The following is a 122,660-nucleotide window of genomic DNA, read 5'->3' as shown; positions in this document are numbered from 1 at the left end:
TTTTATTGTGTTTTAATGCTTTTTCTATAATTAAAACAGTGTACGAAAAAGAAAATAGTTTCGCCATCTTGTGGCGCTAATAACTTTAGTGCACGGAGCTGGGGAGGTGTGAGTTTTTTGCTTAATGAGCCGTTGTTTTCATTGCTACCATTTTTAGGACTGCGTGACCTTTTGATAACTTTTTATTACTCTTTTATGTGATGTAAAATGGTGTAAAAGTGGCGTTTCAGTGTGTATAGGACTGCTGGAATCTGAGCTCAGGCAGTCCTGTGTAAATTGATTCTAAACTAAACCGTCAGTTTTCAGGTTAAATTGCCGTACTGGCACTTTGCGATAAGTCATTAGGTTTTGGGTTGCAGTTTGGGCACTCGGTCTCTAAAAGGTTCGCCATCACTGCTCTAGATCCTTCTCAGATTGCAAGAGACACAGAGGGAGGACAGTACAGGCAGCTGCAGAGCAGGAGATGGGCTGCAGGGTGCAACGTCACTGCCCTCTAGTGGGGAGAGGAGAGCATTGCAGCAACATGTGCAAGTCCAGAACCAGAAGTGTGAGCTATACTGGAGCGATGGACCCAAATACTCTAGCACACTCTGCATCTGATATACTGCGCTTTATAATCCAGCACTTACCTCTCACCAGTAAAGAACCTGAAATACTCTGCGCCGCTTTATACTGCAGCACTTACCTCTCACCAGAACTGCTCCTGAAATACTCTGTGCTGCTTTATACTGCAGCACTTACCTCTCACCAGAACTGCTCCTGAAATACTCTGCGCCGCTTTATACTGCAGCACTTACCTCTCACCAGAACTGCTCCTGAAATACTCTGCGCCGCTTTATACTGCAGCACTTACCTCTCACCAGAACTGCTCCTGAAATACTCTGTGCTGCTTTATACTGCAGCACTTACCTCTCACCAGAACTGCTCCTGAAATACTCTGTGCTGCTTTATACTGCAGCACTTACCTCTCACCAGAACTGCTCCTGAAATACTCTGTGCTGCTTTATACTGCAGCACTTACCTCTCACCAGAACTGCTCCTGAAATACTCTGTGCTGCTTTATGGTCTAGCGCTTACCCCTCACAAGTACAGCCACACTCTCCGCCCAGAGTATTTCAGCAGTGACCCAAACGGATCAAGATTTACACAGTGGAAGCCGCTGTTCATCACATTTTAATGGATACAACCGGTAACAGCCACAACGTGGGCGCCCCTTTGTGTACAGTTGACCCACTCCACATATTAGGGTGCTCCCCCCCTTGAGCCCACCCTTAGCTACAGCAATAGCCGTCATATAATACACAGCATATAAAAATATAGAAAATTTACAATATTATAACACAATCCCCTGAAAATGTCCTGGGAAAAGCTGGGTGACCACTGAGATTCTGTCCCAGCTTTCCATTATGTAGCCATAACGTGGGAGCAGGGAAGGTCTGGGGAAGCAGCTCATCACACAGCTTTCCCAGATAAACCTACCTCGTCATACACATCCTCCTTTCCCATGATCCTGAACAGCACAGGTAGGCAGCAGTGAGGTATGTCCCCACCATATAACCACATACTAGGAGGGCGACTACTTCAGTAACGGGAATGAGGGTCTTTAGTGATATTTACAGGGGGGACACTTCCAGGGGCTCTGCGGTGCCAGTCTCTGTTGGTGGTGGGGGGGTGCGTTCACTTCTTCTGGAAGAAGCCCATGATGGAGGCCTGCTTCGTCCCCTTGCTGGTGGCGGCCGTTTTCTTTGCGGTCTTAGGCTCCGCCTTGGTCTCGGGTTTGGCGGACGGTTTTGCGGAAGGTTTGGTCGCGGTGAAGTCCTCGCCGCTGTCTGTGCAGGACTCGCTCTCGTAAACCTTCTCCGTCACTGGGAGACAAGAGGGAAAAGTCAGCAAGGAGGAGGTCACACACACGTCCCAATGTGATCCCCGCCTAGTGCAACGCTCTGCAGGAAACACCTCGAAAGGTGGAAATCATTCTACCTACAAACATTAGCCTACAAACTGGTTAAATGGCATAAGATTGTAACAAACCCTCAGCTCTGAGAAGTAACAAGTATAAAATTCCTCTCCCTATATTGTTTTGAGCTTCTGGGGAAGAAGACTATGGAGTATTTCATAAGAATAACTGAGCTCCGGTAGAGATGGGGACCCCTACCCCCAGGGGCGAGGCAGCAGGGACCCCCTGTAGCAGAGGATATGTGGCTTTGTACTTCTCAGAGCAGGTGATTTGTTACAACTGTATTCAATGCACTGTAGGAAAAAACCTTAAGATTTGGTGCGGCAGCCGTGTTCAGCTTACAGAGAATAGTACTCACCAGTGATGCAATGGTAACAAATCCTCAGCTGTGGGAGAAGGATGGACTAGAAATCCTATTTGAACCCATCACTTATCAGAGCTGATGGTTTGTTACCACTGTATCCATTCTGGACAATTCAATGTAACCAACAATGTAATCAACAATGTAAAAAAGAAAAATATTGTGATGCAGCCGAGTTTACAATTGTCTACACTGGATGCAATAGTAACAAACCTGCAGCTCTGAGAAACCAGTCAAAAAAAATAAAATAAAATTTGTAACAAGAATAGACAAAGAGGTTTCCATTCACTGACAGTAAGCAGAGAGCTACTCAAACTACAACTCCCAGCGTGTCTAGCCAGCTGACGCTTCCCCCCTGCAGGGCACTTGTAGTTCCATTACAGTGGTTTGGTTGCACCATATCAATGTTGCAGTACCCACCCCCTGACTACGACTACATCTTACCCATGCATCCCTCCTCGTCCAGGAAAGTCTTGGATTTCAGGACACGTTTCCTTTTCCGCCTCTTTTCCCCAGACAGCGTCTAGTGAGAAGAGAGAGTGTGAGCGCCCTCTAGTGGCCAATATAGGAATTACATCTGGTTCTGGGAAAGCTGGGTGATGGCAGGCACCACAAATTAGCTGGATTCTGGTCCTCTCTTCCTACCTGCACCTGCTCTCTCACTTGTGGTTCCGGTTCTGTCTCCATCTTCACAACAGGATGTGCTGGGGGAGGAGATGGGGTCTTCACTTCTGGAGGTGTGGGACCTGCTGAAGGTACAGAACAGAGAGTTGGACCCTCATCATTCAGAAAGGTTATCCTCTACCTGGAGCCATCCCTTAGAATCATCAGGAATTATGGACCGGGACAATGTAACCCAGGCACAATGCCGAGGCGTCCGTCACTGCTTAAAGGGGCAGGCGTGCTTTGGCAAGAGAGGATCTAGGCTGTTCATCTTAAAGGGGCAGTGCCATAACATCCACTTACCAGGAATGAAGACAGAACCAGAAGACCCACAGCAGGGACCCAGCAAAGGATCCACTGATCAGCAATTTATTCCCAATTATGTGGCTTGAGAATTACCTTCCCGATCCTTGGGGTTGGACCCCCCAAGCTATAGAGTGCAAGACCAATTGTGCCCTGAACCATCCCATAGTGGTCCTGTAAGCTGCACCTTTGATATTGGGAGGTTACAGGACTTTTGTAAAAAGGCAAAGTCTAAAAAACCCCTTTAAGAAAAGTTGCCCCTTTAAGCATCTCTCCATGTAGCTGCCGGGTCAGCGCTAACGTCTTGTGACAGGTGACCTTTTACAGTTCGGTAAAAGGCGACAGAGATAAAAGGGAAACCCAGTGAGGGGGAGGGAGAAGAGCAGAGATAAAGGGAGGGTGACGCAGCGGAGGTCGGGGGCTCGGGGGGCCGCACACTTAACCCCTGGGCACAGCGGCTGCCGTCAGCTCTCATTACCGCGGCTCTGAGCGCCAAATCTCCTTCCTGGCGGGATAGTGAGGAAAACAAACAGACATGAAAGGACCGGTGGGCCGAGGAATGACCAGCGGGTGACACCAGGTGGTGGGGGGCACTGACGTGGCTGCGGCGTAGAGACCGCCACTAGCTCATTCATGGGATGGATGTTGTGTTGTGGCAGATGGTGCAGCGGGAAATTACATAAACACGGAGAAGGTGTAAAACGCCAGCACAGGCAGATCACCGCCATACGTGGCCACTCTCGCACGTCGTCACCAGGTCACCGCCATACGTGGCCACTCACCCTCCTCGTCACCGCCATACGTGGCCACTCACCCTCCTCGTCACCGCCATACGTGGCCACTCACCCTCCTCGTCACCGCCATACGTGGCCACTCACCCTCCTCGTCACCGCCATACGTGGCCACTCACCCTCCTCGTCACCGCCATACGTGGCCACTCACCCTCCTCGTCACCGCCATACGTGGCCACTCACCCTCCTCGTCACCGCCATACGTGGCCACTCACCCTCCTCGTCACCGCCATACGTGGCCACCCACCCTCCTCGTCACCGCCATACGTGGCCACCCACCCTCCTCGTCACCGCCATACGTGGCCACCCACCCTCCTCGTCACCAGGTCACCGCCATACGTGGCCACTCACCCACGTCGTCACCAGGTCACCGCCATACGTGGCCACTCACCCACCTCGTCACCAGGTCACCGCCATACGTGGCCACTCACCCACCTCATCACCAGGTCACCGCCATACGTGGCCACTCTCGCACGTCATCACCAGGTCACCGCCATACGTGGCCACTCACCCTCCTCGTTACCAGGTCACCGCCATAAGTGGCCACTCACCCACCTCGTCACCGCTATACGTGGCCACTCACCCACCTCGTCACCAGGTCACCGCCATACATGGCCACTCTCGCACGTCATCACCAGGTCACCGCCATACATGGCCACTCACCCTCCTCGTCACCAGGTCACCGCCATACATGGCCACTCACCCTCCTCGTCACCAGGTCACCGCCATACATGGCCACTCACCCACCTCATCACCAGGTCACCGCCATACATGGCCACTCACCCACCTCGTCACCAGGTCACCGCCATACATGGCCACTCACCCACCTCGTCACCAGGTCACCGCCATACATGGCCACTCACCCACCTCATCACCAGGTCACCGCCATACATGGCCACTCACCCACCTCGTCACCGCCATACATGGCCACTCACCCACCTCGTCACCGCCATACATGGCCACTCACCCACCTCGTCACCGCCATACATGGCCACTCACCGTCCTCATCGTCACTGCTGTCCGGCTGCGGCTTCTTGATGCGCCTCCTCTTCTTCACCAGTCGGTCCGGCTCCTCATCGCTGTCCGACAGATCAACCCGCTTCGATTTACTGAGAGAACAGAAAAGGAAGAAGCTGTTAAAGGAGATGTCCAAAATGTGGTAACCATGGCGATAGCTTTATCTAGAAATAGCGCCCCCTCTGTCCACAGGACATATAAGGAGACTGCACTAAAGTGAAAAGTTCTAATCTACAGGTTATAAAATACTTATGTCCAGAGGATAAGAATCTGATTGTTGGGGGCGTCCATTATGAGCACTCATGAGATTTCAGTCCTTCGTCTTTCCTATCTGTCAAGTCCTCACACTGCTGGGCTCTTAGCACTTACCAAATCCATAACCTTTCCCCTTTGCTCTGTCAGCAAGTGTGACCATGAAGATCACAGCCACCGTTAGGTATTGTTCCTGGAGTTCGGTGTAATCATACCTTTGTGCAGGTTATTAATAGCAGCAGGACTGTGATATATGGAGCTACATTCCAGGATTATACTGGGGCGTGTCCTCACACTGCTGTATTCTGTGCTCTCTGCAGCCAATGTTGAGTATTGTTCCTGGAGGAATGTGTAATAATACCTTTGTGCAGGTTGTTAGTAGAAGCAGGACTGTGATATATGGAGCTACATTCCAGGATTATACTAGGGCGTGTCCTCACACTGCTGTATTCTGTGCTCTCTGCAGCCAATGTTGGGTATTGTTCCTGGAGTTCGGTGTAATCATACCTTTGTGCAGGTTATTAATAGCAGCAGGACTGTGATATATGGAGCTACATTCCAGGATTATACTGGGGCGTGTCCTCACACTGCTGTATTCTGTGCACTCTGCAGCCAATGTTGGGTATTGTCCCTGGAGTTCGGTGTAATCATACCTTTGTACAGGTTATTAATAGCAGGACTGTGATATATGGAGCTACATTCCAGGATTATACTAGGGCGTGTCCTCACACTGCTGTATTCTGTGCTCTCTGCAGCCAATGTTGGGTATTGTTCCTGGAGTTCGGTGTAATCATACCTTTGTGTAGGTTGTTAGTAGAAGCAGGACTGATATATGGATTTAAAACACAGGATTGTACCAGGTGGGGTATTCCTCACACTGCTGTGCTCTCTGGAATGAACTATTACACAGCCTCTACAATTTGAGCAACTGCTGTAGTAGTCACCCAAATATTGCAGAAGATTATACTCTGAGCTGAGGGGAGAAGATGTGGAGCTGCTCAATGCAGGGAACACAGAGCACAGCAGTGTGAGGGCAAACCTCCAGTGAATTTGGTGAGGTTACAAATCTGTATAATCTGCTTCACCCCCGAGTGTAAGCCGTAGCAGGGTTCTGCTGATATGACTACAACCCCCACATATAGGTCACCAGCAGCCATGTGCTTAACCCCTTTAATGCCCGTCAGCTGCCGTCACCTTTTCTTGTTTTTAGCCACTGCTTTTGGGGGTTCACTTTCTATTTCTTTGTTCTCCGGAGGAGCGGCTTGGACGGGCGGAGGCGCTGCCTTCTCCTCCTTCAGGGGTTCACTCTGGGTAGGAGACTCCTTAACTTTATCTGAGAGAAGAAAAAAAAATCACAATGTCAGCATGAACCGGCACCGGCCACGAAAGGGTTAAAACCAAATCCAGGAACATCACTTACTCATAGAAGCTTTACCAAAGAAATTACTCATGGCCGAAGATTTACCAGATTGTCTACTGCTTGTCTGAGGAACCTGGAGAAAGAAGATGTGCTGGTTATATACACATCATGTATGTACACAGTGACTGCACCAGCAGCAGAATAGTGAGTGCAGCTCTGGAGTATAATACAGGATGTAACTCAGGATCAGTACAGGATAAGTAATGTCATGTATGTACACAGTGACTGCACCAGCAGCAGAATAGTGAGTGCAGCTCTGGAGTATAATACAGGATGTAACTCAGGATCAGTACAGGATAAGTGATGTCATGTATGTACACAGTGACTGCACCAGCAGCAGAATAGTGAGTGCAGCTCTGGAGTATAATACAGGATGTAACCCAGGATCAGTACAGGATAAGTAATGTCATGTATGTACACAGTGACTGCACCAGCAACAGAATAGTGAGTGCAGCTCTAGGGTATAATACAGGATGTAACTCAGGATCAGTACAGGATAAGTAATGTCATGTATGTACATAGTGACTGCACCAGCAGCAGAATAGTGAGTGCAGCTCTGGGGTATAATACAGGATGTAACTCAGGATCAGTACAGGATAAGTAATGTCATGTATGTACACAGTGACTGCACCAGCAGCAGAATAGTGAGTGCAGCTCTGGAGTATAATACAGGATGTAACTCAGGATCAGTACAGGATAAGTAATGTCATGTATGTACACAGTGACTGCACCAGTAGCAGAATAGTGAGTGCAGCTCTGGAGTATAATACAGGATGTAACTCAGGATCAGTACAGGATAAGTAATGTCATGCATGTACACAGTGACTGCACCAGCAGCAGAACAGTGAGTGCAGCTCTGGGGTATAATACAGGATGTAACTCAGGATCACTACAGGATAAGTAATGTCATGTATGTACACAGTGACTGCACCAGCAGCAGAATAGTGAGTGCAGCTCTGGAGTATAATATAGGATGTAACTCAGGATCAGTACAGGATAAGTAATGTCATGTATGCACACAGTGACTGCACCAGCAGCAGAATAGTGAGTGCAGCTCTGGAGTATAATACAGGATGTAACTCAGGATCAGTACAGGATAAGTAATGTCATGTATGTACACAGTGACTGCACCAGCAGCAGAATAGTGAGTGCAGCTCTGGGGTATAATACAGGATGTAACTCAGGATCACTACAGGATAAGTAATGTCATGTATGTACACAGTGACTGCACCAGCAGCAGAATAGTGAGTGCAGCTCTGGGGCATAATACAGGATGTAACTCAGGATCAGTACAGGATAAGTAATGTCATGTATGTACACAGTGACTGCACCAGCAGCAGAATAGTGAGTGCAGCTCTGGAGTATAATACAGGATGTAACTCAGGATCAGTACAGGATAAGTAATGTCATGTATGTACACAGTGACTGCACCAGCAGAATAGTGAGTGCAGCTCTGGGGTATAGTACAGGATGTAACTCAGGATCAGTACAGGATAAGTAATGTCATGTATGTACACAGTGACTGCACCAGCAGAATAGTGAGTGCAGCTCTGGGGTATAGTACAGGATGTAACTCAGGATCAGTACAGGATAAGTAATGTCATGTATGTACACAGTGACTGCACCAGCAGAATAGTGAGTGCAGCTCTGGGGTATAATACAGGATGTAACTCAGGATCAGTACAGGATAAGTAATGTCATGTATGTACACAGTGACTGCGCCAGCAGCAGAATAGTGAGTGCAGCTCTGGAGTATAATACAGGATGTAACTCAGGATCAGTACAGGATAAGTAATGTCATGTATGTACACAGTGACTGCGCCAGCAGCAGAATAGTGAGTGCAGCTCTGGAGTATAATACAGGATGTAACTCAGGATCAGTACAGGATAAGTGATGTCATGTATGTACACAGTGACGGCACCAGCAGCAGAATAGTGAGTGCAGCTCTGGGGTATAATACAGGATGTAACTCAGGATCAGTACAGGATAAGTAATGTCATGTATGTACACAGTGACTGCACCACCAGCAGAATAGTGAGTGCAGCTCTGGAGTATAATACAGGATGTAACTCAGGATCAGTACAGGATAAGTAATGTCATGTATGTACACAGTGACTGCGCCAGCAGCAGAATAGTGAGTGCAGCTCTGGAGTATAATACAGGATGTAACTCAGGATCAGTACAGGATAAGTGATGTCATGTATGTACACAGTGACTGCACCAGCAGCAGAATAGTGAGTGCAGCTCTGGGGTATAATACAGGATGTAACTCAGGATCAGTACAGGATAAGTAATGTCATGTATGTACACAGTGACTGCACTAGCAGCAGAATAGTGAGTGCAGCTCTGGGGTATAATACAGGATGTAACTCAGGATCAGTACAGGATAAGTAATGTCATGTATGTACACAGTGACTGCGCCAGCAGCAGAATAGTGAGTGCAGCTCTGGAGTATAATACAGGATGTAACTCAGGATCAGTACAGGATAAGTAATGTCATGTATGTACACAGTGACTGCACCAGCAGCAGAATAGTGAGTGCAGCTCTGGGGTATAATACAGGATGTAACTCAGGATCAATACAGGATAAGTAATGTCATGTATGTACACAGTGACTGCACTAGCAGCAGAATAGTGAGTGCAGCTCTGGGGTATAATACAGCATGTAACTCAGGATCAGTACAGGATAAGTAATGTCATGTATGTACACAGTGACTGCACCAGCAGCAGAATAGTGAGTGCAGCTCTGGGGTATAATACAGGATGTAACTCAGGATCAGTACAGGATAAGGCTATATTCACACTGCCGTTGCCCGCCCGTACCGTACCGTAGCGGGCAACGGCAGTGTACGGGGAGAGGAGGAGGAGGTGAGCGCAGCTCACCCCCGCCCCTCTCCATAGCAACCTATGGCGCACGGCGCCGTATTACGGGAAAAGATAGGACATGTCCTATCTTTTTCCCGGGTATGGAACGGTACGGTGCCGTGCGCCCATAGAAGTGTATGGGGGACGTATATCGGCCGTATATACGTCCCCCATACGTTCGTGTGAATATAGCCTAAGTAATGTCATGTATGTACACAGTGACTGCACCAGCAGCAGAATAGTGAGTGCAGCTCTGGAGTATAATACAGGATGTAACTCAGGATCAGTACAGGATAAGTAATGTCATGTATGTACACAGTGACTGCACCAGCAGCAGCATAGTGAGTGCAGCTCTGGAGTATAATACAGGAGGTAACTCAGGATCAGTACAGGATAAGTAATGTCATGTATGTACACAGGTACTGCACCAGCAGCAGAATAGTGAGTGCAGCTCTGCAGTGTAATTACTTACTTCAGCTTCTTTGACTTCTGTCTTTGTGTCTTTCTGAGATTCTTGGGATTTGGAGGATGGGCGGGAGAACATTCCCATGATGCCTTTGGGTTGCTGGGGTGCAGCTTTGGTGGCAGGTGGTGACTTGCACCCGTTGATGGAGACGGTTTCCACCTCGTTGGGTTGGGGTCTCTGGAGCTGGGCGATCTCCTCCGGGGTCCTGGGCACAGCGGCCGGGCAATGGATGGCGCTGAACCTGTAAGGACACAGCGTTAGGTTTAGCATCTTCTGACCACAGTGTTGGGGGGAGGTGCAGGACACCTAGAGGTAAGTACTTGTTGCAGTTGTGGAGGTTGTTCTTGGTGATGTCATAGTCTGTGCTGTAGAGGGGGGCGCTGTCTTTCAGCGTGGCTTTCTGGATGCTGTACACGTGGACGCTGGCCACCACACACAGCTTGGATTTAGCAGCTGCAATCACAAATCCTGGAGGTTACAAGATCCGAGAGGAACAAAAACACAACAACCTGAGACTTCAGGTGTGAACTGTACCTTCCAGCTTCTCCTCCCTCACTACCGCCACCTTGTGGTACTGCAACACACAACAACACATTAGTAACATCTGTACAAATAACAGAAATCGCCTTCCATCACCTTGGTTGGATGCAAATCCTTGAAGGGAACCTGTCAGCAGATTTTATAAGAACACTGAAGGTGAGGGATGAAATTTCCTATAGAATTCCCTTTTTTTCTGCAAAATACCATCTGTTTCCATGTAAAAATTCTCCCACAACGTCATGTGACAATGAGCAGGGAAGAGTCCTTTTTCCCTGAGATGAGTCAAGTTTAGAGGCTGCAGGGGGAAGCATCCCCATCATCTGGTCTAAAGATAGAAAGTTAAAGCGATAGGATCCTAATCTGCAGATTGCATTTCCAACCATGTCCTTACAAGCCTCTTCCTGGTTCAGCCTGCGGTGATCTCAATGATAAGATTCCCATCTTTAACATGACACCAGCAGCAAGCTCCTAGGTGCTACAGAACCGAAGATCTTAACTAATCTCAAGTAAAATACGACTCTTCTGTATTTCTTTTTCAATAGATAAATGAATGACATTTCTAGAAAGGAAATTCCCGCCCCCCCCTTTCTGAAGGGGGTGTGAGATTTATGGGGTAAGTTATGCTGACAGGTTACCTGTGAAGGGATTCTCTAATTTCAGTAAATTGATATCGTTTGTATGATGAAAAGTTGTACCATTTCCCAATATAGTTTCTGTGTCTATTCCTCAGGGTTTTCATGATCTCTGCTTGCTGTCCTTCTATAGAAAGTTTAATTTTATCTCCAGTAAGTTTCATGTGATGTCACACAGGTGCAAGGCTCCCTGTATCCTTGGTCATGTGATGTCACACAGGTGCACGGCCCGTTATATCCCTGGTCATGTGATGTCACACAGGTGCACAGCTCGTTATATCCCCCATCATGTGATGTCACACAGGTGCACGGCTCGTTATATCCCCCGTCATGTGATGTCACACAGGTGCGCGGCTCTTTGTATCCTCGGTCATGTGATGTCACACAGGTGCAGGGCTCGTTACATCCCCAGTCATGTGATGTCACACAGGTGCGCGGCTCTTTGTATCCTTGGTCATGTGATGTCGCACAGGTGCAGGGCTCGTTACATCCCCAGTCATGTGATGTCACACAGGTGCGCGGCTCTTTGTATCCTTGGTCATGTGATGTCACACAGGTGCGCGGCTCTTTGTATCCTCGGTCATGTGATGTCGCACAAGTGCACGGCTCTTTGTATCCTCGGTCATGTGATGTCACACAAGTGCATGGCTCTTTGTATCCTCGGTCATGTGATGTCGCACAGGTGCACCGCTCGTTACATCCCCAGTGATGTGATGTCACATGACTAGTAATAATATTCAGCTCTTATTACTCTGTTACTAACGAGCTGTGCACCTGTATGACATCACATGACCAGGGAGACATTACTATATAGAGGCGCACGCTATGCACAGGTGATCAGATACTCACAGGGTGTCCATCCTGCAGACTCTTCCCGCTCAGCAGGTAGGTGACGTGCACCTGTGCGCTCTGGTTCTCCTTCCTCTTACGAGTCACATAATCATAAAGCATCCTGTAAGAGAGAGGGAAGAGGAATACACACCCCTCACAGAGCACGGGCCCCCAACTCATCGGGAGCCTGTCAGCAGGTGGGACCATACAGGCTGCAGCCCCTGCAGAGATGTGCAATCACACCTCAGTGTAGGTTATTAGTAGCAGCAGGACTGTGATATACAGATTTATATTCCAGGAATGTACTGTGGGTGTGCCCTCACACTGCTGTGCTCTGTGCTGCCATTGCTCCTGGAGAGATGTGTAATCAAACCTTTGTGTAGGTTGTTAGTAACAGCAGGACTGTGATTTATATTCCAGGATCGCATGGGGCAATGTGTCCTCACACTGCTGTGCTCTGTGCTGCAGTCTACATGGTCACACCTGATGACTGGTTCCATGTAGATCCAGTCCCTACAGGTTCTCCTTACCGCCAGTAACACTACAACTCCCAGCATGCACCCAGATACTCACTGCTTGGCCTGATTGACATGAACCCCCAGAGTGTGGCTGAGCCATTTATACGTCACCTAGAAGAGAGAAGGGGAGGGGTCACTATATACAGGGGGGCTGAGGGGTATATACAGTATATAGCAGTAGAGGGGTCACTATATACAGGAGGCTGAGGGGTATATACAGTATATAGCAGTGGAGGGGTCACTATATACAGGAGGCTGAGGAGTATATACAGTATATAGCAGTGGAGGGGTCACTATATACAGGGGGCTGAGGGGTATTTACAGTATATAGCAGTGGAGGGGTCACTATATACAGGGGGCTGAGGGGTACATACAGTATATAGCAGTGGAGGGGTCACTATATACAGGGGGCTGAGGAGTATATACAGTATATAGCAGTGGAGGGGTCACTATATACAGGAGGCTGAGGGGTATACACAGTATATAGCAGTGGAGGGGTCACTATATACAGGGGCCTGAGGGGTATATACAGTATATAGCAGTGGAGGGGTCACTATATACAGGAGGCTGAGGGGTATATACAGTATATAGCAGTGGAGGGGTCACTATATACAGGGGCCTGAGGGGTATATACAGTATATAGCAGTGGAGGGGTCACTATATACAGGAGGCTGAGGGGTATATACAGTATATAGCAGTGGAGGGGTCACTATATACAGGAGGCTGAGGGGTACATACAGTATATAGCAGTGGAGGGGTCACTATATACAGGGGGCTGAGGGGTATATACAGTATATAGCAGTGGAGGGGTCACTATATACAGGAGGCTGAGGGGTATATACAGTATATAGCAGTGGAGGGGTCACTATATACAGGAGGCTGAGGGGTATACACAGTATATAGCAGTGGAGGGGTCACTATATACAGGGGCCTGAGGGGTATATACAGTATATAGCAGTGGAGGGGTCACTATATACAGGAGGCTGAGGGGTATATACAGTATATAGCAGTGGAGGGGTCACTATATACAGGAGGCTGAGGGGTATATACAGTATATAGCAGTGGATGGGTCACTATATACAGGGGTCTGAGGGGTATATACAGTATATAGCAGTGGAGGGGTCACTATATACAGGAGGCTGAGGGGTATATAGCAGTAAAGGGGTCACTATAAACAGGAGGCTGAGGGGTATATACAGTATATAGCAGTGGAGGGGTCACTATATACAGGAGGCTGAGGGGTATATAGCAGTAAAGGGGTCACTATATACAGGAGGCTGAGGGGTATATACAGTATATAGCAGTGGAGGGGTCACTATATACAGGGGTCTGAGGGGTATATACAGTATATAGCAGTGGAGGGGTCACTATATACAGGAGGCTGAGGGGTATATACAGTATATAGCAGTGGAGGGGTCACTATATACAGGAGGCTGAGGGGTATATACAGTATATAGCAGTGGAGGGGTCACTATATACAGGGGTCTGAGGGGTACATACAGTATATAGCAGTGGAGGGGTCACTATATACAGGGGGCTGAGGGGTACATACAGTATATAGCAGTGGAGGGGTCACTATATACAGGGGGCTGAGGGGTATATACAGTATATAGCAGTGGAGGGGTCACTATATACAGGGGGGCTGAGGGGTATATACAGTATATAGCAGTGGAGGGGTCACTATATACAGGGGGCTGAGGGGTATATACAGTATATAGCGGTGGAGGGGTCACTATATACAGGGGGCTGAGGGGTACATACAGTATATAGCAGTGGAGGGGTCACTATATACAGGGGGGCTGAGGGGTATATACAGTATATAGCAGTGGAGGGGTCACTATATACAGGGGGCTGAGGGGTATTTACAGTATATAGCAGTGGAGGGGTCACTATATACAGGGGGCTGAGGGGTACATACAGTATATAGCAGTGGAGGGGTCACTATATACAGGGGGCTGAGGGGTATATACAGTATATAGCAGTGGAGGGGTCACTATATACAGGAGGCTGAGGGGTATATACAGTATATAGCAGTAGAGGGGTCACTATATACAGGAGGCTGAGGGGTATACACAGTATATAGCAGTGGAGGGGTCACTATATACAGGGGCCTGAGGGGTATATACAGTATATAGCAGTGGAGGGGTCACTATATACAGGAGGCTGAGGGGTATATACAGTATATAGCAGTGGAGGGGTCACTATATACAGGAGGCTGAGGGGTACATACAGTATATAGCAGTGGAGGGGTCACTATATACAGGGGGCTGAGGGGTATATACAGTATATAGCAGTGGAGGGGTCACTATATACAGGAGGCTGAGGGGTATATACAGTATATAGCAGTGGAGGGGTCACTATATACAGGAGGCTGAGGGGTATACACAGTATATAGCAGTGGAGGGGTCACTATATACAGGGGCCTGAGGGGTATATACAGTATATAGCAGTGGAGGGGTCACTATATACAGGAGGCTGAGGGGTATATACAGTATATAGCAGTGGAGGGGTCACTATATACAGGAGGCTGAGGGGTATATACAGTATATAGCAGTGGATGGGTCACTATATACAGGGGTCTGAGGGGTATATACAGTATATAGCAGTGGAGGGGTCACTATATACAGGAGGCTGAGGGGTATATAGCAGTAAAGGGGTCACTATAAACAGGAGGCTGAGGGGTATATACAGTATATAGCAGTGGAGGGGTCACTATATACAGGAGGCTGAGGGGTATATAGCAGTAAAGGGGTCACTATATACAGGAGGCTGAGGGGTATATACAGTATATAGCAGTGGAGGGGTCACTATATACAGGGGTCTGAGGGGTATATACAGTATATAGCAGTGGAGGGGTCACTATATACAGGAGGCTGAGGGGTATATAGCAGTAAAGGGGTCACTATAAACAGGAGGCTGAGGGGTATATACAGTATATAGCAGTGGAGGGGTCACTATATACAGGAGGCTGAGGGGTATATAGCAGTAAAGGGGTCACTATATACAGGAGGCTGAGGGGTATATACAGTATATAGCAGTGGAGGGGTCACTATATACAGGGGTCTGAGGGGTATATACAGTATATAGCAGTGGAGGGGTCACTATATACAGGAGGCTGAGGGGTATATACAGTATATAGCAGTGGAGGGGTCACTATATACAGGGGTCTGAGGGGTACATACAGTATATAGCAGTGGAGGGGTCACTATATACAGGGGGCTGAGGGGTACATACAGTATATAGCAGTGGAGGGGTCACTATATACAGGGGGCTGAGGGGTACATACAGTATATAGCAGTGGAGGGGTCACTATATACAGGGGGCTGAGGGGTATATACAGTATATAGCAGTGGAGGGGTCACTATATACAGGGGGGCTGAGGGGTATATACAGTATATAGCAGTGGAGGGGTCACTATATACAGGGGGCTGAGGGGTATATACAGTATATAGCGGTGGAGGGGTCACTATATACAGGGGGCTGAGGGGTATATACAGTATATAGCAGTGGAGGGGTCACTATATACAGGGGGGCTGAGGGGTATATACAGTATATAGCAGTAGAGGGGTCACTATATACAGGGGGCTGAGGGGTATATACAGTATATAGCAGTGGAGGGGTCACTATATACAGGAGGCTGAGGGGTATATACAGTATATAGCAGTGGAGGGGTCACTATATACAGGGGGCTGAGGGGTATATACAGTATATAGCAGTAGAGGGGTCACTATATACAGGAGGCTGAGGAGTATATACAGTATATAGCAGTGGAGGGGTCACTATATACAGAGGGCTGAGGAGTATATACAGTATATAGCAGTGGAGGGGTCACTATATACAGGGGGCTGAGGAGTATATACAGTATATAGCAGTGGAGGGGTCACTATATACAGAGGGCTGAGGAGTATATACAGTATATAGCAGTGGAGGGGTCACTATATACAGGGGGCTGAGGGGTATATACAGTATATAGCAGTGGAGGGGTCACTATATACAGGGGGCTGAGGGGTATATACAGTATATAGCAGTGGAGGGGTCACTATATACAGGGGGCTGAGGGGTATATACAGTATATAGCAGTGGAGGGGTCACTATATACAGGAGGCTGAGGGGTATATACAGTATATAGCAGTAGAGGGGTCACTATATACAGGGGGCTGAGGGGTATATACAGTATATAGCAGTGGAGGGGTCACTATATACAGGAGGCTGAGGGGTATATACAGTATATAGCAGTGGAGGGGTCACTATATACAGGGGTCTGAGGGGTATATACAGTATATAGCAGTGGAGGGGTCACTATATACAGGGGGCTGAGGGGTATATACAGTATATAGCAGTGGAGGGGTCACTATATACAGGGGGCTGAGGGGTATATACAGTATATAGCAGTGGAGGGGTCACTACATACAGGGGGTTGAGGGGTATATACAGTATATAGCAGTGGAGGGGTCACTATATACAGGGGGCTGCAGGGTATATACAGTATATAGCAGTGGAGGGGTCACTATATACAGGGGGCTGCAGGGTATATACAGTATATAGCAGTGGAGGGGTCACTATATACAGGAGGCTGAGGGGTATATACAGTATATAGCGCTGGAGGGGTCACTATATACAGGGGGCTGAGGGGTATATACAGTATATAGCAGTGGAGGGGTCACTATATACAGGGGGCTGAGGGGTATATACAGTATATAGCAGTGGAGGGGTCACTATATACAGGGGTCTGAGGGGTATATACAGTATATAGCAGTGGAGGGGTCACTATATACAGGGGTCTGAGGGGTATATACAGTATATAGCAGTGGAGGGGTCACTATATACAGGAGGCTGAGGGGTATATAGCAGTGGAGGGGTCACTATATACAGGGGGCTGAGGGGTACATACAGTATATAGCAGTGGAGGGGTCACTATATACAGGGGTCTGAGGGGTATACACAGTATATAGCGGTGGAGGGATCACTATATATAGAGGGCTGAGGAGTATATACAGTATATAGCAGTGGAGGGGTCACTATATACAGGGGGCTGAGGGGTATATACAGTATATAGCAGTGGAGGGGTCACTATATACAGGGGGCTGCAGGGTATATACAGTATATAGCAGTGGAGGGGTCACTATATACAGGGGGCTGAGGGGTATATACAGTATATAGCAGTGGAGGGGTCACTATATACAGGGGGCTGATGGCTATATACAGTATATAGCAGTGGAGGGGTCACTATATACAGGAGGCTGCAGGGTATATACAGTACATAGCAGTAGAGGGGTCACTATATACAGGGGGCTGAGGGGTATATACAGTATATAGCAGTGGAGGGGTCACTATATACAGGGGGCTGCAGGGTATATACAGTATATAGCAGTGGAGGGGTCACTATATACGACGGGCTGAGGGGTATATACAGTATATAGCAGTGGAGGGGTCACTATATACAGAGGGCTGAGGAGTATATACAGTATATAGCAGTAGAGGGGTCACTATATAAAGGGGGCTGAGGGGTATATACAGTATATAGCAGTGGAGGGGTCACTATATACAGGGGGCTGAGGGGTATATACAGTATATAGCAGTAGAGGGGTCACTATATACTTGAGGCTGAGGGGTATATACAGTATATAGCAGTAGAGGGGTCACTATATACAGGGGGCTGAGGGGTATATACAGTATATAGCAGTAGAGGGGTCACTATATACAGGAGGCTGAGGGGTATATACAGTATATAGCAGTGGAGGGGTCACTATATACAGAGGGATGAGGGGTATATACAGTATATAGCAGTAGAGGGGTCACTATATACAGAGGGCTGAGGAGTATATACAGTATATAGCAGTGGAGGGGTCACTATATACAGAGGGCTGAGGAGTATATACAGTATATAGCAGTGGAGGGGTCACTATATACAGGGGGCTGAGGGGTATATACAGTATATAGCAGTGGAGGGGACACTATATACAGGGGGCTGAGGGGTATATACAGTATATAGCAGTAGAGGGGTCACTATATACAGGAGGCTGAGGGGTATATACAGTATATAGCAGTGGAGGGGTCACTATATACAGAGGGCTGAGGGGTATATACAGTATATAGCAGTAGAGGGGTCACTATATACAGGGGGCTGAGGGGTATATACAGTATATAGCAGTGGAGGGGTCACTATATACAGAGGGCTGAGGAGTATATACAGTATATAGCAGTAGAGGGGTCACTATATACTTGAGGCTGAGGGGTATATACAGTATATAGCAGTAGAGGGGTCACTATATACAGGGGGCCGAGGGGTATATACAGTATATAGCAGTAGGGGGGTCACTATATACAGGAGGCTGAGGGGTATATACAGTATATAGCAGTGGAGGGGTCACTATATACAGAGGGCTGAGGAGTATATACAGTATATAGCAGTAGAGGGGTCACTATATAAAGGGGGCTGAGGGGTATATACAGTATATAGCAGTGGAGGGGTCACTATATACAGGGGGCTGAGGGGTATATACAGTATATAGCAGTAGAGGGGTCACTATATACAGGGGGCTGAGGGGTATATACAGTATATAGCAGTAGAGGGGTCACTATATACAGGAGGCTGAGGAGTATATACAGTATATAGCAGTGGAGGGGTCACTATATACAGAGGGCTGAGGAGTATATACAGTATATAGCAGTGGAGGGGTCACTATATACAGGGGGCTGAGGGGTATATACAGTATATAGCAGTGGAGGGGTCACTATATACAGGGGGCCGAGGGGTATATACAGTATATAGCAGTGGAGGGGTCACTATATACAGGGGGCTGAGGGGTATATACAGTATATAGCAGTGGAGGGGTCACTATATACAGAGGGCTGAGGAGTATATACAGTATATAGCAGTGGAGGGGTCACTATATACAGAGGGCTGAGGAGTATATACAGTATATAGCAGTGGAGGGGTCACTATATACAGGGGGCTGAGGGGTATATACAGTATATAGCAGTGGAGGGGTCACTATATACAGAGGGCTGAGGAGTATATACAGTATATAGCAGTGGAGGGGTCACTATATACAGAGGGCTGAGGAGTATATACAGTATATAGCAGTGGAGGGGTCACTATATACAGAGGGCTGAGGAGTATATACAGTATATAGCAGTGGAGGGGTCACTATATACAGGGGGCTGAGGGGTATATACAGTATATAGCAGTGGAGGGGTCACTATATACAGGGGGCTGAGGGGTATATACAGTATATAGCAGTGGAGGGGTCACTATATACAGGGGGCTGAGGGGTATATACAGTATATAGCAGTGGAGGGGTCACTATATACAGGGGGCTGAGGGGTACATACAGTATATAGCAGTGGAGGGGTCACTATATACAGGGGGCTGAGGGGTATATACAGTATATAGCAGTGGAGGGGTCACTATATACAGGGGGCTGAGGGGTATATACAGTATATAGCAGTGGAGGGGTCACTATATACAGGGGGCTGAGGGGTATATACAGTATATAGCAGTGGAGGGGTCACTATATACAGGGGGCTGAGGGGTACATACAGTATATAGCAGTAGAGGGGTCACTATATACAACGGGCTGAGGGGTATATACAGTATATAGCAGTGGAGGGGTCACTATATACAGGAGGCTGAGGGGTATATACAGTTTATAGCAGTGGAGGGGTCACTATATACAGGGGTCTGAGGGGTATATACAGTATATAGCAGTGGAGGGGTCACTATATACAGGGGGCTGAGGGGTATATACAGTATATAGCAGTGGAGGGGTCACTATATACAGGGGGCTGAGGGGTATATACAGTATATAGCAGTGGAGGGGTCACTATATACAGGGGGCTGAGGGGTATATACAGTATATAGCAGTGGAGGGGTCACTATATACAGGGGGCTGAGGGGTATATACAGTATATAGCAGTGGAGGGGTCACTATATACAGGGGGCTGAGGGGTATATACAGTATATAGCAGTGGAGGGGTCACTATATACAGGGGGCTGAGGGGTATATACAGTATATAGCAGTGGAGGGGTCACTATATACAGGGGGCTGAGGGGTATATACAGTATATAGCAGTGGAGGGGTCACTATATACAGGGGGCTGAGGGGTATATAGCAATGGAGTGGTCACTAGGTCTCAGCAGTGGAGGGGTTAACCATCATGGCGGCGCTCCCTTACGATCTTGTTGTGGTCGGTGACGAGCTCGTCGATGTTCTCCAGGTACAGCTCGTCCATGGCTTCTCCTCCGTCCCGGATCTCCCGGTGTTTAGGCCACTGACAGATTTGGCGCCGTCGTCAGGACTCAACGCTACAAGCATGCGCATGCGTATTGCCGCTTCACTGATTGCTTACAGGAAAGATTGACGCTCCAGCAGGCTAATCAGCGCAGGCGGCGCCGCACGTGGAGCCCCCAGGGCACGCCCTTTCCTGTGTTAGGGTGGGAGGAGCTGAGCGCTCTTAACCCCTTTCACTGTGGCGTCTCTTTGAATTAGTGCGTTTACCCTGCTGATAGGGGAGGGGTCAGACACCGACTACATCCCGTCTACGGCAGCGAGAATTTTCAGTGGGCAACAGTAGTGTTATTAGGAGGACAAAGTGGAACAAAGTGTTCGGAACTATAAAGTTATTAACGTTAACTATTAAGAAATACATTTTACTATGAATTGGTTGTGCACTAAAGTGCACGCCCCCTAGTGGGAGGAGTTTACACATTTTATAGGTTTGGGTATAAATATGCAGGAGAGATTTCAATTGTGAGAGGATGAGGCGACCCGACTACATAAATAACTGCACAAAACAGCATCAAAGTAGGTGTCTGCAGAGGTTTATGTTATATTTTTTTGGATGTGTAGGTGACTCTTATGGGGGATATGTAGATAACACTGTTATGGGGGGATGTGTAGGTGACACTGTTATGGGGGGGATGTGTAGGTGACACTGTTATGGGGGATGTATAGATGACACTGTTATGGGGGGATGTGTAGATGACACTGTTATGGGGGGATGTGTAGGTGACACTGTTATGGGGGGATGTATAGGTGACACTGTTATGGGGGATGTGTAGATGACACTGTTATGGGGGGATGTGTAGGTGACACTGTTATGGGGGATGTGTAGGTGACACTGTTATGGGGGGATGTGTAGGTGACACTGTTATGGGGGGATGTGTAGATGACACTGTTATGGGGGATGTGTAGATGACACTGTTATGGGGGGATGTGTAGGTGACACTGTTATGGGGGATGTGTAGGTGACACTGTTATGGGGGGATGTGTAGGTGACACTGTTATGGGGGATGTGTAGGTGACACTGTTATGGGGGGATGTGTAGGTGACACTGTTATGGGGGATGTGTAGGTGACACTGTTATGGGGGGATGTGTAGGTGACACTGTTATGGGGGATGTGTAGATGACACTGTTATGGGGGGATGTGTAGGTGACACTGTTATGGGGGGATGTGTAGATGACACTGTTATGGGGGATGTGTAGGTGACACTGTTATGGGGGGATGTGTAGATGACACTGTTATGGGGGATGTGTAGGTGACACTGTTATGGGGGGATGTGTAGATGACACTGTTATGGGGGGATGTGTAGGTGACACTGTTATGGGGGGATGTGTAGGTGACACTGTTATGGGGGGATGTGTAGATGACACTGTTATGGGGGATGTGTAGGTGACACTGTTATGGGGGGATGTGTAGATGACACTGTTATGGGGGGATGTGTAGGTGACACTGTTATGGGGGGATGTGTAGGTGACACTGTTATGGGGGATGTGTAGGTGACACTGTTATGGGGGATGTGTAGGTGACACTGTTATGGGGGATGTGTAGGTGACACTGTTATGGGGGGATGTGTAGGTGACACTGTTATGGGGGGATGTGTAGGTGACACTGTTATGGGGGGATGTGTAGGTGACACTGTTATGGGGGATGTGTAGGTGACACTGTTATGGGGGATGTGTAGATGACACTGTTATGGGGGGATGTGTAGGTGACACTGTTATGGGGGATGTGTAGGTGACACTGTTATGGGGGGATGTGTAGGTGACTCTTATGGGGGATGTGTAGATAACACTGTTATGGGGGGATGTGTAGATAACACTGTTATGGGGGGATGTGTAGGTGACACTGTTATGGGGGGATGTGTAGGTGACACTGTTATGGGGGGATGTGTAGATGACACTGTTATGGGGGATGTGTAGATGACACTGTTATGGGGGGATGTGTAGGTGACACTGTTATGGGGGATGTGTAGGTGACACTGTTATGGGGGGATGTGTAGGTGACACTGTTATGGGGGATGTGTAGGTGACACTGTTATGGGGGGATGTGTAGGTGACACTGTTATGGGGGATGTGTAGGTGACACTGTTATGGGGGGATGTGTAGGTGACACTGTTATGGGGGATGTGTAGGTGACACTGTTATGGGGGATGTGTAGGTGACACTGTTATGAGGGATGTGTAGGTGACACTGTTATGGGGGATGTGTAGGTGACACTGTTATGGGGGATGTGTAGGTGACACTGTTATGGGGGATGTGTAGATGACACTGTTATGGGGGATGTGTAGATGACACTGTTATGGGGGGATGTGTAGGTGACACTGTTATGGGGGGGGGATGTGTAGGTGACACTGTTATGGGGGGGGATGTGTAGGTGACACTGTTATGGGGGAGATGTGTAGGTGACACTGTTATGGGGGGATGTGTAGGTGACACTGTTATGGGGGGATGTGTAGGTGACACTGTTATGGGGGATGTGTAGGTGACACTGTTATGGGGGGATGTGTAGGTGACACTGTTATGGGGGATGTGTAGGTGACACTGTTATGGGGGATGTGTAGGTGACACTGTTATGAGGGATGTGTAGGTGACACTGTTATGGGGGATGTGTAGGTGACACTGTTATGGGGGATGTGTAGGTGACACTGTTATGAGGGGGATGTGTAGATGACACTGTTATGGGGGGGATGTGTAGGTGACACTGTTATGGGGGGGGGGATGTGTAGGTGACACTGTTATGCGGGAGATGTGTAGGTGACACTGTTATGCGGGAGATGTGTAGGTGACACTGTTATGGGGGATGTGTAGGTGACACTGTTATGGGGGATGTGTAGGTGACACTGTTATGGGGGGATGTGTAGGTGACACTGTTATGGGGGGATGTGTAGGTGACACTGTTATGGGGGATGTGTAGGTGACACATATGAGGGGATGACAGTATTTCAGTTCCATCTAGTGGTAGATTCGTAGTACTACATCTATATATAACAGCACAGTACAATGTTGGTGGTTGTAGTAGGATATTTATTACATGAGGGGATGATATGACGCTGTGGTCACTTCTTCTGTATAGATTTTCTGCTGATGACATTAGTTTCTGCTCCGTAACTCATTTTCCTTATAAATTCCATTTCTCCATCATCTCTTGTCACCAGAATCCGCCAAGGGCATTTGGGACGCAACAACTGTGTAAAAACAAAGCAATGATGTCATACTCCTGTCAGTGATGTCACTAGTGTCACATGATCAGTGGAAACTGTCATCAGGTAGGAACACCTATATATGGTATTGGTTGAATTTGGGTGCTTGTACTAGATGAAGAGAGGATAAGCCTGGAGGGGGGGCAGGAGTTTCTTTATGTCTCTGGGGGTCTCTGACTGATAAGGGGGGAGGGTGTTCTGGCTGATATGAGGGGTGCCTTGGCTGATAAGGGAGCCTCTGTATATAGGGGTGGTGCTCTGGCTGATATGGGGGTGCTCTGGCTGATATGGTGGTACTTTGGCTCACATGGGGGGCTCTGGCTGATGTGGGGATGCTCTAGCTCACATGGGGTGCTCTGGCTGATATGGGGGTACTCTGGCTTACATGGGGTGCTCTGGCTGATATGGGGGTACTTGGGCTCACATGGGGTGCTCTAGCTAATATGGGAGTACTGTGGCTCACATGTGGTGCCCTGGCTGATATGGGGATACTCTGGCTTACATGTGGTGCTATGGCTGATATGGGGGTGCCCTGGCTCACATCGGGGGCGCTAGCTGATATGGGGGTGCTCTGGCTGATATGGGGGAGCTCTGGCTTACATGTGGTGCTATGGCTGATATGGGGGGGCTCTGGCTCACATGTGGTGCTATGGCTGATATGGGGGTGCCCTGGCTCACATCGGGGGCGCTAGCTGATATGGGGGTGCTCTGGCTGATATGGGGGAGCTCTGGCTTACATGTGGTGCTATGGCTGATATGGGGGGGCTCTGGCTCACATGTGGTGCTATGGCTGATATGGGGGGGCTCTGGCTTACATGTGGTGCTATGGCTGATATGGGGGTGCCCTGGCTCACATCGGGGGCGCTGGCTGATATGGGGGTGCTCTGGCTGATATGGGGGAGCTCTGGCTTACATGTGGTGCTATGGCTGATATGGGGGGGCTCCGGCTCACATGGGGGGGCTCTGGCTCACATGGGGGGGCTCTGGCTCACATGGGGGGCTCTGGCTCACATGGGGGGCTCTGGCTGATATGGGGATATTCTGGCTCACTTGGGGTGCTCTGGCTCACTTGGGGATGCTCAGGCTGATATGGGGATGCTCTGGCTGATATGGGGGTACTTTGGCTCACTTGGGGATGCTCAGGCTGATATGGGGGGCTCTGGCTGATATGGGGGTACTTTGGCTCACATGGGGGGCTCTGGCTGATATGGGGGTACTTTGGCTCACATGGGGGGCTCTGGCTGATATGGGGGTACTTTGGCTCACATGGGGGGCTCTGGTTGATATGGGGGTCACTTACATAAATCCCTCTGCACATTCTTTCTGCCCAACAGACGACTCGCGGGCGAAACAGGCCAGGCGGCAGTATCCCATGAAGCTATCACACCCCCAGATGGGAGGAATGGCGCCCCCACCTGTAAGTAACACACAACACACGATGATGGAGCTAAATGACAGGGGGAGGAGGTTTACATATTAAGGACGTAGCTGCGCTCCCTCTCTACACCATGGATGAAGCCTGCACCTCTACCCTTCCACCAGCAGGCGGCAGTGTTAGTCAGGATCACAAGGAGACCAATAGTGAGACAAACTGCCCCGCTCCCTAATGTGCCGGGTGACTCTGGTGATTTAGGGGCAGAATTTTGTGGTGCGGTGGACCCGGTGCAGCCGCGACCCAGAACTGGCGCAGACACTTCATAAATACACGTACAAGTCATCTGCACCTTCTTTCTTATGCAAAGTCAGACCGAAAACCAGAGACTTCATTTTTACAGCAGAGGGTTTGTTACATTGTATACGGTCTGATGAAACTTCTCCATAAAATGTGATGCGGAATCTACAGACGATTTGTATTATCTGCACTGATACATTGTAACAAAGCAGCTGCATGACAAGAGAGAGTTTTGATAGGATTTAGAGCAGTTTTGTGTATACTGAGAGATTATGAGAAACCATTGGATATAAATCTTATACGTATATAGTTCCCTACTACAAGGAGTTGTCACCCAGCTTTCTGTGGACCCTGATGAACATCATATATCCCACTGAATTCAATACCCCTGACCCCATATCTTTATACCCACTCCCGTTCCTCTGCATCAGAGGTAGTCAGTGTTCACTGCAATTCTAGCATTCTATTCATGAACCAGGGGGCTCAGGATGAACATTCATGTTATGTGCTATAATAATTGACACTTACTGACGCTCCAGGAGGCCGCAGCGATGAGCAGCAGGTACACGGCGAGGGGAGACATGGCCGCAGCTCCTTCTCCAAGGCTTCAGAGTTTGGATTATGAACCTCACGTTGTCCTGTAGAGGATTAGTCTCATCTCTAAAGAAGGACCCCACCCTCAGAGAGACAGAAAGGGACCTCCAACGGTTAACTCTCCCCAAATCAGATTATCCAGAAGATAACTTCATTACAGTAGGAAGATGATGGGAGTCATGAGACCCCAAGGAGGACAACAAAGAGCTGGAGTGTCCCCACAGTATACAAGGGGTGAGGGGTCACATGACTGGTCACCCGCTATCATACACCAGTAATCACAGCAACAGGACCCCAGTATTATAGTACATAGGGGGCAGTATTATAGTAGTTATATTCTTGTACATAGGGGGCAGTATTATAGTAGTTATATTCTTGTACATAGGGGGCAGTATTATAGTAGTTATATTCTTGTACATAGGGGGCAGTATTATAGGAGTTATATTCCTGTACATAGGGGGCAGTATTATAGTAGTTATATTCTTGTACATAGGGGAAGTATTATAGTAGTTATATTCTTGTACATAGGGGGCAGTATTATAGTAGTTATATTCTTGTACATAGGGGGCAGTATTATAGTAGTTATATTCCTGTACATAGGGGGCAGTATTATAGTAGTTATATTCTTGTACATAGGGGGCAGTATTATAGGAGTTATATTCCTGTACATAGGGGGCAGTATTATAGTAGTTATATTCTTGTACATAGGGGAAGTATTATAGTAGTTATATTCTTGTACATAGGGGGCAGTATTATAGTAGTTATATTCTTGTACATAGGGGAAGTATTATAGTAGTTATATTCTTGTACATAGGGGAAGTATTATAGTAGTTATATTCTTGTACATAGGGGGCAGCATTATAGTAGTTATATTCTTGTACATAGGGGCAGTATTATAGTAGTTATATTCTTGTACATAGGGGCAGTATTATAGTAGTTATATTCTTGTACATAGGGGGCAGTATTATAGTAGTTATATTCTTGTACATAGGGGGCAGTATTATAGGAGTTATATTCCTGTACATAGGGGGCAGTATTATAGTAGTTATATTCTTGTACATAGGGGGCAGTATTATAGTAGTTATATTCTTGTACATAGGGGGCAGTATTATAGGAGTTATATTCCTGTACATAGGGGGCAGTATTATAGTAGTTATATTCCTGTACATAGGGGGCAGTATTATAGTAGTTATATTCCTGTACATAACGGGCAGTATTATAGTAGTTATATTCCTGTACATAGGGGGCAGTATTATAGTAGTTATATTCTTGTACATAGGGGGCAGTATTATAGTAGTTATATTCTTGTACATAGGGGGCAGTATTATAGTAGTTTTATTCTTGTACATAGGGGGCAGTATTATAGTAGGTATATTCCTGTACATAGGGGGCAGTATTATAGTAGTTATATTCTTGTACATAGGGGGCAGTATTATAGTAGTTATATTCCTGTACATAGGGGGCAGTATTATAGTAGTTATATTCTTGTACATAGGGGGCAGTATTATAGTAGTTATATTCTTGTACATAGGAGGCAGTATTATAGTAGTTATATTGCTGTACATAGGGGGCAGTATTATAGTAGTTATATTCTTGTACATAGGAGGCAGTATTATAGTAGTTATATTCCTGTACATAGGGGGCAGTATTATAGTAGTTATATTCCTGTACATAGGGGGCAGTATTATAGTAGTTATATTCTTGTACATAGGAGGCAGTATTATAGTAGTTATATCCCTGTACATAGGAGGTAGTATTATAGTAGTTATATTCCTGTACATAGGGGGCAGTATTATAGTAGTTATATTCTTGTACATAGGGGGCAGTATTATAGTAGTTATATTCTTGTACATAGGAGGCAGTATTATAGTAGTTATATCCCTGTACATAGGAGGTAGTATTATAGTAGTTATATTCCTGTACATAGGGGGCAGTATTATAGTAGTTATATTCTTGTACATAGGGGGCAGTATTATAGTAGTTATATTCTTGTACATAGGGGGCAGTATTATAGTAGTTATATTCTTGTACATAGGGGGCAGTATTATAGTAGTTGTATTCCTGTACATAGGGGGCAGTATTATAGTAGTTATATTCTTGTACATAGGAGGCAGTATTATAGTAGTTATATTCCTGTACATAGGGGGCAGTATTATAGTAGTTATATTCTTGTACATAGGGTGCAGTATTATAGTAGTTATATTCTTGTACATAGGGGGCAGTATTATAGTAGTTATATTCTTGTACATAGGGGGCAGTATTATAGTAGTTATATTCCTGTACATAGGGGCAGTATTATAGTAGTTATATTCTTGTACATAGGGGGCAGTATTATAGTAGTTATATTCCTGTACATAGTGGGCAGTATTATAGTAGTTATATTCTTGTACATAGGAGGCAGTATTATAGTGGTTATATTCTTGTACATAGGGGGCAGTATTATAGTAGTTATATTCCTGTACATAGGGGGCAGTATTATAGTAGTTATATTCTTGTACATAGGGGGCAGTATTATAGTAGTTATATTCCTGTACATAGGGGCAGTATTATAGTAGTTATATTCCTGTACATAGGGGCAGTATTATAGTAGTTATATTCTTGTACATAGGGGGCAGTATTATAGTAGTTATATTCTTGTACATAGGGGGCAGTATTATAGTAGTTATATTCTTGTACATAGGGGGCAGTATTATAGTAGTTATATTCTTGTACATAGGGGGCAGTATTATAGTAGTTATATTCTTGTACATAGGGGGCAGTATTATAGTAGTTATATTCCTGTACATAGGGGGCAGTATTATAGTAGTTATATTCTTGTACATAGGGGGCAGTATTATAGTAGTTATATTCTTGTACATAGGGGGCAGTATTATAGTAGTTATATTCCTGTACATAGGGGCAGTATTATAGTAGTTATATTCCTGTACATAGGGGCAGTATTATAGTAGTTATATTCTTGTACATAGGGGGCAGTATTATAGTAGTTATATTCTTGTACATAGGGGGCAGTATTATAGTAGTTATATTCTTGTACATAGGGGGCAGTATTATAGTAGTTATATTCTTGTACATAGGGGGCAGTATTATAGTAGTTATATTCTTGTACATAGGGGGCAGTATTATAGTAGTTATATTCCTGTACATAGGGGCAGTATTATAGTAGTTATATTCCTGTACATAGGGGCAGTATTATAGTAGTTATATTCTTGTACATAGGGGGCAGTATTATAGTAGTTATAATTGCTCTCTTGGTACAGTACATTAATAGAATTTTCAGAATTTTTTTAGCATTTGTTCTCGGATGTTTCTCACTAATGTTTCCTGTTTTCAGCATTTTTCCGCTGTTACCTTTAAGTTTTGTAGATATTTTTGACTTTTTCTTGTAGGAAACGAATGAATCATTTCATAATCTGGACTGGGTCAGGAATTCTTCAGGATATTTCTGAATTACACGTATGAGTAGAATTAACATTGACTCAAAAAGTGTGGGGCCGTCAGTATAATATGTAACGTAGAAGAATAGGGTACACGATGGCGTAGTAGGCGGAGCTATCAGTGGGGGTGGAGCTCATACAGAATTTTTGTAGATCTCGGATTATTTTCGTCTGATCTCCATGTGACATAAGACGCCTGGAGTGTGCCAGTGTGTCATTAGTATGTAAATACAGGAAAAGTATGTGACCCCCCGGAGGGTGGGGGGGGGGGGACATGCAGTGTAAACAAGTCCAGCTGCAAATCAAAAGCGGATCATGACGCAGTTTACTTAAGGTATGATGCCGATTCCTCTTCCTTGAGGATCAAAACAAGCAAATTATCAGTGCGGAGATTGTCTGGCGGCCATCGCGCGCTGCACATCCTCTTCCTCCCGCTGTTTAGATTGTCCTGCGCTGTTTCCTGCCCTTCGCCCCTGTTGTCCTTGGCACGAGACCCCGGCCCCAGTTTACAGAGACCTTCGTCCCGTCCTTAAAACCTTCTCATTTCTGCTCTTTTGGCGTGTGACGGGAGCGGCGCGCAGTGCGGCCCCTTGTTTTTTTCCCACGTTTGCTTCCTGTTATGGATGGAGGACTTCCTGCTGTTAGTAAACACTCGGAGCGCTCGTCCCCGCTCCCCGCAGGGTCCCTGTCATCTCAGGACCCCCAATATTTACAGGTCCTGGACTTGTCACTCACCACCAGCTCCATCCATAGCCTGGACCACAGCCCTGTCATATCAGTACCGGTCCAATTATAATGTGTCCATCCCTCCCATCACATCCCAGATAGCAGGTCACCGGCCACAAGTCTCTCGTGTCTCCTCCATGTGTGTCCTGCGAGCTCAGCCTCTGCATTCAGTGATCCTACCAAGTCACATGTGTCCTATACACCTAGTGGTAGAGATCTAATCCCTGCTGTCTAGTGGTAGTGATCTCACACTACGCACAGTGATGTCACAGTACAGGGATAATACACACAGTGATGTCACAGTACAGAGATAATACACACAGTGATGTCACAGTACAGGGATAATACACACAGTGATGTCACAGTACAGGGATAATACACACAGTGATGTCACAGTACAGAGATAATACACACAGTGATGTCACAGTACAGAGGTTATATGCACAGTGATGTCACAGTACAGGGATAATACACACAGTGATGTCACAGTACAGAGATAATACACACAGTGATGTCACAGTACAGGGATAATACACACAGTGATGTCACAGTACAGGGATAATACACACAGTGATGTCACAGTACAGGGATAATACACGCAGTGATGTCACAGTACAGGGATAATACACACAGTGATGTCACAGTACAGGGATAATACACACAGTGATGTCACAGTACAGGGATAGTACACACAGTGATGTCACAGTACAGGGATAATACACACAGTGATGTCACAGTACAGGGATAATACACACAGTGATGTCACAGTACAGGGATAATACACACAGTGATGTCACAGTACAGGGATAATACACACAGTGATGTCACAGTACAGAGATAATACACACAGCGATGTCACAGTACAGGGATAATACACACAGTGATGTCACAGTACAGAGATAATACACACAGTGATGTCACAGTACAGGGATAATACACAGTGATGTCACAGTACAGGGATAATACACGCAGTGATGTCACAGTACAGGGATAATACACACAGTGATGTCACAGTACAGGGATAATACACACAGTGATGTCACAGTACAGGGATAATACACGCAGTGATGTCACAGTACAGGGATAATACGCGCAGTGATGTCACAGTACAGGGATAATACACACAGTGATGTCACAGTACAGAGAGAATACACACAGTGATGTCACAGTACAGAGAGAATACACACAGTGATGTCACAGTACAGGGATAATACACACAGTGATGTCACAGTACAGGGATAATACACGCAGTGATGTCACAGTACAGGGATAATACACGCAGTGATGTCACAGTACAGGGATAATACACGCAGTGATGTCACAGTACAGGGATAATACACACAGTGATGTCACAGTACAGGGATAATACACACAGTGATGTCACAGTACAGGATAATACACACAGTGATGTCACAGTACAGGGATAATACACACAGTGATGTCACAGTACAGGGATAATACACACAGTGATGTCACAGTACAGGATAATACACACAGTGATGTCACAGTACAGGGATAATACACACAGTGATGTCACAGTACAGGGATAATACGCACAGTGATGTCACAGTACAGGGATAATACACGCAGTGATGTCACAGTACAGGGATAATACACACAGTGATGTCACAGTACAGGGATAATACACACAGTGATGTCACAGTACAGGGATAGTACACACAGTGATGTCACAGTACAGGGATAATACACGCAGTGATGTCACAGTACAGGGATAATACACGCAGTGATGTCACAGTACAGGGATAATACACGCAGTGATGTCACAGTACAGGGATAATACACACAGTGATGTCACAGTACAGGGATAATACACACAGTGATGTCACAGTACAGGATAATACACACAGTGATGTCACAGTACAGGGATAATACACACAGTGATGTCACAGTACAGGGATAATACACGCAGTGATGTCACAGTACAGGGATAATACACGCAGTGATGTCACAGTACAGGGATAATACACGCAGTGATGTCACAGTACAGGGATAATACACACAGTGATGTCACAGTACAGGGATAATACACACAGTGATGTCACAGTACAGGATAATACACACAGTGATGTCACAGTACAGGGATAATACACACAGTGATGTCACAGTACAGGGATAATACACACAGTGATGTCACAGTACAGGATAATACACACAGTGATGTCACAGTACAGGGATAATACACACAGTGATGTCACAGTACAGGGATAATACGCACAGTGATGTCACAGTACAGGGATAATACACGCAGTGATGTCACAGTACAGGGATAGTACACACAGTGATGTCACAGTACAGGGATAATACACACAGTGATGTCACAGTACAGGGATAATACACACAGTGATGTCACAGTACAGAGATAATACACACAGCGATGTCACAGTACAGGGATAATACACACAGTGATGTCACAGTACAGAGATAATACACACAGTGATGTCACAGTACAGGGATAATACACAGTGATGTCACAGTACAGGGATAATACACGCAGTGATGTCACAGTACAGGGATAATACACACAGTGATGTCACAGTACAGGGATAATACACACAGTGATGTCACAGTACAGGGATAATACACGCAGTGATGTCACAGTACAGGGATAATACGCGCAGTGATGTCACAGTACAGGGATAATACACACAGTGATGTCACAGTACAGAGAGAATACACACAGTGATGTCACAGTACAGAGAGAATACACACAGTGATGTCACAGTACAGGGATAATACACACAGTGATGTCACAGTACAGGGATAATACACGCAGTGATGTCACAGTACAGGGATAATACACGCAGTGATGTCACAGTACAGGGATAATACACGCAGTGATGTCACAGTACAGGGATAATACACACAGTGATGTCACAGTACAGGGATAATACACACAGTGATGTCACAGTACAGGATAATACACACAGTGATGTCACAGTACAGGGATAATACACACAGTGATGTCACAGTACAGGGATAATACACACAGTGATGTCACAGTACAGGATAATACACACAGTGATGTCACAGTACAGGGATAATACACACAGTGATGTCACAGTACAGGGATAATACGCACAGTGATGTCACAGTACAGGGATAATACACGCAGTGATGTCACAGTACAGGGATAATACGCACAGTGATGTCACAGTACAGGGATAATACACACAGTGATGTCACAGTACAGAGAGAATACACACAGTGATGTCACAGTACAGGGATAATACACACAGTGATGTCACAGTACAGGGATAATACACGCAGTGATGTCACAGTACAGGGATAATACACACAGCGATGTCGCAGTACAGGGATAATACACACAGCGATGTCGCAGTACAGGGATAATACACACAGCGATGTCACAGTACAGGGATAATACACACAGCGATGTCACAGTACAGGGATAATACACACAGTGATGTCACAGTACAGGGATAATACACACAGCGATGTCACAGTACAGGGATAGTACACACAGCGATGTCACAGTACAGGGATAATACACACAGCGATGTCACAGTACAGGGATAATACACACAGTGATGTCACAGTACAGGGATAATACACACAGTGATGTCACAGTACAGGGATAATACACACAGTGATGTCACAGTACAGGGATAATACACACAGTGATGTCACAGTACAGAGATAATACACACAGTGATGTCACAGTACAGGGATAATACACACAGTGATGTCACAGTACAGGGATAATACACACAGTGATGTCACAGTACAGGGATAATACACACAGTGATGTCACAGTACAGGGATAATACACACAGCGATGTGTCATGGGGGGTGTAAGCTGCTACTGTGAGAGGTGGGATCGGGTGTCCTGGGATCCTCTCCCTATCGGGTGTCCTGAGCCCCTGTGCTCTGGGTCAGATAATTATAGCGCGTGTACAGGGGAAGGATGGGATATTTCGGTTCTGTGGATATATTTAGGGTGGGTCGGCAATGATCCAGGATCTTGGCTTCAGGTCAAGAACACTGAACGTCCAGGTGATGGATTGTCGCTGCTGGCGAGTCTACATAGGAATGGTCAGGGTTATTGGGGTCCTGTCAGCAGGTCCTCACACTGCTGTGCTCTCTGCATCCAGTGATAGGTTCTGTCCCTGGAGAGCTGTGTCATCAGACCTTTCTGGATGTTGTTGATAGTAGCAGCAGCAGGACTGTAGGATTGTAGCTTGCTGTCCTCACACTGCTGTGCATAACCACTCTACAGCCCTCCTATGTGCTGAGTCACTGCTGTAGCATCTATTTAGAAGCTGTTACAGCTTTTACTCAGAGGAAAGGGGAGTATCTGGAGGATTATCTAAATCTAGTCAGATACAGCACTAAGAGGCTACACATGGGGACAGCGCAGGGGGAAGAGGCTGCAGGTAGGGACAGCGCAGGGGGAAGGGGCTGCACATAGGGACAGCGCAGGGGGAAGGGGCTGCACATAGGGACAGCGCAGGGGGAAGGGGCTGCACATAGGGACAGCGCAGGGGGAAGGGGCTGCACATAGGGACAGCGCAGGGGGAAGGGGCTGCACATAGGGACAGCGCAGGGGGAAGGGGCTGCACATAGGGACAGCGCAGGGGGAAGGGGCTGCACATAGGGACAGCGCAGGGGGAAGGGGCTGCACATAGGGACAGCGCAGGGGGAAGGGGCTGCACGTAGGGACAGCGCAGGGGGAAGGGGCTGCACGTAGGGACAGCGCAGGGGGAAGGGGCTGCACGTAGGGACAGCGCAGGGGGAAGGGGCTGCACATAGGGACAGCGCAGGGGGAAGGGGCTGCACATAGGGACAGCGCTGGGGGAAGGAGCTGCGCGAGGAGACAGCAGAGGAGAGAGAGGCTGTGGGTGGGGACAGCGCAGGAGGGAGGGGTTGCAGGTAGGGACAGTGCAGGGGGAAGGGGCTGCAGGTAGGGACAGCGCAGGGGGAAGGGGCTGCAGGTAGGGACAGCGCAGGGGGAAGGGGCTGCAGGTAGGGACAGCGCAGGGGGAAGGGGCTGCAGGTAGGGACAGCGCAGGGGGAAGGGGCTGCAGGTAGGGACAGCGCAGGGGGAAGGGGCTGCAGGTAGGGACAGCGCAGGGGGAAGGGGCTGCAGGTAGGGACAGCGCAGGGGGAAGGGGCTGCAGGTAGGGACAGCGCAGGGGGAAGGGACAGCGCGGGAGGAAGGGGCTGCAGGCAGGGACAGCAGGGGAGGAAGGGGCTGCAGGCAGGGACAGCAGGGGAGGAAGGGGCTGCGGGTAGGGACAGCGCAGGGGGAAGGGACAGCAGGGGAGGAAGGGGCTGCAGGCAGGGACAGCAGGGGAGGAAGGGGCTGCAGGCAGGGACAGCAGGGGAGGAAGGGGCTGCAGGCAGGGACAGCAGGGGAGGAAGGGGCTGCAGGCAGGGACAGCAGGGGAGGAAGGGGCTGCAGGCAGGGACAGCAGGGGAGGAAGGGGCTGCGGGTAGGGACGGCGCGGGAGGAAGGGGCTGCAGGCAGGAACAGCGCAGGGGGAAAGGGCTTGCAGGCAGGGACAGCGCAGGGGAAAGGGGCTGCGGGTAGGGACAGCGCGGGAGGAAGGGGATGCGGGTAGGGACGGCGCGGGAGGAAGGAGCTGCGGGTAGGGACAGCGCGGGAGGAAGGGGATGCGGGTAGGGACGGCGCGGGAGGAAGGGGCTGCGGGTAGGGACGGCGCGGGAGGAAGGAGCTGCGGGTAGGGACGGCGCGGGAGGAAGGGGATGCGGGTAGGGACGGCGCGGGAGGAAGGGGCTGCGGGTAGGGACAGCGCAGGGGGAAGGGGCTGCGGGTAGGAACAGCGCAGGGGAAAGGAGCTGCAGGTAGGGACAGCGCAGGGGGAAGGAGCTGCAGGTAGGGACAGCGCAGGGGGAAGGGGCTGCAGGTAGGGACAGCGCGGGAGGAAGGGGCTGCGGGTAGGGACGGCGCGGGAGGAAGGGGCTGCAGGCAGGGACGGCGCAGGGGGAAAGGGCTTGCGGGTAGGGAGGGCACGGGAGGAAGGGCTTGCGGGTAGGGACGGCGCGGGAGGAAGGGGCTGCACATAGGATTCTTCTCATCTATAATCTGCATTCAGGTGGTAATGCCCCTTTAAGGGGTGTTTTGGATGCAGTTACCCCTGTTGTGGGCATTTCCTGCAGCAGGTGTTGCCTGTGGCTGGTTCCCACCATCGGAGGATACAGTCTATGGCTTCCTGATGACTCTCTATGATGGGGAGGGGGAGGGTGATGATTTCCTCCTGAGAGGCCGGATACAGTCGGATGTAATCAGTCTAATTTGGGGAGCGGATCTATTTACTAACATTCCTGAGCGCGGCGCTTCCAGGAGCGGCAGCGGATGCGCATCTGCCGAAGCTTTCATGGGAGGAAATGCAAAGAGAAACAGCACAACAGCAGGTGTCTGCGCACCGTGGGGGGTCTGCGGGGGGCGCTGCGGGACAAGGACATGCAGTATATGTATGGAGCCAGCGAGCTGCCGGCAGTGTCACCTGCAGGAGCCGTGGAGATAATCTGTGATTGGTTGTGAAAAGTATTCACACCCTTAACCCCTGAAGGACACAACCGATATTCGTTTTTTGCCTTTTTCACTCCCCACTTTCTATAACTTTTTTATTTTTCTGTATACACAGCTTTGTGTGGTGCCTACTGATGGGATCTAAGACTCCCAGACGTGTACTGGGAAGCTGGAAAAAAACTTCCAAATGCGGTGAAATTGATGAAAAAACATATTTGCGCCATTTTCTTTTGGGGTCTGTTATTACGGTTTTTATTAGGCGCTCCCAATGACACCTCACTTTTATTCTTTGGGTCAGTAGGATCACGGAGATACCACATTTATGAAGGTTTTATTAGTATTTAGTAGACCTGGCCCTTTTTTGTTTTTGAAATTGCATTTTTCGCTCCCCACATTCATAAATACATAACTTTTTTTTATTTTTTTCGTGAAAAAAGCTGCATAACAAATTGCACTTCATAGTGACGGTATTGAATATTCCATGCCGTGTACTGGGAAGCAGGAAAAAAATTCCAAATGCGGTGAAATTGTTGAAAAACTACATTTTCTTGTGGACTTAGATTTGACGGCTTTCACTGTGCCCCCAAATGACGCGTCTATTTTATTCTTTGGGTCGGTGCGATCACGGGGATAACAAATTTGTATAGGTTTTATTATGTTTTCATACATGTATAAAAATTAAAACCTCCTGCACAAAAAAAATAATTCTTCATTTTGCCATCTTCTGCCGCTAATAACTTTTCCATACTTCGGTGCACGGAGCTGTGGGTGGTGTCTTTTTTTGGGAGATGAGATGGCGTTTTCAGTGCTACCATTTCAAAGACTGTACGAACTTTTGATCATTTTTTATAAAAAATTTTTGTATGTTGATAAATGGCGAAAAAGTGGCATTTTCAACTTTGGGCGCGATTTTTTGTTACAGGGGTAAACGGCGGGAATAACCGCTATTATATTTTAATAGATCGGACATTTTCGGACGCAGCGATACCTAACATGTTTATGATTTTGACTGTTTATTTATATCAGTTCTAGGGAAAGGGGGGGGATTTTAATTTTTTTTTTTTTGCAAAAAAAAAATGGCATGTCTGACATTTGGGCGCTGTTTTCCGTAACGGTTTACCGACAGGGATAACCATTTTTATATATTGATGGATCCAGGGCTTTTGGGATTTTAATTATTTATTTTTATATCAGTTCTAGCCGAATTGGGGTGGGGGGCAAGGGGGGGCGGTCATCTGAATTAGGTTTTATTTTTTTAATGTTTTTTAGACCCTCTAAGGTACTTTAACCTTAGGTTGTCTGATTGATCCTACCATGTACTTCCATACTACTACAGTATGGGGATTTTACTGACCATGTATTACAATATGCCACTGGTACATTGTAACAAACGGCCAGAAAACATACAGCCTCATGTCTTCCCCGAGGCTGTCATGGAGACAGATTGTCACTACCTGGTGACGTCATGGGGAGTGATGATCTAAGCTAACATGGCGGCTCCCTTGCCGGCGGCAATCAAAGGTTAACAGCCACGATTGGTGCAGGCACCAATCAAGGGTGTTCTTGGTGGGTGTTTGCAGCATATTGCAGCAAACACCCACCTTGTATGGAGAGGGCTCAGCCCATACACTGGCACATGAAGTGTGACGTACTAATACGTCACGTTACGGTCAGGGGTTATGTATCACAAAATGGCAAAAAAGTGCCATGTGTCCGACATCTGGGGGCTGCCGTCACAGGTAACCGGCGGGAATAACCATTTTTATATATTGATGGATCATTATCATGTTTGGGATTTTGATTATTTTTTTTTTTTTATATCAGTTCTAGGGGAGGGAACAGGGGTGGGGTGTGATCTGAACTACTTTTTATTTTTTTAGTGTTTTTTTTTAGACCCTCTAAGGTACTTTAACCCTAGGTTGCCTGATTGATCCTACCATATACTGCTATATTGCAGCCTGGCAGTATATGGGGATTAGGGCACAGGGCGCTCACTCCTCTCCTGCGTGTGCCTGTGTCCCGGGCGTGCATACGATAGTGTGTATGAACCCTTACAATGATTAAAGTTGTCGGGTGTGAAAACATTAATGACTCCCTGTATACCTCACTCCCTACCTGAGGGGGCTGCTAGTGTTATGGGGTGAAAGCTGATGACAGGTGCCCTGTAACTTTTCCATCAGACTTCTACATTTGACAGTTTCTGCATATTCTCAGCTGAGGTTTTGTTACAGTTGGGTTAATAAGCTTTTACAGGATCCCTGCTTGCTGTCAGTGACTGAGGAACACGTGTTGAGGGGGAGTTACATTCACTGACTGCAAGCTGATGTCTTGTGAATGTAACGTCATGGTTACTCGGTCTGTTAGAAAGCTGCAGGTCGTCTCCTGGCTGATCGGCCGATGATCGCTAGTGCTCGGGCTCCTCCTCCTCCTGGGGCCTAGTCCTCTCCTCAGTCCCCGGGATGGCGCAGTTCTGTGGCCGGCCTGTGCTGCGTGCTGTGCGGCTGGGGCTGCTGCCGTACCCCGAGGCCCTGGCGGCTCAGCAGCGCTGTGTTCAGACGGTGCGGCAGGACGCGGCCCGGGGCTGGCTGCTGCTGTGTGAGCACGGCCCGGTGTACACGGTGGGGATCCGGCGAGGTCCGTACCCCGGGGAGGAGGAGCGGCGGCTGCGGGAGCTCGGGGCGGACTTCCAGCGCACGGACCGCGGCGGCCTCATCACCTTCCACGGCCCCGGACAGCTGCTGTGCTACCCGGTGCTGGACCTGCGCCTCCTCCGCCGCTCCCTGCGGGACTACGTGTGCGGCCTGGAGGGCGCCGTCATCCGCCTGTGCCGGGGGCTGGGGCTGCAGGCGGCGCGGAGGCCCGAGACCGGGGTCTGGCTGCGGGACAGCAAGGTCTGCGCCATCGGTGAGGACTGCAAGGACCAGCATGTCCGATCCTGGGGGAGAGAGGGACTACAAGGAGCAGCATGCCCGATCCTGGGGGAGAGAGGGACTACAAGGAGCAGCATGCCCGATCCTGGGGGAGAGAGGGACTACAAGGAGCAGCATGTCCGATCCTGGGGGAGAGAGGGAGCAGCATACCTGATCCTGGGGGAGAGAGGGACTACAGGGAGCAGCATGCCCGATCCTGGGGGAGAGAGGGACTACAGGGAGCAGCATGCCCGATCCTGGGGGAGAGAGGGACTACAGGGAGCAGCATGCCCGATCCTGGGGGAGAGAGGGACTACAAGGACCAGCATGTCCGATCCTGGGGGAGAGAGGGACTACAAGGAGCAGCATGCCCGATCCTGGGGGAGAGAGGGACTACAAGGAGCAGCATGCCCGGTCCTGGGGGAGAGAGGGACTACAAGGACCAGCATGTCCGATCCTGGGGGAGAGAGGGACTACAAGGAGCAGCATGCCCGATCCTGGGGGAGAGAGGGACTACAAGGAGCAGCATGCCCGGTCCTGGGAGAGAGAGGGACTACAAGGAGCAGCATGTCCGATCCTGGGGGAGAGAGGGACTACAAGGACCAGCATGTCCGATCCTGGGGGAGAGAGGGACTACAAGGAGCAGCATGCCCGATCCTGGGGGAGAGAGGGACTACAAGGAGCAGCATGCCCGGTCCTGGGGGAGAGAGGGACTACAAGGACCAGCATGTCCGATCCTGGGGGAGAGAGGGACTACAAGGACCAGCATGTCCGATCCTGGGGGAGAGAGGGACTACAAGGACCAGCATGCCCGATCCTGGGGGAGAGAGGGACTACAAGGAGCAGCATGCCCGATCCTGGGGGAGAGAGGGACTACAAGGAGCAGCATGCCCGGTCCTGGGAGAGAGAGGGACTACAAGGACCAGCATGTCCGATCCTGGGGGAGAGAGGGACTACAAGGACCAGCATGCCCGATCCTGGGGGAGAGAGGGACTACAAGGAGCAGCATGCCCGATCCTGGGGGAGAGAGGGACTACAAGGACCAGCATGTCCGATCCTGGGGGAGAGAGGGACTACAGGGAGCAGCATGCCCGATCCTGGGGGAGAGAGGGACTACAAGGACCAGCATGCCCGATCCTGGGGGAGAGAGGGACTACAGGGAGCAGCATGCCCGATCCTGGGAGAGAGGGGACTACAGGGAGCAGCATGCCCGATCCTGGGGGAGAGAGAGGGGACTACAGGGAGCAGCATGCCCGATCCTGGGGGAGAGAGAGGGGACTACAGGGAGCAGCATGCCCGATCCTGGGGGAGAGAGGGACTACAGGGAGCAGCATGTCCGATCCTGGGGGAGAGAGGGACTACAGGGAGCAGCATGTCCGATCCTTGGGGAGAGAGGGACTACAGGGAGCAGCATGCCCGATCCTGGGGGAGAGAGGGACTACAAGGAGCAGCATGTCCGATCCTGGGGGAGAGAGGGACTACCAGGACCAGCATGTCCGATCCTGGGGGAGAGAGGGATTACAGGGAGCAGCATACCCGATCCTGGGGGAGAGAGGGACTACAGGGAGCAGCATGCCCGATCCTGGGGGAGAGAGGGACTACTGGGAGCAGCATGCCTGATCCTGGGGGAGAGAGAGGGACTACTAGGAGCAGCATGCCCTATCCTGGGGGAGAGAGGGACTACAGGGAGCAGCATGCCCTATCCTGGGGGAGAGGGACTACAGGGAGCAGCATGCCCTATCCTGGGGGAGAGAGGGACTACAGGGAGCAGCATGCCCGATCCTGGGGGAGAAAGGGACTAGAGGGAGCAGCATGCCCGATCCTGGGGGAGAGAGGGACTAGAGGGAGCAGCATGCCCGATCCTGGGGGAGAGAGGGACTAGAGGGAGCAGCATGCCGATCCTGGGGGAGAGAGGGACTAGAGGGAGGAGCATGCCCGATCCTGGGGGAGAGAGGGACTACAGGGAGCAGCATGCCCGATCCTGGGGGAGAGAGGGACTAGAGGGAGGAGCATGCCCGATCCTGGGGGAGAGAGGGACTACAGGGAGCAGCATGCCCGATCCTGGGGGAGAGAGGGAGCAGCATACCTGATCCTGGGGGAGAGAGGGACTACAGGGAGCAGCATGCCCGATCCTGGGGGAGAGAGGGACTACAGGGAGCAGCATGCCCGATCCTGGGAGAGAGGGACTACAGGGAGCAGCATGCCCGATCCTGGGGGAGAGAGAGGGACTACAGGGAGCAGCATGCCCGATCCTGGGGGAGAGAGGGACTACAGGGAGCAGCATGCCCGATCCTGGGGGAGAGAGGGACTACAAGGAGCAGCATGCCCGATCCTGGGGGAGAGAGGGACTACAGGGAGCAGCATGCCCGATCCTGGGAGAGAGGGACTACAGGGAGCAGCATGCCCGATCCTGGGGGAGAGAGAGGGACTACAGGGAGCAGCATGCCCGATCCTGGGGGAGAGAGAGGGACTACAGGGAGCAGCATGCCCGATCCTGGGGGAGAGAGGGACTACAGGGAGCAGCATGCCCGATCCTTTGGGAGAGAGTTACTACAGGGAGTAGCATGGCCGATCCTGGGGGAGAGAGGGAGCAGCATGCCCGATCCTGGGGGAGAGAGGGAGCAGCATTCCCTACCCTAGTAAAGTCTTCTGTGAGTAGCCTGTGGGTCTTTGATGGATAGAACTACAACTCCCAGCATATCTGAAGAACATTTTGCTGATTGCTATTTTCTGTGGGAGTGCTGGGAGTTGTAGTCCCTCCACACTGCGTTGTCACGTCTCTCTCCGTGTCTCCCTGCAGGTGTCCACTGCTCCCGCCACGTCACCTACCACGGCCTCGCTCTCAACTGCAACACGGACCTGTCCTGGTTCCGTCACATTGTGCCCTGTGGAATTGTGGGTAAAGGTGTGACCTCGCTGAGTGCGGAGCTGGGCCGGGAGGTCACCGTAGACGAGATCATCCCCCCGTTCCTGGAAGCTTTCCAGGAGGAGTTCCGGTGCACCGTGCAGGAGGAGCACATGGAGGCGGCGGGGGCCACGTAGTATTATAGCGGTATAATGTACGGACACACCGGGTGTGCACAGGGCTCTGCTGCCTCACTACTCAGGGGTCTCAATGTACAAGACCCAGAGGAAGGACTACAAGTCTCAAGAACAAGGGGAAGAGAACTCCCGAAATCCGGATGAAAGTGACAGCATGCAGCTCTCAGGGAATAACACAAAAGACAAAAGTGGTGGCAATTTTCTGATTACTTCCTGAATCTGAATAAAATTTGTTCCCAATAAAAAACAAACCAAACAAAAACTTAGAAAATGCAGGTGATTGTGTGTGTAGTTATGTCCTTCAACCACAGGGGGCAGCGTATCCTGGATGTCTATAGGTAATGCAGGATATTCCCTGCTGATGTGGATGTGCTCCAGACCCCTCTATCCTCCTCTTCCAGATATACAGATTATACAGCCACCACTAGGGGGAGATCACTACATACAGATTATACAGCCACCACTAGGGGGAGATCACTACATACAGATTATACAGCCACCACTAGGGGGAGCTCACTACATACAGATTATACACCACCACTAGGGGGAGATCACTACATACAGATTATACACCACCACTAGGGGGAGCTCACTACATACAGATTATACACCACCACTAGGGGGAGCTCACTACATACAGATTATACACCACCACTAGGGGGAGCTCACTACATACACATTATACACCACCACTAGCGGGAGGTCACTACATACAGATTATACACCACCACTAGGGGAAGATCACTACATACAGATTATACACCACCACTAGGGGGAGATCACTACATACAGATTATACACCACCACTAGGGGGAGATCACTACATACAGATTATACAGCCACCACTAGGAGGAGATCACTACATACACATTATACACCACCACTAGAGGGAGCTCACTACATACAGATTATACACCACCACTAGCGGGAGGTCACTACATACAGATTATACACCACCACTAGGGGGAGATCACTACATACAGATTATACACCACCACTAGGGGGAGATCACTACATACAGATTATACACCACCACTAGGGGGAGATCACTACATACAGATTATACACCATCACTAGGGGGAGATCACTACATACACATTATACACCACCACTAGGAGGAGCTCACTACATACAGATTATACACCACCAGTAGGGGGAGATCACAACATACAGATTATACACCACCACTAGGGGGAGATCACTACATACAGATTATACAGCCACCACTAGGAGGAGATCACTACATACACATTATACACCACCACTAGGAGGAGGTCACTACATACAGATTATACACCACCACTAGGGGGAGATCACTACATACAGATTATACATCACCACTAGGGGGAGCTCACTACATACAGATTATACACCACCACTAGGGGGAGATCACTACATACAGATTATACACCACCACTAGGGGGAGATCACTACATACAGATAATACACCACCACTAGGGGGAGCTCACTACATACAGATTATACACCACCACTAGGGGGAGCTCACTACATACACATTATACACCACCACTAGGGGGAGCTCACTACATACAGATTATATACCACCACTAGGAGGAGCTCACTACATACACATTATACACCACCACTAGGGGGAGCTCACTACATACAGATTATACACCACCACTAGGGGGAGATCACTACATACACATTATACACCACCACTAGGGGGAGATCACTACATACACATTATACACCACCACTAGGGGGAGATCACTACATACACATTATACACCACCACTAGGGGGGGATCACTACATACTGATCATACACCACCACTAGGGGGAGATCACTACATACAGATTATACACCACCACTAGGAGGAGCTCACTACATACACATTATACACCACCACTAGGGGGAGCTCAGTACATACAGATTATACACCACCACTAGGGGGAGATCACTACATACAGATTATACACCACCACTAGGAGGAGATCACTACATACAGATTATACACCACCACTAGGGGGAGATCACTACATACACATTATACACCACCACTAGGGGGAGATCACTACATACACATTATACACCACCACTAGGGGGAGATCACTACATACACATTATACACCACCACTAGGGGGAGATCACTACATACACATTATACACCACCACTAGGGGGAGATCACTACATACAGATTATACACCACCACTAGGAGATCACTACATACACATTATACAGCCACCACTAGGGGGAGATCACTACATACAGATTATACAGCCACCACTAGGGGGAGCTCACTACATACAGATTATACACCACCACTAGGGGGAGCTCACTGCATACAGATTATACACCACCACTAGGAGATCACTACATACACATTATACACAACCACTAGGGAGAGATCACTACATGCAGATTATACACCACCACTAGGGGGAGCTCACTACATACAGATTATACACCACCACTAGGGGGAGATCACTACATACAGATTATACAGCCACCACTAGGGGGAGATCACTACATGCAGATTATACACCACCACTAGGGGGAGCTCACTACATACAGATTATATACCACCACTAGGAGGAGCTCACTACATACAGATTATACAGCCACCACTAGGGGGAGATCACTACATGCAGATTATACACCACCACTAGGGGGAGCTCACTACATACAGATTATACACCACCACTAGGAGATCACTACATACACATTATACACCACCACTAGGGGGAGATCACTACATGCAGATTATACAGCCACCACTAGGAGGAGCTCACTACATACAGATTATACACCACCACTAGGGGGAGCTCACTACATACTGATTATACACCACCACTAGGGGGAGCTCACTACATACAGATTATACACCACCACTAGGAGGAGCTCACTACATACAGATTATACAGCCACCACTAGGAGGAGATCACTACATACTGATTATACAGCCACCACTAGGGGGAGATCACTACATACATTTTATACAGCCACCACTAGGGGGAGCTCACTACATACAGATTATACACCACCACTAGGGGGAGATCACTAAATGCAGATTATACACCACCACTAGGAGGAGATCACTACATACAGATTATACACCACCACTAGAGGGAGATCACTACATGCAGATTATACACCACCACTAGGGGGAGATCACTACATACAGATTATACATCCACAACTAGGGGGAGATCACTACATACAGATTATACACCACCACTAGGGGGAGCTCACTACATACAGATTATACAGCCACCACTAGGGGGAGATCACTACATACAGATTATACAGCCACCACTAGGGGGAGCTCACTACATACAGATAATACAGTCACCACTAGGGGGAGATCACTACGTGCAGATTATACAGTCACCACTAGGAGGAGCTCACTACGTGCAGATTATACAGTCACCACTAGGAGGAGCTCACTACATACAGATTATACACCACCACTAGGGGGAAATCACTACATACAGATTATACACCACCACTAGGGGGAGATCACTACATACAGATTATACATCCACCACTAGGGGGAGCTCATTACATACAGATTATACAGTCACCACTAGGGGGAGCTCACTACATACAGATTATACACCACCACTAGGGGGAGATCACTACATACAGATTATACACCACCACTAGGGGGAGATCACTACATACAGATTATACATCCACCACTAGGGGGAGCTCATTACATACAGATTATACACCACCACTAGGGGGAGATCACTACATACAGATTATACACCACCACTAGGGGGAGATCACTACATACAGATTATACACCACCACTAGGGGGAGCTCACTACTTACAGATTATATATCCACCACTAGGGGGAGCTCACTACATACGGATTATACATCCTCCACTAGGGGGAGCTCACTACATATGGATTATACATACACCACTAGGGGGAGCTCACTACATACAGATTATACAGTCACTACTAGGGGGAGCTCACTACATACAAATTATACAGTCACCAGTAGGGGTAGATCACTACATACAGATTATACAGTCACCAGTAGGGGTAGATCACTACATACAGATTATACACCACCACTAGGGGGAGCTCACTACATACAGAATATACAGCCACCACTAGGGGGAGCTCACTACATACAGATTATACAGTCACCACTAGGGGGAGCTCACTACATACAGATTATACACCACCACTAGGAGGAGCTCACTACATACAGATTATACACCACCACTAGGGGGAGCTCTCTACATACAGATTATACACCACCACTAGGAGGAGCTCTCTACATACAGATTATACACCATCACCTGGGGGAGATCACTACATACAGATTATACAGCCACCACTAGGGGGAGCACACTATCTACAGATTATACAGCCACCACTAGGGGGAGCTCACTACATACAGATTATACACCACCACTAGGGGGAGCTCACTACATACAGATTATACACCACAACTAGGGGGAGATCACTACATACTGATCATACACCACCACTAGGGGGAGATCACTACATACAGATTATACATCCACCACTAGGGGGAGCTCACTACATACAGAATATACAGTACCACTAGGGGGAGCTCACTACATACAGATTATACACCACCACTAGGGGTAGCTCACTACATACAGATTATACACCACCACTAGGGGGGCTCACTACATAATAATAAATAATAACAGATTATACACCACCACTAGGGGGAGCTCACTACATACGGATTATACAGCCACCACTAGGGGGAGCTCACTACATACAGGTTATACACCACCACTAGGAGGAGCTCACTACATACAGATTATACACCACCACTAGGGGGAGATCACTACATACGGATTATACAGCCACCACTAGGGGGAGCTCACTACATACAGATTATACAGCCACCACTAGGGGGAGCTCACTACATACAAATTATACAGTCATCACTAGGGGGAGCTCACTACATACAGATTATACAGCCACCACTAGGGGGAGCTCACTACATACAAATTATACAGTCACCACTAGGGGTAGATCACTACATACCGATTATACACCACCACTAGGGGGAGCTCAGTACATACAGATTATACAGCCACCACTAGGGGGAGCTCACTACATACAGATTTTACACTACCACTAGGAGGAGCTCACTACATACAGATTATACACCACCACTAGGGGGAGCTCACTACATACAGATTATATACCACCACTAGGGGGAGCTCACTACATACAGATTATACATCACCACTAGGGGGAGCTCACTACATACGGATTAGACAGCCACCACTAGCGGGAGCTCACTACATACAGATTATACAGCCACCACTAGGTGGAGCTCACTACACACAAATTATACACCACCACTAGGAGGAGCTCACTACATACAGATTTTACACCACCACTAGGGGGAGCTCACTACATACAGATTGTACAGTCACCACTAGGAGGAGCTCACTACATACAGATTATACACCACCACTAGGGGGAGATCACTACATACAGATTATACACCACCACTAGGGTGAGCTCACTACATACAGATTATACACCACCACTAGGGGGAGCTCACTTTATACAGATTATATACCACCACCAGGGGGAGCTCACTACATACAGATTATACATCACCACTAGGAGGAGCTCACTACATACAGATTATACACCATCACTAGGGCGAGCTCCTTACATACGGATTATACAGTCACCACTAGGAGGAGCTCACTACATATGGATTATACACCACCACTAGGGGGAGCTCACTACATACAGATTATACAGCCACCACTAGGGGGAGCTCACTACATACAGATTATACACCACCACTAGGGGGAGCTCACTACATACAAATTATACACCACCACTAGGGGGAGCTCACTACATACAGATTATACACCACCACTAAGGGTAGATCTATACAGACGTCACTGTACGTGGTTAACTCCCCCTAGTGGTGGCTGCAGATAGCATTTATGACAGTGGTCAGGGCCAGGCTCCTCTTTGGTTGTATAGTAGTTGTGCGCATCATTTCACTACAAGGCGGAGTATGAGGGGGACATTATGACTTCAGTGAAGACCTTGGACGTCAGACTCCTCTGCAGTATTTTTTGGAATCTGACAGTCTTACACTTTCTGGGAAGTGTCTATGAGAGAGGGCCGGTCACATGGAGAGATCGCTGAGAGACAGGGGAGGTGCAGGAGGAGCAGGGAGGGGAGACACTGAATGGAGAGGAGTGGAGCACTCACTCAGGTGGAGCTCACATGAAGCCTCACACTCCGGGAGGTGCACACTCACTGGAGGGACCGCTGTGTGGACACTTCCGCAGGATGACAAGTAAGACAATCAGCTGTTACTGTGATAAAGGGGGGCTCAGCAGTAAGGAAGGTTGGGGGCATCTATACTAAACAAAGAGAGCAGGGATCCCCCAAATATACTTGGGGTCTTAAATTGTAAAGTCACATTTTACTCTATGCTAGGACTAAATGTTCCATACTAACATGTTACATCTGTTCCTGGGAAAGCTGGGTGTTCCTGAAGCATGGTGTGTGCAGGGCTCTACTTTCCCAGGGTTATCACTGCAGTTTAGTTACGTAGCCTCCAGAAAGCTGGGTGATGGCCCCTGTAGGACAACCCCGCGATCAGCCAACTCTCCTCCAATCTGAGCTGCCACCCGGAGATGTCTCAAGGCTTCGGTCATTACGGGGCATCTCCTCTATGATTGCGGGGCATCTCCTCTATGATTGCGGGGCATCTCCTCTATGATTGCGGGGCATCTCCTCTGTGATTGCGGGGCATCTCCTCTGTGATTCCGGGGCATCTCCTCTGTGATTCCGGGGCATCTCCTCTATGATTGCGGGGTATCTCCTCTGTGATTTCGGGGCATCTCCTCTGTGATTGCGGGGGATCTCCTCTGTGATTGCGGGGGATCTCCTCTGTGATTGCGGGATATATACTCTATGATTGCGGGGTATCTCCTCTGTGATTGCGGGGCATCTCCTCTGTGATTGCGGGGCATCTCCTCTGTGATTGCGGGGCATCTCCTCTGTGATTTCGTGGCATCTCCTCTGTGATTTCGGGGCATCTCCTCTGTGATTCCGGGGCATCTCCTCTGTGATTCCGGGGCATCTCCTCTGTGATTCCAGGGCATCTCCTCTATGATTGCGGGGTATCTCCTCTGTGATTTCGGGGCATCTCCTCTGTGATTGCGGGGGATCTCCTCTGTGATTGCGGGGGATCTCCTCTGTGATTGCGGGATATATACTCTATGATTGCGGGGTATCTCCTCTGTGATTGCGGGGCATCTCCTCTGTGATTGCGGGGCATCTCCTCTGTGATTGCGGGGCATCTCCTCTGTGATTTCGTGGCATCTCCTCTGTGATTTCGGGGCATCTCCTCTGTGATTCCGGGGCATCTCCTCTGTGATTCCGGGGCATCTCCTCTGTGATTCCAGGGCATCTCCTCTATGATTGCGGGGTATCTCCTCAGTGATTGTTGGGGCATCTCCTCTGTGATGTTGGGGCATCTCCTCTGTGATTGCGGGGCATCTCCTCAGTGATTGTTGGGGCATCTCCTCTGTGATGTTGTGGCATCTCCTCAGTGATTGTTGGGTATCCCCTCTGTGATTGTTGGGGCATTTCCTCTGTGATGTTGGGGCATTTCCTCTGTGATGTTGGGGCATCTCCTCAGTGATTGTTGGGTATCCCCTCTGTGATTGTTGGGGCATCTCCTCAGTGATTGTTGGGGCATCTCCTCAGTGATTGTTGGGTATCCCCTCTGTGATTGTTGGGGCATTTCCTCTGTGATGTTGGGGCATCTCCTCAGTGATTGTTGGGTATCCCCTCTGTGATTGTTGGGGCATCTCCTCAGTGATTGTTGGGGCATCTCCTCAGTGATTGTTGGGGCATCTCCTCAGTGATTGTTGGGGCATCTCCTCAGTGATTGTTGGGTATCCCCTCTGTGATTGTTGGGGCATTTCCTCTGTGATGTTGGGGCATCTCCTCAGTGATTGTTGGGGCATCTCCTCTGTGATGTTGTGGCATCTCCTCAGTGATTGTTGGGGCATCTCCTCTGTGATGTTGGGGCATCTCCTCTGTGATGTTGGGGCATCTCCTCTGTGATTGTTGTGGCATCTCCTCTGTGATGTTGGGGCATCTCCTCTGTGATTGTTGTGGCATCTCCTCTGTGATGTTGGGGCATCTCCTCTGTGATTGTTGGGGCATTTCCTCAGTGATGTTGGGGCATCTCCTCAGTGATTGTTGGGGCATCTCCTCTGTGATGTTGGGGCATCTCCTCAGTGATTGTTGGGGCATCTCCTCTGTGATGTTGGGGCATCTCCTCAGTGATTGTTGGGGTATCCCCTCTGTGATGTTTGGGCATCTCCTCTGTGAATGCAGGATATGTTCTCGGTGCGGCCTCTCATTTTTGGTTGTAGTATTCTTCCAAGAGTCTATAAATCTCTTGGCCTCTGGCGTCCTGTAATTATCAGGAGGAATCTTGCAAGTGTCTGCATGCACTGAGGACAACAGAGGGTGCGGCGCCCCCCAGCTGTGATACACCTGATTTATCAACAGTCCATGGACCAACTTCACATATCCCCCATCTAGACATCTCCTGACCTCATCCAGCTACAAACATGACCCATCTCCTGACATCATCCAGCTACACATATCACCCATCTCCTGACATCACATCACCCATTTGATGACATCACATCACCCATTTCCTGACATCACCCAGCCTGTGTTGCTGTGCGGCGGAGGACTGAGGCGGGCCATGCCACACTTGATGTATCACTTCCCTTTATCTATCCTGGAAGTGCTGCCACTTCTTGTGCCCCTTCACATACCAATCTGCAGGGGTGGACTCACAAGTGTGCAGGAGGGTACAGAGGGCACAGCCCTGTTCAGCTCTTGTCTGGGCTGGATGAGACTGTAACAAACCCTCAGTTGAGCGCAGACCTCGCTATGTACAGTACAGGGTTTGTAGTCTGTGCACAGAACTGTATCCAGTCTAGACAATGCTCTGTGAGCTAAACACAGCAGCAGCTTCACTAATCTCTCTTCTATCAGTCTGTAGTCCGGGCTGTTTTGCTCACAGAGCATTGTCTTGACTGGATGCATTTGTAACAAACCCTCAACAGCAGCCAGTGGGTATAATTGTATCGAGTGTAGATAATGCTCTATGAGCTCAACACATCCACAGCAACTGCATGAATCTGATGGTTAGTCACAATGGACCAGTCTGTAGCCTAGTCTCCCCTTCTCAGATGAGATCAGGACTAGCGCTGTCCAGAGTTAACACCTATAAGAGTTCATTCACTGACAGCCGGCAGAGATCTTTAAAAAACTAGGTTTTTGTAGTTAAAGACCCAGACATCCTCTTTAACATCTGCTCTTGGACAGGGGATATCCTCCTCTGCAGAGCATCTCCATTATTCAGTGACAGTGACGGATGACACTGCAGGAACTTCAATGACAACTTCTTGGGGCTTTTGCAGGAAGCTTTTTGGAGCAGATCCTGGAGGAAGTGGCAGGTGCTGTGTCGGATATGAAACTTCTCCTTTGTGTTATGTGTGAGAAGGTCTCCATTGTTTCCAGCAGGTGCTCTGCTCCAGGGGCTTCACCATCTCCCCGTGTCATCTGCAGAATCTGACCTCACCGATACACTCTGCAGATTATTGCACCGCAGTTTGCTATACAAATAACAGGAAGGTCATCTGGAAGCACAGAAACGCTGCACTGCTGGAGAGGAGGGAGATGGAGCTGCAGTCTCTGTATCTGTGGGACTACATGCTGCCATACGGGAGGAGGGAGATGCAGCTTCAGCTTCTCTCTGTCCCGTGGGACTGCATGCTGTTATAGGGAGCAGAGGGAGGTGCAGCTGCAGCGCCTCTCTATGTGAGTGAAGATTGTGGGATGGGTGAGGAGGGTGACACAGCTTCCCTCTCTCTTTCTGTAGGACTCATGCTGTGATCAGTGAAAATGGAGAAGTGGGAGCTATTCCCTGTGTCTGTGAGACTGCATGCTGTGGGAGGGGTGAGGAGGGATATGTAGCTGCACCTTCTTTCCCTGTGTCTGTGAGACTGCATGCTGTGGGAGGGGTGAGGAGGGATATGTAGCTGCACCTTCTCTCCCTGTGTCTGTGAGACTGCATGCTGTGGGAGGGGTGAGGAGGGATATGTAGCTGCACCTTCTTTCCCTGTGTCTGTGAGACTGCATGCTGTGGGAGGGGAGAGGAGGGATATGTAGCTGCACCTTCTCTCCCTGTGTCTGTGAGACTGCATGCTGTGGGATGGAAGAGGAGGGATATGTAGCTGCACCTTCTTTCCCTGTGTCTGTGAGACTGCATGCTGTGGGAGGGGTGAGGAGGGATATGTAGCTGCACCTTCTCTCCCTGTGTCTGTGAGACTGCATGCTGTGGGAGGGGTGAGGAGGGATATGTAGCTGCACCTTCTCTCCCTGTGTCTGTGAGACTGCATGCTGTGGGAGGGGTGAGGAGGGATATGTAGCTGCACCTTCTCTCCCTGTGTCTGTGAGACTGCATGCTGTGGGAGGGGTGAGGAGGGATATGTAGCTGCACCTTCTTTCCCTGTGTCTGTGAGACTGCATGCTGTGGGAGGGGAGAGGAGGGATATGTAGCTGCACCTTCTCTCCCTGTGTCTGTGAGACTGCATGCTGTGGGATGGAAGAGGAGGGATATGTAGCTGCACCTTCTTTCCCTGTGTCTGTGAGACTGCATGCTGTGGGAGGGGTGAGGAGGGATATGTAGCTGCACCTTCTCTCCCTGTGTCTGTGAGACTGCATGCTGTGGGAGGGGTGAGGAGGGATATGTAGCTGCACCTTCTCTCCCTGTGTCTGTGAGACTGCATGCTGTGGGAGGGGTGAGGAGGGATATGTAGCTGCACCTTCTCTCCCTGTGTCTGTGAGACTGCATGCTGTGGGAGGGGTGAGGAGGGATATGTAGCTGCACCTTCTCTCCCTGTGTCTGTGAGACTGCATGCTGTGGGAGGGGTAAGGAGGGATATGTAGCTGCACATTCTCTCCCTGTGTCTGTGAGACTGCATGCTGTGGGAGGGGAGAGAAGGGAAATGTAGCTGCACCTTCTTTCCCTGTGTCTGTGAGACTGCATGCTGTGGGAGGGGTGAGGAGGGATATGTAGCTGCACCCTCTCTCCCTGTGTCTGTGAGACTGCATGCTGTGGGAGGGGTAAGGAGGGATATGTAGCTGCACCTTCTCTCCCTGTGTCTGTGAGACTGCATGCTGTGGGAGGGGTGAGGAGGGATATGTAGCTGCACCTTCTCTCCCTGTGTCTGTGAGACTGCATGCTGTGGGAGGGGTGAGGAGGGATATGTAGCTGCACCTTCTCTCCCTGTGTCTGTGAGACTATATGCTGTGGGAGGGGAGAGGAGGGATATGTAGCTGCACCTCTTCTCCCTGTGTCTGTGAGACTGCATGCTGTGGGAGGGGAGAGGAGGGATATGTAGCTGCACCTCTTCTCCCTGTGTCTGTGAGACTGCATGCTGTGGGAGGGGTGAGGAGGGATATGTAGCTGCAACTTCTTTCCCTGAGTTTGTGAGACTGCATGCTGTGGGAGGGGTGAGGAGGGATATGTAGCTGCACCTTCTCTCCCTGTGTCTGTGAGACTGCATGCTGTGGGAGGGGTGAGGAGGGATATGTAGCTGCACATTCTCTCCCTGTGTCTGTGAGACTGCATGCTGTGGGAAGGGTGAGGAGGGAAATGTAGCTGCAACTTCTCTCCCTGTGTATGTGAGACTGCATGCTGTGGGATGGGTGAGGAGGGATATGTAGCTGCACCTTCTCTCCCTGTGTATGTGAGACTGCATGCTGTGGGAGGGGAGAGGAGGGATATGTAGCTGCACCTTCTCTCCCTGTGTCTGTGAGACTGCATGCTGTGGGAGGGGTGAGGAGGGATATGTAGCTGCACCCTCTCTCCCTGTGTCTGTGAGACTGCATGCTGTGGGAGGGGTGAGGAGGGATATGTAGCTGCACCTTCTTTCCCTGTGTCTGTGAGACTGCATGCTGTGGGAGGGGTGAGGAGGGATATGTAGCTGCACATTCTCTCCCTGTGTCTGTGAGACTGCATGCTGTGGGAGGGGTGAGGAGGGATATGTAGCTGCACCTTCTCTCCCTGTGTCTATGAGACTGCATGCTGTGGGAAGGGTGAGGAGGGATATGTAGCTGCAACTTCTTTCCCTGTGTCTGTGAGACTGCATGCTGTGGGAGGGGTGAGGAGGGATATGTAGCTGCACCTTCTTTCCCTGTGTCTGTGAGACTGCATGCTGTGGGAGGGGTGAGGAGGGATATGTAGCTGCACATTCTCTCCCTGTGTCTGTGAGACTAAATGCTGTGGGAGGGGTGAGGAGGGATATGTAGCTGCACCTTCTCTCCCTGTGTCTGTGAGACTGCATGCTGTGGGAGGGGTGAGGAGGGATATGTAGCTGCACATTCTCTCCCTGTGTCTGTGAGACTGCATGCTGTGGGAGGGGTGAGGAGGGATATGTAGCTGCACCTTCTTTCCCTGTGTCTGTGAGACTGCATGCTGTGGGAGGGGTGAGGAGGGATATGTAGCTGCACATTCTCTCCCTGTGTCTGTGAGACTAAATGCTGTGGGAGGGGTGAGGAGGGATATGTAGCTGCACCTTCTTTCCCTGTGTCTGTGAGACTGCATGCTGTGGGAGGGGTGAGGAGGGATATGTAGCTGCACCTTCTCTCCCTGTGTCTATGAGACTGCATGCTGTGGGAGAGGTGAGGAGGGATGTGTAGCTGCAACTTCTCTCCCTGTGTCTGTGAGACTGCATGCTGTGGGAGGGGTGAGGAGGGATATGTAGCTGCACATTCTCTCCCTGTGTCTGTGAGACTAAATGCTGTGGGAGGGGTGAGGAGGGATATGTAGCTGCACCTTCTCTCCCTGTGTCTGTGAGACTGCATGCTGTGGGAGGGGTGAGGAGGGATATGTAGCTGCACATTCTCTCCCTGTGTCTGTGAGACTGCATGCTGTGGGAGGGGTGAGGAGGGATATGTAGCTGCACCTTCTCTCCCTGTGTCTATGAGACTGCATGCTGTGGGAAGGGTGAGGAGGGATATGTAGCTGCAACTTCTTTCCCTGTGTCTGTGAGACTGCATGCTGTGGGAGGGGTGAGGAGGGATATGTAGCTGCACATTCTCTCCCTGTGTCTGTGAGACTGCATGCTGTGGGAGGGGTGAGGAGGGATATGTAGCTGCACCTTCTTTCCCTGTGTCTGTGAGACTGCATGCTGTGGGAGGGGTGAGGAGGGATATGTAGCTGCACATTCTCTCCCTGTGTCTGTGAGACTAAATGCTGTGGGAGGGGTGAGGAGGGATATGTAGCTGCACCTTCTTTCCCTGTGTCTGTGAGACTGCATGCTGTGGGAGGGGTGAGGAGGGATATGTAGCTGCACATTCTCTCCCTGTGTCTGTGAGACTAAATGCTGTGGGAGGGGTGAGGAGGGATATGTAGCTGCACCTTCTCTCCCTGTGTCTGTGAGACTGCATGCTGTGGGAGGGGTGAGGAGGGATATGTAGCTGCACATTCTCTCCCTGTGTCTGTGAGACTAAATGCTGTGGGAGGGGTGAGGAGGGATATGTAGCTGCACCTTCTTTCCCTGTGTCTGTGAGACTGCATGCTGTGGAAGGGGTGAGGAGGGATATGTAGCTGCACATTCTCTCCCTGTGTCTGTGAGACTGCATGCTGTGGGAGGGGTGAGGAGGGATATGTAGCTGCACATTCTCTCCCTGTGTCTGTGAGACTGCATGCTGTGGGAGGGGTGAGGAGGGATATGTAGCTGCACCTTCTCTCCCTGTGTCTATGAGACTGCATGCTGTGGGAGAGGTGAGGAGGGATGTGTAGCTGCAACTTCTCTCCCTGTGTCTGTGAGACTGCATGCTGTGGGAGGGGTGAGGAGGGATATGTAGCTGCACCTTCTCTCCCTGTGTCTGTGAGACTGCATGCTGTGGGAGGGGTGAGGAGGGATATGTAGCTGCACCTCTTCTCCCTGTGTCTGTGAGACTGCATGCTGTGGGAAGGGTGAGGAGGGATATGTAGCTGCACATTCTCTCCCTGTGTCTGTGAGACTGCATGCTGTGGGATGGGAGAGGAGGGAAATGTAGCTGCACCTTCTTTCCCTGTGTCTGTGAGACTGCATGCTGTGGGAGGATTGAGGAGGGATATGTAGCTGCACCCTCTCTCCCTGTGTCTGTGAGACTGCATGCTGTGGGAGGGGTGAGGAGGGATATGTAGCTGCACCTTCTTTCCCTGTGTCTGTGAGACTGCATGCTGTGGGAGGGGTGAGGAGGGATATGTAGCTGCACCTTCTCGCCCTATGTCTGTGAGACTGCATGCTGTGGAAGGGGTGAGGAGGGATATGTAGCTGCAACTTCTCTCCCTGTGTCTGTGAGACTGCATGCTGTGGGAGGGGAGAGGAGGGATATGTAGCTGCACCTTCTCTCCCTGTGTCTGTGAGACTGCATGCTGTGGGAGAGGTGAGGAGGGATATGTAGCTGCACATTCTCTCCCTGTGTCTGTGAGACTGCATGCTGTGGGAGGGGAGAGGAGGGATACGTCTTTCGTTCATTTCTTGTCTTGGAGCACAAGCCCTTATGTGACAATGCAGCAGAATGTCTTAAAGGGAATGTCATCCACTGGTGGTGATCCACTGACTCCTGCTGGGTGGAGTTCCCCTCGAAGCTTAGGATAAGACACAGAAAGCTCAGAGGAAACAGGTTGTTATTTACAAGACGTCTCTGAGCTGCGGCATCTTCCTGTTTTCAGAAGTGACATTAGATGGGACAGAAATACAGAATAGTGGGGGGGAGGGGGGGGGGGGCGCTTCCTCCTAAACCAAACATCTTATTACTGTACAGGAATATGCTGCGTCATGCAGTGATATGAGGACATGTGCTAGGTGTATGTGCCATTCAGGAGCCTGGGAAAGCTGGAAATCACCCACTGGACCAGATTACATATTAAACAGATTTTCATATTTTACCAATGTGCAGCGGGAGACACATTCATGAGGACCGGAGCTGGCGGGTGACACCCCGGAACGCCCCAATCTGTGCACCGCAACACAATCCTGCTTCAGTGTGACATAACTGCCCCATGCCCTGTGCCCACCACCACCCAGGGGCACATATCCCACCTGCAGATACAAGGGCAGTGTATGGCGGCAGCACCTTCAGTATCCCATAATGCTGTATACACCTCAGTGTACAGCTCCACCATGTCTCCTATAACATTCCCTCACTACAGATAAGACGTTCCCTGAGGCATAAACAAAGCCGCATTCACAGGATCTCACCCTGACGTCTCCCATTGTCCTACAGGCGCTCCCTACTCTGCCGACATCATGTGTAATAGTAATAATACAATAATATAATAATACCGACAACAAGTGCCGCATTCATACTGCTCTCACACAGCACTATACATAAGTAACAGGCACTGCTATAGACAGGGGGCAGTATTATAGTAGTTATATTCTTGTACATAGGGGGCAGTATTATAGTAGTTATATTCCTGTACATAGGGAGCAGTATTATAGTAGTTATATTCCTGTACATAGGGGGCAGTATTATAGTAGTTATATTCCTGTACATAGGGGGCAGTATTATAGTAGTTATATTCTTGCACACAGGGGGCAGTATTATAGTAGTTATATTCCTGTACATAGGAGGCAGTATTATAGTAGTTATATTCTTGTACATAGGGGGCAGTATTATAGTAGTTATATTCTTGTACATAGGGGCAGTATTATAGTAGTTATATTCCTGTACATAGGGGGCAGTATTATAGTAGTTATATTCCTGTACATAGGGGGCAGTATTATAGTAGTTATATTCCTGTACATAGGGGGCAGTATTATAGTAGTTATATTCTTGTACATAGGGGCAGTATTATAGTAGTTATATTCCTGTACATAGGGGGCAGTATTATAGTAGTTATATTCCTGTACATAGGGGGCAGTATTATAGTAGTTATATTCTTGTACATAGGGGGCAGTATTATAGTAGTTATATTCCTGTACATAGGAGGCAGTATTATAGTAGTTATATTCTTGTACATAGGGGGCAGTATTATAGTAGTTATATTCTTGTACATAGGGGGCAGTATTATAGTAGTTATATTCTTGTACATAGGGGGCAGTATTATAGTATTTATATTCTTGTACATAGGGGGCAGTATTATAGTAGTTATATTCTTGTACATAGGGGGCAGTATTATAGTAGTTATATTCTTGTACATAGGGGGCAGTATTATAGTAGTTATATTCTTGTACATAGGGGGCAGTATTATAGTAGTTATATTCCTGTACATAGGGGGCAGTATTTTAGTAGTTATATTCTTGTACATAGGGGGCAGTATTATAGTAGTTATATTCCTGTACATAGGGGGCAGTATTATAGTAGTTATATTCCTGTACATAGGGGGCAGTATTCTAGTAGTTATATTCTTGTACATAGGGGGCAGTATTATAGTAGTTATATTCTTGTACATAGGGGGCAGTATTATAGTAGTTATATTCCTGTACATAGGGGGCAGTATTATAGTAGTTATATTCTTGTACATAGGGGCAGTATTATAGTAGTTATATTCTTGTACATAGGGGGCAGTATTATAGTAGTTATATTCTTGTACATAGGGGGCAGTATTATAGTAGTTATATTCCTGTACATAGGGGGCAGTATTATAGTAGTTATATTCTTGTACATAGGGGGCAGTATTATAGTAGTTATATTCTTGTACATAGGGGGCAGTATTATAGTAGTTATATTCCTGTACATAGGGGGCAGTATTATAGTAGTTATATTCTTGTACATAGGGGCAGTATTATAGTAGTTATATTCTTGTACATAGGGGGCAGTATTATAGTAGTTATATTTTTGTACATAGGGGGCAGTATTATAGTAGTAATATTCTTGTACATAGGGGGCAGTACTTTAGTAGTCATATTCTTGTACATAGGGGGCAGTATTATAGTAGTTATATTCTTGTACATAGGGGGCAGTATTATAGTAGTTATATTCTTGTACATAGGGGGCAGTATTATAGTAGTTATATTCTTGTACATAGAGGCAGTATTATAGTAGTTATATTCTTGTACATAGGGGCAGTATTATAGTAGTTATATTCTTGTACATAGGGGCAGTATTATAGTAGTTATATTCTTGTACATAGGGGGCAGTATTATAGTAGTTATATTCTTGTACATAGGGGGCAGTATTATAGTAGTTATATTCTTGTACATAGGGGGCAGTATTATAGTAGTTATATTCTTGTACATAGGGGGCAGTATTATAGTAGTTATATTCTTGTACATAGGGGGCAGTATTATAGTAGTTATATTCTTGTACATAGGGGGCAGTATTATAGTAGTTATATTCTTGTACATAGGAGGCAGTATTATAGTAGTTATATTCTTGTACATAGGGGGCAGTTTTATAGTAGTTATATTCCTGTACATAGGGAGCAGTATTATAGTAGTTATATTCTTGTACATGGGGGGCACTATTATAGTAGTTATATTCTTGTACATGGGGGGCAGTATTATAGTAGTTATATTCTTGTACATAGGGGGCAGTATTATAGTAGTTATATTCTTGTACATAGGGGGCAGTATTATAGTAGTTATATTCTTGTACATAGGGGGTAGTATTATAGTAGTTATATTCCTGTACATAGTGGGCAGTATTATAGTAGTTATATTCCTGTACATAGGGGGATTATTATAGTAGTTATATTCTTGTACATAGGGGGCAGTATTATAGTAGTTATATTCTTGTACATAGGGGGCAGTATTATAGTAGTTATATTCTTGTACATAGGGGGCAGTATTATAGTAGTTATATTCTTGTACATAGGGGGCAGTATTATAGTAGTTATATTCTTGTACAGAGGGGGATTATTATAGTAGTGATATTCTTGTACATAGGGGGCAGTATTATAGTAGTTATATTCTTGTACATAGGGGGCAGTATTATAGTAGTTATATTCCTGTACATAGGGGACAGTATTATAGTAGTTATATTCCTGTACATAGGGGGCAGTATTATAGTAGTTATATTGTTGTACATAGGGGCAGTATTATAGTAGTTATATTCTTGTACATAGAGGGCAGTATTATAGTAGTTATATTCTTGTACATAGGGGGCAGTATTATAGTAGTTATATTCTTGTACATAGGGGGCAGTATTATAGTAGTTATAGTCTTGTACATAGGGGGCAGTATTATAGTAGTTATATTCTTGTACATAGGGGGGGCAGTATTATAGTAGTTATATTCTTGTACATAGGGGGCAGTATTATAGTAGTTATATTCTTGTACATAGGGGGCAGTATTATAGTAGTTATATTCTTGTACATAGGGGGATTATTATAGTAGTGATATTCTTGTACATAGGGGGCAGTATTATAGTAGTTATATTCTTGTACATAGGGGGATTATTATAGTAGTTATATTCTTGTACATAGGGGGCAGTATTATAGTAGTTATATTCTTGTACATAGGGGGCAGTATTATAGTAGTTATATTCCTGTACATAGGGGGCAGTATTATAGTAGTTATATTCCTGTACATAGGGGGCAGTATTATAGTAGTTATATTCTTGTACATAGGGGGCAGTATTATAGTAGTTATATTCTTGTACATAGGGGGCAATTTTTATTAGTAAAAACAGACAAAAAAAAATATATATAACAATACATTCTCATCAGAATGATCAAACAATTATTTAACAGAAATCATACATATCAGAATATAATAAATTGATGATAATATTAACTTAAACAAAATCCATCACTGGTAAGAAGGGAAATTAGGAAATTACATGACATGATCAATTACCCCAGATATATGTTCCTCCATAACTCAACATAATTACCCTTTTTGCTAACCTCTATGGATCGTATCCACCTCAGCTCTGATAGTATTTGGGTTACAGCGGTCATAGGCTGGAAGGACTCGCTGTGTGCAGACACTCTGGTCCTGGTGTGCCAGTGGTAATATTTGAGAACGGTGATGATCAGGTACATGGTCCCCCTGTCGATGCCGGTTACTTGTGAAGTCATACCATAGATGATCTCTGGGTATTTGAGAGACTGTAGACTTGGTATCCTAAGCCTGCGGGACACCTCCTGCCATATCCACCTCCCTCCCTGGCACTCGGTGGTAAAGTGCTCCATAGTCTCCTCCAGCTGACATCCTAAGGGGCACAAACGGTCAGTGACACTCAGAAACTTTAAATTTCCTCTGACAAAGAGCCTCCCATGCAAAGATAACCAGGCGATGTCATAGAACTTTGCGGGAAGCCTCGGACTATTGAGGAGCTTCAGACTCTCCTGCAGGGTGGCCGTTGTGCAGTCCCTCAGAGCTGGCTGAACAGTATAGAAGGTCCTACAGATATTAGTATACAGCGCCTTCCTGGTCCTACTCTCCAAAAATATCTTGTCTAGCCTCCACTTTTTCATGCACCTGAGACCATACTCCAGATACTGGGGGAGGAAGCCAGGAGTCCATCGGCCCCTCTTGAGACTGCCGCCTCGCACCCAAGACTCTGCAAAAGGCAATATCCAGTCCCTGACACTACTTACCCACAGGAGACCATTGTTTGAGTCCAGGCAACCAAAATTGACTTTCAGAAACATGGAGTCAAAGAAAACCCTTGGATTTAACATATCCAGCCCACCCTCTCTCCTCTGCAGGTAGGTGATCCCTCTTTTTACTGGGTTCAACCTGTTCCCCCATAAAAGCTGGAAGAACAGGCTAAAGAGCCTAGCGGAGAAAGATTCTGGCAAAGGAAAGACGACAGAGACGTAGAGGAAGACAGGGACCAGGTAAGTCTTCAGCAGAGTAACCCTTTCTCTATAGGTCAGCCTCCAGTTCTTCCATCGCTGAACCTTTGCATTTCCGGCTTCCAACTTCTCTTCCCAATTTAGTTTGGCATTATCTTCCCTCCCGAATTTAACCCCAAGGATTTTAATATGGGTGGAGGCCTTGGCGAACTGCGGTAGATCAAAGCCAGGAGCAGTATCCAATGTCCAGAAAGCTTGACTCTTCTCTAGGTTGACCAGAGACCCGGAGGCCTCTGAGTAACTTCTGATGGCTGCAGACAACATCTCCACCTCACGAGGTTCAGATATCACCACAGTCACATCATCCGCGTAGGCGACTACCTTCAAAGGCAAGCAATGGGGGACCGGCACCCCCTGAAAATCGCACCGCTGCAGTGATCGCAGAAACAAGTCTATGGCAAACACATACAGCAGTGGACTCAGGGGGCAGCCCTGTCTCACCCCGGCCTCTACTTCAAAAGTGTCCCCCTGCCAACCATTGATCAGAGGAAAGCTCTTCGCCTCTCTATATAAAGTTCTCAGCCAATCTATAAATTGTCCCGGAATACCGTACTTTGACAAAGTGGCCCATAGATAATCGTGATCAACCCTGTCAAAGGCTTTAGCCTGGTCCAGACCTACAACATATCTCCCACACCTCAGAGCTTTACATCTCTCAAACATCTCCCTTATCGAGATGACTGCTCCAGAGATGTTCCGCCCTTTTACTGTGCCGTACTGAGAGCCTGCCAACAGTGCCGGGGACAAACAGACTAATCTAGAAAACAGAATTTTTGCCAGAATCTTCCTGTCGACATTCAAGAGGGCGATCGGCCTCCAGTTCTTGATGTCGCTAGGCTCCTTACCTTTAGACAGCAGGATAAGGGAGGACACTCTCATGGATGGAGGCATCAGGTGATTCTCTAGACAGTTAGTAAACACATCCACAAGGATCGGGGCTAAGAGGTCTCTGAACTTCTTATAGAATTCAGCTGTAATACCATCAGGACCTGGTGCCTTCTTCAGATGCAACTTATCAATGGCCTCTTTAACCTCCTCCTCTGTTATTCCTGCTGTCAAAGGAGAAAAGTCCAAATCTCTAGTGTCAGGGCCTGGAGTTGCCTCCAAGAATTGAGCCATTTTCTCTTTATCCAAAACCTTCTTCTGAAATAATTCAGCATAGTACGATCTCACCACCCCCAGGATACCCTCCCGAGATTCCTGCAAAACTCCCTGGGAGTCAGTGAGACCTGTGATCGATTTCTTGGCCACACGTTCCCGGCAATTTTCATACGGATCAGGAACGCCCAGTTTTCCATAGTCGCGCTCGATAACCAGGGACGTGTAGCGACTGTACTGATACTGCTTTATTTCAGATTTCAGTCGGTCAATTTTATGTTTGTCCCCCCCTCCCGCCGAATACAGTGACTCCAATTCTTTCCGCAGCTTGAGATACTGGCCGTACTTGCTCTTACCCTTCTTCACTGACAGTCTCTTTAAGAGGGACCGGATCTCCTCCTTGACGTTCTCCCACCAGTCAGATATGTTGTCATAGAAGTCTACTCTCTGGAGCTGGTCCTGAAAAAGGGAGTGGACACAGTTCTGGACACAGACATCATCCAGGATGCTGGAATTGAGCCTCCATAACCCCCGACCAATGTCCGAGCAGTTAGAGGCTCCCATACAAAATAATAAGGCCAGATGGTCAGAATATGGGACAACTCTCTCGCTCATCCCACTTACATTCTCTGAGGGACTGACAAAAGCCATATCGATCCTGCTATGTCTGTCAGCACAGGAGTACGTGTACTTAGGTGTCCTACCACCCAGGGTGAACACATCACATAGATCGGCCTGTGATACGATGTTCTGTAGTACTTTTGAGTCTCTGACCACTGCTCTGCCCGAGGACCTGTCACCCGATGTCAAAGTAACATTAAAGTCGCCCGCCATTACAACAGGGATAGAGGTAAAAAGATATTGCTTCAGGTCATTAAACAGCTGGATTCTCTCTGTCACTGTCTGTGGGCCATAGATGTTGATCAGCCGGAGCCGCCTACCATGGATGGTCACTTCTAGCACCAGGCACCTCCCCATAGCGACCTCCGTCAGCCTGTGCACCGTCACGTCTGTGGTGTTAAACAGTATGGCGACCCCGGCGTACGGCTCCACAGCCAGTGACCAGTAAGAAGGACCAGACCGCCACTCACGCTCAGCCTCACGGAGATGCCCTAAGGTGGTCAGACGGGTCTCCTGCAGGAAGATGACATCAGCGTCCAGATATCTCAGGTGGTCATACACAGCGTGTCTGGTCCTTCTTATTTTAATGCTGTTAACGTTGCTAGAAGCAACTTTTAGAGAGAATCCAGCCATTATAACCAGAAAAGGCAGAGCAGTGACCCCCATCATCATGAGTCAGAGTCAAAGTCCTCCTGTCTTCCACCTGTCTCCATGTCTGAATCCTCAGCGGTATCTACAGGAGGGGGCTTCTTCTTAGTTGGAGGATCCCCTGTGTCCACCTCACACTCATTATCAATTCTTTCTAGCTCTTTTTCAAAGTCCCCATCTGACTCTGACAGAGCATCAAACCTGTTGGAGAGGACCATGACCCCGGCATCACCACTGGACTTCCTCCTGGTCTTAGGCTCCGCACTATACTCCTCAGGCCTACGGGAGGATTTGTCTTTTTTCTTCCTTTTATTCTTTTTCACCTCCTCATATTCAGTGGGTACTACAGAGGTGGCGGCCTGAGGTTGGTGTTGAGTTACAACCTTCACACTCCCCTGAGCACTGTCTGACTGCTGGGGTTCCGCATCACCTGACCCCTGTACCTCCCGCCTGGTCAGAATTTCCCCCAACACCAAGGCCTCCTCCTCTAAGGCATCTGCCTCCTGCACCATCTCATCATCAGAAAAGTCCCTGGCGATGTTATGCCAGGCCTCCGGGCAATCCTTGTGCGGGTGCCCAATCTCTCCGCAAAGGTTACACTTGACCGTCTCACAGGTGGCACTGAGATGGCCGATCTCCCCGCACAGGTTGCATTTAACTACCGTACATACTTTGGCCACGTGACCAATCCTACCACACCTAAAGCACTTTCGTGGCTGCCCGGGATAGAAGCAGACACCCTTTTCTCTACCTATATAGAAGGAGTTGGGGAGGTGCAGGGTAATGTTGTTGTATTGCCTCAGCTTCACCAGAACCTTCCACCCTCCAGTCCAGATACCGTCGGCGTCTCGGTTCTTAGTCAGGTCTGACAGCAGATCACAATGACGCCTGAGCCACACTAGAACATCCTGGGGAGGAACCGACTCGTTCCAGAATATAATATTCAGCGCCACGGTACCTGGCCTGGATATGGGGACAAACACAAACTTACACCAGCCATCAGTGTCCCTGAACCGGGGGAGTTTATCCCAGAATCTATCCAGACTGGACATAAGCTTAAAGCTGACATCATAGCCCTGTCTGTCTGGAAGGTTGATGACCGCCAGGATATCATCAGGTGTGAACCCCATCTGGCGGCACAGGAGATCCCGCACCACAAACCTCCTATCTGGGAGATCTTCCTTTGTGCCTCTGATCTTCAAGCGCACCACGTTCCTCCTCTTAAATGCCTGCCCTGTGTAGTGTGCGCCGGAGGTGAAAGAGGGAGCGCCGCGGCTCCAGGCATTTCTGGGAGGTTCCTGATGGGGCCCACTCTGATTACTGGGTGGAGGATCTGATCTAGAGGGACCTGACTCTACTAGGGGGCTCGATGTTAAAGGGGGGAAGTCACAAGCATCATTCTGCACCACCCCCTGCCCCCCATCCACCTCTATGTTATCCTCCGGTGGCTGTACCTCCCAGATAGACTGAGAGTCCCCTCTGTCCCCCGACCCCTCAGTTACAGCAGAATGTCCAACAGTGTCCCCAGTCTCAAGCACATTAGAGTTCTCCTGGGTCACCGCATCACCAAGACACATAGATGAAAGTCCACCATCAACAAACACTGCTGGGACTTGTGGTACTACAGGTCCATGCACCTGCTCTGGGACCGCTGCGGGGGTCTGTGGCTGATCTTGTGTCTGTCCCTTCTGGAATGAGAAGCTTGCAGGCTTGATAATCTGTGCAACATGTGGGGGGACAGGTCCTGCTTGTGCTGTAGGGGCCCGGGGCCCAGAGTCACAGCTCTGCCTCTGCTGGGAGAAGCGCTCTTGGTTCCTGTATGACTCAGCAAGGGGTCCCATCCTCTCCAGGACACAGTCCATATCCCTGACCACCTGTGCCAGCTCTATGCCGAGTCCCTGCAGCTTAGTGTTATACAGGGTGCTGCTTTCAGGGTGCGCAGTTCTAAGTGAATACATACAGTCAATTTGCATTTGCAGCATTTTCTTGTGGTTAGTCAGCTCCCCCATCCTCCTTACCAGGGTAGGTATCTCCTCTGCCATCTGCAGCTCCGGTGCCCGTGCGGTCTCCTTCCCCTGCTGTGCTGGTCGGGGTGCAGCTCAAGATGGTTTGGGTGCACCTGTCTCCTTCCCAGGCTTGTGGCTTGCACTGGCAGGGGCCTGTTCACACTGTGCAGTGCTCATGGTAACAGTCTGCGGCTTTACTGCTGACCTGGTGCGGCCTGTAGCGGCCATGCTGGACACCACATCCCTCTGCTGCAGGTTTTCTTGCAGGGTTTGTCTCTCCAGGGACGTTCTCCTCTGTCTTGGTGCAGGAGTGGGGGGCTGTGCACCTGCTGCTGATCTCACACTCTGCTGCATCACCTGTGTTCCTCCACGCTGGCTGGTCATGGGACTTGCTGCTTTCACTACAGTATTCACGTTCAAATCTTTCTCTTTCTTCACAACAACAACATCATGTCCACAATCTTCATTACAAATCACTTTGGGATTTGCATCCCTTGTAGAAAGTTTGTGGGAGTTCACTCCCGATGTAGGCCTGGAAGCCTGGGCCTTGCCTGGGGAATCTCCCCACCCAGGGTGGCCCCGCCCTGGGCTAGCTCCAGACATGAGGAGGGTCAAGAGCTCACACCACACACAACCTCACCTCTAGGAGGCAGTATTATAGTAGTTATATTCTTGTACATAGGGGGCAGTATTATAGTAGTTATATTCCTGTACATAGGGGGCAGTATTATAGTAGTTATATTCCTGTACATAGGGGGCAGTATTATAGTAGTTATATTCTTGTACATAGGGGGCAGTGTTATAGTAGTTATATTCCTGTACATAGGGGCAGTATTATAGTAGTTATATTCTTGTACATAGGGGGCAGTATTATAGTAGTTATATTCTTGTACATAGGGGGCAGTATTATAGTAGTTAAATTCTTGTACATAGGGGGCAGTATTATAGTAGTTATATTCTTGTACATAGGGGGCAGTATTATAGTAGTTATATTCCTGTACATAGGGGGCAGTATTATAGTAGTTATATTCTTGTACATAGGGGGCAGTATTATAGTAGTTATATTCTTGTACATAGGGGGCAGTATTATAGTAGTTATATTCTTGTACATAGGGGGCAGTATTATAGTAGTTATATCCCTGTACATAGGGGGCAGTATTATAGTAGTTATATTCTTGTACATAGGGGGCAGTATTATAGTAGTTATATTCTTGTACATAGGGGACAGTATTATGGTAGTTATATTATTATACACCATTATACTTCAATACACATATTTTTCAGTAGAAATCTGTCAACACTGAATAAACCAAATGGCCAATAATTTTTTTTCCTCCTTTTCAGGTTTCTATATACTACACATGTGACAAGTGATCTTTTACCATCTCTTTAAGCCATGGAGACTACAAAGCCAATGGAAAAACTCTTGGAAAACCTTCACAGTGTTCTACAAGCCATAAACAAGACACTGAATAGTCCTCCGTGTCAACCTAATCTACAACTAAACGAGACGACCTCCAAAGTGGAGAGACCCGACCGGGATGATAAGGCCTACATCTTCATTATCTTCGTCATGTTCCTCTTCGCAGTGACGGTGGGCAGCTTAATCCTTGGATATACAAGGTCCAAGAAAGTGGACAAACGTAGTGATCCCTACCACATGTACATCAAAAACAGTCGTGTTTCAGTAATATGACTAGTGTGGACGTTGCTTATACTTTTGAATCTATGTGATGGTCATTAGCTTGGTCTTTGGGTGGAGGCATCTCCATGTGTCCAGATCAATGACTCTATGCTAGACAAGGACATAGACATGAAGATTGAGTTGGACAGCTGAAATGTTTTTTAATGATGCTGACACCATTGTGTAGAAGGCTCCAGAGGTGGAGAACACGGGAGGCCTTTGTAACTTCTCAAGCATCTACTGAGCTGAAGCTTAGAGTCTGAGGAACATCTTGGTACTCAAAATCCTATTACTTGTCTTAGACTTTCTCATTGGCACCAATAACAGTAGGACTGACCCATCAAGAAACCCAAAGATCCTCTCCTGGGCCTATGTTCTAACACAACAATGGTCCAGTTTAAAACAAGACAGTTTGAAGTCTTCTAGAATCTTTTTTCTTGGGGTTGGTAGAGGTTGGCCACAGAATAATTTTATGTGTTGACCCAATGAGCCCCAGTCTAACAGTGGACCATAATGATTGGACCATAGATGTATTGCACTTCCTTCTTATCGAAAGACTTGAGAAAACTGGACTTAAAACTGGACTACAATCTCCATTGTCTTCTTCGTATTAGTCATAAACTGTAGGGACACCAAACTCTTGAAGGCAGGCAGCCAAAGAGTTGACATTACCTTAACTCGGGATGCACAATGGAGCCAGAGAAGACATACCTCAAGGACGTCTGAGTCTGGAGAACATTCCTCCGTGACTATTGCAGGACTAGAGGGACCAAGCTGAAGACAGATGAATGTTTACCTGACGTAACATTGCTGCCCATGAGTAAATAGTCTATTAAATGGAGACAAGTCCTAACTTGAATTTTATTGTCTGTGTTCTAATCTCCTGGAAGAGGACATCTCGCCTACTAGCTTACCAAAGAATTAAAAGTGAAGTTTTATTTGTCCATCCAAAGCCACGGTCTACTGTCTATTGTTTTACATAATATATGATGATAGTCATGGTTGAAAGACCTAATTAACAGTTCATTAATGACCACTGATCTCTTAAGAGCTTCTGCTTGCACCATGGTAATTGGCATCATCCAACCTTCTTATAGATTATACAAATAATGGGAGTTTGTTGACCATAAAGGTCAGGCCACGGCAACACTGGCAACTGATGTCATGGGCCGCAGTCAAAGACTTAGTCTAGGTTTCTATTGATGCCAATGTTCCTTTCTTACGATAGCCTAAGAGGCCGTTGGGTATCATCTGGTGTCCAGTAGAAGACCTCATTTAGGTTTCTATTGATGACATAGTCTCTTGTTATGGTAGCCGAAGAGGCTGGGTGGCATATGGTGTCCAATAGAAGACCTCATCTAGATTTCTATTGTTGAAAATGTTCTGTTTCTTCAGTAGCCTAAGAGTCCATTGGGTAGGATCTGGTGTCCAGCAGAAGACCTCATCTAGATTTCTATTGATGACATAATTTCTTTACTACAGTAGCCTAAGAGGCCATTGAGTAGGATCTGGTGTCCAGCAGAAGACCTCATCTAGATTTCTATTGATGACATAATGGGGCACATTTACTTACCCGGCCCATTCGCGATCCAGCGGCGCGTTCTCTGCACAGGATTCGGGTCCGGCTGGGATTTAAGATGGTAGTTCCTCCGCCGTCCACCAGGTGGCGCTGCAGCGCCGAAAATAATCTTAACGCCCCGGAATGCACCATCCCATAGAAGGTGAAGGTGAGCGCTCCCCGAGCGACACATTTTCGGTTTTTAAATGCGGCGGTTTTTCCGAATACGTCGGGTTTTCGTTCGGCCACGCCCCCCCGATTTCTGTCGCGCGCATGCCGGCCCCGATGCGCCACAATCCGATCGCGTGCGCCAAAAACCCGGGGCAATTCATGTACAAGCGGCGCAAATCGGAAATATTCGGGTAACACGTCGGGAAAACGCGAATCGGGCCCTTAGTAAATGACCCCCAATTTCTTTACTACAGTAGCCTAAGAGGCCATTGGGTAGGATCTGGTGTCCGGTAGAAGACCTCATCTAGATTTCTATTGATTACATAATTTCTTTACTACAGTAGCCTAAGAGTCCATTGGGTAGGATCTGGTGTCCAGCAGAAGACCTCATCTAGATTTCTATTGATGACATAATTTCTTTACTACAGTAGCCTAAGAGGCCATTGGGTAGGATCTGGTGTCCGGTAGAAGACCTCACCTAGATTTCTATTGATGACAATGTTCCATTACCACTGTAACCTAAGAGATCACTGGGTGCAATCTGGTCTCCAGCAGAAGACCTCACCTAGATTTCTATTGATGACATAATTTCTTTACTACAGTAGCCTAGGAGGCCATTGGGTAGGATCTGGTGTCCGGTAGAAGACCTCATCTACATTTCCATTGATGATATAGTTTCTTTCAGCGGTAGCCTAAAAGACTGAGTGGGATATGGTGTCCAACAGAAGACCTCATCTAGATTTCTATTGTTGACAATGTTCTGTTCCTACGGTAGCCTAAGAGGCCATTGAGTAGGATCTGGCGTCCAGTAGAAGACCTCATCTAGATTTCCATTGATGACATGGCTTCTTTCAGTGGTAGCCCTAGAGGCTGGGTGGGATATGGTGTCCAACAGAAGACCTCATCTAGATTTCCATTGATGACAATGTTCTGTTCCTACGGTAGCCTAAGAGGCCATTGAGTAGGATCTGGTGTCCGGTAGAAGACCTCATCTAGATTTCCATTGATGACATGGCTTCTTTCAGTGGTAGCCCTAGAGGCTGGGTGGGATATGGTGTCCAACAGAAGACCTCATCTAGATTTCCATTGATGACAATGTTCTGTTCCTACGGTAGCCTAAGAGGCCATTGAGTAGGATCTGGTGTCCGGTAGAAGACCTCATCTAGATTTCCATTGATGACTTGGCTTCTTTCAGTGGTAGCCCTAGAGGCTGGGTGGGATATGGTGTCCAACAGAAGACCTCATCTAGATTTCTATTGTTGACAATGTTCTGTTCCTACGGTAGCCTAAGAGGCCATTGAGTAGGATCTGGCGTCCAGTAGAAGACCTCATCTAGATTTCCATTGATGACTTGGCTTCTTTCAGTGGTAGCCCTAGAGGCTGGGTGGGATATGGTGTCCAACAGAAGACCTCATCTAGATTTCCATTGATGACAATGTTCTGTTCCTACGGTAGCCTAAGAGGCCATTGGGTAGGATCTGGTAGGATCTTCATATTGCTCCTCCCTGGTTCCCTAAATCTGATTTTTCTATGGTATTTCGGGTCTGTTGTCTATAGAAAGACGAGATTAACGTCAGTACCTCTGTTGGTCAAAGGCAGGGGTCAAGGTAAGTAACAAAGTTCCCCGTAGAAACCCAAATGGTTTGAGACTGGGTAAGGCTCATACTGGTGGTCTATGGTGATGAAGCCATTTACTTCTTGGTCCCTGGTGGTCTTGGAGAAATGAAGGGTTTATATATTCAGTTTAGAAAGATCTAGATTTCCCAGTGGGGCAAACTATTAAAGGGGCAAAATTCATGTTCCCTGCTGGTCTGAGTAGTTGGTGTCCATTACCCATCCAAGTTCTCGGCCCTATCTTTAGGGGAAGTACTCAGGGAATATTCACTAGAGAACTAGCTATAGCGCCCCCTATCTTCTCATAATATTCCTGAGACTAAAATGGTGAATTCCTAATAACAGGGGGAGGGGTCACAGCGTCGGAGAAACGCGTCACTCTGTGTATAACTCGCGGCCAGGACTGGAATCCGTGTAAAATAATCTCCAGGAATAAAGTTGTGTGTATCAAATATCCTAAATATCTTCTATTATTAACCCCAGAATTAATCTCTCTGTGTCCTGGCACATTGTAACGAAATAAGAACCGAATGACGGAAACAGTTTGGGAATTTTTTCCATTACCCATCTAATGCATGAGACAAACTGACTGGGGACAGCACAACAACCCTAACCTATTGCCCCAGGGGAGTGCCTGCCCCCTGGTGGTTACTGACATTGTGTGGGGGCTCTGGGGTATGGATTATACAAGTTGCAGTGACTCTACGTTCAATATCACACGGGAGAGGATTAGATACACAGCTATGCAGACAGTATCACACAGGATAGGATTAGATACACAGCTCAGCAGACAGTATCACACAGGAGAGGATTAGATACACAGCTCAGCAGACAGTATCACACAGGATAGGATTAGATACACAGCTCAGCAGACAGTATTACACAGGATAGGATTAGATACACAGCTCAGCAGACTGTATCACACAGGATAAGATTAGATACACAGCTCAGCAGGCAGTATCACACAGGATAGGATTAGATACACAGCTCAGCAGGCAGTATCACACAGGATAGGATTAGATACACAGCTCGGCAGGCAGTATCACACAGGAGAGGATGAGATACACGGCTCAGCAGACAGTATCACACAGGATAGGATTGGATACACAGCTCAGCAGGCAGTATCACACAGGATAGGATGAGATACACAGCTCAGCAGGCAGTATCACACAGGAGAGGATTAGATACACAGCTCAGCAGACAGTATCACACAGGATAGGATTAGATACACAGCTCTGCAGACAGTATCACACAGGAGAGGATTAGATACACAGCTCAGCAGACAGTATCACACAGGAGAGGAATAGATACACAGCTCAGCAGACAGTATCACACAGGATAGGATGAGATACACGGCTCAGCAGACAGTATCACACAGGAGAGGATTAGATACACAGCTCAGCAGACAGTATCACACAGGATAGGATTAGATACACAGCTCTGCAGACAGTATCACACAGGAGAGGATTAGATACACAGCTCAGCAGACAGTATCACACAGGAGAGGATTAGATACACAGCTCAGCAGACAGTATCACACAGGATAGGATTAGATACACAGCTCAGCAGACAGTATCACACGGGATAGGATTAGATACACAGCTCAGCAGACAGTGTCACACAGGATAGGATTAGATACACAGCTCAGCAGGCAGTTTCACACAGGAGAGGATTAGATACACAGCTCAGCAGTCAGTATCACACATGACAGGATTAGATACAGTGGCTCAACAGTCAGTATCACACATGACAGGATTAGATACAGTGGCTCAGCAGTCAGTATCACACAGGATAGGATTAGATACACAGCTCAGCAGGCAGTTTCACACAGGAGAGGATTAGATACACAGCTCAGCAGTCAGTATCACACATGACAGGATTAGATACAGTGGCTCAGCAGTCAGTATCACACATGACAGGATTAGATACAGTGGCTCAGCAGTCAGTATCACACATGCATAGCTCCCAACCGTCCCGATTTTGACGGGACTTTCCCGTTTTTCGTACCTCTGCCCCGCGTCATGGGCAGCTATGAGATTGTCACGGATTCTCCCCCCCGGGTCCCGCTGTGTCCCGGCGCTGTGTCCGCATAGTAAATACTTTGAAAGCCAGAACTGATAGTACAGAATGGCTTCTACAGACATCGGGAGGGAATCCTTTTCAGAGAAGTGTCGGCTTAGCAGAGAGCAGGGACCACGTCATCAGGTCAGATCAGCATCTGTCCATATATGGTCACTGCATCTCCTAGGCTTCCCCAGAGCAGACATCGGGAGGGAATCCTTTTCAGAGAAGTGTCGGCTTAGCAGAGAGAGCAGGGACCACGTCATCAGGTCAGATCAGCATCTGTCCATATATGGTCAGTGCATCTCCTAGGCTTCCCCAGAGCAGACATCGGGCATAGCGGAGAGAGCAGGGACCACGTCATCAGCTTCAGATCAGCATCTGTCCATATATGGTCACTGCATCTCCTAGGGTTCCCCAGAGCAGACATCGGGCAGGGAATCCTTTTCAGAGAAGTGTCGGCTTTAGTGGAGAGAGCAGGGACCACGTCATCAGGTCAGATCAGCATCTGTCCATATATGGTCTCCAGGGCTTCCCCAGACACAAGCTCTTTATATAATTAAATAAAGTTTTGGCCAGGCTGAGAATCAAACCTGGGACCCTCTGAACTGCAGACAGGAGCTTAACTAACTGAGCTATAAGCCCAGTGATACAGAGCTGAGGATTTCTGGTAACTAAGAAGTGTTATCTGCCACTGTTACACTGTGACACAGACTAATGCACTGATATATAGAGAGGGATCTTCTCAGAGTTTATTATTGTAATTATTGAGACTATTATTATTATTATAAAATTTATTATTTTTATTATTATGGAGAGGATTATTAATAATAGTAAAAATAATAATAATCATCTCAATAATAATAATAATAATAATAATAATAATAATAATAATAATCATCTCCATAATAATAATAATAATAATAGTCTCAATAATTACAATAATAACCTCTGAGAAGATCCCTCCCTATATACCAAGGCAGTAAATCTGTGTCACAGTGTAACAGTAGTCATAGTTCTTAGTTACCAAAATTCTCCACCTTGTTAATTGCTGAGATTATAGCTCAGTTGGTTGGGGTGCTGTGTCATTATTGTTCATGGACACTGCAGGTTCTAGGTTCAAATCCCAATGAGGATATATATATTTTTTTTTTTATTGAGATGATTTTTATTATTATAATATGGCTAAAATTTGGGGCGTGGCCAGGGAGTGATTGGGGGTGTGGCTTAGGGGGATCGCCTCTGTCCCTCTTTCCCTTTCACAAATGTTGGGAGGTATGCACATGGTAGGATTAGATACAGTGGCTTGTCATTGGGCAGTATGGTAGGTTTGTGGGTTTAGTGATGCCATGTTGGCTAAAGGCTCGGATACTATGACAGGGCTATGTACACTGCTGGGGGGTTAGTAGCCCTGGGGCAGGTTGGGGCAGGTAGATCAGTGACATCATCGCAGTCATTAATGACTCTATAAATATTGTATCACACTCAGAGCCAAGATGGTGACATTGTGTATTCTGCGTTGTGATACCTTAAGGGTCTCCTGTATCCAGGAGCAGAGCTTGTGGGTGCTGCGGGTGCCCCATAAGGTCATCCCTCACCATGATGCCATGCGCCTCACATATGACTTCTCCCGGAAATCTGGGTGTCACAGAGGACCATTATACAGGTTGCAATGATGGCCAAATTCATTATCATCACCCAACTTTCCCAGGAACAGATGATAAGTTTTCCAATGTCAATGAATTATTATGTCATCCCATCCCTGATATCATCCGCTCATCTGTGCACATCTACCAGTGCCGGGAGATCCACATCCCCTCCGGAGAGCAATAAGCAGGCGGCCGGGGTGTTTACAGACCACAGGAGGCAATTTGCCCATAAATAGCGCGTTCAGGATTTCTATGTATGGAGCGATGAGATGTCATGTGAGGACAAACCTCTGCCAATACACAGGGGAGAGGAAGATACCAGACTGGGGAGAGGCCGCCGTCACCAGAGGTTAAATGCTTATTATATTACACCCCAGAGCTGCACTCACTATTCTGCTGCTAGAGCAGTCACTGTGTACATACATGACATTACTTATCCTGTACTGATCCTGAGTTACATCCTGTATTATACTCCAGAGCTGCACTCACTATTCTGCTGCTGGTGCAGTCACTGTGTACATACATGACACTACTTATCCTGTACTGATCCTGAGTTACATCCTGTATTATACCCCAGAGCTGCACTCACTATTCTGCTGCTGGTGCAGTCACTGTACATACATGGCATTACTTATCCTGTACTGATCCTGAGTTACATCCTGTATTATACCCCAGAGCTGCACTCACTATTCTGCTGCTGGTGCAGTCACTGTGTACATACATGACATTACTTATCCTGTACTGATCCTGAGTTACATCCTGTATTATACACCAGAGCTGCACTCACTATTCTGCTGCTGGTGCAGTCACTGTGTACATACATGACATTACTTATCCTGTACTGATCCTGAGTTACATCCTGTATTATACTCCAGAGCTGCACTCACTATTCTGCTGCTGGTGCAGTCACTGTGTACATACATGACATTACTTATCCTGTACTGATCCTGAGTTACATCCTGTATTATACCCCAGAGCTGCACTCACTATTCTGCTGCTGGTGCAGTCACTGTGTACATACATGACATTACTTATCCTGTACTGATCCTGAGTTACATCCTGTATTATACTCCAGAGCTGCACTCACTATTCTGCTGCTGGTGCAGTCACTGTGTACATACATGACATTACTTATCCTGTACTGATCCTGAGTTACATCCTGTATTATACTCCAGAGCTGCACTCACTATTCTGCTGCTGGTGCAGTTACTGTGTACATACATGACATTACTTATCCTGTACTGATCCTGAGTTACATCCTGTATTATACTCCAGAGCTGCGCTCACTATTCTGCTGGTGCAGTCACTGTGTACATACATGACATTACTTATCCTGTACTGATCCTGAGTTACATCCTGTATTATACCCCAGAGCTGCACTCACTATTCTGCTGGTGCAGTCACTGTGTACATACATGACATTACTTATCCTGTACTGATCCTGAGTTACATCCTGTATTATACCCCAGAGCTGCACTCACTATTCTGCTGCTAGAGCAGTCACTGTGTACATACATGACATTACTTATCCTGTACTGATCCTGAGTTACATCCTGTATTATACTCCAGAGCTGCGCTCACTATTCTGCTGCTGGTGCAGTCACTGTGTACATACATAACATTACTTATCCTGTACTGATCCTGAGTTACATCCTGTATTATACCCCAGAGCTGCACTCACTATTCTGCTGCTGGTGCAGTCACTGTGTACATACATGACATTACTTATCCTGTACTGATCCTGAGTTACATCCTGTATTATACCCCAGAGCTGCACTCACTACTCTGCTGCTGGTGCAGTCACTGTGTACATACATGACATTACTTATCCTGTACTGATCCTGAGTTACATCCTGTATTATACTCCAGAGCTGCACTCACTATTCTGCTGCTGGTGCAGTCACTGTGTACATACATGACATTACTTATCCTGTACTGATCCTGAGTTACATCCTGTATTATACTCCAGAGCTGCACTCACTATTCTGCTGCTGGTGCAGTTACTGTGTACATACATGACATTACTTATCCTGTACTGATCCTGAGTTACATCCTGTATTATACTCCAGAGCTGCGCTCACTATTCTGCTGGTGCAGTCACTGTGTACATACATGACATTACTTATCCTGTACTGATCCTGAGTTACATCCTGTATTATACCCCAGAGCTGCACTCACTATTCTGCTGGTGCAGTCACTGTGTACATACATGACATTACTTATCCTGTACTGATCCTGAGTTACATCCTGTATTATACCCCAGAGCTGCACTCACTATTCTGCTGCTAGAGCAGTCACTGTGTACATACATGACATTACTTATCCTGTACTGATCCTGAGTTACATCCTGTATTATACTCCAGAGCTGCGCTCACTATTCTGCTGCTGGTGCAGTCACTGTGTACATACATAACATTACTTATCCTGTACTGATCCTGAGTTACATCCTGTATTATACCCCAGAGCTGCACTCACTATTCTGCTGCTGGTGCAGTCACTGTGTACATACATGACATTACTTATCCTGTACTGATCCTGAGTTACATCCTGTATTATACCCCAGAGCTGCACTCACTATTCTGCTGCTGGTGCAGTCACTGTGTACATACATGACATTACTTATCCTGTACTGATCCTGAGTTACATCCTGTATTATACCCCAGAGCTGCACTCACTATTCTCCTGCTGGTGCAGTCACTGTGTACATACATGACATTACTTATCCTGTACTGATCCTGAGTTACATCCTGTATTATACCCCAGAGCTGCACTCACTATTCTGCTGCTGGTGCAGTCACTGTGTACATACATGACATTACTTATCCTGTACTGATCCTGAGTTACATCCTGTATTATACCCCAGAGCTGCACTCACTACTCTGCTGCTGGTGCAGTCACTTGGGCTCATTTACAAAGGGTCCACAGAGTGCATTTTCGTTGGGTTTGCTGACGATTTCTACTTTGCGCCGAATTGCCTCGGGATTTTGCCACATCGGCGCTGGCTTGCACGTGACAGAAATTGGGGGGTGTGGCCGTCAGACAACCCAACTGATTTGGACAACGCGCGGACCTCAGCGCAGAAGCGACAGATGCAGGAACTCACGAGCTTAGTGAATCGCGGCACACCCGAATCCTCGTCGGACAATGCACCGCGGGATCGCAACAGGACCGGGTAAGTAAATCATTGTCTGACGATAATGCCCTCTGCCACGATTCACTAAGATTGTGCACACGATATCCTGCTTGTGTCGCTTCCCCGCTCAGGTCCCCGGAGTTCACCTTCTTCTTCCAGGTGCATGTAAGTGCATTGGTTGCGACACAATTTAAATCTTAAATCCTGCGCTCGGTCCGAATCAGTCGGATCAACCATCGCCCCCCCCCCCATCCCCCACCCGCCGATTTATGTCACATGAAAGCCGGCGCCGCTGCTCCAAAATCCCCGCAATCCCCGAAAACCATGAACAGTCCGACGGAAATGTGATCGGCGGACCCTTAGTAAATAAGCCCCTATGTGCGCTGCGATTGTGCCCTCCCGTATTTCCTAATACCAGATGAAACTTGTGTCTCTGTGGAAGGTTTTTGTTGTGTTTGTTTCTTAGTTTTGTGGTTACAGATAATATTTGCTCCCTATAAGAATCTTCCTGGAGGAGATGCCAGCGTCTTCATAGTAATAACTGCAGCTGGGCACACACTCGGGTAAGTAGGTGTGTACACATCAAACTTACTGCTGCCCGCAGACTGACCGGAGCCAAGATCCAGGTGCCCCTGCAGGGTGGGAGCGAGGCTGCAGGGTGGGAGCGAGCCTGCAGGGTGGGAGTGAGGCTGCAGGGTGGGAGCGAGGCTGCAGGGGTGGGAGCGAGACTGCAGGGTGGGAGCGAGGCTGCAGGGTGGGAGCGAGACTGCAAGGGTGGGAGCGAGGCTGCAGGGTGGGAGTGAGGCTGCAGGGGTGGGAGCGAGACTGCAAGGGTGGGAGCGAGACTGCAGGGTGGGAGCGAGGCTGCAGGGTAGGAGCGAGACTGCAGGGTGGGAGCGAGACTGCAAGGGTGGGAGCGAGACTGCAGGGTGGGAGCGAGGATGCAGGGGTGGGAGCGAGGCTGCAGGGTGGGAGCGAGACTGCAAGGGTGGAAGCGAGGCTGCAGGGTGGGAGCGAGCCTGCAGGGTGGGAGTGAGGCTGCAGGGTGGGAGCGAGGCTGCAGGGGTGGGAGCGAGACTGCAGGGTGGGAGCGAGGCTGCAGGGTGGGAGCGAGACTGCAAGGGTGGGAGCGAGGCTGCAGGGTGGGAGTGAGGCTGCAGGGGTGGGAGCGAGACTGCAAGGGTGGGAGCGAGACTGCAGGGTGGGAGCGAGGCTGCAGGGTGGGAGCGAGACTGCAGGGTGGGAGCGAGACTGCAAGGGTGGGAGCGAGACTGCAGGGTGGGAGCGAGGCTGCAGGGGTGGGAGCGAGGCTGCAGGGTGGGAGCGAGACTGCAAGGGTGGGAGCGAGGCTGCAGGGTGGGAGTGAGGCTGCAGGGGTGGGAGCGAGACTGCAAGGGTGGGAGCGAGACTGCAGGGTGGGAGCGAGGCTGCAGGGTGGGAGCGAGACTGCAAGGGTGGGAGCGAGGCTGCAGGGTGGGAGCGAGGATGCAGGGTGGGAGCGAGGATGCAGGGTGGGAGAGAGGCTGCAGGGTGGGAGAGAGGCTGCAGGGTGGGAGCGAGGCTGCAGGGTGGGAGCGGGGCTGCAGGGTGGGAGCGGGGCTGCAGGGTGGGAGCGAGGCTGCCGGGTGCCATAGAGCTTCATTACTGAGCTGCTCCTCCAGGGGCCTGACTGCAGTGTCCTGCCCAGATACTACCACACAGCCCCCAGATAATACCACACAGCGCCCAGATAATACCACACAGCGCCCAGATACTACCACACAGCGCCCAGATACTACCACACAGCACCCAGATAATACCACACAGCGCCCAGATAACACCACACAGCGCCCAGATAACACCACACAGCGCCCAGATACTACCACACAGCGCCCAGATAATACCACACAGCGCCCAGATAATACCACACAGCGCCCAGATAATACCACACAGCGCCCAGATACTACCACACAGCCCCCAGATACTACCACACAGCCCCCAGATAATACCACACAGCGCCCAGATACTACCACACAGCGCCCAGATAATACCACACAGCGCCCAGATACTACCACACAGCCCCCAGATACAACCACACAGCCCCCAGATACTACCACACAGCACCCAGATAATACCACACAGCGCCCAGATACTACCACACAGCACCCAGATAATACCACACAGCCCCCAGATACTACCACACAGCCCCCAGATAATACCACACAGCCCCCAGATACTACCACACACACCCCCAGATACTACCACACAGCCCCCAGATACTACCACACAGCGCCCAGATACTACCACACAGCCCCCAGATACTACCACACAGCCCCCAGATACTACCACACAGCCCCCAGATACTACCACACAGCCCCCAGATACTACCACACACACCCCCAGATACTACCACACAGCCCCCAGATACTACCACACAGCGCCCAGATACTACCACACAGCCCCCAGATACTACCACACAGCCCCCAGATAATACCACACAGCGCCCAGATACTACCACACAGCGCCCAGATAATACCACACAGCGCCCAGATACTACCACACAGCCCCCAGATACTACCACACAGCCCCCAGATAATACCACACAGCGCCCAGATACTACCACACAGCGCCCAGATAATACCACACAGCGCCCAGATACTACCACACAGCCCCAGATACTACCACACAGCCCCCAGATACTACCACACAGCCCCCAGATACTACCACACAGCACCCAGATAATACCACACAGCGCCCAGATACTACCACACAGCACCCAGATAATACCACACAGCCCCCAGATACTACCACACAGCCCCCAGATAATACCACACAGCCCCCAGATACTACCACACAGCCCCCAGATACTACCACACAGCCCCCAGATACTACCACACACAGCCCCCAGATACTACCACACAGCCCCCAGATACTACCACACAGCGCCCAGATACTACCACACCGCGCCCAGATAATACCACACAGCGCCCAGATACTACCACACAGCGCCCAGATACTACCACACAGCGCCCAGATAATACCACACAGCCCCCAGATACTACCACACAGCGCCCAGATACTACCACACAGCCCCCAGATAATACCACACAGCCCCCAGATACTACCACACAGCCCCCAGATACTACCACACAGCCCCCAGATACTACCACACAGCACCCAGATACTACCACACAGCGCCCAGATACTACCACACAGCCCCCAGATACTACCACACAGCGCCCAGATACTACCACACAGCGCCCAGATACTACCACACAGCGCCCAGATAATACCACACAGCCCCCAGATACTACCACACAGCGCCCAGATAATACCACACAGCGCCCAGATACTACCACACAGCCCCCAGATACTACCACACAGCCCCCAGATACTACCACACAGCGCCCAGATACTACCACACAGCCCCCAGATACTACCACACAGCGCCCAGATACTACCACACAGCCCCCAGATACTACCACACAGCCCCCAGATACTACAACACAGCGCCCAGATAATACCACACAGCCCCCAGATAATACCACACAGCGCCCAGATACTACCACACAGCGCCCAGATACTACCACACAGCCCCCAGATACTACCACACAGCCCCCAGATAATACCACACAGCCCCCAGATAATACCACACAGCCCCCAGATACTACCACACAGCGCCCAAATAATACCACACAGCGCCCATATAATACCACACAGCCCCCAGATACTACCACACAGCCCCCAGATAATACCACACAGCCCCCAGATACTACCACACAGCCCCCAGATACTACCACACAGCGCCCAGATACTACCACACAGCGCCCAGATACTACCACACAGCGCCCAGATAATACCACACAGCGACCAGATACTACCACACAGCGCCCAGATACTACCACACAGCGCCCAGATAATACCACACAGCGCCCAGATACTACCACACAGCGCCCAGATAATACCACACAGCGCCCAGATAATACCACACAGCGCCCAGATACTACCACACAGCGCCCAGATACTACCACACAGCCCCCAGATACTACCACACAGCACCCAGATACTACCACACAGCACCCAGATAATACCACACAGATACTACCACACAGCCCCCAGATACTACCACACAGCCCCCAGATAATACCACACAGCCCCCAGATAATACCACACAGCCCCCAGATACTACCACACAGCGCCCAGATAATACCACACAGCGCCCATATAATACCACACAGCCCCCAGATACTACCACACAGCCCCCAGATAATACCACACAGCGCCCAGATAATACCACACAGTGCCCAGATAATACCACACAGCGCCCAGATAACACCACACAGCCCCCAGATACTACCACACAGCGCCCAGATAATACCACACAGCCCCCAGATAATACCACACAGCGCCCAGATACTACCACACAGCCCCCAGATACTACCACACAGCCCCCAGATACTACCACACAGCCCCCAGATACTACCACACACAGCCCCCAGATACTACCACACAGCGCCCAGATACTACCACACAGTGCCCAGATACTACCACACAGCGCCCAGATACTACCACACAGCGCCCAGATAATACCACAGAGCGCCCAGATACTACCACACAGCACCCAGATAATACCACACAGCCCCCAGATACTACCACACAGCCCCCAGATACTACCACACAGCGCCCAGATAATACCACACAGCCCCCAGATACTACCACACAGCGCCCAGATACTACCACACAGCGCCCAGATACTACCACACAGCGCCCAGACAATACCACACAGCCCCCAGATACTACCACACAGCGCCCAGATACTACCACACAGCCCCCAGATACTACCACACAGCGCCCAGATAATACCACACAGCGGCCAGATACTACCACACAGCACCCAGATACTACCACACAGCGCCCAGATACTACCACACAGCGCCCAGATAATACCACACAGCCCCCAGATACTACCACACAGCGCCCAGATACTACCACACAGCCCCCAGATAATACCACACAGCGCCCAGATAATACCACAGAGCGCCCAGATACTACCACACAGCACCCAGATACTACCACACAGCGCCCAGATAATACCACACAGCCCCCAGATAATACCACACAGCGCCCAGATACTACCACACAGCCCCCAGATACTACCACACAGCCCCCAGATACTACCACACAGCCCCCAGATACTACCACACACAGCCCCCAGATACTACCACACAGCGCCCAGATACTACCACACAGCGCCCAGATACTACCACACAGCGCCCAGATACTACCACACAGCGCCCAGATAATACCACAGAGCGCCCAGATACTACCACACAGCACCCAGATAATACCACACAGCCCCCAGATACTACCACACAGCCCCCAGATACTACCACACAGCGCCCAGATACTACCACACAGCCCCCAGATACTACCACACAGCGCCCAGATACTACCACACAGCGCCCAGATACTACCACACAGCGCCCAGACAATACCACACAGCCCCCAGATACTACCACACAGCGCCCAGATACTACCACACAGCCCCCAGATACTACCACACAGCGCCCAGATAATACCACACAGCGGCCAGATACTACCACACAGCACCCAGATACTACCACACAGCGCCCAGATACTACCACACAGCGCCCAGATAATACCACACAGCCCCCAGATACTACCACACAGCGCCCAGATACTACCACACAGCCCCCAGATACTACCACACAGCGCCCAGATACTACCACACAGCCCCCAGATAATACCACACAGCGCCCAGATACTACCACACAGCGCCCAGATACTACCACACAGCGCCCAGATACTACCACACAGCGCCCAGATAATACCACACAGCGCCCAGATAATACCACACAGCCCCCAGATACTACCACACAGCGCCCAGATACTACCACACAGCGCCCAGATACTACCACACAGCCCCCAGATACTACCACACAGCACCCAGATACTACCACACAGCACCCAGATAATACCACACAGCGCCCAGATAATACCACACAGCGCCCAGATACTACCATACAGCACCCAGATACTACCACACAGCACCCAGATACTACCACACAGCCCCCAGATACTACCACACACAGCCCCCAGATACTACCACACAGCCCCCAGATACTACCACACACAGCCCCCAGATACTACCACACACAGCCCCCAGATACTACCACACAGCCCCCAGATACTACCACACACAGCCCCCAGATACTACCACACAGCGCCCAGATACTACCACACAGCGCCCAGATACTACCACACAGCACCCAGATAATACCACACAGCGCCCAGATACTACCACACAGCGCCCAGATACTACCACACAGCGCCCAGATACTACCACACAGCCCCCAGATACTACCACACAGCACCCAGATACTACCACACAGCACCCAGATAATACCACACAGCGCCCAGATAATACCACACAGCGCCCAGATACTACCATACAGCACCCAGATACTACCACACAGCACCCAGATACTACCACACAGCCCCCAGATACTACCACACACAGCCCCCAGATACTACCACACAGCCCCCAGATACTACCACACACAGCCCCCAGATACTACCACACACAGCCCCCAGATACTACCACACAGCCCCCAGATACTACCACACACAGCCCCCAGATACTACCACACAGCGCCCAGATACTACCACACAGCGCCCAGATACTACCACACAGCACCCAGATAATACCACACAGCGCCCAGATACTACCACACAGCGCCCAGATACTACCACACAGCGCCCAGATACTACCACACAGCCCCCAGATACTACCACACAGCCCCCAGATACTACCACACACAGCCCCCAGATAACACCACACAGCGCCCAGATAACACCACACAGCGCCCAGATACTACCACACAGCGCCCAGATAATACCACACGGCCCCCAGATAATACCACACAGCGCCCAGATACTACCACACAGCGCCCAGATAATACCACACGGCCCCCAGATAATACCACACAGCGCCCAGATACTACCACACAGCGCCCAGATACTACCACACAGCGCCCAGATACTACCACACAGCCCCCAGATACTACCACACAGCGCCCAGATACTACCACACAGTGCCCAGATACTACCACACAGTGCCCAGATACTACCACACAGCCCCCAGATACTACCACACAGCGCCCAGATACTACCACACACAGCCCCCAGATACTACCACACAGCCCCCAGATAATACCACACAGCGCCCAGATACTACCACACAGCGCCCAGATACTACCACACAGCCCCCAGATAATACCACACAGCGCCCAGATACTACCACACAGCACCCAGATAATACCACACAGCCCCCAGATACTACCACACAGCCCCCAGATAATACCACACAGCCCCCAGATAATACCACACAGCCCCCAGATACTACCACACAGCGCCCAGATACTACCACACAGTACCCAGATACTACCACACAGCGCCCAGATACTACCACACAGCGCCCAGATACTACCACACAGCGCCCAGATACTACCACACAGCGCCCAGATAACACCACACAGCCCCCAGATACTACCACACAGCGCCCAGATACTACCACACAGCACCCAGATAATACCACACAGCGCCCAGATAATACCACACAGCCCCCAGATACTACCACACAGCCCCCAGATAATACCACACAGCCCCCAGATACTACCACACAGCCCCCAGATAATACCACACAGCACCCAGATAATACCACACAGCACCCAGATACTACCACACAGCCCCCAGATACTACCACACAGCCCCCAGATACTACCACACAGCCCCCAGATAATACCACACAGCGCCCAGATACTACCACACAGCGCCCAGATAATACCACACAGCCCCCAGATACTACCACACAGCGCCCAGATAATACCACACGGCCCCCAGATACTACCACACAGCCCCCAGATACTACCACACAGCGCCCAGATAATACCACACGGCCCCCAGATAATACCACACAGCGCCCAGATACTACCACACAGCGCCCAGATACTACCACACAGCGCCCACATAACACCACACAGCCCCCAGATACTACCACACAGCGCCCAGATACTACCACACAGCGCCCAGATACTACCACACAGCGCCCAGATACTACCACACAGTGCCCAGATACTACCACACAGCGCCCAGATACTACCACACACAGCCCCCAGATACTACCACACAGCCCCCAGATAATACCACACAGCGCCCAGATACTACCACACAGCCCCCAGATAATACCACACAGCGCCCAGATACTACCACACAGCGCCCAGATACTACCACACAGCGCCCAGATACTACCACACAGTGCCCAGATACTACCACACAGCCCCCAGATACTACCACACAGCCCCCAGATACTACCACACAGCCCCCAGATACTACCACACAGCCCCCAGATACTACCACACAGCGCCCAGATACTACCACACAGTGCCCAGATACTACCACACAGCCCCCAGATACTACCACACAGCCCCCAGATACTACCACACAGCGCCCAGATACTACCACACAGCGCCCAGATACTACCACACAGCGCCCAGATACTACCACACAGCGCCCAGATACTACCACACAGTGCCCAGATACTACCACACAGTGCCCAGATACTACCACACGGCCCCCAGATACAACCCAGTGCGGCATGTGCCAGTGTTTGGTGGTTAGGACAGTGGCGTACCGACCACGGTCGCCATTGAGACCGGGCCCATGGGACGGGGGGCGGGCGACCATCTCAATGGCGACACGGTCGGCACGCCACTAGCAGGAAGCTCCTGCCCGTCACTGTATAGTGCTCAATGTGGCCGCTCGAGCACTATAACCGCAGCGATGTGGCCAGAAGACAACCCCGGCGCACATCGCTCCATGCATTAGGATATGCGGCCGCGTGATGACGTCATCATGCTGCTGCGCACCCCTTCCTGTCTGGACGGGCGCGGAAGAAAGAAGACACGGGACCAGGGACCAGCTGCCAGAGGTGAGTACAGGGTTTTTTTTTTTTTAAATCAATCTGAGATAAAAGGGGCTTATTGTATAAAACATTTATTTGATGTGCTTATTCATGGGGGGGGGGGGGGGGCAGAATATTTAATAATTCATTGTGTGGGGAGAGAATATTAAATAATTAATTGGGGGGCAGAATATGTAATAATCACTGAAATGTTGGTTAGCAGAAAGAGTTTTGAGGGGTTTTTTTAGGTATAATTGGGGGGGGCATCATTAGGAATTTTGTCCCGGGGCCCAGGGCCCAGTGGACTCTAGTTATGCAACTGGGTGAGGACCTTCCTGATCTCAGGGGTCTGAGACGATTGTTAGAGATTACGGACTCCTAACTCTGCACAGAACTTCACTAAAACGCCTGCGGGCTATAAGAGTCCTGGTTATTCATAGAGAAGAAACACAAAAGGCTGAAACCTGAAATAATAATCTCAAGAGGAAGAGATGAGAGAAGGAAGACAAATATAAGACGAATCCCGAGGCCAAAACCAACCTAATATTTACATACATAATAAATGTTCCAGGTAATAACGGAGAAGAGACAGGAAGCAGCATATACCCGGAACATATTACATCACCCGTATAATACCGCACATACACAGGGTCCACCATACCCACCACTAATACTACTACCCCATGACACTAAACCACTACAATATTGCAACGAAGATATTACCACGCTGCACTACACAACACAACCACTAGTGGCCGCACTGAGCTAGTAATAGGATATGTCCTACAGGTAGCAGTCATATTCTTGAACATAGGGGGCAGTATTATAGTAGTTATATTCTTGTACATAGGGAGCAGTATTATAGTAGTTATATTCCTGTACATAGGGGGCAGTATTATAGTAGTTATATTCCTGTACATAGGGGGCAGTATTATAGTAGTTATATTCCTGTACATAGGGGGCAGTATTATAGTAGTTATATTCCTGTACATAGGGGGCAGTATTATAGTAGTTATATTCTTGTACATAGGGGCAGTATTATAGTAGTTATATTCTTGTACATAGGGGGCAGTATTATAGTAGTTATATTCTTGTACATAGGGGCAGTATTATAGTAGTTATATTCTTGTACATAGGGGGCAGTATTATAGTAGTTATATTCCTGTACATAGGGGGGCAGTATTATAGTAGTTATATTCTTGTACATAGGGGGCAGTATTATAGTAGTTATATTCCTGTACATAGGGGGGCAGTATTATAGTAGTTACATTCTTGTACATAGGGGGCAGTATTATAGTAGTTATATTCTTGTACATAGGGGCAGTATTATAGCAGTTATATCCTTGTACATAGGGGGCAGTATTATAGTAGTTATAATCTTGTACATAGGGGGCAGTATTATAGTAGTTATATTCTTGTACATAGGGGGCAGTATTATAGCAGTTATATCCTTGTACATAGGGGGCAGTATTATAGTAGTTATAATCTTGTACATAGGGGGCAGTATTATAGTAGTTATATTCTTGTACATAGGGGGCAGTATTATAGTAGTTATATTCTTGTACATAGGGGGCAGTATTATAGTAGTTATATTCTTGTACATAGGGGGGCAGTATTATAGTAGTTATATTCTTGTACATAGGGGGCAGTATTATAGTAGTTATATTCTTGTACATAGGGGGCAGTATTATAGTAGTTATATTCCTGTACATAGGGGCAGTATTATAGTAGTTATATTCCTGTACATAGGGGCAGTATTATAGTAGTTATATTCCTGTACATAGGGGGCAGTATTATAGTAGTTATATTCTGGTACATAGGGGCAGTATTATAGTAGTTATATTCTTGTATATAGGGGGCAGTATTATAGTAGTTATATTCCTGTACATAGGGGTCAGTATTATAGTAGTTATATTCTTGTATATAGGGGGCAGTATTATAGTAGTTATATTCCTGTACATAGGGGGCAGTATTATAGTAGTTATATTCTGGTACATAGGGGGCAGTATTATAGTAGTTATATTCTTGTACATAGGGGGCAGTATTATAGTAGTTATATTCCTGTACATAGGGAGCAGTATTATAGTAGTTATATTCTTGTACATAGGAGGCAGTATTATAGTAGTTATATTCCTGTGCATAGGGGGCAGTATTATAGTAGTTATATTCCTGTACATAGGGGGCAGTATTATAGTAGTTATATTCTTGTACATAGGGGGCAGTATTATAGTAGTTATATTCTTGTACATAGGGGGCAGTATTATAGTAGTTATATTCTTGTACATAGGGGGCAGTATAATAGTAGTTATATTCTTGTACATAGGGGGCAGTACTATAGTAGTTATATTCTTGTACATAGGGGGCAGTATTATAGTAGTTATATTCTTGTACATAGGGGGCAGTATTATAGTAGTTATATTCCTGTACATAGGGAGCAGTATTATAGTAGTTATATTCTTGTACATAGGAGGCAGTATTATAGTAGTTATATTCCTGTACATAGGGGGCAGTATTATAGTAGTTATATTCCTGTACATAGGGGGCAGTATTATAGTAGTTATATTCTGGTACATAGGGGGCAGTATTATAGTAGTTATATTCTTGTACATAGGGGGCAGTACTATAGTAGTTATATTCTTGTACATAGGGGGCAGTATTATAGTAGTTATATTCTTGTACATAGGGGGCAGTATTATAGTAGTTATATTCTTGTACATAGGGGGCAGTATTATAGTAGTTATATTCTTGTACATAGGGGGAAGTATTATAGTAGTTATATTCTTGTACATAGGGGGCAGTATAATAGTAGTTATATTCTTGTACATAGGGGGCAGTACTATAGTAGTTATATTCTTGTACATAGGGGGCAGTATTATAGTAGTTATATTCTTGTACATAGGGGGCAGTATTATAGTAGTTATATTCCTGTACATAGGGAGCAGTATTATAGTAGTTATATTCCTGTACATAGGGGGCAGTATTATAGTAGTTATATTCTGGTACATAGGGGGCAGTATTATAGTAGTTATATTCTTGTACATAGGGGGCAGTACTATAGTAGTTATATTCTTGTACATAGGGGGCAGTATTATAGTAGTTATATTCTTGTACATAGGGGGCAGTATTATAGTAGTTATATTCTTGTACATAGGGGGCAGTATTATAGTAGTTATATTCTTGTACATAGGGGGCAGTGATATAGTAGTTATATTCCTGTACATAGGGGGCAGTATTATAGTAGTTATATTCCTGTACATAGGGAGCAGTATTATAGTAGCTATATTCTTGTACATAGGGGGCAGTGTTATAGTAGTTATATTCTTGTACATAGGGGGCAGTATTATAGTAGTTATATTCTTGTACATAGGGGGCAGTGTTATAGTAGTTATATTCTTGTACATAGGGGGCAGTATTATAGTAGTTATATTCTTGTACATAGGGGGCAGTATTATAGTAGTTATATTCTTGTACATAAGGGGCAGTATTATAGTAGTTATATTCCTATACATAGGGAGCAGTATTATAGTAGTTATATTCTTGTACATAGGGGGCAGTATTATAGTAGTTATATTCTTGTACATAGGGGGCAGTATTATAGTAGTTAAATTCCTGTACATAGGGGGGGAGTATTATAGTAGTTATATTCCTGTACATAGGGGGCGGTATTATAGTAGTTATATTCTTGTACATAGGGGGCAGTATTATAGTAGTTATATTCCTGTACATAGGGGGCAGTATTATAGTAGTTATATTCTTGTACATAGGGGGCAGTATTATAGTAGTTATATTCTTGTACATAGGGGGCAGTATTATAGTAGTTATATTCCTATACATAGGGAGCAGTATTATAGTAGTTATATTCCTATACATAGGGAGCAGTATTATAGTAGTTATATTCTTGTACATAGGGGGCAGTATTATAGTAGTTATATTCTTGTACATAGGGGGCAGTATTATACTAGTTATATTCTTGTACATAGGGGGCAGTATTATACTAGTTATATTCTTGTACATAGGGGGCAGTATTATAGTAGTTATATTCTTGTACATAGGGGGCAGTATTATAGTTGTTATATTCTTGTACATAGGGGGCAGTATTATTGTAGTTATATTCTTGTACATAGGGGGCAGTATTATAGTAGTTATATTCCTGTACATAGGGGGCAGTATTATAGTAGTTATATTCCTGTACATAGGGGGCAGTATTATAGTAGTTATATTCTTGTACATAGGGGGTAGTATTATAGTAGTTATATTCTTGTACATAGGGGGCAGTATTATAGTAGTTATATTCCTGTACATAGGGGGCAGTATTATAGTAGTTATATTCCTGTACATAGGGAGCAGTATTATAGTAGTTATATTCTTGTACATAGGGGGCAGTATTATAGTAGTTATATTCCTGTACATAGGGGGCAGTATTATAGTAGTTATATTCCTGTACATAGGGGGCAGTATTATAGTAGTTATATTCCTGTACATAGGGGGCAGTATTATAGTAGTTATATTCTTGTACATAGGGAGCAGTATTATAATGCTCCTGTGGAATTGATGTAGGGACAGTAAGATGAGGGGGATGGGATCTGATGCAATGATATGGCAGAGAAGGAAGTTCTGTTCAGAATGTGCTGAATGTTTCTTGCGTCATTGTGTTCACTAATTTCAAATCTTCATGGTTTCTTCTAATCTTCACTCCTCCTGGCCATGTCCTTATATTACAGAGCTGATAACTCCCACCACATTCCACTGATGTAACTTTAGAGTCTGAATTTACAACAAGCAGGAAATGTGTCAGCACGGAAATTATGATAGTTTATTTAATTGTTATATTATATATCGACTGCAGAATAATAGTTTATATATAGAAAACATCCTATTAATTAGTGCAGTTCCTATTTACATTATATTATCCTGTACTGATCCTGAGTTACATCCTTTGTTATACTCCAGAGCTGCACTCACTATTCTGCTGCTGGTGCAGTCATTGTGTACATACATGACATTACTTATCCTGTACTGATCCTGAGTTACATCCAGTATTATACTCCAGAGCTGCACTCACTATTCTGCTGCTGGTGCGGCTGTGTACATACATGACATTACTTATCCTGTACTGATCCTGAGTTACATCCTGTATTATACTCCAGAGCTGCACTCACTATTCTGCTGCTGGTGCAGTCACTGTGTACATACATGACATTACTTATCCTGTACTGATCCTGTGTTACATCCTATATTATACCCCAGAGCTGCACTCACTATTCTGCTGCTGGTGCAGTCACTATGTACATACATGACATTACTTATCCTGTTCTGATCCTGAGTTACATCCTGTATTATACTCGAGAGCTGCACTCACTATTCTGCTGCTGGTGCAGTCACTGTGTACATACATGACATTACTTATCCTGTACTGATCCTGAGTTACATCCTGTATTATACTCCAGAGCTGCACTCACTATTCTCCAAATATAATGTAATATATGTAGTGGGAAAAAATTAACCTATTTAGGTAAAAATAGGTTCGTCCTGAGTGAGGACTGTGTGGCGGTATGATGCATTGTGTGTAGGGTGCGGCGCCCAGGACTGGTCACCTGTGAACAATGAATTGTTGATGATCAGTCAGATAGAAGATGACTCCATCCCTGGGAGAACAGCTGGAGCACTACAGAACCGGTCAGACGGAGTAGACGTAACCAGCGCCCCGATTGTGGTATCTGGCACCTGGATAATAAGATGAGGGGGGTAGAGAGGGGGAGGGGAGGTCGCTCTGGTGAGTCATTATATATTATTATCATTATTATAAGTGCAATGTTTTCATATCTTCTCAATAGACTCTGCTGCCCTTGTGCATCACTGCCTCCCTCTGGTGGCTGGTTCAGGTATGACAGTGAGTGATATATATATACACTCACCGGCCACTTTATTAGGTACACCATGCTAGTAACAGGTCGGACCCCCTTTTGCCTTCAGAACTGCCTCAATTCTTCGTGGCATAGATACAACAAGGTGCTGGAAGCTCCTCAGAGATTTTGCTCCATAGTGACATGATGGCATCACACAGTTGCCGCAGATTTGTCGGCTGCACATCCATGATGCGAATCTCCCGTTCCACCACATCCCAAAGATGCTCTATTGGATTGAGATCTGGTGACTGTGGAGGCCATTTGAGTCCAGTGACCTCATTGTCATGTTCAAGAAACCAGTCTGAGATGCTTCCAGCTTTATGACATGGCGCATTATCCTGCTGAAAGTAGCCATCAGATGTTACAGGGTACATTGTGCTCATAAAGGGATGGACATGGTCAGCAACAATACTCAGGTAGGCTGTGGTGTTGTACCAAGGCGCCCAAAGACACCATGACACCACCACCACCAGCCTGAGCCGCTGATACAAGGCAGGATGGATCCATGACACCACCACCACCAGCCTGAGCCGCTGATACAAGGCAGGATGGATCCATGACACCACCACCACCAGCCTGAGCCGCTGATACAAGGCAGGATGGATCCATGACACCACCACCACCAGCCTGACCCGCTGATACAAGGCAGGATGGATCCATGACACCACCACCACCAGCCTGAGCCGCTGATACAAGGCAGGATGGATCCATGACACCACCAGCACCAGCCTGACCCGCTGATACAAGGCAGGATGGATCCATGCTTTCATGTTGTTGACGCCAAATTCTGACCCTACCATCCGAATGTCGCAGCAGAAATCGAGACTCATCAGACCAGGCAACGTTTTTCCAATCTTCTACTGTCCAATTTCGATGAGCTTGTGCAAATTGTAGCCTCAGTTTCCTGTTCTTAGCTGAAAGGAGTGGCACCCGGTGTGGTCTTCTGCTGCTGCAGCCCATCTGCCTCAAAGTTGGACGTACTGTGCGTTCAGAGATGCTCTTCTGCCTACCTTGGTTGTAACGGGTGGTGATTTGAGTCACTGTTGCCTTTCTATCAGCTCGAACCAGTCTGCCCATTTTCCTCTGACGTCTGGCATCAACAAGGCATTTCCGCCCACAGAACTGCCGCTCACTGGATGTTTTTTCTTTTTCGGACCATTCTCTGTAAACCCTAGAGATGGTTGTGCGTGAAAATCCCAGTAGATCAGCAGTTTCTGAAATACTCAGACCAGCCCTTCTGGCACCAACAACCATGCCACGTTCAAAGGCCACAAATCACCTTTCTTCCCCATACTGATGCTCGGGAGAACTGCAGGAGATTGTCTTGACCATGTCTACATGCCTAAATGCACTGAGTTGCCGCCATGTGATTGGCTGATTAGAAATTAAGTGTTAACGAGCAGTTGGACAGGTGTACCTAATAAAGTGGCCGGTGAGTGTATATATATATATATGTGTGTGTATTTATTTTTTAATCATGGGAAAATGGAAAGTGATCACTGCTTATCCCCAGAAGCTGAAATCAGATTTTGTTCACTAAAGGGATGCAATTTATTAGCATTTTTTTGCCATAAACAGCGCCACTCTTACCTCTGGTTGTGTCTGGTATTGCAGTTCACTTGCATTCAGTATCTCAGGGCTATCACAGGACCTGTGTAAGACACAAAGAGCTGTTAAGATTCCCTGATCTCTCATGGAGTACAGCTGCAGTGTAAAGCATCATGGATGGATAGTACAGATGAGTCTGATGGGATACTAAGTGAAGTTCAGACAACCTAGGACTTCAATAAACTCTGTAAGTAGGGGGCAAAGCAGTGGCTCTATGTGCGGTGCAGCGCTGACATCTAGTGCCCACACAGTGTCATTACAGCAGGGCACAGATAGTGCTGCACTCTCTCTGGATACTTGGACATATCATACATAGATATTACGGGCACTGTAGTAGGCAGGCACGATTATATGGGCGCTGTATAATAGTATCATGGGGCTGGTAGTGTGAACAGATTTGGAGAGTCTAAGGTACACATGGCGGGGTATTATGTGTGTAACCTGCTAGTTGTGTCTAATTGTATGGACACGGTGTAGTGGTATAATGTATTAACCTGTCATTGGTGCAAAATTAGCCTGGCACACAAAGCGGTTTTATGTGAAAACTATCTGGTGGTATTATTTGGGCGCTGTGTGATCCACTGTATGTGTATGGTGGTATTATGCACATGCATTCTCTAAGCGGTCACATGGTGGCGCCAAAGCCAGAGTTAAAAATACTATAAAATGTAGCCATGTATTTCTTGGATTCGGGTTTATATAGATTGTTGCTGTCCCCATTATTAAAGGGGAACTCCATCAGATACCTGACTCTGCCATAACTTGTGAAGTGAAAAGTGAAGTGCACCTAAGAAAAAGTTTCCAAAAGAGAAATGCGGCGACCACCTATAATCGGTCGGATCAGTCAATTCCCCTGCACTGCCCCCACAGGCGAGGTGGGGTATTACACATAGAAATCAATGCTTTGTATGAACATCCGTATCTTCCAGAGTTACAGCCACTCACTAGGGGGCGCTGTATCATCATAGTCCATGTACTCCGTACACTATGGGGCACATTTACTAAGGGGCGCGCGCTGCACTTTAGTCGGACTGTGCCGTATTTAACTTTCAAATTATGTTGCACGCCCTGTGTTAAAGTTCACTACAAAAAAGATGGTGAACTCTATTGGACCCGAGCGGGGGAGCGACACATTCATGATTTCGGGCGCACGATCTTAGTGAATTGCCGCGTGCAGCGTTATACACGGACAATGCACTTTCTGTGAACTCCAGTGACTTTCTAAGTTGATGTGCTCCTATGTGTGGAGCTCACCCCTGTGTCCCCTCCCCCGTGCACCACCCTCTCAGTGCTACCTGCGGGCACAGACTCATCACCCGGTCAGTGACCCCTTTTTGGGAAGTTGCGGCCTCGGTTGCTATTTCAGGTGCACAGGCTGCTCATTACCCGCTCAGATCTGACAGAACGTGATACAATAGAGATACGAGGCCAACTGGCAGGTGAATCTGGCAGCGCGCGGCCCCATCTCATGAGTCAGTGCACCAATCAGGGCTCAGGTAACTGCAGGGCACTGGTCGGTCAATACAACATGGGTGGGGGGGAGGTCAAGGCTTCATGCCCACCCATCGGGGTGACTCTGGTGCACCCGTCATATCCGCACCATCCAGTCATGTCCTGTGCCCACTGCACGCCCACCATGCCCATTAAGTATCCAATCTGTGGATGTCTAAAAATAATATGTCTCATAACTATCTAGTGTTAAAAAAGCTACTTGTTGATACATTCCCTTTAACGAGGGCTCTGTCTGGACCGCGAGGGAGGAGGAAGAGTTGAGAGTTTGTGTTACTATATCTACCATTGTTATTTAGCTACGTCTACCAAGTCCTCACACTGGACTACCCATATTACTATAAAATACTCTAGGCTGATGTCTGTATGAAACACTGTGAGGGTTCTGTATAACCTATGCATGGCCTGGGGGCCCGTCAAGCTCAGGGGCCAAAAGTGCATTCACCTGTGGACCAGTCTGAACCTGCTGCCAAACTAAGGGTTATATGGAACTATAACGTATAGCACTATCTGGGCCCTATGGGAATCAGATGGCAGTAATATATGAGACAGCCCTCTCATGGTTATATTATATACAGCCCTCTCATGGTTATATTATATACAGCCTCTCATGGTTATATTATATACAGCCCTCTCATGGTTATATTATATACAGCCCTCTCATGGTTATATTATATACAGCCTCTCATGGTTATATTATATACAGCCTCTCATGGTTATATTATATACAGCCCTCTCATGGTTATATTATATACAGCCCCCTCATGGTTATATTATATACAGCCCCCTCATGTGTATTTTATATACAGCCCCCTCATGGTTATATTATATACAGCCCCCTCATGTGTATTTTATATACAGCCCCCTCATGGTTATATTATATACAGCCTCTCATGGTTATATTATATACAGCCTCTCATGGTTATATTATATACAGCCCTCTCATGGTTATATTATATACAGCCCCCTCATGGTTATATTATATACAGCCCCCTCATGGTTATATTATATACAGCCCTCTCATGGTTATATTACATACAGCCTCTCATGGTTATATTATATACAGCCTCTCATGGTTATATTATATACAGCCCCCTCATGGTTATATTATATACAGCCTCTCATGGTTATATTATATACAGCCTCTCATGGTTATATTATATACAGCCCTCTCATGGTTATATTATATACAGCCCCCTCATGGTTATATTATATACAGCCCCCTCATGGTTATATTATATACAGCCTCTCATGGTTATATTATATACAGCCCTCTCATGGTTATATTATATACAGCCCTCTCATGGTTATTTATATGCAGCCCCCTCATGGTTATATTATATACAGCCTCTCATGGGTATTTTATATACAGCCCCTCATGGTTATTTTATATACAGCCCATCATGGTTATTTTATATACAGCCCATCATGGTTATTTTATATACAGCCCCCTCATGGGTATTTTATATACAGCCCCTCATGGTTATTTTATATACAGCCCATCATGGTTATATTATATACAGCCCCCTCATGGGTATTTTATATACAGCCCCCTCATGGGTATTTTATATACAACCCCCTCATGGGTATTTTATATACAGCCCCTCATGGTTATTTTATATACAGCCCCTCATGGTTATTTTATATACAGCCCCTCATGGTTATATTATATACAGCCCCTCATGGTTATTTTATATACAGTGGCCTCATGGGTATTTTATATACAGCCCCTCATGGGTATTTTATATACAGCGGCCTCATGGGTATTTTATATACAGCCCCCCTCGTGGGTATTTTATATACAGCCCCTCATGGTTATTTTATATACAGCCCCCTCATGGTTATTTTATATACAGCCCCTCATGGTTATTTTATATACAACCCCCTCATGGGTATTTTATATACAGCCCCTCAAGGTTATTTTATATACAGCCCCTCATGGCTATTTTATATACAGCCCCTCATGGGTATTTTATATACAGCCCCTCATGGTTATTTTATATACAGCCCCCTCATGGTTATTTTATATACAGCCCCCTCATGGGTATTTTATATACAACCCCCTCATGGTTATTTTATATACAACCCCCTCATGGTTATTTTATATACAGCCTCCTCATGGGTATTTTATATACAACCCCTCATGGGTATTTTATATCCAGCCCCTCATGGTTATTTTGTATACAGCCCCTCATGGCTATTTTATATACAGCCCCCTCATGGCTATTTTATATACAGCCCCTCATGGTTATTTTATATACAGCCCCCTCATGGCTATTTTATATACAGCCCCCTCATGGCTATTTTATATACAGCCCCCTCATGGTTATTTTATATACAGCCCCCTCATGGTTATTTTATATACAGCCCCCTCATGGCTATTTTATATACAGCCCCCTCATGGTTATTTTATATACAGCCCCCTCATGGTTATTTTATATACAGCCCCCTCATGGCTATTTTATATACAGCCCCTCATGGTTATTTCATATACAGCCCCTCATGGTTATTTTAAATACAGCCCCCTCATGGCTATTTTATATACAGCCCCCTCATGGTTATTTTATATACAGCCCCACATGGTTATTTTATATACAGCCCCCTCATGGTTATTTTATATACAGCCCCCTCATGGTTATTTTATATACAGCCCCTTCATGGTTATTTTATATACACCCCTCTCATGGCCATTTTATATACAGCCCCCTCATGGTTATTTTATATACAGCCCCACATGGTTATTTTATATACAGCCCCCTCATGGTTATTTTATATACAGCCCCCTCATGGCTATTTTATATACAGCCCCCTCATGGTTATTTTATATACACCCCTCTCATGGCCATTTTATATACAGCCCTCTCATGGTTATTTTATATCCAGCCCCTCATGGCTATTTTATATACAGCCCCCTCATGGTTATTTTATATACAGCCCCACATGGTTATTTTATATACAGCCCCCTCATGGTTATTTTATATACAGCCCCCTCATGGTTATTTTATATACAGCCCCCTCATGGTTATTTTATATACACCCCTCTCATGGCCATTTTATATACAGCCCTCTCATGGTTATTTTATATCCAGCCCCTCATGGTTATTTTATATACAGCCCCTCATGGTTATTTTATATACAGCCCCTCATGGCTATTTTATATACAGCCCCCTCATGGTTATTTTATATACAGCCCCATCATGGGTGTTTTATATACAGCCTCCTCATGGTTATTTTATATACAGCCCCTCATGGTTATTTTATATACAGCCCCTCATGGGTATTTTATATACAGCCCCTCATGGTTATTTTATATACAGCCCCCTCATGGTTATTTTATATACAGCCCCCTCATGGTTATTTTATATAAAGCCCCTCATGTGTATTTTATATAAAGCCCCTCATGTGTATTTTATATAAAGCCCCTCATGGTTATTTTATATACAGCCCCTCATGGTTCTTTTATATACAGCCCCTCATGGTTATTTTATATACAGCCCCCTCATGGTTATTTTATATACAGCCCCACATGGTTATTTTATATACAGCCCCCTCATGGCTATTTTATATACAGCCCCTCATGTGTATTTTATATACAGCCCCTCATGTGTATTTTATATACAGCCCCTCATGGGTATTTTATATACAGCCCCCTCATGGTTATTTTATATACAGCCCCTCATGGGTATTTTATATACAGCCCCCTCATGGTTATTTTATATACAGCTCCCTCATGGCTATGTTATATACAGCCCCCTCATGGGTATTTTATATACAGCCCCTCATGGTTATTTTATATACAGCCCCTCATGGGTATTTTATATACAGTCCCTCATGCATATTCTATATACAGCCCCCTCATGGCTATTTTATATACAGCCCCCTCGTGGTTATTTTATATACAGCCCCACATGGTTATTTTATATACAGCCCCTCATGGTTGTTTTATATCCAACCCCTCATGGTTATTTTATATATAGCCCCCTCATGGTTATTTTATATACAGCCTCTCATGGTTATTTTATATACAGCCCCACATGGTTATTTTATATACAGCCCCCTCATGGCTATTTTATATACAGCCCTCTCATGGTTATTTTATATATAGCCCCCTCATGGTTATTTTATATACAGCCTCTCATGGTTATTTTATATACAGCCCCCTCATGGTTATTTTATATACAGCCCCCTCATGGTTATTTTATATACAGCCTCTCATGGTTATTTTATATACAGCCCCTCATGGGTATTTTATATACAGCCCCATCATGGGTGTTTTATATACAGCCTCCTCATGGTTATTTTATATACAGCCCCCTCATGGTTATTTTATATACAGCCCCCTCATGGTTATTCTATATACAGCCCCCTCATGGTTATTTTATATACAGCCTCCCTCATGGTTATTTTATATACAGCCCCCTCATGTTTATTTTATATACAGCCCCTCATGGTTATTTTATATACAGCCCCCTCATGGTTATTTTATATACAGCCTCTCATGGTTATTTTATATACAGCCCCCTCATGGTTATTTTATATACAGCCCCCTCATGGTTATTTTATATACAGCCCCCTCATGTTTATTTTATATACAGCCCCTCATGGTTATTTTATATACAGCCCCCTCATGTTTATTTTATATACAGCCTCTCATGGTTATTTTATATACAGCCCCACATGGTTATTTTATATACAGCCCCTCATGGGTATTTTATATACAGCCCCCTCATGGGCCCTCACATGGGCCCTTCATTCCCTCAATTACGTCTTAATATCCATTTTTCCCTTTTTTAATGAATTTTAAATGAAATTTTACTTGTTTTAGGACATAGAGGACGGCCTGGTACAGAGGGTCACTTGGACATGATGATGTCACATGCATAATGGACGTGATGTCATCGCTTCTGGTCCAATGGGATTAGAAGCACCCAGTACCAAAAGCCCCATGAGACCAGGAACCCTTAGTGTTTTTTTCTTAGAACATTTCAGAAAACTTGCCTGCTCCAGCTGTTTTAATATTTTTCCCTTTAATTGACATTTTAAAGGAATTGTCCATGTGGTGTTAGATAACAGAATAAAAAGCTTCTATACAACGATCTTGACCCCATTAGTTAAATTTTTACACCTAAAGGGGAGAAAAAAGGTACTGTCGCATATCAACAGCTTCTTTTTAGGGGACAACTCCCCCATACTGGGAAAAAGCAGCATCGCCTACCCTTCTGCGCACGCGCAATTCAATGTAGACGGCGACGACGCTTTCTCTCTGGCTGCAGACGGTTACTGCCGACGCATGCGTGTTGTTATTGTTGGTCGTTATGGAGGAATCGAGTTTCGCGCATGCGCAGTGGCGCTCGCGGCTGAGCGAGGTCAGCCCGTGCTGTGTGCGCATGCGCGTTGCAGGTTCTGCCTGTGGCGCAGTCTGCTGGCGGCGCTAGCAGGAGCGGGTGTATTGGGAATAGGGTGAGAGGATGGAGGACCCGACCGGGGATGTTAACTCCAACCTGCTGATACGGAGCTCCACCGGGGACTCGGAGCTGGACGCGGCCGTGTGGCAGTGGCTGCAGTGGGACAAGGTGAGATGTATAGATGGAGACCGCTGAACTTTAAGCTAGAGGACTACATCTCCCAGCATGCCTCAGCAGTACTGATTAGGCGGGGCATGCTGGGAGTTGTAGTTTTGTAGCTGTCATGTGTATACACAGATGTTTATGCTGTTGCCGGCCATGTGATGCGTCTGTATTAGTATTTTGTAGCCGCTGGTCTGTGACGATGATGATGATGTAGCGTTTGCTGATGTTATATTGATAAGGTTTGGTGTATCCATACATGGCCAGGAGGGGGCGTGTTATTATATCACTGTACATGTGGGTGGTGGACCCCACTGCACCATTGTATGGGGATTGTACTCGTGTAGGAGGGATGGGTCCTTCTATTCCTCTTACAGGGGCTCTTTGGAGCGGTGAGGGGTCCTGTGATCACCTCTAGTCAGGGGTAAGGTCTTATTATCCTGGTAATGGAGGATCTGGGATTATTGTCCTTATAGAGCTGTGCTCGGGGGTGGAGACTGTTCTCATAGAGGCTGTGCTCGGGGGTGGAGACTGTTCTCATAGAGGCTGTGCTCGGGGGTGGAGACTGTTCTCATAGAGGCTGTGCTCGGGGGTGGAGACTGTTCTCATAGAGGCTGTGCTCGGGGTGGAGACTGTTCTCATAGAGGCTGTGCTCGGGGTGGAGACTGTTCTCATAGAGGCTGTGCTCGGGGTGGAGACTGTTCTCATAGAGGCTGTGCTCAAGGGGTGGAGTCTGTTCTCATAGAGGCTGTGCTCAAGGGGTGGAGTCTGTTCTCATAGAGGCTGTGCTCGGGGTGGAGACTGTTCTCATAGAGGCTGTGCTCAAGGGGTGGAGTCTGTTCTCATAGAGGCTGTGCTCAAGGGGTGGAGTCTGTTCTCATAGAGGCTGTGCTCAAGGGGTGGAGTCTGTTCTCATAGAGGCTGTGCTCAAGGGGTGGAGTCTGTTCTCATAGAGGCTGTGCTCAAGGGGTGGCGTCTGTTCTCATACAGGCTGTGCTAGGGGGGGTGGCGTCTGTTCTCATACAGGCTGTGCTAGGGGGGGTGCAGTCTGTTCTCATAGAGGCTGTGCTCGGGGGGGTGGAGTCTGTTCTGATAGAGGTTATGCTCGGGGGGGTGGAGTCTGTTCTCATAGAGGCTGTGCTCAAGGGGTGGAGTCTGTTCTCATAGAGGCTGTGCTCAAGGGGTGGAGTCTGTTCTCATAGAGGCTGTGCTCAAGGGGTGGAGTCTGTTCTCATAGAGGCTGTGCTCAAGGGGTGGAGTCTGTTCTCATAGAGGCTGTGCTCGGGGTGGAGACTGTTCTCATAGAGGCTGTGCTCAAGGGGTGGAGTCTGTTCTCATAGAGGCTGTGCTCAAGGGGTGGAGTCTGTTCTCATAGAGGCTGTGCTCAAGGGGTGGAGTCTGTTCTCATAGAGGCTGTGCTCAAGGGGTGGAGTCTGTTCTCATAGAGGCTGTGCTCAAGGGGTGGCGTCTGTTCTCATACAGGCTGTGCTAGGGGGGGTGGCGTCTGTTCTCATACAGGCTGTGCTAGGGGGGGTGCAGTCTGTTCTCATAGAGGCTGTGCTCGGGGGGGTGGAGTCTGTTCTGATAGAGGTTATGCTCGGGGGGGTGGAGTCTGTTCTCATAGAGGCTGTGCTCGGGGTGGAGACTGTTCTCATAGAGGCTGTGCTCGGGGTGGAGACTGTTCTCATAGAGGCTGTGCTCAAGGTGTGGAGTCTGTTCTCATAGAGGCTGTGCTCGGGGTGGAGACTGTTCTCATAGAGGCTGTGCTCGGGGTGGAGACTGTTCTCATAGAGGCTGTGCTCAAGGTGTGGAGTCTGTTCTCATAGAGGCTGTGCTCGGGGTGGAGTCTGTTCTCATAGAGGCTGTGCTCAAGGGGTGCAGTCTGTTCTCATAGAGGCTGTGCTCGGGGGGTGCAGTCTGTTCTCATAGAGGCTGTGCTCGGGGGGTGCAGTCTGTTCTCATAGAGCAGTGATGGCGAACCTTTTATAGCCTGAGTGCCCAAATTTCAACCAAAAGCCACTTATTTACTGCAAAGTGCCAGCGCAGCAACTGAAGCAGTAATTTATTTCTCCTTGTTCTCTCTGAACTTTCAATCGTTCAGACTCCTAAAGACACCAACACAAGTGAAAAGAGGAGGGAAAATTCATCTATCATTGTAGGAAGCTTCTGCAGGCAGATTCTTTGAGTCCTGTCTGGTGAACTTCATGCTGGGGCGATGGCCTGGGTGCCCACAGAGAGGGCTCCGAGTGCCGCCTCTGGCACCAGTGCCATAGGTTCGCCACCACTGTCATAGAGGCTGTGCTCGGGGGGGTGCAGTCTGTTCTCATAGAGGCTGTGCTCGTGGGGGTGCAGTCTGTTCTCATAGAGGCTGTGCTCGTGGGGGTGCAGTCTGTTCTCATACAGGCTGTGCTCGGGGGGGGGGTGCAGTCTGTTCTCATAGAGGCTGTGCTCGTGGGGGTGCAGTCTGTTCTCATAGAGGCTGTGCTCGGGGGGTGCAGTCTGTTCTCATAGAGGCTGTGCTCGGGGGGTGCAGTCTGTTCTCATAGAGGCTGTGCTCGGGGGGGTGCAGTCTGTTCTCATAGAGGCTGTGCTCGTGGGGGTGCAGTCTGTTCTCATAGAGGCTGTGCTCGTGGGGGTGCAGTCTGTTCTCATACAGGCTGTGCTCGGGGGGGGGGTGCAGTCTGTTCTCATAGAGGCTGTGCTCGTGGGGGTGCAGTCTGTTCTCATACAGGCTGTGCTCGGGGGGGGGTGCAGTCTGTTCTCATAGAGGCTGTGCTCGTGGGGGTGCAGTCTGTTCTCATACAGGCTGTGCTCGGGGGGGTGCAGTCTGTTCTCATACAGGCTGTGCTCGGGGGGGTGGAGTCTGTTCTCATAGAGGCTGTGCTCGGGGGGGGGGGGTGCAGTCTGTTCTCATAGAGGCTGTGCTCGGGGGGGGGGGGGGGGTGCAGTCTGTTCTCATAGAGGCTGTGCTCGGGGGGGTGCAGTCTGTTCTCATAGAGGCTGTGCTCGGGGGGGTGCAGTCTGTTCTCATAGAGGCTGTGCTCGGGGGGGTGCAGTCTGTTCTCATAGAGGCTGTGCTCGGGGGGTGGAGTCTGTTCTCATAGAGGCTGTGCTCGGGGGGGTGGAGTCTGTTCTCATAGAGGCTGTGCTCGGGGGGGTGGAGTCTGTTCTCATAGAGGCTATGCTCGGGGGGGTGCAGTCTGTTCTCATAGAGGCTGTGCTCGGGGGGTGGAGTCTGTTCTCATAGAGGCTGTGCTCGGGGGGTGGAGTCTGTTCTCATAGAGGCTGTGCTCGGGGGGGGGTGCAGTCTGTTCTCATAGAGGCTGTGCTCGGGGGGGTGCAGTCTGTTCTCATAGAGGCTATGCTCGGGGGGTGCAGTCTGTTCTCATAGAGGCTGTGCTCAAGGGGTGCAGTCTGTTCTCATAGAGGCTGTGCTCGGGGGGGGGGGTGCAGTCTGTTCTCATAGAGGCTGTGCTCGGGGTGCAGTCTGTTCTCATAGAGGCTGTGCTCAAGGGGTGGAGTCTGTTCTCATAGAGGCTGTGCTCAAGGGGTGGAGTCTGTTCTCATAGAGGCTGTGCTCAAGGGGTGGGGTCTGTTCTCATAGAGGCTGTGCTCGGGGTGGAGACTGTTCTCATAGAGGCTGTGCTCAAGGTGTGGAGTCTGTTCTCATAGAGGCTGTGCTCGGGGTGGAGACTGTTCTCATAGAGGCTGTGCTCAAGGTGTGGAGTCTGTTCTCATAGAGGCTGTGCTCGGGGTGGAGACTGTTCTCATAGAGGCTGTGCTCAAGGGGTGCAGTCTGTTCTCATAGAGGCTGTGCTCGGGGGGTGCAGTCTGTTCTCATAGAGGCTGTGCTCGGGGGGGTGCAGTCTGTTCTCATAGAGGCTGTGCTCGGGGGGGTGCAGTCTGTTCTCATAGAGGCTGTGCTCGTGGGGGTGCAGTCTGTTCTCATACAGGCTGTGCTCGGGGGGGGGGGTGCAGTCTGTTCTCATAGAGGCTGTGCTCGTGGGGGTGCAGTCTGTTCTCATACAGGCTGTGCTCGTGGGGGTGCAGTCTGTTCTCATACAGGCTGTGCTCGGGGGGGGGGGGTGCAGTCTGTTCTCATAGAGGCTGTGCTCGTGGGGGTGCAGTCTGTTCTCATACAGGCTGTGCTAGGGGGGGTGGAGTCTGTTCTCATAGAGGCTGTGCTCGGGGGTGGTGGAGTCTGTTCTCATAGAGACTATGCTCGGGGGGGTGCAGTCTGTTCTCATAGAGGCTGTGCTCGGGGGGTGGAGTCTGTTCTCATAGAGGCTGTGCTCGGGGGGGGGGTGCAGTCTGTTCTCATAGAGGCTGTGCTCGGGGGGGTGCAGTCTGTTCTCATAGAGGCTATGCTCGGGGGGTGCAGTCTGTTCTCATAGAGGCTGTGCTCAAGGGGTGCAGTCTGTTCTCATAGAGGCTGTGCTCGGGGGGGGTGCAGTCTGTTCTCATAGAGGCTGTGCTCGGGGTGGAGACTATTCTCATAGAGGCTGTGCTCAAGGGGTGGAGTCTGTTCTCATAGAGGCTGTGCTCGGGGTGGAGACTGTTCTCATAGAGGCTGTGCTCAAGGTGTGGAGTCTGTTCTCATAGAGGCTGTGCTCGGGGTGGAGACTGTTCTCATAGAGGCTGTGCTCAAGGGGTGCAGTCTGTTCTCATAGAGGCTGTGCTCAAGGGGTGCAGTCTGTTCTCATAGAGGCTGTGCTCAAGGGGTGCAGTCTGTTCTCATAGAGGCTGTGCTCGGGGGGTGCAGTCTGTTCTCATAGAGGCTGTGCTCGGGGGGGTGCAGTCTGTTCTCATAGAGGCTGTGCTCGTTAGGGTGCAGTCTGTTCTCATAGAGGCTGTGCTCGTGGGGGTGCAGTCTGTTCTCATAGAGGCTGTGCTCGGGGTGGAGTCTGTTCTCATAGAGGCTGTGCTCGGGGTGGAGACTATTCTCATAGAGGCTGTGCTCAAGGGGTGGAGTCTGTTCTCATAGAGGCTGTGCTCGGGGTGGAGACTGTTCTCATAGAGGCTGTGCTCAAGGTGTGGAGTCTGTTCTCATAGAGGCTGTGCTCGGGGTGGAGACTGTTCTCATAGAGGCTGTGCTCAAGGGGTGCAGTCTGTTCTCATAGAGGCTGTGCTCGGGGTGGAGTCTGTTCTCATAGAGGCTGTGCTCGGGGGGTGCAGTCTGTTCTCATAGAGGCTGTGCTCGGGGGGTGCAGTCTGTTCTCATAGAGGCTGTGCTCGGGGGGGTGCAGTCTGTTCTCATAGAGGCTGTGCTCGTTAGGGTGCAGTCTGTTCTCATAGAGGCTGTGCTCGTGGGGGTGCAGTCTGTTCTCATACAGGCTGTGCTCGGGGGGGGTGCAGTCTGTTCTCATAGAGGCTGTGCTCGTGGGGGTGCAGTCTGTTCTCATACAGGCTGTGCTCGGGGGGGTGGAGTCTGTTCTCATAGAGGCTGTGCTCAAGGTGTGGAGTCTGTTCTCATAGAGGCTGTGCTCGGGGTGGAGACTGTTCTCATAGAGGCTGTGCTCAAGGGGTGCAGTCTGTTCTCATAGAGGCTGTGCTCGGGGTGGAGTCTGTTCTCATAGAGGCTGTGCTCGGGGGGTGCAGTCTGTTCTCATAGAGGCTGTGCTCGGGGGGTGCAGTCTGTTCTCATAGAGGCTGTGCTCGGGGGGGTGCAGTCTGTTCTCATAGAGGCTGTGCTCGTTAGGGTGCAGTCTGTTCTCATAGAGGCTGTGCTCGTGGGGGTGCAGTCTGTTCTCATACAGGCTGTGCTCGGGGGGGGTGCAGTCTGTTCTCATAGAGGCTGTGCTCGTGGGGGTGCAGTCTGTTCTCATACAGGCTGTGCTCGGGGGGGTGGAGTCTGTTCTCATAGAGGCTGTGCTCGGGGGGGTGGAGTCTGTTCTCATAGAGGCTGTGCTCGGGGGGGGGTGCAGTCTGTTCTCATAGAGGCTGTGCTCGGGGGGGGGTGCAGTCTGTTCTCATACAGGCTGTGCTCGGGGGGGTGCAGTCTGTTCTCATAGAGGCTATGCTCGGGGGGTGCAGTCTGTTCTCATAGAGGCTGTGCTCGGGGGGTGGAGTCTGTTCTCATAGAGGCTGTGCTCGGGGGGAGGGGGGTGCAGTCTGTTCTCATAGAGGCTGTGCTCGGGGGGGGGGTGCAGTCTGTTCTCATAGAGGCTGTGCTCGGGGGGGTGCAGTCTGTTCTCATAGAGGCTGTGCTCTGGGGGGGTGCAGTCTGTTCTCATAGAGGCTGTGCTCGGGGGGTGGAGTCTGTTCTCATAGAGGCGGTGCTCAGGGGGGTGGAGTCTGTTCTCATAGAGGCTGTGCTCGGGGGGGTGCAGTCTGTTCTCATAGAGGCTGTGCTCGGGGGGGTGCAGTCTGTTCTCATAGAGGCTGTGCTCGTGGGGGTGCAGTCTGTTCTCATACAGGCTGTGCTCGGGGGGGGGTGCAGTCTGTTCTCATAGAGGCTGTGCTCGTGGGGGTGCAGTCTGTTCTCATACAGGCTGTGCTCGTGGGGGTGCAGTCTGTTCTCATACAGGCTGTGCTCGGGGGGGGGGGGTGCAGTCTGTTCTCATAGAGGCTGTGCTCGTGGGGGTGCAGTCTGTTCTCATACAGGCTGTGCTAGGGGGGGTGCAGTCTGTTCTCATAGAGGCTGTGCTCGGGGGTGGTGGAGTCTGTTCTCATAGAGACTATGCTCGGGGGGGTGCAGTCTGTTCTCATAGAGGCTGTGCTCGGGGGGTGGAGTCTGTTCTCATAGAGGCTGTGCTCGGGGGGGGGGTGCAGTCTGTTCTCATAGAGGCTGTGCTCGGGGGGGTGCAGTCTGTTCTCATAGAGGCTATGCTCGGGGGGTGCAGTCTGTTCTCATAGAGGCTGTGCTCAAGGGGTGCAGTCTGTTCTCATAGAGGCTGTGCTCGGGGGGGTGCAGTCTGTTCTCATAGAGGCTGTGCTCGGGGTGGAGTCTGTTCTCATAGAGGCTGTGCTCGGGGTGGAGACTATTCTCATAGAGGCTGTGCTCAAGGGGTGGAGTCTGTTCTCATAGAGGCTGTGCTCGGGGTGGAGACTGTTCTCATAGAGGCTGTGCTCAAGGTGTGGAGTCTGTTCTCATAGAGGCTGTGCTCGGGGTGGAGACTGTTCTCATAGAGGCTGTGCTCAAGGGGTGCAGTCTGTTCTCATAGAGGCTGTGCTCAAGGGGTGCAGTCTGTTCTCATAGAGGCTGTGCTCGGGGGGTGCAGTCTGTTCTCATAGAGGCTGTGCTCGGGGGGGTGCAGTCTGTTCTCATAGAGGCTGTGCTCGTTAGGGTGCAGTCTGTTCTCATAGAGGCTGTGCTCGTGGGGGTGCAGTCTGTTCTCATAGAGGCTGTGCTCGGGGTGGAGTCTGTTCTCATAGAGGCTGTGCTCGGGGTGGAGACTATTCTCATAGAGGCTGTGCTCAAGGGGTGGAGTCTGTTCTCATAGAGGCTGTGCTCGGGGTGGAGACTGTTCTCATAGAGGCTGTGCTCAAGGTGTGGAGTCTGTTCTCATAGAGGCTGTGCTCGGGGTGGAGACTGTTCTCATAGAGGCTGTGCTCAAGGGGTGCAGTCTGTTCTCATAGAGGCTGTGCTCGGGGTGGAGTCTGTTCTCATAGAGGCTGTGCTCGGGGGGTGCAGTCTGTTCTCATAGAGGCTGTGCTCGGGGGGTGCAGTCTGTTCTCATAGAGGCTGTGCTCGGGGGGGTGCAGTCTGTTCTCATAGAGGCTGTGCTCGTTAGGGTGCAGTCTGTTCTCATAGAGGCTGTGCTCGTGGGGGTGCAGTCTGTTCTCATACAGGCTGTGCTCGGGGGGGTGCAGTCTGTTCTCATAGAGGCTGTGCTCGTGGGGGTGCAGTCTGTTCTCATACAGGCTGTGCTCGGGGGGGTGGAGTCTGTTCTCATAGAGGCTGTGCTCGGGGGGGTGGAGTCTGTTCTCATAGAGGCTGTGCTCGGGGGGGGGTGCAGTCTGTTCTCATAGAGGCTGTGCTCGGGGGGGGGTGCAGTCTTTTCTCATACAGGCTGTGCTAGGGGGGGGTGCAGTCTGTTCTCATAGAGACTGTGCTCGGGGGGGTGGAGTCTGTTCTCATAGAGGCTATGCTCGGGGGGTGCAGTCTGTTCTCATAGAGGCTGTGCTCGGGGGGTGGAGTCTGTTCTCATAGAGGCTGTGCTCGGGGGGAGGGGGGTGCAGTCTGTTCTCATAGAGGCTGTGCTCGGGGGGGGGGTGCAGTCTGTTCTCATATAGGCTGTGCTCGGGGGGGTGCAGTCTGTTCTCATAGAGGCTGTGCTCTGGGGGGGTGCAGTCTGTTCTCATAGAGGCTGTGCTCGGGGGGTGGAGTCTGTTCTCATAGAGGCGGTGCTCAGGGGGGTGGAGTCTGTTCTCATAGAGGCGGTGTTCTGGGGGGTGGAGTCTGTTCTCATAGAGGCGGTGCTCTGGGGGGTGGAGTCTGTTCTCATAGAGGCGGTGCTCTGGGGGGTGGAGTCTGTTCTTATAGAGGCGGTGCTCTGGGGGGGTGCAGTCTGTTCTTATAGAGGCGGTGCTCTGGGGGGGTGCAGTCTGTTCTTATAGAGGCGGTGCTCTGGGGGGGGTGCAGTCTGTTCTCATAGAGGCGGTGCTCTGGGGGGGGTGCAGTCTGTTCTCATAGAGGCGGTGCCCGGGGGAAGGGGGGGGGGATGTCGTCTGTTCTCATAGAGGCTGTGCTCAGGGGTGTGGAGTCTGTTCTCATAGAGGCTGTGCTCGGGGGGAGGGGCGTCTGTTCTCATAGAGGCTGTGCTCAGGGGTGTGGAGTCTGTTCTCATAGAGGCTGTGCTCTGGGGGAGGGGGGGGTGTCTGTTCTCATAGAGGCTGTGCTCTGGGGGGTGTGGAGTCTGTTCTCATAGAGGCTGTGCTCTGGGGGGTGTGGAGTCTGTTCTCATAGAGGCTGTGCTCGGGGGGAGGGGCGTGGCGTCTGTTCTCATAGAGGCTGTGCTCTGGGGGGGGTGGCGTCTGTTCTCATAGAGGCTGTGCTCAGGGGGGGGTGTAGTCTGTTCTCATAGAGGCTGTGCTCGGGGGGGGGGGGGAGTCTGTTCTCATAGAGGCTGTGCTCGGGGGGAGGGGCGTCTGTTCTCATAGAGGCTGTGCTCAGGGGTGTGGAGTCTGTTCTCATAGAGGCTGTGCTCGGGGGGGGGGGTGAGTCTGTTCTCATAGAGGCTGTGCTCGGGGGGGGGGGGGGGGAGTCTGTTCTCATAGAGGCTGTGCTCGGGGGGGGGGGGGGAGTCTGTTCTCATAGAGGCTGTGCTCGGGGGGGGGGGGGGGGTTGGAGTCTGTGCTCCAGTTGTAATTGGGGTCAAGAGCTCATCGCTGGGGGATTTATTTTCCTAATTATAATTTGTACTTGGGGCGGGGTCTTATTGCATTGTTATCAGACGTTTGTAGTCAGGGGGGAGGGGTGAGACATATTATACTTCTGATCAAAGTTAAGTGGGAATGTAATGTAACTTGGAGGTGGGGGTCTTATTATCCTTTACCCTTTGTATAGCATTTTGAATTTGAGGCGGGGCTTATCTACTAAAGAGTTTGTGCTCGGGGGTGGAGTCTCTTTTTATATAGATGTACACACCCCTTATTGTCTCAGCAGAGCCCCCGCTACGTAGTCCCTGTACCCCCATGGAGTAGCGCCCAGCGGAGCAGTTACTCCCTGCGGCTCATGGCCTCTAATACTCGGGGGGATGATTGATCACCAGGGAGGGTCCTGTAACTACACTTGGTTGGGGGCAGAATATTCTGCACGGATTATAAGGTTCGAGGATTAGAGAGAAGCAGAGGATTAGGATACGATGGATGAAGATGAGCGCAGCTCCGGGGAGGCGGCTGCTCCCTGCAGAGTATTTATATCTCCGCTAATAGCACAGGTCTGGTGCTGCTGCGCGACGCTCTGCAGGTACACAGGTGATTATAGACCCGCAGCAGCTCCCAAATGTCTTGTCTAATTATAGAGTAACCCATCAGAGTATATGGGGGGGGGGGGGGGGGGGTGATCTATACAAATACTGAGATACCTTATTACATGAGAGGGGAAGGCGACCTCCGCCCTTTACCCTGCAGGGTTCATCCAGACGGCCGAGAGCCAAGGATTTCACTTCTGGTCACATTATACAAGGTCACAGGGTGAAGGGGGTTTTGTGAAATACAGGACTCGGTAATATGGGGTAATGACGGTGCCGTCCAGCGCTGAGAGGGTTATTCTCATGATTAGTAAATATACCCTCATCTTCCTGTTTTGCAGCACCCTTATCTCACGCGGAGGGAAGGTGCTGACCCCAGCCGCTCTCCACTGACCACTTCCTATTTTATCACTTGTAGATGTGAATATATGGTTTGTTTCTAGGGGGCGATGTTGTGGTCCTCACCTCCTGGCAGCATGTAGCCCCCTCTGTCTGTCTGCAGGACCCATGTTCACAAGGTGAGGGGATGTGGCTGCAGGATCTCTGTTGTGCCTGTGATAGAGGAGGGGGATGTGGCTGCAGGATCTCTGTAGTGTCTGTGATAGAGGAGGGGGATGAGGCTGCAGGATCTCTGTTGTGCCTGTGATAGAGGAGGGGGATGTGGCTGCAGGATCTCTGTAGTGTCTGTGATAGAGGAGGGTGATGCGGCTGCAGGATCTCTGTAGTGTCTGTGATAGAGGAGGGGGATGTGGCTGCAGGATCTCTGTAGTGTCTGTGATAGAGGAGGGTGATGCGGCTGCAGGATCTCTGTTGTGTCTGTGATAGAGGAGGGGGATGTGGCTGCAGGATCTCTGTAGTGTCTGTGATAGAGGAGGGGGATGAGGCTGCAGGATCTCTGTTGTGCCTGTGATAGAGGAGGGGGATGTGGCTGCAGGATCTCTGTAGTGTCTGTGATAGAGGAGGGTGATGCGGCTGCAGGATCTCTGTAGTGCCTGTGATAGAGGAGGGGGATGAGGCTGCAGGATCTCTGTTGTGTCTGTGATAGAGGAGGGGGATGTGGCTGCAGGATCTCTGTAGTGTCTGTGATAGAGGAGGGTGATGCGGCTGCAGGATCTCTGTAGTGTCTGTGATAGAGGAGGGGGATGTGGCTGCAGGATCTCTGTAGTGTCTGTGATAGAGGAGGGGGATGTGGCTGCAGGATCTCTGTTGTGTCTGTGATAGAGGAGGGGGATGTGGCTGCAGGATCTCTGTTTTGTGAGGGAGGAGGGGGATGCGGCTGCAGGATCTCTGTTGTGCCTATGATGGAGGAGGGGGATGGGGCTGCAGGATCTCTGTTGTGTCTGTGATAGAGGAGGGGGATGCGGCTGCAGGATCTCTGTTGTGCCTATGATGGAGGAGGGGGATGGGGCTGCAGGATCTCTGTTGTGTCTGTGATAGAGGAGGGGGATGTGGCTGCAGGATCTCTGTTGTGTCTGTGATAGAGGAGGGGGATGTGGCTGCAGGATCTCTGTAGTGTCTGTGATAGAGGAGGGGGATGTGGCTGCAGGATCTCTGTTTTGTGAGGGAGGAGGGGGATGTGGCTGCAGGATCTCTGTAGTGTCTGTGATAGAGGAGGAGGATGAGGCTGCAGGATCTCTGTAGTGTCTGTGATAGAGGAGGGGGATGTGGCTGCAGGATCTCTGTTGTGCCTATGATAGAGGAGGGGGATGCGGCTGCAGGATCTCTGTTGTGTCTGATGGAGGAGGAGGAGGGGGCTGCAGGATCTCTGTTGTGTCTGATGGAGGAGGAGGATGGGGCTGCAGGATCTCTGTTTTGTGAGGGAGGAGGAGGATGGGGCTGCAGGATCTCTGTTGTGTCTGATGGAGGAGGGGGATGTGACTGCAGGATCTCTGTATAGTTTGGGAGGAGGAGGATGTGGCTGCAGGATCTCTGTTGTGTCTGATGGAGGAGGAGGATGGAGCTGCAGGATCTCTGTTGTGTCTGATGGAGGAGGAGGATGGGGCTGCAGGATCTCTGTTGTGTCTGATGGAGGAGGAGGATGGGGCTGCAGGATCTCTGTTTTGTGAGGGAGGAGGGGGATGCGGCTGCAGGATCTCTGTTGTGCCTATGATGGAGGAGGGGGATGGGGCTGCAGGATCTCTGTTGTGTCTGTGATAGAGGAGGGGGATGCGGCTGCAGGATCTCTGTTGTGCCTATGATGGAGGAGGGGGATGGGGCTGCAGGATCTCTGTTGTGTCTGTGATAGAGGAGGGGGATGTGGCTGCAGGATCTCTGTTGTGTCTGTGATAGAGGAGGGGGATGTGGCTGCAGGATCTCTGTTGTGCCTGTGATAGAGGAGGGTGATGCGGCTGCAGGATCTCTGTAGTGTCTGTGATAGAGGAGGGGGATGTGGCTGCAGGATCTCTGTAGTGTCTGTGATAGAGGAGGGGGATGAGGCTGCAGGATCTCTGTTGTGCCTGTGATGGAGGAGGGGGATGTGGCTGCAGGATCTCTGTAGTGTCTGTGATAGAGGAGGGGGATGTGGCTGCAGGATCTCTGTAGTGTCTGTGAAAGAGGAGGAGGATGTGGCTGCAGGATCTCTGTTGTGTCTGATGGAGGAGGAGGAGGGGGCTGCAGGATCTCTGTTGTGTCTGATGGAGGAGGAGGATGGGGCTGCAGGATCTCTGTTTTGTGAGGGAGGAGGAGGATGGGGCTGCAGGATCTCTGTTGTGTCTGATGGAGGAGGGGGATGTGACTGCGGGATCTCTGTATAGTGAGGGAGGAGGAGGATGTGGCTGCAGGATCTCTGTTGTGTCTGATGGAGGAGGAGGATGGAGCTGCAGGATCTCTGTTGTGTCTGATGGAGGAGGAGGATGGGGCTGCAGGATCTCTGTTGTGTCTGATGGAGGAGGAGGATGGGGCTGCAGGATCTCTGTTTTGTGAGGGAGGAGGAGGATGGGGCTGCAGGATCTCTGTATTGTGATGGAGGAGGAGGATGGGGCTGCAGGATCTCTGTTGTGTCTGATGGAGGAGGAGGATGGGGCTGCAGGATCTCTGTTTTGTGAGGGAGGAGGAGGATGGGGCTGCAGGATCTCTGTTTTGTGAGGGAGGAGGAGGATGGGGCTGCAGGATCTCTGTATTGTGAGGGAGGAGGGGGATGGGGCTGCAGGATCTCTGTGTTGTGATGGAGGAGGAGGATGTGGCTGCAGGATCTCTGTTGTGTCTGATGGAGGAGGAGGATGGGGCTGCAGGATCTCTGTATTGTGAGGGAGGAGGGGGATGGGGCTGCAGGATCTCTGTATTGAGAGGGAGGAGGGGGATGCGGCTGCAGGATCTCTGTATTGTGATGGAGGAGGAGGATGTGGCTGCAGGATCTCTGTTGTGTCTGATGGAGGAGGGGGATGCGGCTGCAGGATCTCTGTATTGTGAGGGAGGAGGGGGATGGGGCTGCAGGATCTCTGTTGTGTCTGATGGAGGAGGGGGATGGGGCTGCAGGATCTCTGTTGTGTCTGATGGAGGAGGGGGATGCGGCTGCAGGATCTGAGCCCAGTTATGACATCACGCAACCTAGTGAGAGAACTGGCAAAAGATAATGTTTACATGTCTGAATTTTGGCAGTCCAACCACTGGGACCCCAGAATTTGGCAGAATAGGGACTGTCCTATAATAAATTGGACTTCAGGGAAAGTCGGTCTTGTGCAGGATGATTTGGTTGAGTTTTTCTGTCTCAATAACATGTGATGTCTGATGGTGACCAGTGTTCTCCTTTCTTGACAGAATCCTAAAACCAGAGAGCAGATCGAGACCCTGCTCCAGGATGGAAAGAACAAGGAGCTGCGGGACCGACTGTGCTCCCACATGTCATTCGGCACTGCAGGGCTGCGCGCCCCTATGGGGGCCGGATTCTCCAGGATCAACGACCTGACAATCATACAGACTACACAGGTGAGAGCCGACTCCAACAACAGAATAGTGAGTGCAGCTCTGGAGTATAATACAGGATGTAACTCAGGATCAGTACAGGATAAGTAATGTCATGTATGTACACAGTGACTGCACCAGCAGCAGAATAGTGAGAGCAGCTCTGGAGTATAATACAGGATGTAACTCAGGATCAGTACAGGATAAGTAATGTCATGTATGTACACAGTGACTGCACCAGCAGCAGAATAGTGAGTGCAGCTCTGGGGTATAATACAGGATGTAACTCAGGATCAGTACATGATAAGTAATGTCATGTATGTACACAGTGACTGCACCAACAGCAGAATAGTGAGAGCAGCTCTGGAGTATAATACAGGATGTAACTCAGGATCAGTACAGGATAAGTAATGTCATGTATGTACACAGTGACTGCACCACCAGCAGAATAGTGAGTGCAGCTCTGGAGTATAATACAGGATGTAACTCAGGATCAGTACAGGATAAGTAATGTCATGTATGTACACAGTGACTGCACCACCAGCAGAATAGTGAGTGCAGCTCTGGGGTGTAATACAGGATGTAACTCAGGATCAGTACAGGATAAGTAATGTCATGTATGTACACAGTGACTGCACCAGCAGCAGAATAGTGAGAGCAGCTCTGGAGTATAATACAGGATGTAACTCAGGATCAGTACAGGATAAGTAATGTCATGTATGTACACAGTGACTGCACCAGCAGCAGAATAGTGAGTGCAGCTCTGGGGTATAATACAGGATGTAACTCAGGATCAGTACATGATAAGTAATGTCATGTATGTACACAGTGACTGCACCAACAGCAGAATAGTGAGAGCAGCTCTGGAGTATAATACAGGATGTAACTCAGGATCAGTACAGGATAAGTAATGTCATGTATGTACACAGTGACTGCACCACCAGCAGAATAGTGAGTGCAGCTCTGGAGTATAATACAGGATGTAACTCAGGATCAGTACAGGATAAGTAATGTCATGTATGTACACAGTGACTGCACCACCAGCAGAATAGTGAGTGCAGCTCTGGGGTGTAATACAGGATGTAACTCAGGATCAGTACAGGATAAGTAATGTCATGTATGTACACAGTGACTGCACCAGCAGCAGAATAGTGAGTGCAGCTCTGGAGTATAATACAGGATGTAACTCAGGATCAGTACAGGATAAGTAATGTCATGTATGTACACAGTGACTGCACCACCAGCAGAATAGTGAGTGCAGCTCTGGGGTATAATACAGGATGTAACTCGGGATCAGTACAGGATAAGTAATGTCATGTATGTACACAGTGACTGCACCAGCAGCAGAATAGTGAGTGCAGCTCTGGGGTATAATACAGGATGTAACTCGGGATCAGTACAGGATAAGTAATGTCATGTATGTACACAGTGACTGCACCAGCAGCAGAATAGTGAGTGCAGCTCTGGGGTATAATACAGGATGTAATTCAGGATCAGTACAGGATAAGTAATGTCATGTATGTACACAGTGACTGCACCAGCAGCAGAATAGTGAGTGCAGCTCTGGAGTATAATACAGGATGTAACTCAGGATCAGTACAGGATAAGTAATGCCATGTATGTACACAGTGACTGCACCAGCAGCAGAATAGTGAGTGCAGCTCTGGGGTATAATACAGGATGTAACTCAGGATCAGTACAGGATAAGTAATGTCATGTATGTACACAGTGACTGCACCAGAAGCAGAATAGTGAGTGCAGCTCTGGGGTATAATACAGGATGTAACTCGGGATCAGTACAGGATAAGTAATGTCATGTATGTACACAGTGACTGCACCAGCAGCAGAATAGTGAGTGCAGCTCTGGGGTATAATACAGGATGTAATTCAGGATCAGTACAGGATAAGTAATGTCATGTATGTACAAAGTGACTGCTCTAGCAGCAGAATAGAGAGTGCAGCTCTGGAGTATAATACAGGATGTAACTCAGGATCAGTACAGGATAAGTAATGTCATGTATGTACACAGTGACTGCACCAGCAGCAGAATAGTGAGTGCAGCTCTGGAGTATAATACAGGATGTAACTCAGGATCAGTACAGGATAAGTAATGTCATGTATGTACACAGTGACTGCACCAGCAGCAGAATAGTGAGTGCAGCTCTGGGGTATAATACAGGATGTAACTCGGGATCAGTACAGGATAAGTAATGTCATGTATGTACACAGTGACTGCACCAGCAGCAGAATAGTGAGTGCAGCTCTGGGGTATAATACAGGATGTAACTCAGGATCAGTACAGGATAAGTAATGTCATGTATGTACACAGTGACTGCACCAGCAGCAGAATAGTGAGTGCAGCTCTGGAGTATAATACAGGATGTAACTCAGGATCAGTACAGGATAAGTAATGTCATGTATGTACACAGTGACTGCACCAGCAGCAGAATAGTGAGTGCAGCTCTAGAGTATAATACAGGATGTAACTCAGGATCAGTACAGGATAAGTAATGTCATGTATGTACACAGTGACTGCACCAGCAGCAGAATAGTGAGTGCAGCTCTGGAGTATAATACAGGATGTAACTCAGGATCAGTGCAGGATAAGTAATGTCATGTATGTACACAGTGACTGCACCAGCAGCAGAATAGTGAGTGCAGCTCTGGGGTATAATACAGGATGTAACTCAGGATCAGTACAGGATAAGTAATGTCATGTATGTACACAGTGACTGCACCAGCAGCAGAATAGTGAGTGCAGCTCTGGGGTATAATACAGGATGTAACTCAGGATCAGTATAGGATAAGTAATGTCATGTATGTACACAGTGACTGCACCAGCAGCAGAATAGTGAGTGCAGCTCTGGAGTATAATACAGGATGTAACTCAGGATCAGTACAGGATAAGTAATGCCATGTATGTACACAGTGACTGCACCAGCAGCAGAATAGTGAGTGCAGCTCTGGGGTGTAATATAGGATGTAACACAGGATCAGTACAGGATAAGTAATGTCATGTATGTACACAGTGACTGCACCAGAAGCAGAATAGTGAGTGCAGCTCTGGAGTATAATACAGGTTGTATAGTTTCAGTGGTGTTGGTGTCGGGGGATGGGGTGGATCTCCTCTGTGTTGGTGTACAGGGTGCACACTGTTGCCGCTGCTCTGATGTCGGTGTCAGATGTCACATGCCTGGGTTATCTATAGTAAGGCATCCAGGTCATACCCGAATACCGACATACCTGTGGGTACCCCAATAATAACTGTTGTCAGTAGTTGGGGTTCTCCTCTAGGGTCCCACACTGATCCTGACCACTGCTCCAGGGCTTGAATTCCACAATTCTTTATCTGTTCATCCTGAGCCTTCTGGTTCCTGATCAGAAATGCTGTCCCTACTACGAGATCTGTTGCTGGGTAATAGCTGGGGGGTTGTTACAGGGTAGTTTGGCCGTTTGAGACAATTGATACTGGTTCTTGTAGAGAGGGAAATTTCTTCCCTCGGCTGATGGTTTGTTACAATTGTATCCAGTCTATAATGAGATCAGGGGCCTGGTCTCTAGTCTGGAGGGGTATATTGTACCTGAACTGACACAAAGTAACAAACCATCAGCATATGAGAGAGTTCTGTGCTGTTAGACTGAGATTTCACACACACACACACACACACATATATATCTCACAGTGTAACAAACCCTCAGCTGTATAAAGGCTGCACAGATGATGTAGAATGTTTCCCTCCCCAATTCCTCTTATGTGGAGTATGTTGGGAGTTGTAGCCCCCCAACCCTATTCCCTGCAGAGCATTGATCCTGGTTGTGTACTATTCAATCGCTATGCATGCTGGGAGTTGTTGTTCCCCCGGAGTAAGCTGCAGAGCCTCGGTCCTGAGTGTTTAGTATCCTCTGTGTGATAATCAATGCATGCTGGGAGTTGTAGTCCTCAGGAGCAGGCTGCAAAGCCTTGGTTCGGTATGTGTAGTATCCGCTATGTGGTCACATGCAGTGCATGCTGGGAGTTGTAGTCCCCAGTGTAGGCTGCAGAGATTTGGATTTGGTTGCTTAGTATTATGAGTCAACATGCTGGGAGTTGTAGTTCTCCGGAGCAAGCTGCAGAGCCTCGGTCCTGAGTGTTTAGTATCCTCTGTGTGATGATCAATGCATGCTGGGAGTTGTAGTCCTCAGGGGCAGGCTGCAAAGCCTTGGTTCGGCTTGTGTAGTATCCTCTATGTGATCACGTGCGGTGCATGCTGGCAGTTGTAGTTCCCCTGGGGCAGGCTGCAGAGCCTCGGTCCTCTGTGTGATCATGTGCGGTGCATGCTGGGAGTTGTAGTTCCCCTGGGGCAGGCTGCAGAGCCTCGGTCCTCTGATCACGTGCGGTGCATGCTGGCAGTTGTAGTTCCCCTGGGGCAGGCTGCAGAGCCTCGGTCCTCTGTGTGATCATGTGCGGTGCATGCTGGGAGTTGTAGTTCCCCTGGGGCAGGCTGCAGAGCCTCGGTCCTCTGATCACGTGCGGTGCATGCTGGCAGTTGTAGTTCCCCTGGGGCAGGCTGCAGAGCCTCGGTCCTCTGTGTGATCATGTGCGGTGCATGCTGGGAGTTGTAGTTCCCCTGGGGCAGGCTGCAGAGCCTCGGTCCTCTGATCACGTGCGGTGCATGCTGGGAGTTGTAGTTCCCCAGGGGGAGGCTGCAGAGCGTGTGATCACATGCGGTGCATGCTGGGAGTTGTAGTTCCCCTGGGGCAGGCTGCAGAGCCTCGGTCCTCTGTGTGATCATGTGCGGTGCATGCTGGGAGTTGTAGTTCCCCTGGGGCAGGCTGCAGAGCCTCGGTCCTCTGATCACGTGCAGTGCATGCTGGGAGTTGTAGTTCCCCAGGGGGAGGCTGCAGAGCGTGTGATCACATGCGGTGCATGCTGGGAGTTGTAGTTCCCCTGGGGCAGGCTGCAGAGCCTCGGTCCTCTGATCACGTGCGGTGCATGCTGGCAGTTGTAGTTCCCCTGGGGCAGGCTGCAGAGCCTCGGTCCTCTGATCACATGCGGTGCATGCTGGGAGTTGTAGTTCCCCTGGGGCAGGCTGCAGAGCCTCGGTCCTCTGTGTGATCATGTGCGGTGCATGCTGGGAGTTGTAGTTCCCCGGGGCAGGCTGCAGAGCGTGTGATCATGTGCGGTGCATGCTGGGAGTTGTAGTTCCCCTGGGGCAGGCTGCAGAGCGTGTGATCACGTGCGGTGCATGCCGGCGTCTCCTGCTCTGCACGTGCAGCCGCCTCCTGTGTTGTGCAGAGCCGGCTCGGCGTTACACAATGCAGAGATGACTGTGTCCTGTGTATGAACCTGAGGCAGCTCCTGCACGGACACGACTGACGCTTATATTTAGCGCTTGACCTTAGGAGGTGCCTGGGGGCGGCGGGAGAGGTCACATACTGTGTGTGTGATCACTGCCGTACACTGACCCCCCGCAATGTCCTCTCATCACTGGAGAAATGGGGGCACCTATTAACCCAATGAATGCTGGGCCCAGAAGGGATCCTTATGGATTGCCCCTCCGCCCCCTCCCTTCTGGCCTCTAGAGGGCGCTGCACCAGGCATGATGATGACACCATTGGGGCTCCCTATAATAAGGGCCTCCCTGGCGTCCCTCTGATAAACCTGCCTGTCATGCCGTGTTCTGTCTTCATGCAGGGAATGTTCCACTATCTGGAGAGAAACTTCCCGGACTTGAAGAGCCGCGGCCTGGTGGTGGGGTACGACACCCGGGGGCAAGTCAGCAGCAACTGCACCAGCGAGAGGTAAGTGCATTATATCCTGTGCTCTAGTCACACCCAGAGCTGCAGCCACACTTCAGTTACCCGCTGCTTATTGGTCATCTACCATTGGGGGACTCCTTGCATCGTTTGCAGTATCTACATAGCGTTTCCCATAATGCACTGCAGCCAAGCGTCAGAACCCAGAGTTATTGTGAAGACATTTTAGGATCTGAGACATCACTGGGGTCAGCACAAATATAATCAGATACTGAAGTTTTATAAATGCAGCTCTGGATGTGACTGGAGCAGAACTGTATTCGGGATCAGGACAGAAAAAGCTGAGTATTTGTTGCTGGATGTTCTGGAAAGTGTCCTGTGACCCACCTCATGCCTCATCTCTTCTGCTCTCTCCCCCATGCTTTACACTGCAGCTCTGCCCCAT

General features: G+C 48.8%; 4 protein-coding genes and 1 long non-coding RNA gene across 10 annotated transcripts in view; 3 read left to right on the top strand and 2 right to left on the bottom strand.

The window, feature by feature from the left end:
- Nucleotides 1-1,157: 1,157 nt before the first annotated feature.
- POLD3 (DNA polymerase delta 3, accessory subunit) lies at nucleotides 1,158-21,024 on the bottom strand. 2 transcript variants are annotated; one of them, XM_072133806.1, is made up of 12 exons: nucleotides 20,796-21,024; nucleotides 12,673-12,728; nucleotides 12,118-12,220; nucleotides 10,631-10,670; nucleotides 10,417-10,549; nucleotides 10,103-10,337; nucleotides 6,765-6,837; nucleotides 6,539-6,677; nucleotides 5,075-5,184; nucleotides 2,964-3,067; nucleotides 2,763-2,841; nucleotides 1,158-1,865 (listed from the first exon to the last, which is right to left on the bottom strand). In XM_072133806.1, the coding sequence occupies exons 1-12, from the start codon at nucleotides 20,850-20,852 to the stop codon at nucleotides 1,678-1,680; spliced, it is 1,317 nt and encodes a 438-aa protein (XP_071989907.1). In that variant the 5' UTR covers nucleotides 20,853-21,024; the 3' UTR covers nucleotides 1,158-1,677. The 2 variants fall into 2 exon arrangements, with proteins under 2 accessions (XP_071989907.1, XP_071989908.1); XM_072133807.1 differs by having other exon boundaries at nucleotides 2,964-3,064.
- A 65-nt stretch (nucleotides 21,025-21,089) lies between these two features.
- KCNE3 (potassium voltage-gated channel subfamily E regulatory subunit 3) lies at nucleotides 21,090-69,885 on the top strand. Of its 5 annotated transcripts, none has more exons than XM_072133813.1 (4): nucleotides 21,090-21,108; nucleotides 24,059-24,169; nucleotides 25,438-25,520; nucleotides 68,588-69,885. In XM_072133813.1, the coding sequence occupies exon 4, from the start codon at nucleotides 68,640-68,642 to the stop codon at nucleotides 68,937-68,939; it is 300 nt and encodes a 99-aa protein (XP_071989914.1). In that variant the 5' UTR covers nucleotides 21,090-21,108; nucleotides 24,059-24,169; nucleotides 25,438-25,520; nucleotides 68,588-68,639; the 3' UTR covers nucleotides 68,940-69,885. The 5 variants fall into 5 exon arrangements, 4 of the variants coding, with proteins under 4 accessions (XP_071989914.1, XP_071989915.1, XP_071989911.1 ...); XM_072133814.1 differs by lacking the exon at nucleotides 21,090-21,108 and adding an exon at nucleotides 21,162-21,180; XR_011852998.1 differs by lacking the exons at nucleotides 21,090-21,108; nucleotides 68,588-69,885 and adding exons at nucleotides 21,187-21,424; nucleotides 42,774-42,910.
- On the bottom strand, nucleotides 23,907-26,435 carry LOC140117280 (uncharacterized). The gene is made up of 3 exons (XR_011852999.1): nucleotides 26,304-26,435; nucleotides 25,404-25,518; nucleotides 23,907-24,088 (listed from the first exon to the last, which is right to left on the bottom strand). It is a non-coding gene; the product is annotated as an uncharacterized lncRNA (long non-coding RNA).
- On the top strand, nucleotides 39,392-43,319 carry LIPT2 (lipoyl(octanoyl) transferase 2). Its single transcript, XM_072133809.1, has 2 exons — nucleotides 39,392-39,968; nucleotides 42,774-43,319. Exons 1-2 carry the CDS (start codon nucleotides 39,524-39,526, stop codon nucleotides 43,013-43,015), a joined length of 687 nt encoding a protein of 228 aa, XP_071989910.1. The 5' UTR covers nucleotides 39,392-39,523; the 3' UTR covers nucleotides 43,016-43,319.
- Nucleotides 69,886-102,474: 32,589 nt separating the features above from the next.
- PGM2L1 (phosphoglucomutase 2 like 1) overlaps nucleotides 102,475-122,660 on the top strand; it is a 55,778-nt gene continuing 35,592 nt past the window's right edge. The window contains 3 exon segments of the mRNA XM_072133805.1: nucleotides 102,475-102,671; nucleotides 116,336-116,503; nucleotides 122,154-122,260. Of these exon segments, the coding sequence (XP_071989906.1) occupies nucleotides 102,567-102,671; nucleotides 116,336-116,503; nucleotides 122,154-122,260 (380 nt within the window). The 5' untranslated portion in view covers nucleotides 102,475-102,566.

The sequence above is a fragment of the Engystomops pustulosus genome, chromosome 2 (genome assembly GCF_040894005.1).
Source record: "Engystomops pustulosus chromosome 2, aEngPut4.maternal, whole genome shotgun sequence".
NCBI classification, from domain to species: Eukaryota; Metazoa; Chordata; class Amphibia; order Anura; family Leptodactylidae; genus Engystomops; species Engystomops pustulosus.
This window is presented reverse-complemented; position numbering and strand designations above follow the sequence as displayed.

What these genes read in the sequence shown, in the direction of transcription:
- KCNE3 (XM_072133813.1), top strand. Translation starts at nt 68,640, where the DNA reads ATGGAGACTACAAAGCCAATGGAAAAACTCTTGGAAAACCTTCACAGT.
- LIPT2 (XM_072133809.1), top strand. Translation starts at nt 39,524, where the DNA reads ATGGCGCAGTTCTGTGGCCGGCCTGTGCTGCGTGCTGTGCGGCTGGGG. An exon ending in CAGCAAGGTCTGCGCCATCG is followed by an intron (nt 39,969 to 42,773) that starts GTGAGGACTGCA and finishes GTCTCCCTGCAG; the next exon opens with GTGTCCACTGCTCCCGCCAC.
- POLD3 (XM_072133806.1), bottom strand. Translation starts at nt 20,852, where the DNA reads ATGGACGAGCTGTACCTGGAGAACATCGACGAGCTCGTCACCGACCAC. An exon ending in TCACCGACCACAACAAGATC is followed by an intron (nt 12,729 to 20,795) that starts GTAAGGGAGCGC and finishes TCTCTCTTCTAG; the next exon opens with GTGACGTATAAATGGCTCAG. An exon ending in CATGTCAATCAGGCCAAGCA is followed by an intron (nt 12,221 to 12,672) that starts GTGAGTATCTGG and finishes TCTCTCTTACAG; the next exon opens with GATGCTTTATGATTATGTGA.